Raw genomic sequence first — 121,896 nt, 5'->3', positions numbered from 1 at the left:
CCACAGCGCTGTGCAGAGGTTATCTCCACTTGCCGCCCACAATCTAAATTACCTATCAGTATGTCTTTAGGGTGTGGGAGGAAACTCATGCAGATGTTGTCCTTGGTCAGATTCAAACCTAAAACCCCAACGCTTCCAGGCACTAGTGCTAACCACTGAGCCAGCATGCTGCGTTCCAGTACCGAGCTACGTTATCTTCTGTATTGCACTAGGATAGTTACATTTATCCCCCTAAATTAAGAAAACTGTGTAGCCCCAGCTTTAAAGGGGCTGTCCCATCATTAAATATATTGTGTAGATTATAGAAATATTAACCCTGTTTACATGCGGTTAAAAAAATGATCCAGTGAACATTAATGGCAGCTGGGGTTCAAAGTGTTTAACCGTGTATGTGCTGGTGAACACGTCACTACATGCCCTGCTTGTCAGGGAAGGACCAGAGCCTCCGCAGTAACATGGCGGTATAGCTGAGAAAACTGCTTCTGCAGCGTAAGTTAGGAGAGACAATGTTAGCTGCCAGAGGGTGAAGGAGACCGTTTCTGTCCAGAGCCTGCCCCAAGCAGCACCACTCGGAAACAAAACATGATGAAAATGGTGCTTTTATTACGCTCCAAACACTGTAAATGAGCTGAAAGCCGTCAGTAGTGGGTCCTCTGTTGATATCTCCAGAATGGGACCCTTTACGTGAACACACACAGCCGCCCCCTCTTCACCACTACGGGGGTTCTGGCTCAGCTATTTCCGGCAGTCCCATGGCAGTGAATGGAAAGGTGGCCATACTTGTGTGGTTTGCCCTCTTTCACTTTTGGGGCCCGTTCTCCGGACAGGTGCAGGTCCCACTCCTGACACTGAGGGCACATCGCGAGGGGTAGGTCCTAGTGATATGCCATGAACTTGCCAGATGGGACAACCTCTCTAAAGAAACGGTGCCCAGAGACTTCCAGTAAGTACCCATCTAGAGTAGGTGGGTAGGTCATTATATGGACTCCTTCCCCAGAAGACAGTACAAAGTTATCTCAGCCTGAGCAAAGATAGTCAAGAAAGAAGGCAAAGCAGTCCTCAAATCGCTGCAGGAATAGGGTAAAAGGTGACGTCGGTGGTCCACGAACAGCCTTGTGCCCTGTGCACTGACGCCGTATCAGAGCTCCGCTCCCAGCAGCCTCTCTGCCTTCAAGAGACAGCGCGGGAGAGGACGGGTCTTGGCGCTGACGTCATTACGCACGGCACGTATTATCAGTTTCCATTCTCCGTCCGAAAGGCTTTCCTAAAACTAGGAAGTGACGTTCGCTGATGTCACTTACGTCTAGCCGCCAGTTCTGCGTGAGCGCCATACGGGAACTTTCCAGTGTTGTGGGAGGCTCGGAAGGGCCGCGTGTGGAGTCGCACCGTGAAGATGAGGCGCAGCAAACCCGAGATACAGAAATACATCGACAGCGTCCAGAACAACGCGCCTTCTCCCCGGGAGGTGAGCCCCGTTTACCTGCACCTCGCCTCACGTACAGCCGGCATCCAGTGTGCCGGGCAGACAGCCGCCTCTCTGGCCACATTCGGCGTCTTTCTGCGCGGTTTTCCCTGTCACATGTGGAGGCTGCCCTGCGGCTGGGGACCCTTGGATAGCATATCGACGTGAGCGGTGTCAGGGGGCAGCCGTACTCTGTGCTAGATGCTTACTGCCTGCTTGAATTGGGGGTGCTCCTGCTGTACTGGGTTAGTCCCCTACAGATGACATGGTGGTTTATGTGGGAAGCCCTCTGTAACGGGAGCCTGCTGGTCTCCTTCCCCCACTGGCAGCTCTCTGGGTATAGGGAGTAGGTTGTCAATCAGCAGAGGATGGAGGCAGAATGTAACAGCAGGAGGAGCTGAGATTTATGGGAACTGATTGCGGAATCTTTTACCATAGAACTATCAGCCTGCTCAGCTCCTCCTGCTGCCTGCAGATAGGACTTTACGTACAATAGGAAAGGTTCCCTTTAACTACTTCAAAACAGAATATGGGGATGCCGCGCACCTCTAATTTACCTACTATGTGTTATGATATGGGGGTACTGTTTAGGGGTCAAGCCTAATGGGCTCTTTTACCTTATTTTCTTTGCAGATCCTCCTCGCGATGATTGCTAAATCCGCTGAGGGTTTGGTTCATGTTTTGTTGATTTTCTTATTTCTCTTATTCAAGGGGCTCCACCGGTCTCCACTGAAGGCAGACAAAGTTCTTTTAACAGTCTTATTCAAAAGCTCGCCCCGGCCGGTGGCGCAGCCTTTACTTTTTAAATCTCGCTCGTGCTCACAGTGTGGAGCAGGTGACGTCACCAGAGCTACGGTTCCTCTCAGACACCAAGAAGGGGAGTTCAACCAACGCGTTTCTAGCACTGCGATGGCACCCAGAAGAATCCCTGACGAAGAGCACCACAGTGCTAAAAACGCATTGGATGAACTCCCCTTCTTGGTGTCCGAGAGGAAACCGTAGCTCTGGTGACGTCACCTACTCCACACTGTGAGCACGAGCGAGATTCAAAAAGGTAAGGCGGCGCCACCGGCCGGGGCGAGCTTTTGAATAAGACTGTTAAAAGAACTTTGTCTGCCTTCAGTGGAGACCGGTGGAGCCCCTTGAATAAGAGAAATAAGAAAATCAACAAAACCTGAACCAAACCCTCAGCTGATTTAGCAATCATCGCAAGGAGCATCTGCAAAGAAAATGAGGTAAAACAGCCCATTAGGCTTGACCCCTAAACAGTACCCCCATATCATAACACATAGTAGGTAAATTAGAAGTGCGCGGCATCCCCATATTGTATTTTGAAGTTGTTTTCTGTGTGTGACTGCAGCGGAGGTACAGCGCTGTCTGGGGCACTGCTGCACTATTGTTACTAAGTAGCGCCGATGGTCTGTGGCAATTGCCACTTTGTAAATAGCGTTCCCTTTAACTACCAGGACTACACAGTGCACGCTCTTCTCTGATCGGCGATGTCACTAGTTTATGCTGAGCTCAGATCGGGAAGCATAAACCTGGTGACAGGTTCCCTTTAACGCCGTTTGTGGATGCAGACCCATTGACTTCAATGGGTCCGCGATCCGCAAGAGACGGTCAGCATAGGACATGTTCTATTTTTTGCTGCACAGAGCAAATTCCCACAGAAGCGATTTGTAGTGCTCCCGATCCGTATCCTGCGGATTGCCGATCTGTTTGAGTCAGTGGATCGTCATCCGCAGTATGGCCTCACACGGCCGGTGCCCGTATTTTGTGGGCCGCAATATGGGCACAGGGCACACAGAGCCCTAAGTATGAAGACACTCAGACGAGACAAACGGGGGAGGGGGGGTTCTCTGGCAGTATGGTAGTATTATAACTGGTTATAATATGAGTGGGCGCACTCTCAAAAAGAGAGCAAGGCCCTGTTCTGCCGGGCAGGTAGGGAGTCGTTTATCCAGGAGGTCCAGATCTTTAAGAATTGATTATGCTGGTTTATTTTTTTAATCATTTGCAGGCCAAGTAAGGAGCCGGCTTATTGTGCTGGAATACCCCTGTCCTTTAGCCGTCACTAGTCTGCATATGTTTTTGGAATGGATTCAGTTTCTCTAGAAAATTCATTATCAGCTGCAAGGCATCTTTACCAAAAGTATGACTGCAGGTTCAGACTACGTAGGATTTGTTGTCTGTTGCCGTGGAGACACAGGAGGTCACTTATTGCCCCTAGGCCAGAAAACTGAAGTTAAAAAGACATAAACAGTTTTGTTTTTTGCTACGCTAATGGTGTTTTTGCCTGTCCTCACCACTTGCTATAAAAGGGAGCATTGGCCCCCGCAGAGTTACCATCATTTATGGCAGTTTTCAGGCGTTAATAATTGGAATCTGGCATACATTTCATTCTAGGCGCCTTGTCGTAAATATTGCGCAGGGTGTATGACGGTCGGCGTTGATGAGTGATCCCCAGTGTGTGTAGGTGCCGGGGGCGCCGTTCATGACATCTCAGTGAAGCAGACTCTCTGTTCTTTTGTTTTAGGTGCAGTGGAGCAATAAAAAAATTGGCTGCAGTTTAAACACAAATCAGTAGTTTCTGGAGAAGATTGGTTATAGGGTTGTTACCTCCAGGTTGATCCTGAGATCTCTCAGGAGCCGTGTGGAAACAAAAAATAACATGTAGCAAAAAATATTGATGGTGCCGAGGAGACATTTTAGAGTTTAGTATTGTCAAGAGGGAGAAGTTGTAGCGCAGCGGCTTAGAGGACCTCTCCCCACTCTTGTCCTGTGTAATAGTCACTCTTTGCCTCTATGCTGTGCCTTTCCTGGATTAGTTCAACTAGAAGTTATGGTATGTTTTTAATGTGTGACAGTCTTATCAGTTTATTTTTAAAGTGGTTATCCAACCCCTAAAATGCCTCCTGACAGAGGTTATACTTACCTGGCCTCCCTAGTGTCACCCGTGAGGGAGGCTTGTTCCTGTCATGGCCTGCTATTGGCTAAACTCCCTCTCAGCCCCCCCTTCCCGCTGGATGTTGGGGAGATGCAGAGGCAGCCATGCGGGCATCAGAAGCGTTGCGGGTGTCAGGGAGCCAGGTAAGTATAACTTCTGTTGGGGCTCGGGTGTATGGGGAGGCATTTTAGGGGTTGGATAACCTCTTTTAATATAGTCTAGGGACAGGGGTGTTGAGCATTTTTGGAATATACTTATAGGGAAAGAGATTTCCCTTTTCTCAAAAACAGGATGTAAAGAATGTTGTTAGCAAAGCTGTAACGGCATTACTACGGCCTCTTTCACACGAGCGTGACGGATTACATCAGGGTGCGTTCAGTGAAACTCGCACCATTTTGCAAGCAAGTTCAGTCAGTTTTGTCTGTGTTCAGTTTTTTAAGCAGGGGTGCAATGCGTTTTAATGTGTTTTTTTTTATGCACGTGATAAACTGAAGATTTACAAACATCTCTTAGCAACAATCAGTGAAAAACGCATTGCATCCACACTTCTGGATGCAATGCGTTTTTCACTGCAGTCCCATTCACTTCTATAGGGCCAGTGCTGCGTGAAAAACGCAGAATATAGAACATGCTGCGTTTTTTAACGCAATGCAGATGTGAAAAAACATGTACATTGAAATGAATGGGTCCGGATTCAGTGCAGGTCCTATGCGTTCACGTCACGCATTGCACCCGCGCGGAAAACTTGCTTGTGTGAAAGGGGCCTAAGGTGAGTCTGATTTTACTGAGCGCAGAAGACTCCTGTGGGTAACATACACAGTTCCACTACCCCAGCCACAGCTCTTGCGTATCATAGCTCCCCCTACTACCTCTACATTTCCGGATTGGCTTTCACACGGACTCCTTGCAGTTAGCTGGGTGACTTTATGCTATAACTTAGCCACTCCCCCCCCCCCCCCCCCCCTTTCCTTTATGGCTGATGCAGAGATGAAGTGGGGTGACCTGGCTATTGAGCAGAGGTGGGAAGCTTCCGTTCTGTCAGAAACTAAACTGGCGCTCAGTTTACATTTTTAAGGCATTAAAACTGCTTTTTTATTTTCCTGGACAGCCCCTTTAAATGGTTGGCCTGTTCAGCTGATAGTTACCCAAGTTGTGTGGCCAAGTTTAGCCTCAGTTCACATGGTTTCTGTGTAAAATGTACAGCAGGTTGCCGTGTCGGATCAATCGTATGATGGATCCCGCCACTGACGGACCCCACTGAGGATGGCTTCCATGCACCAGGGATAGGGCAGCACACAGGACCCGCTATGCAGCGTTTCGAGGATTATGGTCGAGTACAAGTGGTGAATTTTGAAACCGCTGACGGGCAAGGTTGATATATTGACTAAAGAGGACATAATTCCAGTTGACGTTGGTCCTGGACCTACTTAGGAGGACTCTGTGTAGGGACTTTTGGCCATGTCGTTGTTTCTTTGCTCGGACCCCTATAAAATAAGGTCAGACCTCTTTATTGGAGGCGGAATAAAGAGAAGAAATAATTACTGATGAAATTGATCCTGAATATACACTTTGCTATATGATGGATGTCATGGCATAGACGGCAAGTTAACCACCAGCTAAGGCTACTTTTATACTAGCGTTGTTTAAATCCGGCGTTCAATTCCGACACCGGAACTGCCCGCCGGATCCGGAAAAACGTGTGAAAGCGGATTACATTTGAATCCTGATCAGGATTTTGATCACAATGGAAAAATGCATTGGAAAATACGGATCCCCCATTTATGGACTTTAACTTTTTTTTTCACATTTTTCGGGTTTAACATGCAAAAGCCAGATCCGGTTTGACTGAACACACGGCGCTGGATCCGGCGTTAATGAAAGTCAATGAGAAAAAGACCGGATCCGGCGCTTAGTCAAAGTGTTTTGGATTTTTGGCTGGAGGTAAAAATGCAACATGCTACGGTTTTCTGAAAAGCCTGATCAGTCAAAAAGACTGAACTGAAGACATCCTGATGCATCCTGAACGGATTACTCTCCATTCAGAATGCATTAGGATAAAACTGATCAGTTCTTTTCCGGATTTGAGCCCCTAGGATGGAACTCAGCGCCGGAAAAGAAAACCGCTAGTGTGAAAGTAGCCTTATCTGCACTTACAGTAGAAATAAGGCCAGCACAGATTCATCCTTCAAAAGTTTTTTTTAAAGGAATGACACAAATATTTGACATAATTGCTTGTTTTATTTATTTGACATCTTTTTTTTTTCTTCTTCTGGAGCCTGTCTGCAGTTTTCAAGTTCTCAGCTATTTATGGTGTGCGGTGTCCATTAAAACCTGATATAATAATCCCAGTGCATGGATTTTACTAAACTGAAGCAAATCCTTTCTAGAAGAGCTTCAGTACTTGTGGAGAAGGAAGTAGTCTGGTGTCATGGGGACATGTAGCACTTTCTTTGGCAATACTCCAGTCAGAACACGTACACGTGTGTTGTGCTTGGTGCAGGGCCTGAGGGGGAAGCACACGGCACAAGAATTCATCCACAATCGCCTCGGCATAGATGCAATAGCCCTCCTTTACTGTAGCCGCTGCACCTGTATTCTGAGGTCGCTTAATCCAAAATTTGCCGCAGCTAGGCGCATTTCATTTTAGAGGTATTTATGACGCAAGCATGCCAAAAAGAACTATTCAGTGACAGAAAAGCAGCCAATAGATGGTATAAAGTTGGGCAGTGTCCAGCTATGCACCAAGCTTACACGTCTACATTTTAGACAAGGTTAGTAAATCAGCCCCAGGGGATCCGTTTTGCCCAGATTGCTCCTTTTACTTTTCCACCCCAAATCACAGGAGGTGTAAAGCAATGGGAATTATCTTCTACATGTGTTTATCTACATCCCGTGTCCTGTAAAATGGAGTTGTATATCCAGCTGCAGCTGAATTAGCTGGCCGGGTGGCATCGCTAACAGATCGTTCTTCCCTTATGTCGCCTGCAGAAGCAGTGTGTGGGAGCCCGGGCCTTATGGCTCCAGTAAATGTGCTATCACTGATCATGAAGCAGACGGGATGTTCTATTATATTCATCTCCTGGGCGATCTGCCAATAGAACAGGAGAAATATTCCTGATAAAAGCCAATATATAATATTCACCTTTAAAGGGGTTCTCTGCTTTTCCCATATTGATTTTGTACCCTCAGATAGGCGGCGGCCCGGCTTCCAGCTCCCCTACAACCGGCTATTTGAAGAGACTGCAGGGCTCGTGTAGTGCTGCATTATCTTCCCTGGTCAGGGTGGGCACTGCAGCAGCGGGCAGTGTAATTACAGCTCCCCCGACCCATTCACTTATATGGTACCAAACAATTTAGTTACACTACGTAATTCACGGGAGTGGGACGGAGGAGCTGTCATTACACCACTGCTCACGACTGCCATGCCGACAGCGAGCAGGTAACCAGTGAGGAAAACCCAGCACGCATGTGCATTCTCTTCATAGAGCTGATCGGTGGAGGTGTCGGGAGTCTGACCCCCTCCTTTCTGATATGGCTGATCTATCCCGAGGGTAGGCCATCAATATGGGGAAACCTCTTGGCACATGGAACAATCTGTGTCTGTACCCCAGCTACAGCATGTCTAGCCTCTGTATTACCAGGTATAAGATGTTATACTTTCATATAAAAGACACCTACTTAACAAAATCCTAATTTCGCAAATCAGTCATATATCTACACATACGTGTCACAGGCTTATCGTCTGACAATATAGACAAGCCTAGCTTTAGGTTGAAATCTGGTCTTCTCTCCTGCTGGGAGTTGTAGTTTCACAACATCTGGAGCGCCGGAGGTTACTGATCCCTGATCTAGGACCAAGAGAGATGGAGCTCAGGCGTATTGATGCCATAGTCACACCTGCCGACCCAGAATTGCTTGGGTGACTGAAAAACCATATGGCAGATTTCAGTTGCTTACTTCTAATACAGTACTTGAGTGTACCCAGTTCACTTCAGGATTTCATGCTCCTTTTTGTGACTGATGCAAGCAGCTATATGCATTGTGTGGAAACGAACTTGTCAACATTTAGAAACCTGTTTTTCTTTTTACACTTGCCCTCTTTCAGAAATCGATGAAAGGTTTTCTAGTTGCCAAGTTATACTATGAAGCTAAAGAATATGACCTTGCTAAGAGGTGAGCCTTTGAATACCATTATCTCCTCCTATTCTTGTCTGTGAAATGTAAGCCGTACAGTGTCATTGCTGTGGCCTACTCATACTTGAGTATAAGGGCGGGTAGATTATTGGGATCGAACATTCTTACAAAGGCTCGTTCCCAATAATCCACCCATCTAAAGGTGCCACAGATCGTCCAGTCAACGAGGTATTCATTCAGACTCCTAAAACCTTGTTTCTGGGCAGCAGATCATGCCATCTAAACAGCGATCTGCTGCTGAGAAACAATGCCGATTGTGAGGATGAGCAATGGCAGTTCCGATCACTCGTCATATTGTGAAGCTGATCGCCCCATGTAAATGCATCTCTTCTCCACTGACGAGCAGGTGACTGTCAGGAAGGAACACTTCCTTTTCAACAATTGTGTGCTCAGTTGCTGCATGTAAATGCAGCCTAAGGCCTCATGCACATGGTCATTGGGAGGCCGTGGCCGTATTGCAGCCCGCAAACAGTGGGTCGGCAATCCACGGCCACCGGCCGTGTGCACCACTCATCACTGATGCGGACCCATTCACTTAATTGGGTCCGCAATTCCAGAGAGTCACGGAACACCGGAAGCGATACGTAGTGTTTCCGTGGTGTTTCTTTACGTTGTTCCACACCGTAAATAAATGACATATTTTTTTTGCGGTGCGAACAGACCACGGACCCATTCAAGTTGAATGGGTCCGGCCCGCTGCACGGATGTTGCCCGTGCATTGGGGAACGCAATTGCGATCCCCAATGCACGGAAAGGCCGCACAACGGCCTTGTGCATGAGGCCTAAGCCTGTGTTCACATCATGTGGAGGCATACATGGAGTACTTCCTGTCATCAGCCTCTAATGGAAGGATCCGCTGCATTCTACTGTAAAGGTATTCAGTGGTACATGTTCACCTATGGGCAAAATGTATTTTGTAGTCGAACATTGCCTCCGATATTATTGTAAGCATTAGATGCAGTGATTTGATGTACGGTAATGGTTCTGTGCTCGTTTATTCATACACCTTTTGCAGTTATCCATGTTCAAGGGCTTTCAGTTATGATCTTACAAACTGATGACTGTTTTCCAGGTGTGTTTCATCGTACATTAATGTCCAGGAGAGGGATCCAAAAGCTCACCGCTTTCTTGGACACCTGTATGAAATTGAAGGAAATGTGGAAAAATCTGTTGGCTGCTACAAGGTAATGTTGTGGCCTACGGTCTGTGCGTTCATTCTGATAATATTACCTTATATGTTCATATGGTTTGTTGCACACTAAAGATCTCTGACCTGGAAGAACAATCTTTAATGGCAGCCTTTTTTTCCCCCCTTTAGCGTTCATTGGAATTAAATCCCACTCAGAAGGATCTTGTCCTTAAGATTGCAGAATTAATATGCACTATCAATGTCACGGATGGCAGAGCGGAGTACTGGGTAGAAAAAGCTGCCAAGCTGTTTCCTGGAAGTTCTGTCATTTACAGACTAAAAGTAAGAATTATTTTCTTGTCCATTCTGTTCATGAAGCGTGATTTTAAAGGGGTCCTTTTGGAATTTTACATTACATAGTTACACTGGTCCATCAACTTCAATCTTTCTCAGATCTATTACACAACCTTAATTGCTAGATTAATTATAAGCCTAAATACATTTTTGCTATTACATAAGTATCTAGTACTTGAAATGCTGACATAGTATTTCTCGTTAATGTCATTGGGGGACACAGTACCATGGGTATATGCCCAGCTACCACTAGGAGGCGACACTAGATAATAAAAAGGTTGGCTCTGCCCAGGTGTGCTATACCCTCTCCACAGACACTAGGCTAATCAGTTTGTCTATTGTGTGCGTAGGAGGCTGATATGACCTGCAATTTTTTTGCAGGTCTTGCTTCTTTATTTTTTATTTTATTACTTATTTTAGTCTGCCAGTCTCGGCCTGATGCAGGATGGGGCTCAGTCGTGGATAACCATTTTAGTTGCACCCCTGCGGGCGCGTACTTTGAGTACTTCGCCAGTCCCCCATTACTGCATCCGCAGTGGCATTCTCGCAATCCCACGTAAGTACGAGTTTGCCGAAGGGGTGACCCTGTGGCGCCTGGAGACGCCAGATGGTAAGTACTAACCCCTGCGTCCCTGTCCCATGGAGTCCTCGGGTAAGTTCCCCTCCCTTTGGCTCTCCCTTCAGTACCCTTCTCCTTCTGGCCACCCATGCCCCTTCCCGGCCTTCCCTTCTACTTTAGCCCCCGCTTCTGCCGGGACTAGGGCCACTTCTGCTCTGGCCTGTCCTCGAGTCCCAGGTGCACCTTTTTCCCCTCCATCAGCGTCTCTCCTCTTCAGGAGCCCCCCACACCTGTTGGGTGGTGGTTGTTGTTGTTGTTTGTTGTGTGTTTTTTTTATTTTTTTGTTTCCGGGGGGCCCCTGACTTTCCGTGGTTCCGTCCCGGCGACGTCATTAATAGAGGGCCCAACTCTTACCTCGACTAGGCCGCATCCTCTCCTGCCCCCTCCTGTCTTCCCGGGCTTTTATTTCTTCTGGCTTCTCCCCGCTCCTCTCGGCTTTTGGGAGGGAGGGCCCACCCTCTTTAGCCCCGTGGACGGAGTTTTCACTTAACTCCTGCTTCAGCACCTCCATCTTGCCAGCCTCGAGGATCATCTCCTGCAGGGTACGCTCTTCTGCGGCATCTGGGGTCCAGTAGGACAGCCTCCGGCTGACGGTTTCTTTTTTTCAGGCTGTCAATGCTGAGAAGTCTCTCATTCCCAGCCCACCTTCAGGGTTGCCACATACTTTTCGTGCGCTTGTTGCTGTAGAAAGTCGCCATGCGGTCAGCCTGAGGCTACTTTCACACTAGCGTTCGATCGGATCCGTTCTGAACGGATCCGATCATAATAATGCAGACGGAGGCTCCGTTCAGAACGGATCAGTCTGCATTATTTTAGCATATAACAGCTAAGTGTGAAAATAGCCTCGTACGGATCCGTCCAGACTTTCAATGTAAAGTCAATGGGGGACGGATCCGCCTGAAGATTGAGCCATATTGTGGCATCTTCAAACGGATCCGTCCCCATTGACTTACATTGTAAGTCTGGACGGATCCGCACGGCCAGGCGGACAGCTGAACGCTGCAAGCAGCGTTCAGCTGTCCGCCTGTCCGTGCGGAGGCGAGCGGAGCGGAGGCTGAACGCCGCCAGACTGATGCAGTCTGAGCGGATCCGCATCCATTCAGACTGCATCAGGGCTGGACGGAGGCGTTTGGGTCCGCTCGTGAGCTCCTTCAAACGGAGCTCACGAACGGACCCATGAACGCTAGTGTGAAAGTAGCCTGACCCTGTTTGTGTGCAGTTCCTGGTCTCCAGGGCTCTGACAAAGGCTGTATCCAGCAGACTTTGCTGGTTCCAATGTATCTCCTTTTCAGCTGGAGTAATATCACTATTACCAGGGGCTATTTTCAACACTCCCTCCTAGTCGGAGTGTGTTCCAGGCCACCGTATTACTTCTCCAGACGCTGTAGCCAATACACAATCCTGGTGCTATTGTGCGCCACGCAACCATATTACTCCCTTATTAAGCGGAGTACCTGTACCATCTTCAGCCATTTCACCTGTCTGATTCTAATGCGCCCCATGCACCATATTACTCTTACTGGTTGGGTTCCCTTGCTTCCAGGCCTTTATGGAATTGTCTTCCTTTTGCTGAGGGGTGGTCCACAGGGTCTTCCTTTTAGCTTGTCTCCAGGAAGTTTTTTCCTTGGTTCAGGACTGCTCCTGTTCTTTTCCCAGGCATTTTCTCTCCTGCCAGGTTCCCTCATGGTCTAATTTTTCTAGTTGGGTCTGTCCTCTTATAGATCCTCCTCCTGAAGCATCCTTCTATATGCAAAGCGTTAGGTCATTACCAACAGGAGCCTTCTGGTTGTGCTGTGCTCCTGTTTCTTCAGGGGGATCCTTCCTTAGTTTCTGTCTGTCTGTCTTCCCCGGTCAAGGACATGTTGGTTCTTTTGTTTCGCTCTCCTTCTGCTATTGGTACAAACTGATTAGCCTAGTGTCTGTGGAGAGGGCATAGCCCACCTGGGCCGAGCGAACCTTATCTAGTGTCACCTCCTAGTAGTAGCTGGGCGTATATACCCATGGTACTGTGTCCCCTAATGAATTGAACGAGAAAGGGATTTTACGGTAAGTACAAAAATCCAATTTTGCCATTACCTCCTCTTGTAGGGAATTCCAGAAACACAATAACCCCTCAGTATAAAAGTCCCATAGAGACTCTACAGTCACCTGACTGGAATTCGGTTTTATGCTATGTTCCTAATTCTAAATAAGCTGCATCTCGTCACCATGAATGCCAGTGTGATTCTGGCTTTTCTTGGGCTGTTTAAGGCCTCATACGCATGGCTGTTAGCGTTTTGCAAGCTGCGGATCTGCAAAATGTGGATACTGGCTGTGTGCAACCTGTACTTTCAGGGGGGCCCTACTGTAGAAATGCTTATTCTTGTCCCCAAAACGAACAAGAACAGGACTTGTTCTATAACTTCCAGAATGGCCACACGAAAGTGGACCGCACACAGATGACATTGTGTGCTGTCCACATTTTTTCTGGCCCTAATGAAATGAATAGGTCCCTTTGCGTGGATCGAATGCGGACCCAAAATACCGTTGTGCGCATCCCACACTTTTCAGGGGCCCTATTGTAACAATGCCTATTGTCTGCAAGACGGGAACAAATAGGACATGCTCTATCTCTTTTGTGGAGCTGCAGAACATACACATGGATGTGGACAGCACACAGTGTGCTCTCAGCACTTTTTGCGGCCCCATTGAAATGAATGGGTCCACATCCGATGCGCAAAAAATGCAAATCGGTTACGGACCAAAAATATGGAGCCGTAGTCGCGTTGAATCCAGCTCACTGTTGTAGCGTCGATTATGAATAAATGATACACACAATGCTGATGTGAACAGCGCCCGACTCATTTTGTCATCATTGCATCATATCCGAGACAGCGTTGTAGCCTGAATGTGAACAGAGCCTGACTAATTGTAGCCTTGCCGTCATGAAATTGCCCACTAATGACTCTCCCTGTGTTGTTTCAGGAGCAGCTGCTAAACTCCCAAGGTGAAGCTGGTTGGAATCGTTTGTTCGATTTAATCCAGTCTGAGCTGTTTGCCCGACCTGATGACGTCTATGTGAATATCAGACTGGTGGAGTTATTTCGCTCCAATAAGAGACTAGATGAAGCCGTGATCCATTGTCTCAAGCCAGAGAGGAGAGTTCTACGCAACCATTTAGAGTGGTGCTCATGTGTTGTACAGGTTTTAAAGGTCAGCTGGTTTCTTAAGATGCCTTTTATAAATCTGTAGGCTTAAAGGTGAAGATCCACCTTTTTTAATAACTGTTCAGTTAAAACTCGAATGCAGAGTTAACTGCTTTCATTTTTAATTAATTTTAAGTGTGAATTCATTTCACGTTATGATCTTTAATCATATGCTGTCACTACTTTTTCAAAGTTTGCTTGACCAGACCAGGGTGAATCTCCATTTTGTTGTCAGATGTGACTCATGATGCACTTGTCTGCTCTTGGTGACAGCACATGGTCATGCACAGCTTGCCTTGTGATAACAGGAGTGGGTGGGGATGCCTGACCTAGCTGCTATTTTAAAAGCCGTTGCCTTCTTGAGATTCTTCACTTTTTATATAAACTTAAAGGGGTTGTATCATCTCGGACAATGGGGGCATATTGCTAGGATATGCCCCCATTGTCTGATTGGTGCTGGTCTCACCTCCTGGGACCCGCACCAATCTCTTAATCAGAGCCTTCAAAGTCGCGGAGGGTGCACCGCGCATGCCCGGCCACCGCCCCTCTTCATTTCTATGGGCCCGACGGAAATAGCACTTAAAGCGCTATTTTTTTCGGTTGCCCTATAGAAACTAATGGAGGGCTGCCACGCATGCATGGTGCGCCCACCATGACTGTCAAGGCTCCGTTTACAAGATAGGTGCAGGTCCCACCTCTGGGACCTGCACCTATCGGACAATGGGGGCATATCCTAGCTATATGCCCCCATTGTCTGAGATGGGAGTACCCCTTTAAAGGGAACCTGTCACTGGGATTTTGTGTATAGAGCTGTGGACATGTGTTGCTAGATGGCCGCTAGCACATCCGCAATACCCAGTCCCCATAGCTCTGTTTGCTTTTATTGTGTAAAAAAAAATGATTTGATACATATTCAAATTAACCTGAGATGAGTCAAGCGTGGAGTCCAGCACCGCCCGCATCCTCAGAATCTCATCCTTGCTCCCCGACGTCAAAGCTAGAGCGCCATAATCTCATGATGCGTGAGCTAGCACATGCGCAGTTTCTTCCCTGAGTCTGATGCAAGCACAGGGAAGGAACACTATGACATTGCGCATGCGCTAGCTCGCACATCGCGAGATTTCGGCACTCTAGTTTTCTGACGTCTGGGAGCAAGGAGGAGATTCTGAGGATGCGGGGCAGTGCTGGGCTCCTTCACGCTGGACTCATCTCAGGTTAATTTGCATATGTATCAAATCCAGTTTTTTTACACCATAAAAGCCCACAGAGCTATGGGGACTGGGTATTGCGGATGTGCTAGCGGCCATCTAGCAACCCATGTCCTCAGCTCCTATACACAAAATCCAGATTACAGGTTCCCTTTTAAGCCACGCAGCATTGCGTAATGTCATTATAAAGTGGAGGTTTCCTTTAAGGTTGAAAGTGTTTTTTGCTTAAGCGGCCCTGGTCTTACAGCAGCTTCCCCCCAAACACCAGCTGACTAGGATATTCTGCCGCTGCAGAAGAACCCAGCAGCGGCTCTTCACGTTCAGGGTAATGAAGTGGTGCATGACTCATATTAGTGTGTTTGTTAGGGCCCTTCCAGATGAGAAGCACCGTGCCTGTGTGTGGTTACTTGCAGATTTGGTGTAGTCATTTGTGCCTGTTCCCGCTTATCTGATTGGGGTTTGCAGAAATCCATGCACATGCTGCAGAAACAACCCCATTGACATCTGTGGAGCAGGTTTTCAGTCTGCAAGAAGTCTGCCACATGTGACCATATTATGACTGCTATTAGCAGTCTGTATGTGCTAATTAGAGGAATACAACAATGGAGAAAAAAATACTTTCTTGCCTCTTAAGAACTGTTTAGATGGGTTTTCGAAACATTGGCAGAGTGCAGGGCTCGGTAAAAAATAATAAAAACTCCCTGTAGACATCCAGCTGCACTTTTTCCCAACCACTCTGATCCCTGTTGGGTCTTCGGCAGCCATGTGCTGTTCATCTGACTGCTGCAGCCAATTACTGGCCTCAGCAGTCATCAGCCATATATGCACACAGAGTGTTTTTTTCTTTTCCCTTTATTTCATCTTGCCTCTTGCTTTCTGCCAATCCTGGAAAACTCCTTTAAGGTTAAGCTGCATAAATTGTAGATTAGTTTCTGTGCGATACCTGTCTTCGTTATGCATTAACCCTTCATTTTCCTCTGTATTCTAGGAATACTTATCTACATACCCATCCTCAGATAAAAACAACTGGAGGACATTTAACAAAGAGCTGTTACTTGCACATTCAGATGTTGTCTATCTGACACTCTCTACTAGGGATGTGCCAGAAAGTAGACTGGCACTTGAAAAGTACGTCCTCTCCACACGTCTGTTATTTGTATGTATGTGGCAACCGAAAAGGCGTGTTCGGCATGGTTCCTTGACTGTTTAAATAGACACAAGGGGGTCATAACTTGATTAGTAAAGGGGTATTTTGTATCCAGTATTGCTAACTTGGCCCCCATTCACCTGAATGAACCTGAGCTGTAAAACAGACAAGGTATGCCCCTTTCATGTACCCTATTAAATTAGCTTGTTTCATTCTCAATATCTTGCTGCTTTCAGTGTCTATTTGAGATTTCACAGTGAAGACTGTTAATACGCAGAGGTTGACTTGATGGTGGGCACCCTGGAGAGAAGACAGGAGGAGTTTCCACTGCTTCTGTCTTCTTCTGAGCTCCTACACAGAGCTCTTAGGCATTTGTATGGTCTGCATTGGTAGCAGGCTGCTAATGTGTCCCAGAACATCCCTAAGGCCTCAGGCACGCGACCGTTGTTGTGGTCCGCATCCGAGCCACATTTTTTGTGGCTCGGGTGCCTACCTGTTCACTTCAATGGGGGCCGCAAAAGATGCGGACAATACTCCGTGTGCTATTTAAATGTAAAAAAAAAAAGTTACTGTGCGGTAAGCAATCTATAAATGTTTGCTTTCGCCGTAAACTTATTGAGCCGCAGAGTAAGGATGTTATGCCATTTTTACCGTACAGTGAACGCTGTGATATCAAAACACCAGAAACCTTGGCAGAATTGTTTTTGTTTTTATTTTCAATTTTCCCCACAAAAAAAATAATTGCTCCCAATTTTCAATACAAGACGTGGTAAATTAAATGGTGGCATTAAAAATATACATCCTGTCCCGCAAAAAAAATAAAGCCCTTGTATGGCTTTACACCCTTCGTTCCCACCTGTGCGATCAGCTCAAGTGCATCCAATCCCCCCCCCCCTCCTCTCCCAATGCCCATCAGTTCCCCCACTCCCCCTCCTAGCCATCAGTGCCCAGCCGCAGTGCCAGTTTACTATAATGTCCTGACTGTGTGTACATCAGGATCCAGTGCAGCGTTGTGCGAGCAGGCGGGTGACAACGGAGCGTGAGTAATAGCAAGCTCTTCACTCACACTCTGTGGTCATATGGCACAAATCATCGATTCGCTGATTTTTTTGGTGTCGCGTTAATCTATTAATTTGAGTAATAGTTTCAGCCCTAATGTGGGGAGGAAAAATGCAAAAATCAAAATTGGCCTGGCTTTTAAGGAGTTAAAGACTATCTGTCACCAGCTCTCTCAATGAAACTGTTTGCATAGGCACATAGCTGTGGTTCACCTGATTAAAACACTCTTTTTTGTTGACTCTGTGCAGTCAGTTCCTGTAATGCTTGGGAGTCCTGACAGAATCCCTCTAAAAAAAAAAAAAAATATGTAATTGTGCCTCCAAAGAAAAAATAACTTATTCTTATGATACTTAAAGTTAATTTTATTTATGTAAACGGTGAGACAGTAAGGCCTCGTTCACACTTCAGTGTTTGGTCAGTGATTTCCATCAGTGATTTGTGAGCCAAAACTAGGTGCAACTCTAAACACAGAACAGGAGCAGATCTTTCCCTTCTACCTCATGTCTGTGGAGGCTCCACTTCTGGTTTTGGCTCACAAATCACTGATGGAAATCACTGACCAAACACTGAAGTGTGAACGAGGCCTAAAAGGTGCTGCTAAGATGTTTACAGGAAATTAAGTGGATTTTTTTTTTTAAGTTCACTGTTCATAAAAATGTACAGGATGAGTAGAAAATATGTGAAAGAAGAAACTCTGCTCTTTCCAGTAATCCATTTACATCACTGCCTGTCCCCACCATTTTCCAGTAATGCCATCGATTTGCAAACAGGTGGGCCTGTCGTAGTTTTCAGTCCAGCAGACTCGGGGGTTGCGGTGCTGGAAACGGAACACTGTGAAGGGGTGAATTGTTTTGTGTGGTGGTTTTTATAATTATTTTTTATTTTTTTTGTTCGACAAACCCTTTAACCTCTTCTACCCCGGGCCAGTTTTTGCTCTTCTGCACAGGTCATTTTTTGCAAATCTGACATGTCACTTTATGTGGTAATAACTTTCGAACACTTGCCATTCTGAGGTTGTTTGGTCACACGTGATGGTCATAAATTTGAGTCAATATATTTTACCTTTATGAAAAAATCCAAAATTTATCAAAAATGTAGAAAGTTCTCTACTTTTAAAACAAAGTGGTTCCTCAGAAAATATTTATTACTTAACATTCCCCATATGTCTACTTTTTGTTGGCATCACAGGGGTGTGGAAATTTTAAAAAAAACTACTTGTCGAAGGACTAAAGCGGGGTCTCAATCTACTTGTCCCTCATGACAATCTACTTGTCCTGATACAAAAAGTAATTTTAAATCAAAACCATATTTAAGTGAATCCCTTTAATGTACATGCCATACTGGGCCAGTGAATCCCTTTAATGTACATGCCATACTGGGCCAGTAAATCCCTTTAATGTACATGCCATACTGGGGCAGTAAATCCCTTTAATGTACATGCCATACTGGGGCAGTAAATCCCTTTAATGTACATGCCATACTGGGGCAGTAAATCCCTTTAATGTACATGCCATACTGGGCCAGTGAATCCCTTTAATGTACATGCCATACTGGGCCAGTGAATCCCTTTAATGTACATGCCATACTGGGCCAGTGAATCCCTTTAATGTACATGCCATACTGGGCCAGTGAATCCCTTTAATGTACATGCCATACTGGGCCAGTGAATCCCTTTAATGTACATGCCATAGTGGGCCAGCGAATCCCTTTAATGTACATGCCATACTGGGCCAGCGAATCCCTTTAATGTACATGCCATACTGGGCCAGCGAATCCCTTTAATGTACATGCCATACTGGGCCAGCGAATCCCTTTAATGTACATGCCATACTGGGCCAGCGAATCCCTTTAATGTACATGCCATACTGGGCCAGCGAATCCCTTTAATGTACATGCCATACTGGGGCAGCGAATCCCTTTAATGTACATGCCATACTGGGGCAGCGAATCCCTTTAATGTACATGCCATACTGGGGCAGCGAATCCCTTTAATGTACATGCCATACTGGGGCAGCGAATCCCTTTAATGTACATGCCAGTATGGGGCAGCGAATCCCTTTAATGTACATGCCAGTATGGGGAAGCCCCCGCCCCCCCCCCTATTCATGGAGGGTGAGTGGCTGGAAGTTGGAACCTGGCAGCACTCCTATTGACACTTCAATGCCAGGGAGAAGAAGCAGAGCGGCAGCCTGACAGCAGAGCATAGCTGACCCAGAGCAGTCACCACACACACTACCTGCTGGGCTATCACGGCACGGGCTGCCACCATGACAGGAGCTCCTACTACAGTCACTGACTAACGTGTGCCTCCGCTGGGAGCTGACTTCCGGCCCGTGGCGCCCGACTTCCGGCCTGCACAGGAGCGCTGATAACTAGTGATGGGAAGTTCGGATCTTTTAGGTGAATCGGTTCATTTGAATCAGCTCATTCAAATGAACCGATTCATGAATCGGATCTTCGGTTCACTTGCTGAGTCGCTGACTGCAGAGCTGACTCGCAAGTGAACCGAAGACTCTAGGTGCCGGTGCGCATGCGCAGATGCTATGCAGTCGATTCACAATCGCTTGCTGCTGCTGACTCAGTGCAGTCGGCTCCTCAGCTCTCTAATAAGTAATGAGTGAGTCAGGAAGAGTGATTTATTATAGTGATAGTGAAGGGAAGCTGAGGCTGACGCTGGACAGGAGGACTCAGGACAGGAGTCAGAAGCCGTCACTGTGGTGTGCAATGTGCATTGTTACCCACAGTGACAACAGTCTGACACAGACATTAGTACAATGAACCAAGTGAAGTGATGTGAACCCACCCTTAGCTATATAGCTACTTAACTGAATGAGATGCCTTTAACATATATATCTCCTGACAAGCCAATTTGATCCTAAAGGGTTAATTTAATTCAACCTGTAATCTAAACTCGTGTCATCTGTCACTTCTCCTATCCCTTAATCTTATCACTGCTGCAACAAAAGCAGCCTCAGCCTCAGTGTAAACTGTTCTACAGTCTGACTCCCGGCTCTTTTAACTCAAAGAATCAAATGAGTCACAAACTAAGTCGGATCTTTAGATTCTTTTAACTTGTGACTCATTCGATTCATTTCTATTCTTAGACTCCCTGCACTTGTGTGACTCAGACAGAGCTGCTAGTGTGCTTGCCTTGCCCCCTCAGCTCTGATTGGTTGGTGGGCGGGGAGGGGAGGGGCTGGCAGAAGCCAGCTTCCACTCTAAGATCATATTACGCTCCTCCCCGTCCCTCCCTCAGGCTCCCTGCTGCCAGCGTCTATGCATTGTCTGTGTGACTGAGCTGAGCCGTTTCGAACGGATCGGATCAGTCAGCCCTGCTACTTGCCCGCAGGGCTAAGCTGCCTGCACAAACTACCTGCCCGGCGCCCGGAACTGCATGTGTCGGGCGATAGGAATTCCACACCCCTGCATCATTTTGTAATTGTCATTTTATTATTTTAGGATGTTAGAAGATTTAGAAGCAAATCTTGAAATTTTTAGAATTTCCAGAACCCACTTTTTATGGACCATTTCAGGCCTGAAGTCACTTTGTGGGGCTTACATAGTAGAAAGCCCCCATAAATGACCCCATTGTAGAAACTACACCCCTCAAGTTACTCAAAACTGATCTTACAAAGTTTAACCCTTTAGGGTCCAATTTGAAGCCCCCCTGATGCACCCTTACAGTAGAAATTCCTAAAAAGTGACCCCATTTTGGAAACTAGGGGATAAAGGTGCCAGTTTTATTGGTACCATTTTTGGGTACATATGATTTTTTTTGATCATTTATTACACTTTATGGGGCAAGGTGACCACATTTTTTTCATTTTGGCACAGTTTTGAGCAGGTTGTTACAGACTCGACAATACCTAATGTCTACTTTTATATTTTTACCTTTAGCACAATAATGGCAGTTTTGAAGCAAAAAAAGTTTTTAGTGTCCATGTTCTGAGAGCCATAATTTTAATTTTTTATTTTATATATATATATTTTTTTTTTTTTGGCGGGATGAGGTGACTGTTTTATTGGTACAATTTTGTTCGACATACGCCTTTTTGATCGCTTGGTGTTGCACTTTTTGTGATGTAAGGTGACAAATGGCTTTTGACAGTTTTTTATTTTATTTTTTTGATTATCAGACGGGGTGGCTCATGGGATATATTTATAGAGCCGTTACGGACGCGGCAATACAGAGTGTGTGCGTGTGTTCTCTATATTTTTTTTTATATATAAAATCAGGGGAACGGGACCGAAAACCTCTTTTTTAAACATTTTTCCACTTCACCACCATGACGGCCCAGAGAGATGATATGCCGTCATGGTGGATTCGTGGAAAATGAATTACCGGTAAGTCTAATTCCGGCTTTTTTTTACTTTATTTCTCTCCCACTCTGGGACTTTAACTTTTGGGGGTCTGATCCCCTCTGCAATGCATTATAATACATCTGTATCGTAATGCATTGCCTGTTAGTGTATTACACAGTCATACACTAACAGGTTGCCTAGGATACCAGGCCTGGGATTGGATCTCCTGGGCACCCGTAGAATGCACTCCCGATGCCGTGCAAGGCATTGGGCAACCTCTGCACGGCATCAGGCTGCCTTGTCACGCATCGAGTCCCTGCCACAGCAGCGCGGGGACTCGATGCACTCCTTCACCCGTCGCAAACCATTTCTATGTCGCGGTCAGCGCTGACTGCAAAATAGAAGGGGTTAATCTGCCGGCAGATACAGCAAGAGCCCGGCTACCGGGGACTGCCGGACCCCTGCAGTGATCGGGTGCGCACTGCTCAGGTGCCCGGCCGATCACCCTGGCGTACTATTGCGTCAAAATGCGGAAGTCACTGACTTCAGTGACTTAATAGTACGTCACATGTCTAGAAGGGGTTAAGACCAGTACATGGCCAGCACTGATAGAAATGCCTATTCTTGTCTACAAGAATGCTCTTTTGTGGTGCTGTGGAATGGAACTACAGATGTGGAGAGCACACGGTGTGCTGTCCGTATCTTTTGCAGCCCCGTTGAAATGAATAGGTCGGCACCCATTCCGTAAAATTGCAGAACGAATGCAAGATAGGGCCAAGGGCTATTCATAGTATTCAGTATTTTGGGCAGACTAGATGGGCTAAATGGTTCTTATCTGCCGACACATTCTATGTTTCATTCATTTAGACAACCGTATGGACCCTTAAAGGGGTTATCCAATATCATAAACAGCCCCCCATGTGCCAGGCCCCTCACGGAATATACTTGCCCCGCTCCCTGTGCCGCTCCTGGTCCCCATAGCACTGCTTCTCCCTGTACATCTGGCTCGTCCCTGTCTGCCATTGGCTGTTCCATCCCGACACCGGATGATTTCATCCGTGTATAGGGAGTAGCAAGAGAGGGGTAAGTATGTTCCCTGTGGGCCTGGCACATGGGGGGGGGGGGGTGTTATTATATTGGATAACCCCTTTAAGATTATACAGGAGGTGTTTCTTAAAGTGCATTGATAAACATTTTAAAATATTAACCTGAGTCTTAAATTTTCTTTCTCTTATTATTTTTTTATTTTTTTTCCCCCTTTCAAGTTTCGATCAGGCCCTCCTTTCAGTAAAGCCTCATGCCACTGGCACAGACGATCTGTCAGTGACTTATACTGAAATGCGTGGTCATTATTACATGCACGCTGGAACTCAATTACTGAAAGTGGCTCAAAGCAGTGACGTTCAGTGGAAGGCTCTGTTAGAACCTGCTGCTCTCTGCTATCTTCTAGCCTTCCAGGTACGCCATAGATGCTGTAGTGTTATGTGAACATAACGCTGTGTCTTTATTTTCCTTACCATTCAATCCAACTGAACTTTCCTGCATTTCTTTCTGTGTTCAGGTGCCGTGGAATAAGCCGATAAAGGGAGATGAAAGCTCTTACAATGTTCTGGAAGGTTTAGCCTGTGACCGTCAGAGTCAGTCAGGTATCTTAACTGTAGTATGATTGTCAAGTACAAATATCTATTTATTTTATGCACTTATATAGCGCTACTATATTCTGCAGCACTTTACAGACATTGGCATCGGGCTGTCCCCAATGGGGCTCACAATCTAAGTTCCCTATCAGTACGTCTTTGGCGTGTAGGAGGAAACTGGAGTATCCGGAGGAAACCCAGGGAGGAACGTACAAACTCCACGCAGATGTGGTCCTTGGTCAGATTTGAACCTAGGACCCCAGCGCTGCAAAGCGCCAGTGCTAACTACTGAGCCACTGTGATGCCCTGGTATGATAGTGAGCAAAGCTTTCATTTGATAAGCTCTAAGATGTGTATATATAATCACTGCATTATTTGCACTCCCAGAATTGGGAATACCTTTTTAGCATTCAGGACTAGGTAGTTGTTTGTTTCTTGCAGTTTTTGAACAGTGATTTAGGGTCCATTCACACGTCCGCAAAATGTATCCGCATCCGTTCCGCAATTTTGCGGAACGGGTGCAGACCCATTCATTTTCAATGGGGCCGGAATGTGCTGTCCGCATCCACATTTGCGGATCCGCACTTCCACATCCGTGCTTCCGTTTCCGCAAAAAAATAGAACATGTCCTATTCTTGTCCGCAATTGCGGACAAGAACAGGCATATTCTATTAGTGCTGGCAATGTGCGGTCCGCAAAATGCGGAACGCACATTGTCGTTTTGTGGATCCGTGTATCCGCAAAACACATTGCGGACGTGTGAATGGAGCCTTAGGTGCAAGTGAATATTGGGGGAGATTTATCAGAATTGATGCAAAGGAAAAGTGCAGTACTTCCTAATAGCAGCCAATCCGATTCACCCTTTCATTATTTTAGAAGCCCTAGTAGCACTTTATTTTTCCACGTGGTGACTCAGTGGTTAGCACTGGTACCCTGCAGCATTGGGATCCGGAGTTTGAATCAGACTAAGGTCAACATCTGCATGGAGTTTGTATATTATCCCCGTGTTTTGTATGGATTTCCTCCCACACTCCAAAGACATAGTAATAGACCTTAGAGCAGTGATGGCGAACCTATGGCACGGGTGCCAGAGGCGGCACTTGGAGCCCTCTCTGTGGGCACCCGCACCCTGGAAAAATCTATGGTGTACCAATACGCCTTAGACTTTTCCTGCCATTCATCAGCGCAGGGCGAACTATGAACGGCATAGGCAGCGCACTGAATGCAGGCTATTATAGCCAAGTGATAAAGTACATGAAGGATATACTATATTGGCCTGTAGTATTCAGGTTACATTGCCGTGTTGGCACTTTGCCAAAAATAAGTGGGTTTTGAAATGCAGTTTGGGTATGCGGTCTCTAAAAGGTTCGCCATCACTGCCTTAGGGCTCTTTCACACCTGTGTTCTTTTCTTCCGGCATAGAGTTCCGTCGTCGGGGCTCTATGCCGGAAGAATCCTGATCAGTTTTATCCTAATGCATTCTGAATGGAGAGAAATCCGTTCAGGATGTCTTCAGTTCCGGACCGGAACGTTCTTTGGCCGGAGAAAATACTGCAGCATGCTGCGCTTTTTGCTCCAGCCAAAAATCCTGAAGACTTGCCGCAAGGCCGGATCCGGAATTAATGCCCATTGAAAGGCATTGATCCGGATCCGGCCTTAAGCTAAACGTCGTTTCGGCGCATTGCTGGATCCGACGTTTAGCTTTTTCTGAATGGCTGCCGGGACACTAAAGTCCTGGCACCCATGGTAAAGGGGAGCGGGGGAGCCAGTATACTTACCATCCGTGTGGCTCCCGGGGCGCTCCAGAGTGACGTCAGGGTGCCCCAAGCGCATGGATCACGTGATCGCATGGCACGTCATCCATGCGCATGGGGCGCTCTGACGTCATTCTGAAGCGCCCCGGGAGCCGCACGGACTGTAAGTATACCGCTCCCCACTGCTACTATGGCAACCAGGACTTTAATAGCGTCCTGGCTGCCATAGTAACACTGAACGCATTTTGAAGACGGATCCGTCTTCAAATGCTTTCAGTTCACTTGCGTTTTTCCGGATCCGGCGTGTAATTCCGGCAAGTGGAGTACACGCTGGATCCGGACAACGCAAGTGTGAAAGAGGCCTTATAGTGTGAGCTTCATTGGAGACAACAAATGATAGTCTGTAAGGTGCTGCAGAATATGTCAACGCTATATGTACACTGTTTTATACAAAGTATCTATTGATGCACTTGTGATTCTAAGAGTAATAGGCATGCCTTGAGTGCAGTCAAACGTTATAACTTGGACTAAAATCTAGAATTTCTGTTCTCTTTAGTGAACAATAAGCCTTATATGTCCTCACAACTCTGTGAAAATATTAATGTGTATTGCTTGTTCCATATTCGCAACAGGCCATTTGCTGCTGACTTTGAGCCATGGCCATGACGGCTTCCTCACAAATATTACTGAAACATTTGCTAATAAGAGTGGTCAAAGTATTCTGCTGAAAATACTGTTTGAAGACCGTCTGTCAATGGAGAACTCGTTCCTTGGCACTGATGACATTGGAAATGTAAACTGTCAGGCACCAGACTTAAATGACCTGCAACGGTGTGACCAAGGTAAGGCTTGACATGGCAGTCTTAACTATTATACTTTTTATTTATGCAGATGGTTACATGATATGTCCATTCTATTTTAGGTGCCGTTCGAGTGCACAGTGGTAGTTTACAGCACTTAACCTGGCTTGGACTTCAGTGGCACCATATGTCCAACATACCCACCTTTCACAAGTGGCTTAAGCAGATTTTTCCTCGGCTACCTCAAGAAACGTCAAGGCTTGAATCAAATAACCCAGAATCAGTTTGCATTCTAGATCTTGAGGTATTTAAAACATGAACATTTCATTTTTATTTTTTTTAGTTTGTTTTTTTCTTCCTCAATTGGTCTCAATTAAAAACAGTGTTATTAATTCAGTTAAAAATCAGTCTGTTTGCAGTTCCGGAGTTCCTTCAGCTGACTGCTTGTGTGAAGCCTGATCTGACTTCATAAACACTCTTGGAAGCCATATTCTTATCTTTTTGATAAGAGTTTAGCTATAATAAGTCATCAGCTGATGGAACTCAGGAGGGAGTCTGCAGACTGATTTCTAACCGCATGCAAACTGCTGCAAATTTTTGGAAAATCCTCTACATGTCTGACCGAAATACACATCAAATCATGTGAATTTCGGTGCATAAATGCTTTGGATTTGCCTCAGATTTCACGCTTTGGAATAGAAATCTGTATAAATTGACATGCTGTGGTTTTAAAATTGGATCGGGTGTCAAGTTATGTAGATTTATTTTCACTGCTAAACATTTTTGAATGGAGGGCATTTGCTGGCTTGATTCTCTTTTCCATCACATTATGCGCTGCTCTTTTCCATGGTTACGACCGCCCTGCAATCCAGCCTTGGTGGCCGTGCTTGCACACTATAGGACAAAACACTAGCCTCCACTATGTTCCCAAGGAGCTGACGCTTTTTTTTTCTTCCTATAGCAGTAGTGGCGAACCTATGGCACAGGTGCCAGTGGTGGCACTCGGGCCCTTCCTGTGGTACCTACACCCTGGAAAAAGTCTATGCTGTACCAATATGCCTTAGACTTTTCTAGGGTGCACTATGAACAGCACAGGCAGCGCACTGAATGTAGGCAGGCTATTATAGCTAAGTGATAAAGCACATGGAGGATATACTATATTGGACTGTAGCATTCAGGGTAAATTGCCGTGTTGGCACTTTGCCATAAATAAGTGGGTTTTGGGTTGCAGTTTGGGCACTCTGTCTGTAAAAGGTTCACCATCATTGCCTTTTAGTGTTCAAGCACAGCCACCACTGATGGATTGCAGGGTGGTTGTAACCATGGAAACGAGCAGTGTTGAATGTGTGGAAGCAATTTGGAGAATACCAATACATTACTGAGTGCCTTGTATTAACTTTCTCTTCATGATAAATGTCACTTGCTGAAGTGACACAACCCCTTTAATGTATTTTACTGTTTAATAGCTGGTGTACCCCGAATTTACCCAAATGGAATTCAGTTTACATTTTTTTTTTTTTGGGGGGGAAAAAACTTTTTATAGTGGTTGAGGGTTCCCGTCTGTGCCATCCTAATTTCTGCTTTCTTTACAGAAGAGGTTTTTGGATCCCTGTTTGTCCTTGTTCTCAGCAGCTAGCATAATTTGATTTCATTTAGTGAGCAACCATGGATTTAGTTTGGTTAATTTTTTTTTTTCCTTGCATGTTTCTTATAATTGAATGTGTGTGTTTTCCTTTTCCATTAAAGGTATTTTTATTGGCAGTTGTATACACTAGTCATCTTCAGCTTCAAGGTAATTATAATACATTGAACAGCCGACACTGGCCTCCTTGCCTCCCATTGCCAATCTGCAAGCAGCTATATACGGACAAGCAGCGATCTTGGTGGGATGCAGTCTATAGCCTCACTCATAAGATGGCTCAGTAAGTTGTAGTCATACATTTATTATATCTTTTGTTGGTCTAGAATTTTGAAAACTCGTATAACAAACTTTGCTGTAATTTAAATTTAGGCCTGGTACTGCCTCAAAACTTCGTCTTGTGATACAGCATGAATTTAACACTCTGCGAGCCTTGGAAAAACACGGCCTGCAACCTGCACTTCTCATACATTGGGCAAGAAGTCTTAGCACTACAGTAAGTGTACATATGTATCAACACAATCTACGATGTTGGGTACCTATTCTGGAGTGTAATGCGCACTTTTAGGGGCCACATGAGGTTTGTTCCTTTCTGGTGTTTTGACCTAAAGTGCGACTTAGAGGAGATGTCGCCTCTCCTGACTTGTCTGTATTAGAAACTGCATCCCCATATAATGACTGCTCTGGAGCGTCTTTTCTCATTACTTTGGATCTGCAAAGAAGATGCAGCGCTCTGAACTCAAAGAAAAATCCAGTGATTTATTCACCCAGTGAACGTTTCCGTCCCTTTGTGGAGCCATTCTCAAGGTGGACCAAAACGTTGCTGTTCGTTATTTGTTTGCGTTTCAAGTGCTGCGGTTTCTTCGTGGATCTTGTGACGAGAAGGTTTGAGCCCTGCGCCCCTTAAGCCATAGCTTTGACCATGCTGCGTGAAACTTAAGGGAGATTTATCAAAACTGGTGTAATGGAAAACTGGCTTAGTTACCCATAGCAACCATCAGATTTCCCCTTTCCTTTTTCACAGCTCCTTTGCGAAATGAAAGGTGTAATCTGGTTGCTAAGGGCAACTAAGCCAGTTCTATCTTACGCTGGTTTGATAGCTCTACCCCTTAATGCTGTTCCCCCATTCTTAATCAAAGTTGTCTAAAGTGTCTAAATATCCCTGCGCAGTCTCATATTGTCAGCACTGATTAGATCAGACTGTGCAGGCACACCCAGGTATACCTTTTATTCATAAATTTCTAGTGGGAATATTAGACAACGTGTCATGTGAACCCAGCCTTAAAGGGATTCTGTCACCAGTTTTTTGACCCCCACATTTAAAAATATGGTTATGTGCATGGAGCTCTTGTGATTCCTAATGTGGTCTTATAAGCTAAATCTGTAGGCTCATTTAGTGTAAAAAAACGTTTTATCTAACCTGTCATTCATCTCACTAAGGTGCCCAGGGGGATGCTAATGTGTTCCAGATGCCGCCCGCACCCGCCGCCGTTCGTGCCCAGCTCCTCCTTTGCTGTCATCAGCGCCACCTCAGAATCCTTTGCTACTCCTCCGGCTCTCCCTCACTACATTAGGAATCACAAGAGCTCCATGCACATAACCATATTTTTGAATGTGGGGGTCAAAAACTGGTGACAGAATCCCTTTAACCGATAAAGGTCTGCTCATCTGGCCATGTAAATGGGCTTTTAGTCCCTCCCCCCCTAGCCAAGCAATGACTTTGTCTTGTGTCTAAAGGTGGATTTAGACGTGTGGATTATTGCTAACTTAACATTCCTGCGACTACTCGTTCCCGACAATCTGCCTGTCTAAAGGTGCTGCTGATGAACGAGCTTGTTCATTGGATGATCATGCCAGTTCAGGCACCTAAATTGTTTCTTCACAGCAGATTGAGTGGTCTAAACAGCGATCTGCTGGCCAGAAACAATACAGCTGTATTAGGACAATCGGCATTAGTGATCGCTGCTCCTCCCCATACTGTGGAGATGATCGCTGTATGTAAATGTGGCTGTCTCCTTCAGTAGATGTAGGTTTGGCATGAGTATGCTGACAGCGCCATTGATATGGGGTAGCCCCTTCTATCTGTTACTTAATCTCTAGTTATCTAGTTATATTGTGTCCTATGCTGAGCTGAGGGAATAATTAACCCTATTGCTACTTTATGATGCATTTTTCCCTACCACATTTCTATCTCTGCAGGGTAGTAATTTGAATTCGTTTTATGACCAAAGGGATTACATGTTCCGCTGCATTCACTATTGGAAGAAAGTATTGCCTCTGCTGGACCTGGTCAAGCAGAAGAAGAGCATTCCTGAGCCTGTTGACCCACTGTTTAAACATTTCCACAGCAAAGATATTAAGGTATGACTGGATTATGATATTCTAGAAGTCTTTGCTATATATTTGGGTTAATTTGTTTCAGTATTGGGGATTGTTTTTCTTATCTTTGACTTTCTACAAAATGTTAAATATTTTTCAATAAATGTCATTCATATTGCTTAGTTTTATATCACACTGTCCTTTTCCAGTCTTATGTATAGACTAGGGTTGTTTCGGGTATCAAATTTTCAATACGCAATCAATACTTTTGTCTGGTATCGACCTCTATACCGGGATTTGCTCTCGGCGTGCTCAGTGTTCTCCTCAGCAGCACAGGGGAGAAGAAAGCAGTCTCTCCCTCCCCCCTGTGCCGCTGCCACCAATGAAAGTAAAAGTTTAACACAAATCCAGGAGGCGGGTGCTGGCGGGGAGCTGTGATCAGCAGCAGTTAACTCCTCAGGTGCCGCACCCACCACCTGTATTAAATGTTATCATTGGTGGCGCAGTGCACCCCCCTCCCCTCAAGCCCCCAGTATTAAAATCATTGACGCAGTGCACCCCCTCCCCCCAGTTTTAAAATCATTGGTGGCAGTGGCTACAGGGTCACCTCCTACTCATTGGTGGCAGCTTCTGATCGGATTCCCAGCAGTGTAATCCTGGGGCTCTGAACGGTTACCATGGCAGCCAGGATGCTACTGAAGCTCTGGCTGCCATGGTAACATCCCTGCTGCTGTGTGTACTATGCACAGGGCAGCAGGGAGAGTGTAAGATCCTATTCACCCTAATAGAGCTTGTTTTTTATTGTATCAAAACCAAATCAAAATTTTGGTATCGCAAAAACAACCCTAGTATAGACCCCCATTTACCTGACAAAAGGTGGGTCCAGCCGCTCTAAAGCCAATAGTCGGGAAGGAAGCATTCTTTCCTGACAGTCAGCTGCTCGCTGAGTGAAGGTGAAGCTCTAAATTTACATGCAGCGATCTTATTCACAGTATGAGGACCAGGGATGGCTATTGCAATCCCTCCTCCTTGGACAGCTACATTATTTCTAGGCAGCACAATCTGCTGCCCAGAAACTACCATTTATATGCCTGCAAGAACGACAGGCGGCACATTCGCACGTCCGCAAAATCGGCAATGGGTGAGGACCCATATATTCTCAATGGGGCATGAATGGATGCTGAGGGCACACTATGTGCTCTCCGCATTTCCGGAGCGCGGCTCTGAACTTCCGGGCCGCGGATCCACAAAAAAAATAGAACATGTCCTATTCTTGTCTGCAATTGCGGACAAGAATAGGCAGTTCTATGGAGGGTGCTGGCCGTGTGTATTGCGGATCTGCAATTTGTGGATCCGCAATACACTACAGATGTGGGAATGGACCCATAGACAGATGCAGATTGTCGGAAACTAGCATTCGCAGGAACGTTTGCTCCTGGTAATCTGTTCGTTCCATGTAATTCGACCTAAAGGCCAAGATGTGTTAATTTTTTTTTTTTTTTTTTTGCGGAGTACTATTCTATTCAGGCATTAAGAAATCAATAAAAAAAAATACAATGCAGTGTTAGTTTTCTTTGAAGGGGTTTTCTGAGACTTGTATACTTATCATTGAGGTTCCTACACCCAGGACCACCAACAATCAGTTTTTTGAGAAGGCAGCATCACTCACAGTAGCGCCACGGCCTTTTCACAGCTTTCCCTTGGCCAAGTGATGACACTTGCATCCATAACATGGCCTAGGTGTGGGTCAGCCCCATAGAAGTGAACGGGGGCATAGCTACGATACCAAGTGCAGCCGCTATACAATGTACAGCACTGCTTGGTGAGCTATGAGAATCCTGCTGAGCTGTGCCTTCTCAAACAGCTGATTGGTGGGCCATTATGAAGGCACCCTTTAAAGGGTCGGTAACTTTTCAAAAAACATTTGATAAGTGATAGACATATCAAACTGTTATACCAGTGGAGGTCTGAAGTCTGAGACACCCCCGCCCCATAATCAACAGAACAAGGAGAGAGAAGCACCCTCTCTTCGCTGCTGAAGATGGAATTGAGACAGACCCATAGACTTCTATGGAGCCTATCTTGCGCAGCGAGGAGAGAGAACTGTGTGTGTTTCTCTCCTGTTCTAGGGATCTTTAGGGGGTCTCAGAGCTCAGACACTCGTGATCTAAAATTCTGTTGTGATAAAATGAGTCACCTGCAGATGCTAATGCACATGTAATAGTGCCCCAAGAAGTTATGCTGTTAATCCAGCAGAGTGTGGGCAGGTTTCAGACAACTGGCACTTTTCAGTAAGGTGGATAAGGTATAATTCTTCATTCCATTTTGTTTTACAGCTGTCTGAGGTTCGAGATTTAGAAGATGAAGCTGGCATTGCATTTGCAAAAATCGATCTTATTGAAGGAAAATTGGATGATGCTGTGCTAGCCCTGGAAGCCATCAAGAGTGTAGATTCCTATTGGAACCTTGCTTTGGTATATAGTCCCTCAGATTTTTGTTTTTCATTGTTTGACAAATTGCTATTTTTCTGTAGGATGTGTTCTGAACCAGGCTAGAAAAGTTGTAGAAATTCATTTTGTACAGTGACTTAGTATGTCATTACTTTTCTTGTTACATTTACAGGTTTACAAGCAAAAAGGAGAGGATATAGAGAATGAGATTCCACCCTCAGAAGAGCAAGAGTATATGAACTGCATGCAGAAGTGTAAATCATATCTGATTAAGATTCTTGATGATGTTTCCACGGAGCCTTCATTGACTCAAAAGGTAATCCCATATCTTTAGCGTCTGTCTAAGGTTGTCTTGCAAAATCTGCAGCATATCAACTATGTGTTAAAAGGGGTTGAGCAGGTATAACATGCATGCTGCCATTCCAATCATTCTCTATGGGACTGCTGGGAATAGTCAACTGCTCTACCGGTCTACATTCGGCAGTCCCTTAGAAAATGAATGAAGAAACAGCAGCATGCATGCTCAACATACCTTTCCATTTATATGTGCGCACAGGAAACCCCATTCTTTTGATCATTGGGGTTCACCTCAGTCTAACCCATAATGATCAGATTCATAGGGTATACAAGACGCCACGACTCCTGTTTAAGATGGGTCTACGTGCAGACTCTAACTGTCCTAGGTGTGCTGCCCCGGATGCAGACTTGGCTGATATGTTTTGGTCCTGCACAGAACTGGAGTGTTTCTGGTGTGGAGTGTATAGACAAATAGAAAACAGCTATGGAGTTATTTTTACCAAAGACTTCACTGGTGGGGTATCTTGGGTATGTAGAGGACCTAACAACCACCAATAATTATAAATTAGCAATTGCTAAATAATTGCACAGTGCACGTAAATCCATTGCAAAACACTGGATTTTTTTTTTTTCTATAGTGTGTAAGTACAGCCACCACTGCTGGATTGCAGGGTGGTCATAACAATTGAAACTAGCAGCGTAAATTGTGTTGGAAAAATAAATCCAGCCCGGAAAGGAAGCAGTATGGTCAATCAATTAGTACATTAGTGAGTGGCTTGTATTAATTTTCTCTACAGAATAAATGCTGTTTGCTGTAGTGCGACAACCCCTTTATCTCCTTAGTGACATAACTAAATGAAGCTTTAAGGACCATTAACATCTACCCTGTGGGTTCCAGAAGTCATAACTCTTAAAAACCAGCAATTTTGATATAATTTTATGACATTTATTTACAGCGTTCACGGTGTGTTATAAGTAACATAACTTTATTCTGTAGATCAGTACAAGTATGATAATTGACAAATATATAGTTTTCTTTCCTCCTGCAGGCTATTGGCTCCCCAACTGCCCCCACTTCTCCAGACTGAAGGAGGGCGATCTCTTTAGCTTCTCATATCTCAGAATTGGTAGCAGCTAGAGACATGGGCCTGGTCTTGTTTGAGAGCTGGCAGAATCACAGTATCGTCTCCACTACATCTTAAGATATTTGTTAGAAATCAGGTTGGCAGTGAATGTAGCTGAAAGTAAGTTAGGCTCAAAAAAGACATCTGTCCATCCAGTTCAGCTTGTTATCCTGTAAGTTGATCCAGAGGAATTCTCTCCCCCCCCCCCCCCCCCCCCCCCCCTTACTACCAATTCCTGAGATATGAGCAGCTAAAGCAGCCCTCCTCTCGCTTTGCTCGGGCTGAACTCTTAAAGGGGCTGTCCGGGATTTGGAACATTTGTCTAATGGTAATCTAATAACATAAACATTACAAACATGCATGTGGTACCTTTAGAACATATTGCTGAAGACCCGTTTTCCTCCTTTCAACTCTTGGCCGGAAGTGAGTGTTTGTGTTTTTTTTTAAGTTTTTTTTTTTTTTCCCTTCAGTGATGTACCGGGTCCCTGGCAGGCAAGCAAAGCTTCCTCTTCCTCTGCTCACGGAGCCCGGTGACGTGACTGGCAGTCTAGATAATAATGCAGAGAGGTTGGAGGGGCGGTAACTTGTCTGGCCGGCATCGCGCTAAGCTTTTTTTTTTTTTAGCCCCGTACTTGTGTTTTGCACATTCTACTTTTGGAGTTGTAGTGTGTATTTCACTTTCCTGTGGTTAGGCTACTTTCACACTGCCGTTTCTGGGTCCGCTTGTGAGATCCATTTCAAGGCTCTCACAAGCAGCACAAAACGGATCAGTTTAGCCCCAATGCATTCTGAATGGATAAGGATCCGTTCAGAATGCATCAGTTTGGCTCCGTTCCGCCTCCATTCCGCTCTGGAGGTGGACACCAAAACACTGCTTGCAGTCTTTTGGTGTCCGCCTGGCGATGCGGAGCCAAACGGATCCGTCCTGACTTACAATGTAAGTCAATGGGGACGGATACGTTTACTGTGACACAATATGGTGCAGTTGTAAATGGATTTGTCCCCCATTGACTTTCAATGTAAGTCAGGACGGATCCGTCTGACTTGCACTTAGACACTGACTTTTTTTTGACATGGTAATGCAGACTGATCCGTTCTGAACGGATACCAGCGTTTGCATTATAGGTGCTGATCCGTCTGTGCGGATACCAGATTGATCAGCACCCAAACGCAGGTGTGAAAGTAGCCTTATACATCAGTTTCAACTGATTGCCAAGTCAGTATATAAGGTTTAACTTGAAATTAGATAGCTAGATAGATATGGAGGGTGCCCATTACAGTGTGACTGTGTCCGATTGTCGCTCTGCAAACACTAAGCACATGACAGAGGCCAGTGATGGAGCAGGGAGGAGTTTATGGGGGAGGAATATGAGGCAGGAGGATGAATATGTATGTGGGGCGGATCAAAGGAGGAGTGGAGGCTGTGCAGGATGCATGACTATGTATGAAGGGGCGGGTGCAGGGACACTGTTAGACAGGGGAAATCAGCAGATGCAGCCTTGCACTGGGACCCACAGTGCAGTGCAGCAGGAAGTGAAGGAACAGATATGTAAACAATCTGTTCAGGACTGTAGGAGCAATGCTCCAGTGTAAAAGATACCTCAAACCCCATTGGGAACACATACTTGGCTACTAAAGGTGAGTATGAGGTTTTAAAAAAAAAAAAAAGTTTGATCCCGGACAGCCCCTTTAAGTGCTTTTCTCGCTAGTATCATTGGGGGACACAGACCGTGGGTATAGCTGCTTGCTGCCACTAGGAGGCGACACTAGGCTAAGAAGTGATAACTCCTCCCCTGCAGGCTATACCCCCTCCAGCCTGGAGAGAGCATATCAGTTTTTAGCTTGGTGTCGTAGGAGGCAGACCTCCCTGCTTTTGCAGGGCGGCTTACCTTTATTATTTTATCTTTCCTCTTTTAGGTTTGGGGAAACAGTCGCCTAGCCACTCTGTCTACCCCGGGAGCAAGGCCGGTGTCGGAATCCCCTCACCGCTCGCCCTCCCCAAGAAACGGAAGTGGACCAGGGCAGCCCAGCTCCCCTGCTTCCTGCCAGCCAAGGGGTCACCTGAATCCGGCGAGACCCTCCGCCATTCTAGTCTCCTGCCACTTCGTGTGCCAGCGGCTGAAGAGGTGACCCTGCTGGTACTCTGAGAAAGGGTGAAGAGAAGAGGATGAAGATGGGGTGAGTAGTCCGTATTGGGTAAGTACCTCGGCCCTTCCCCTCCCCCTTCTCCCTTCCCCCCCGGTCACCTCATCATAAGATGGAGGACCTTTTTTCTCAGGTGGGCCATTCCTGGTGAGGGCCCCACATTACCTCAGGCCCAATGTAGGTTTGGGCTTCTGTCCATACGGGGGGCCTGGGTTCTCCTCAGATTCTGGTCCCGTTGTACGGCCTGCGGGGTGAGCTCCCGCGGCCGATGTTCAGCCAGGGCGCTTGCAGAGCGCCGCTCCGGTCACTCCACTCCCGGCCGGCTATTCGTTCGGCCGGCTCCAAAAATTTAGCCCCCGGCTCCTCTTCGGGCCTACCGGGACTCAGCCTGTGCAGTTTTTTTTTTTTTTTTTAGCGGCACGGGATGGGTTCCCGCAGCGAGAGTGGACACACCCCCTCCAGATCAGTGGGCAGACATCGGCGGTTGCTCTTCAGGCCCCGCTGTGGTAACCGGCCGGCAGTACTGCCCGGTCGGCGGTGCGCCGAACTTTATGTCCCGGCATTGCGGCCTACTAGGCCGCAACTTTCATTCCAGTTACGGAGGGGGCGGGTTCGTCCTTTAAGTGCGGATTCTCCCCGACTAGCTGTCGCTCCTCCCCCAGGCTCCGCATCCGGCCCTCTGAGCTGGGTTAACCCTTTGTGGCAAGTCGTTTGTTTGCAGCCGGCACTGCATTATCCGGTGTCCCATTTCTGCAGGCCAATTACCTTAGATTAGGAAGTTAACCCTAACCCCTTCCTGCCGGCATGTCCACCCTGGTGGTGGGGTATGGGGCTGGGCCCATGTCCTATCTGGACAGGGGAGGATTGCTCACAGTTTCCCAATCCGCCCTCCGGGGCTGTTTAGTGGTGAATGCACACATGAAGAATTCCCAGACCACCCTTCTGGGTCGTCTGGTGTATAGGCCACCACATGTGAAATCCAGGAGCACATCTGCCATACAGGCCATTTGGTTGATAATGCTCCACCTGCACAAATGCAGGGGAGCACATCTGAAGGATTCCCAATCCGCCCGCTGTGCCGTTTGGTTGATAATACTCCACCTGCACACATACAGGGGAGCACATCTGGAGGATTCCCAATCCGCCCGCTGGGGCCGTTTGGTTGTTAATACTCCACCTACAAAAATACAGGGGAGCGCATCTGAAGGATTCCCAATCCGCCTTACGGGGCCGTTTGGTTGATTAATGCTCCACCTACACAAATCCAGGGGAGCACATCTGAGGATTCCCAATCCGCCCGCAGTGGCCGTTTGGTTGATAGTACTCCACCTGCACGGATCCGGGGGAGCACATCTGAAGGATTCCAAATCCGCCCTACGGGGCCGTTTGGTTGATAATGCTCCACCTGCATGGATCCGGGGAACACATATGCAGGATTCCCAATCCGCCCTACGGGGCCGTTTGGTTGATAATGCTCCACCTGCACAAGCCAGGGGAGCACAGCTGCTGGATTCCCAATCCACCCTCTGGGTCATTTGGTTGTTAATCCACATGCGCAATCCAATGGAGGACCTCTGGTGGTTCCCAATCCACCCTCCTGGATTGTGGATTGATTGAGTGCCGCCCACACAATCCTGTGAGCGGTCAGGTAGGGATGGCGATTCCACCTCCTGGGTGTTTTGATGGTTATATCACCGCTGTCACAACCTGCAACTGCCATGGCTGGATGCTAAGAGGTAGAGCTGCGCATGAGCAGGACACTTCCTCCTCGGTCTCCTCCGCACCTCCACCCTTCCTCATTAGGGTGATGTTCAGAACCCTCCCTTCTGACAGGGGTTGGTCTGAGGGAACAGGGAACAGTTCTGCGGACTCTGATATGAATCTTCTAGACTGCATCCATGCTACCGGCGGTACTGATTGTCTGCATTGCCCCTTCCTTAGGCGGCATTTGCTTTGCTACTGGATACAGTACTTACCCTTTGTATTCCCTCCTTCCACAGGTGGACTGACGGCACTTGCACTGGTCAGTGCCAGCCATTCGCGTCTCCCCTTTCGGTTGTTGACGGATTGCTGTTCCACTGGGTACAGTACTGGCGTTATGCATTAGCCTCTCTCATAGGAGGTGTTATGGCTTTATCGCGGGTGGCAATGTTTGCTGTAAGTATTACCACCTTGCTTAGGTGGAGGAATTCTCTACCCACCGGGAACGGGACTATTCGTATGCATTATCCTCTTCCATAGGGGTGTAATTCTCTGCCATTGGGGTCAATTCCTACTGGGTGCATTACCCCCGGCCATAGGTTAGGTACTTGCGCTAACTCAGGATACAGTACCCCCTATATATTTTTCTCCCCTTCATAGGTGGAGTGGTTGCACTTCCATTGAGTGTAGTGCTTACAGTACGCGTTACTCCCTCCAAGGAGGGGGTTATTACACTACCGTTGGATGCGGTTCTGTTTATCTCCCTACCTCCCTTCCTTGACGGAGGGTTGCGCTGCCACTGAATACTATTCAACAGTCGTGGCATTACCCCCTTCTACATCTAACGGGAAATCACTGAGCATCTATGCATGCTTTAATTCAACTAAGCCTCCGCACTAGATGCCTTGGCTTCCTTCACGGGTGGGCCGCGGCAACAGTCGTTGCCATTGGTGCCTGGTACTCTTCATCTAGAGGTATATGGATACTGGGACTTCTCCCATACTGTATCCTCCCGTCTCTTCTGGTACTGGTTGTTGACGCAGATAGGTCGTCCTTTGTTCTCTTAGGGGAGTCGCTCAGCAGCTCTTCAGGTGCCCTAGATTCCCATCCCTATGGGCCTCCACCGTTCAGGTCGGTTAGAAATTAATCCTCTACAGCGTGTGGGTGCACGCCATTATACAAATGTTGGGATTATGACCCAGCGAGCCCAAGGTTGCACTGACTCTGTATTCTGGGCCACCACTCTTCCTCATTAGGTGAGGGTGTTTTGCTGGCATTCTGCATTGGCTACTACAGCGTGTTCTCTAAGTCAGGATGGCCGAGTGGTCTAATGTGCCGGACTCAAGAGTTAATCTCTTCCGTGTATGGGGTGTTCGGGTCTCTAACTGGAGGCGTGGGTTCAGATCCAACTTCTGACAATAAAGCAGGGGTAGTTCTCACAAGGGCCGGAGATTGATCTCATGGCAGTGGGTCAGCCCCCTCAGATAGGGGTTCTACCCGGACACTGCTTCGGCGGTTGCTCTGGTTTTGCCCCCTTTTTAGATGGAATGCCTCAGAATGGCTCTGGTTGACTGAGTTAGCTTGGTTCCATGTTACTTCTGGGTGTCCTTAGGCCTCTCCCTCAGTTTTACGCTGGGAGGAGCAGGCTGTAGCTATTACTGTACAAGGGGTATTTGCATCTCCACTACATGCTAGGCATCCTACTGAACATTCCTATTGCACAGTTCCTTCGTCAGACGGCAGTTTCTTCCGACTCTGGGATTGGTATCCTGTACGGTGTGGCCTCCTCCTCAGCTGGAGTGTGGCCTTTGCATTACTCTGGCGGCTTCCTTTGTATGGGCTCCTCCTCAAGGGTGTATTTCATTACCAAGAGATCTGTAAAGTGCCAGTCCCTGATGGCAATGGGCTTTGCCCTGACCTCTTAATGGTCTTCATTACTGTTAACTGTCTGTTGCTCTGACAACTATTGTTCTTGTGTCGTCAACTCGGGTTTTGCATTGGCGTCAATGCCATAGCTATCAGCACCTTACTTGGGCGCGCACGATTAGTCCCTGTGGCACTCGTCTACCACTACAGTGATTCCTTCCTTCAGTTATGATTACTTCTGTGTCACATCAAGCGATGGTGGTCATTCCTTTCACTGCTCCTTCCGGGGGTGGACTACGGTCCCCCCAAGCCAGGCTGAGCGGGTGACTGTCACACCTTGTCACCACTGGTAGGGATTTAGTTCCTTGAACGGAACACCCCTATTTTTCTTTCCTGTCCTTCCTCTAGCTGGACTGCTGACCACCTTTCCCTTCGGTTTCCTCGACCGGTGGCAATGGGTTGTATAGCTGTGGAATCTGGGATCTATTTTTTTCCACGGAGAGTATTCTCTTATCTTGGTCTCTGCCGGAAGTCAATATATGTCAATTATGGGTTTTTTTCCATTACCGGTTTCTTTTAACCAGAGGAGGATCCTGCGAACCTGGATTTTGGTTCCGCTTCCACAGTTGTGGTCAACAACCGGTTTCGCCCCGACGATCGGTAGATCGCTGGAGGCGTTTCAGGAACCACCAAGCCCCCCCCCTCTGGGACTTCTTCTTATTGTACGTCCATTTGTCCTTTGTCATCTGCATCAGGCAGTGCTCCGCCAGAATTTTCTGTCTGGCGGAAGGTCGCTGCTTTCCGGGTCTTCTCGGACATGGTTTTTCTCTTTTCTCCCTCGTATTTTAAGGGCGGGCTCTCCATCAGCCATCTATTTTGGCCTTGGAGATTGCTGGTCCATATCTGGCGTGTTCCGCTGTATGGGTTTTCTGCCAGATTTTCTTGGAGGTCCTTGTCATAGCTGGCGTCTTCCAACGGGATGCTTTTTTTTCCTGGGATGTCTGCCTGTCGGTTGCTTCCTAGCGGAGTGATGGCCTGGCCGTCCAGCAGTCGTCATTCTCGGGTTCATCTACTCCAGACATCGCTTCTAGAGGGCAGCGCCTTGGTCTTCCGGCAAGTTCACCGAATTTTTCGGGGGTCTTTTCTAGACATCAACTGTTGCTGCTCCAGGCAGCATGATCTTGCAGGCGGCAGCGGATGCCGCATCCTCGAGGGCGTTTTTTCTCCAGGGGCGTGTGATTTTTTTTTTTTTCCCTCCCCGTGGACTGCTTTAGGACGTCCCACGGTCTGTGTCCCCCAATGATACTAGCGAGAAAACGAGATTTTTGTGAACTCGCCTGTAAAATCTTTCTCGCGTAGTTCATTGGGGGACACAGCTCCCACCCAGTGTTCTGTTTGCCGCACATATTGGCGGTTGGTGGGCCAGTATGGTCCTCAGTTCTGGTGCATTCCGACTGATGTTTGTCAGTTATTGGTTGTTTACTGTATTTTCCTTATTGATTTTTTTTCTCCTACTCCTATTGCTTGGGCACAAACTGATATGCTCTCTCCAGGCTGGAGGGGGTATAGCCTGCAGGGGAGGAGTTATCACTTCTTAGCCTAGTGTCGCCTTCTAGTGGCAGCAAGCAGCTATACCCACGGTCTGTGTCCCCCAATGAACTACGCGAGAGAGAGATTTTACAGGTGAGTTCACAAAAATCTCGTTTTCTCAAATCCTGAGCAGAGCTCGGGCAAAGCGGTGTGCCTCTTCTACATACATGAGGGAAGATTTATTTAGATACTGCAGGAGTCACTGCAAATGTTTCCTTTTTTTGTTTTTCAGCTCCCAGTACCTGTTGAATCTGTTGAAGAAATGCTGGAGGAAGTGAAGAAAAATCTTGATGAAGTTCAAGACGTTCGTAGCCCAAACTTCAGAGACACACAAGCATTCATGTCTGCATCTGCCATAAAGCACTCTACTCCATCTCCTTCAAAGTTCTCAGTGTCTCCTAGCAAAGCACAAAAGGTAATTTTGATACAATGGTGATCATCGATCATAAAGTCTAGTACTTTTACCAAGTTGTGGTGCTTTCATGTTTTCATAAAATGTATAGGTGGACAAATTCCTGTACTTTATCCATTGTTGTTGCTTGCCTTACAGTCTTTGTCAAAAACGCCACCACCCTGGGCAGAAGATCAAAGATCACTTATTGAAAAACTTGTTCAACAAGTTGAAGCTTTGAAGGTAGGTGTTTGCAAAAAAATATACTCCTCCTGTTACAGTGCCACTGCCTTGGAACAAGGCAGCACCATATCCGTAAGTGTGCATGTACACACTCCGACTGAGCAGACAGCTTTCTGGCAGTAAACTGTTCCTTCCCGATAGTTGTCTGCATGTCAGGATGTGCGAGCTGCATTTACGTGCAGCAATCACCTCCACTGTATGAGGACAAGTATTTGATACTGCACTTGCTTGTCCCCATACAGATTCGTTATTTCTGCGCAAGAGATTTACACAACACGATCTGCTGCCCAGAAATGATTTGTATATCCATATAAATGATGATTTCTCGCCCAGTTTCCTTGGGGGACACAGAAGACCTTGGGTATAGCTCATCTCCCTAGGAGGCGTGACACTAAGTTTAAACTGTTAAGCCCCTCCTCCACAGCTATACCCTCAGCCTGGAGAGAGAGACTGCCAGTTTTTTGCTTAGTGTCCAAGGAGGCAAGACACTCCCTGCTCTGCAGGGCTGTTTTCTCCTTGTTTAAATTTAGATTTTTACTTTTTTCTTTTCTTTTTGTTCCAGATCATCAGGGACTCGCCAAGCACGAATTCTTCCCGCCTGGAGGTTCCCCCACCCCCAGGGGTTCGCAGCGCCGCCCCCCCAGGCCAGATGCCTGTTAACCCTTTGGGTACTGGCCGGCTCTTGACGGGCCTGTACGGCCTGTGCCCCTGTATGGTGGTCACCCTTTATGCCTCAGGGAGGCTGTGATATTAATAAATAAAAAAAATTATAATTTTGTTTAAATAACTGGACTTGTGGGCTGCGCAGGACGCGGCAGCCTCATCATTCAGTACTGCTGTCTGTTTGCATGCTGTCTCTCTTAGGCGGTATGTCGTGCTCCCCGGCTGCGGCGCTGGCCAGGGCATGTTCCCCCTCCCAGGCGTTTTCTTGCCCTCTCCTGGGATACGGCGCTGGCCAAGTGCATGCAGATTTTTTTTCTGGCCAGAATTCGTTGCCCACCTTAGTTCTGGTGGCTGCAGGTGCATGACCCTCCTTCCTAGGCGGAATACTGCACTCTCCCTGGCTGCGGCCTGGCCTCGTGCATGACCCCCCCCCCCTTTTCTAGACGGACTGCTGCACTCTCACCGGATGCGGTGTTGGCCATACGCACGACCCCCTTCCACAGGCGGGACGTTGCACTCACTGGGTTCGCTGCCGGCTATGTGCATGAACCCTTCCATAGGCAGAATACTGCACTCACCAGATACGGTGCTGGCCATGTGCATGAACCCCCTTAATAGGAGGTATACTGCGCTTTCCCCGGTTACGGTGCCGGCCATGTGCACGTTCACCTTCCATAGGCGGAACACTGGATTCGCTGCCGGCCATGTGCATGAAACCTTCCATAAGCGGAATACTGCACTCTCACCGCATACAGTGCCGGCCGTGTGCGTGAACTCCTTTCATAGGAGGTACACTGCACTCACTGGATCCGTTGCAGGACATATGCATGACACCCCCCCCCCCCCCCTTACCGGGGCGGTGTGCTGCACTCTCGCTGGATTCGCTGCCGGCCATGGACATGTCTCCTTTCCTCAGGCGACATACGTACACTCTCACTGACGGTGTTTGTTCTCTTGCCAGTACGTTGCTGGCCATGTACTTGGTCCCATCCATGGCGGCACTCTCACTGGATGCGATGCTGGCCATGTGCATGACCCCCAATACTGCACTCACCCGGAATACTGCACTCACTGGATGCGTTGCCGGTCCTGAGCATGCCCTCTAACTTGGGTGGAATGCTTGCACTCCCATTGGATACGGTGCTGGTCTTGTGCATGGCCACCCCTTATTCCATGGGCGGCCTTTTGCACGCTCACACGATCCACGGCTGTCCTTGTTTATGTTGTGCTGGACTGGTACACGTCCCCCTTCATTGGCGGAGTGGTGCACTCTCACTAAATTCGGTGTTGGGTGGATTTTTGCACAATCACTTAATGATGGTAACCCTGTGCATGCCCCCTTTGACTAAGTGGACCTTCCTGCGTTCTGCTGGATATGTGCGGCCATGGGCATGGCCCCCTTCTGGGCGGAATATGGTATGTCCTACTTTTCCGAAGTAGGTACTGGCCTTAGTATCCTCCCCTTTTTTGGGCAGGTCTCTGCACTCTTGCTGACTGCAGTGTTTGCCAGGTACATTTCCCCCCTTTTCTGGGCGGACTGTTTGCGTTCCATCGCATGCTGTACTAGTCTTGTGCATGACTACCTTTCAGGTTGCACTTGCACTTCCGTTGTTATGGTTGGACTCTGGCTGATCCTTCGCTGTGTGACTATTTTTTGCAGTGAGCGGACTTTCTTGTGCGCTCTGTCCATTGTTTGGGACGTGTATGCCTTCTCCTCCCATAGGTGAGTTGACCTTCTCACTGCTTACGGGGCTACTCGTACGTATGCCTCCCTTTCTCCTGAGTTATACTTTTTCTCTTGAGATACGATGCTTGCAGCAAGCCTTGCACTATTCTCTAAAGAGCTCATTCGGTCCACCTGTGTGAGCCTAAGGTGGTGTTCAACAAACAGCAGATGAATGCCCAATGTATTCAAAGGTGTATATATATACCTTATATATAAGTGGACGGGCTCTACTTGTTTGCTACTGCACCGAGCTGGGTGGTACTCATTCCTTTCGTTGGCCTTTCCGCCCGGGGTGTGTTCGTGGTCCCTAGATACGTACCCATTCGTCCTCCCGCGGCATTGTTTCCCTGCACTAGTGGTCACATGGTCGAGAGTGCTGTCTGCAGCGCCCCTCGAATTCTACGTTAGCTCTGGCGGGACTACGGTTCCCTCGCCTACTACCATTTCCTCCCCTTTGGATGCAGTGTGGTATGAGTCCTTCCAGTTGGCACCCTCTGCGCTTCAGTCTGATCTGTTATCAGGTTCGGGACGCTCTTCTCGGGAAGGTCACCCAACTTCTCTTGGGTGCTCACTTACCCAGGTCCGGTGGACCTCCACCTTGGTGCGAGACGGTGTACCGGGCGTCTCGGTGTAGCGGGGTTTTGCTCTTGTGCTGTCCTGTGGCTTCCCTGTTGGCCACCCCTCCTTTCGGTTGGAGGGTGTTCTGCCGGCCTCTGGCTCGATTGCCTTTTCTCGCCGGCTCTGTTTGGCTCCCGCTCAGTACAGATCACTCTGATGTGGCTTTTGTGTATAGGCCACGCTTCAGAGGCTGTTCTTCACTGCCCTCCCCTCTGGGGAGAGCATGGTTGTTCATGTGGATGGTTCCGGTGTTCCTTTTGGCCTCGTACTGTCTCCCTTGTTCACACTGGCTGTACTAGCTGTGTGCCTATTGACCGGGTCTACCGCATTCTGTCCTCCCGGTGGGTGCAGATTGCGTTTTTTCCATTCTGGGCAATGGTTCTACTAGGGACTTACCTTCTCGGTAACTTGGGAGGACTACCATTCGGGCAAGATTGTCCTTAGATCTCCCACACCGGGACTGTAGAACGTCTTCCTGTGGTGACTACATCGGCATGGACTTTAGCCTGTTTTGTCCTGGCATCTGGCGGTTGCTGAGCGGAGCCTTCGGTTCCTTCCGTCTGTCCTTCTGCTCCCCCACTTCGGGTGGATGCGGGGCAACGTTGCTCGGGGGCCGACGGGACCAGTTTTGCCGACCATTCTGCCCGTGTTACTGGTCTGCGCCTGATCTCATTGGGTTTTCACCCGCTTGCCTAGGCGACCCTAGCGGGCTCGCTGGTGTTCGCTCCTGGCCGTGTTTTCGTCCAGGATCTGTTGTAGGACTTAGGGTTTTTACCTGGGGTTCTGTGGGAAGCTGGGCGTTTCCCCCACTCTGCCTTTCTCTCTCCATGGTTCTGTCTTTCTCCAGTCCGACCTGGACCTGGGACTGGGACCCTGTTGCTTGGAGTGTCAAGTGTCGGCGCTGTCCTTCCTCTTTCGGTGTTCACCGGGCCTCTGGGCCTGTCAAGACCTTCTTCCATGGAGCGACTCTTGGGTTCCTTTTGTACTGCCCTCCGGTACCGCCCTGGGATCTACATGCTGGGTTCTTGGCGCTCCTGTCTTTCCTTTTGAAGCCGTTACAGTAGTTCTCTCTACTCCTTCTGTCCTGTGCGGTTGTGTTTCCGTAGCCATCGTGTCTGACAGGTGCCTGAGTGGTGGCCCTTCTTGTTCCGAGCCTTATTTCTTTCCCCAGGACAGGGCTGTTCTCCGTCCCGTCTCTTCCTTCCTTCTGAAGGTGGTGTTTGTCGTTCAGCGAGGCATTCGTCCGCCCCTTCCCACCCCCGGGAACGGACGCTTCAGCGTTTGGACGTTGTTTGGGCCTTGCATTTTTCCTTGGAGATCTCCGAATCTTGTCGATGTTCGGTCTCTTGTGTTTCCGGAAGGTCCGCGCAAAGGGTTGCGGCCTCCAGGGTGGCGTTCCTCCGCTTTCTCAGAGTGGCTGTTGCTGTGGTTACCGCACCAAGGGCAGGGTTCTGCTTCTGGTGTCACTGTTCGTTTCATGTAGAAAACATGTAGAATTGCAGTTGTGTAAAGGGCACCATTTATGGTCAAACATGGGTGGTTTTTCCTAGGGATACACCATCTGTAGTAATGTCTTGGGGAACCAAATTATATAGTGTCTTTAAATGCAAGTCATCCAGAGAAGTTCTTGCTGTTTGGCATGGAAGATTAGTGCACTTTAGTTTTACCTAGTCAACACACACACATTATATGAAAGGGAGTCTGTCACATTCAGCACATTATAGAGCTGGAGGAGCTGAGCAGATAATATATTGCCCCTCATACATGCAGAGCAAAGAGAACTGTCTTACCTGTGAGAGGCTTACTTCAGGGTGGGGAGCACTATTCCTAATAGGTGTAAGGAGTCTTATAGGTCAGGTAATGTGCTTCTCTGGGGGGGAAAAAAGATATGCAGATTAGAGCTCTTTCCAATAAAATTATATGTAAAAAAAATAACTGAACCTCGAATGCCACCAGATGTAAGGTAGCTATCCTACAAGTCAATGTGTGTAATTAGGATTATAGCTAAGCCAGTACCTCATAAGCATATACATATAATTCTTTTTTTTTTGGGTACATTTTACTTCCAGCTCTGTGTAGTCCATGGGGCAAATCTTCTTGGGCTACTTTCACACTTGCGGCAGAGTGATCCGGCAAGCAGTTCCGTCGCTGGAACTGCCTGCCAGATTAGTCAAAACGCATGCAAATTGATCGCATGCGCAGACCGGAAGGACGGAGCCGGTATTTTAAATGCCATCCCCGGAACTAATACATTCCTATGGAAAAAAATCCAGCATTCAGGCAAGTTTTTTTTAGCAGGAGATAAAACCGTAGACTGAACTGAAGACATCCTGATGCATCCTGAACGGATTGCTCTCCATTCAGAATGCATTAGGATAAAACTGATCTGTTTTTTTCCGGTATTGAGCCCCTAGGACGGAACTCAGCGCCGGAAAAGAAAAAACGCTAGTGTGAAAGTAGCCTTACTCACTCGTATAGAAAGAGCAGGAATTGTTGCATTGCTACAATATATATCAATCTGATCAGCTCCTCCAGGTTTACAAGATGCTGCCCAGAGATTAGACCGTTTGTTCAATGTTATAGTATTTGTTCAGCTATACTGTTTACACCTGATTAGTGAAACTTAGAAACGTCTGCTTTTACATTTGCAGAAAGAAGTCCATGAGCTAAGAATGAATAGTTCAAATACCAATGCATCATCCCAGTATTGGGCAGCTGAAGGGTTCGGTGCTGATACAGCTACTGATGGGTTCCATTTACCTCAGAGCTGTTATGATCAGTTAACGGGTAGGTTTGTGGTGGTGTTTTTTTTTTTTTTTTTTTTTTAAATCTCATGTAACTTTCTAAGATGTACACCTCAATTGTCCTGTGTGAATTTCATTAGGCTGATTTTAGCAGACAATGCCAGGAATCATCTGGACACAAACCGCAGATGTTGTGTTTTGTGTCCAGCAGATACTCTGCATTGTTTGCCAGAATGCGTATGGATTTCTGCAGGACCCCATTATACTTAATGGGGCTGACGGGCATTCCATCGGCATCCAGCAGCGCTAAATCCGGAGAATTCCGGCAGGCTATTCTCTGTCTGAACAGCCTGCCGGAATTTACACCCTGGGTGTGAAACTAACCTTAGATTTGTGTCTGGTATTCTTTCAATTGGCTGTACTTTGCATAAAATAATATAATTACAATATGATATTAGTAATGGAATCTCTTCTGCCTACATTTAAACCAGCTGCCGGCCAAAAATGTTCATTTAATTCGAAGTGAAAAGTCGTCTTATGGGTTATTGAACTGGCATTATTGATGAGTGTTTTAAGGTGTACCAGTACTACAGAAAAATCATAGCAACATATCAAAGGTTTTGATTGGTGGCCCCGAGTGCTCAGACCCCACAACAATCTCTAGACCGAAGAGAAAGCGCTCACACAGAATGCTGTCTCCTTGCTGCAGAAGTCAGTCTGCCTCCAGTCCCATCACTTGACCCACACCAAATCAAACCTTTTAATATATGGTTATGACATATAATTATTTTTTTTATTACAGGGGCACTTTGTGTCCATATGGGAAATACTCTTTCTAAGAATCTCTCCAATCTATTGTTACTATATTAGGACAATTGACCTGTCTAAAATAGGACAGCATATTTTCATGACTGCATGTTCACACGTTGCAGAAATTTCTGCATTGTCCTATTAATCCAAAAAGCTTGCCGCAATCCATGCATGTGCCACAGAAACCACACCAGTCAGATGGATTTTCAGTCCCAGAAATTTCTGCAGCAAATGTGTCTGATATGAACATGCTTTCTTGTGGAGTTGGGTTTAATGAACTCCTGTATGTCCAGCTACTGTTTTAGTTGGCTGACTGCACCAAAAAGTTTTCTCTTGTACATTACAAATTTAGTATAAAGTAATATTCATTTTATTTTTTATTTTTACATTTTAGTCTCTACAACAGCACATCCTGGTTACTATGCTCAGTCATCGGCCTATAACCCTCAACAGCTTCTCAGACCAGTGGCAAATGTTACTCCAACCAAGGTATGGTTATTCACCACAGAAAGTCCTGCTTAATGTACTGGGTTTTTTAGTACCAAATCACATCTTTTTACAGACATTACATGTTTGTTATATTGGCTCCTTTTTATATGTTGTGTAAATGTGCTGTATGTTTGGTAGTGATCCCACTAGACGTTACTGGTTGTAACCCCGACTCTCCTAAAAGGATCTGTTGGCTATCCTGACACCTGTGTTTTAGAAAATACTTGCAAAGTTTGAGTTTTCAGTCGTCATCTTATTCCTACATTCCCAGGAGGAATAACAGAATACAAATTTCTAATAAAAGATGCTCCAGAATTTGGATTTTATACCAAATGCAAGTATCTACTAAAATAGACATAATTGGTCATCTTTAATGCAACATTGATTAATTAGTTTCAGTTGTGGTAGATGAAATCAGGTGAAGCACTATGGTTTTTATCTGTTTCTGTCCATAAGAGGATTGATCAGTTTTTTTTTTTGTTTTGTTTTGTTTTTTTTCTCTTTGCCTTCCCTTACAACAACCTGTTTTGCTTCTCTTACAGACATCTGTGTATCCAGGCAGTAGAATGCCGAATCCGCAGCACATGTACGCAATGCATACACCACCAGTACAGAGTAATGCCATGGTTGGACCTGCACTACGTTTTGAATCTCCTGCAACTACCATCTTGTCTCCTCAAACTGAAGATTATTATAATTACAGCTTGCCTGCAAACACTGCAAATCCAGCCCTGCCAGAGCCAGGCTATTTCACCAAACCTACTCTTGGATCTCAGCCAACCAAATCTGAGGGGTCAAAGATAGAGTTTGGAAAGAATAGCTTTGTTCAGCCAATTCAGAACGAAGGATCAAAGCCCTCTCCGTTTACTGCACCATTGCAGTCTACTCCATCTACTTTCAAGTTTAACTCAAACTTTAAGTCCAATGATGGAGACTTCACATTTTCCTCCAATCAAGCAGGTGCACAATCAGGTGCTGGAAGTGAATGTCTTTTAAGACTCCTAACATCAGATAAGACAATTCCTGACCAGGGAAAACTATCAGCTAGCTGTGATGCCATGGATGGTAGAAATATGTTCCGATTTGGAGAGAAAAGCTTTAATGGCATCAGTGATGGCACAGTCCAGAATCAAGAGAAAAGTAGTGCAGTGTTCGGGCAAGGGGATAATGTATTGAACTTCCAGAACTCTGGAAAAAAAGGCTTCATGCCTCCATCTTTTGATATGCCATCAAAGGAAGAGCACAACCAGAGTCATGAGTCAGAAGCCGCCAGTGGTCATGTTGCAGAGGAGGATGGGCCTCATTTTGAACCTGTAGTGCCATTACCAGAGAAGATTGTAGTAAAAACAGGAGAAGAGGAAGAGGAAGAAATGTTCTGCAACCGGGCAAAACTTTTCCGCTTTGATGCAGAGACGAAAGAATGGAAAGAAAGAGGATTAGGTAATGTGAAAATTTTAAGACACAGGGAATCTGGCAAGATACGTCTGCTGATGAGAAGAGAACAAATTTTGAAGATTTGTGCAAACCATTACATCAATGCTGAAATGAAACTAAAACCACTTGCCGCATCTGATAAATCCTATGTATGGTATGCTCTTGACTATGCTGATGAAATGCCAAAGTCTGAGCAGCTTGCCATTCGTTTTAAGACTGCAGAAGAGGCCACACGTTTCAAGACTAAATTTGAAGATGCACAGAAACTGCTCCAGATGACAGAAGACAGTGCTGATCACCAAACCCAGCCTGGTAAACCCATATTAAAAGCAGAAGTAAAGGCCAAGCCAGTTTCCCTTGATGTGCAGTTTGGTTTTAAACCTGGTGAATGGCAGTGTGATACCTGCCTTGTAAAGAATAAAGATACCTCAGTTGCATGTGTTTCTTGTCAGACCCCCAATCCAAACATAAATTCAAGAGAGATCTCCACTGCTAAAGACACTAAACCTATTAACACTGGAGCAAGCTCTGTAGGCATATCTGCATCTGCTTTCTCATTTACTAAGGACACTTTAAATAGCAAGACCCCTTCAAGTGAGTCACTTACAAAGAGCAGAGAGCAGTGGGTGTGTAGTAAGTGCTCAACAAAGAATGACCTGGCTTACAAACGATGCATGAACTGTTACCCTTTAAATCAGAATGATGGAAAAACAGCCTCATCTACACCAAAATCTGCTGCTGATCCAAAGAATGTCCCAAGCACACAGGCCTTTGGCTCGGCCTTCTTGAAAAAAGCTGGGCAGTGGAATTGTGATCAGTGTTTGGTACTGAATGAGCCATCTGCAGGGAAGTGTATTGCTTGCGAAGCTCCAAATTCATCCAGCAGTGTGCAGCCGGCAGCACAGTCTGCTGTGACTTTCAAATTTGTCACCCCTGAAGCAAGCTCCTCAAAAGAATTTGGGTCCCTTTTTGCAAAGAAGGAAGGACAGTGGGATTGTAGCACATGTATGGTCCGCAATGAGCCAAGTGCTTCAAAGTGTGTTGCTTGTGAAAACCCAAAAGCAACAGGTAATGTGACAGGACCACCAATTCAGCCATCTAACTTCATTTTTGCCAAGGCTCAAAATGGTAGCCTTGAGGCAATGTTTCAGAAAAAGGAGGGACAGTGGGACTGTCCTGTATGTCTTGTTAGAAATGATGGTTCAGCAATGGAGTGCGTCGCCTGCCAGCAACACAATCCGAATGCAAAAAATGTTACATCAACATCAGAGACAAAACCAGCCTTTACCTTTGCTCTAAAAGCAACTTCAGAATCATGTGGCCCAGCTTCAACAGGGTTCAAGTGTGATTTCCCAGGAAAAGATTTCAAGTTTGGCGTGAGTGATGATAAAGCTGCATTTGGCTTCAAAGCACCAAGTACCAGTGAAGAAACCAAACCTGCAGGGTTTAGTTTTACAATGCCCTTCAAGTCTGGTTCTTATAAGTTTGGGCTTACGGATTCAAATACGAAAGATGAAGAAGCGAACGAAGCACCTACTGATGCAACAGGTACTCCGGGAGACGGCAAATTGCTTTTTACCTCATCTGATGCTGGATTAAAATCTGAAGAAAGCAAGCAAAAAAGTGGCGAAATACCATTTGGTCAGACTGCAAGTACCTTTTCTTTTGCTGACCTCTCTAAAAATCCTGAAGGCTTTGCGTTTGGCAAAGCAGATCCCAATTTTAAGGGGTTTTCTCATGCAGGACAAAAATTGTTTCCTTCTATAAATGCTATAGGAGAGCAACTAAATGCTGAGCAAGAGTGTTTAGAGGATCTGTACAAAACAGATGATCGCGATGACATCCATTTTGAGCCCATTGTGCAACTCCCTGAGAAAGTGGAGCTAGTCACTGGGGAAGAAGAGGAGACCGTGCTTTATTCACAGCGAGCAAAATTATTCCGTTTTGATGCAGAAATCGGCCAATGGAAAGAGCGGGGCATCGGCACCCTGAAAATCCTTAAGAATGAGGTGAACGGAAAGCTGAGAATGCTTATGCGGCGTGAACAAGTGCTGAAAGTTTGTGCCAACCACCTAATTACAACAACCATGAACCTAAAACCCTTGTCTGGTTCTGACCGGTCCTGGATGTGGATGGCTAGTGACTACTCCGATGGGGACCCAAAATTAGAACAACTGGCGGCAAAGTTTAAAACGCCAGAGCAAGCTGAAGAGTTCAAAAACAAATTTGAAGAGTGCCAACGCCTGCTTTTAGATATCCCTCTCCAGACTCCTCATAAACTTGTAGATACTGGGAGGACTGCTCAATTGATTAAGAGAGCAGAAGAAATGAAAAGTGGACTTAAAGATTTGAAAACCTTTTTAACTGACCAGGCTAAACCTGGAGAGGACGACACCGGAAATCTGAACGATTCTGTAGACCAGACTAAAACACAAGAGTACACCGAGGCTACTTATGAGTGGGACACTTATGACATGAGGGTAGGTGCCCTTGAAGGCAACTTGGATGACTCTGTATATGCATCACCCTTAGCGAGTAGCCCAGAGAAAAGCAATCTTTTCCGATTTGGTGAATCAACTACTGGTTTTAATTTTAGTTTTCAACCATCCCCAAGTCCAGGAAAGTCTCCAACCAAAGTAAATCAGAGCAGAGTGTCTGTAGGTACGGATGATGAGTCTGATGTGACACAGGAGGAGGAACGTGATTGTCAATACTTTGAGCCCGTGGTCCCATTACCTGATCTAGTTGAAATCACCAGTGGTGAAGAAAATGAAGAGACTCTCTTTTGCCACAGAGCAAAGCTTTATAGGTTTGATAAAGATTCTAATCAATGGAAAGAGAGGGGAATAGGAGATTTAAAGATCTTGCAAAGCCATGACAATAAATCTGCCCGAGTAGTGATGAGAAGAGATCAAGTGTTAAAACTCTGTGCCAATCACCGTATAACTCCGGATATACATCTTGAACCCATGAAAGCGGGATCTCAGAGAGAGTGGGCATGGACAGCTAATGACTTTGCTGAAGGTGAAAGTCAGGTGGAGTGTTTTGCTGTACGCTTTAAGCTTCAGGAAGTTGCTGATCTTTTCAAAGAAGTTTTTGAAGAAGCAAAAGTTGCACAAAGTAAAGGCTGCATGGTTGCTCCATTTGCATCTCGTGTCACAACCCCCAAAGCTTCACCATGTGGAAAGGCAGCAGTGGCCATATTGGAAGAAACAACCAGAGAGAGGACAGATATACCATCTGTAACAACCACACCTTCAAAAGCAGAATCTAACACCTTGGGCACAGCAGAGAAAACCCCTACAGCTGTGGTGTCCCCTCCTAAGTTTGTATTTGGATCTGATGCCGTGAAGAATATTTTTGGTACAGAGAAACAGGGTTTCACATTTGGGAGCCCTTCAGGAGCTGGAACAATGTTTGGTTTCAGCTTTAATTCATCAAAGAACTCTAATAATGAACAGCAAAAACGGCCAACAAAACCTTCTTCAGCGCCTCCTACTTATCCAAAAGCGCATACAGTAGCTCCTGAAAAGCCATCTGAACACGTGCAAAATCCCACAGTCTCCTCATCTGCTACAGGGTCCACCCGACCACAACAGCAAGTTCCAGCTACAGGTGAGGCTTCTTTATCTTGTAAAAAGTCTAATGTACTTTAATTTGTGATCTGATCGGCATTGAGATCTGTGCACTGGGACCCAAAGTAATGTCATCTAGCTGTGTCGGGCAAATGCTGTAGGCAGTGCTCTACTGACGTAACCTCCTGTTGACAGCAGTCACAGCTTGACATTCAACATCTTATTGTCTATTTCCCCCCTTCCCTCAGCAGTGCCTTGAACTAGTACTAGATATTAAAGTTTTTTTTTTCCTATCATCTAAAGTTAACGGTCTACAGAATAGGTAAGTGTCTGATCGTGTGGGTCTGACTGCTGAGGCCCACAGGTCCCTTCTCCTTACATTTGATGGATCAGCAGTCGAAAGACCACTTAACTCAACAAGGACACTTAGAATCTGTTTCTTCTGACTGCATACATTGGGACCAACAGAAATGTTGTTTTGTCTTTTTAACGGGCATTGCATAGACCTATCCCTTGGATGAACATTTGAATAGACGGTCATTCCTGCAGGGAGAACAAGTCTCAATCTGTCCCTCATGATGACTGAAATTGTCACTAATCGGACCAGAGCTTGCTGTGTTTTGAGTTCTGAGTTCATTGTAAAACAGTGTGCTTTGTAAAGGCAGCTGCCCTATAGTGGCAGCTGCAGGTAGCAGAGCCTGGAGTACGGTTTTCTGCAAACGCTTTAGGCTACTTTCACACTAGCGTTAAAGTTTTCCGGTATGGAGTTCCGTTATAGGGGCTTAATACCGGAAAGAAACACATCAGTTTTATCCTAATGCATTCTGAATGGAAAGCAATCCATTCAGGATGTCTTCCGTTCCGTCCCTCCTACGGTATTTGGCCGGAGAAAGGATTATAGGATCCGGCATTAATTTCCATTGAAATGTATTAATGCCGGATCCAAGTGTTCAGGAAATTGCTGCATTGAAGGATCTGCTTTTCCAGTCTGCGCATGCGCAGGCCTTTAAAAATGTGAACAAAAAAATAATCAGTTTTTCCAGATGACACTGGAGAGACATTCCACAAAGACCGTCTAAGGTAACCGTTTCGGCAGAGGATTCCGGCAGGCAGTTTCGTCACCTGAACTGCCTGCCGGATCCATCAAAACATATGCCAACTGATGGTATTTGTCAGACAGATAAATGCCGGATCCGGAAAAACGGATCCGGCATTTATTAATATTTTCAAATTTTTTTTGTGGTCTGAGCATGTGCAGACCGCAAAAACAGATTCGTTTTGCTGGAACACTCAGGGCTGGATTCGGCGTTAATGCATGTCAATGAGAAAAAATGTCAGCATGCTGCGGTATTATCTCCTTCCTGCACAGTCAAAAAGACTGAGATGAAGACATCCTGAACGGATTGCTCTCCATTCAGAATGCATTAGAATAAAACTGATCAGTTCTTTTCCGGTATTTAGCCCCTAGGATGGAACTCTATGCCGGAAAAGAATAACGCTAGTGTGGAAGTAGCCTATGACCTCGCGCAGATCGGATTTGAACCCATTCATTTCAATAGGGCCGCAAAAGTTGCAGACAGCACACCGTGTGGTGTCCGCATTCGTCAGTTCTGTGCCGTCCACAAAAAAATAGAACATATCCGTTTTGCGGACAAGAGTAGGCATTTCATCATGGGGCCGGAAGTTCAGATTCGCGGAATGCACGGTGTCTATCCGTGTTTTGCGGATCAGGACAACCTCTTTAACTTGCTATCTAGGCAGTCCAGGTACATAAAAAGGCCACCAGGACTGTCTCGTGGTAGTTTATTTTTTTTTTATTTTTTTTCCGTTTTTTTAGGCTACTTTTACACCTGCGCTAGGTGGCACTGGCCACCAATGCTTTTAATACTGGGGAGGGAGGGCGGTCTGGCCCCTGCTGCCTGACGGGGCTGAGATCTACAATTAACCCCTCAGGTGTGGCACCTGAGAGGTTAATTGTGCGGATCACAGCCCCCTGTAAGAGATCGGGTGCTGCCAGGCAGCAGGGGGCAGTTATGTACACAGTACTTAGTATATTCTAACTTGAAGCGTCCCCATCACTATGGGAACGTCTCTGTTAGAATATACTGTCGGATCTGAGTTTTCACGATCTAACTCAAATCCGATGGTATATTCTAACAGAGGCATTCCCATGGTGATGGGGGCGCTTCAAGTTAAAATATACCATCGGATTGGAGAAAACTCTGATCCGATGGTATATTAATATGGACTCCTGACTTTACATTGAAAGTCAATGGGGGACGGATCCGTTTACAATTCCACCAATATTGTGTCCATGTAAACTGATCCGTCCCCATTGACTTACATTGTAAGTTAGGACGGATCCGTTCGGCTCCGCTCGGCCAGGCGGACACCAAAACGCTGCAAGCAGCGTTTTGGTGTCCGCCTCCAGTGCGGAATGGAGGCGGAACGGAGCCAAACTGATGCATTCTGAATGGATCCGCATCCATTCAGAATGCATTGGGGCTAAACTGATCCGTTTGGGGCTGCTTGTGAGAGCCTTGAAACGGATCTCACAGGCGGACCCTGAAACGCCAAAAGTAGCCTTAAGCTTAAATCCTGCTTCTACTTGTGATAATTCTGCACATAGAACAGCTCTAATAACATTATTAAAATGCCACTTTTTACAGATGTAAGAGTGCATTATGTGAAAGGAAATTCATACTTTTCCAGTAACAGAACTGTAACCGCTGGCCACGGCTTTTGTAGTGATTCTCCCCTCCCAAAAAAACATACAAAGAATGTAGACTGGTATTGAGGTTGTCTGCTTTTACTATTGATGACCTATCCTCAGGATAGGTAATCAATATCAGATCGGCGGGGGTCCGACACCCGGCACCCCTGCCTTTCAGATGTACGTCTCTCTTCCTGTCTGTTGCTGCTGTCTGTGGTCTTTGTCATTGTCATAGACAGCTGCGGTGAACAGGAAGCGTAAAGGGAGACAGCATGTGTGCCGTCTTCTCATACATTTGATCGTGCTGGGTGTCGAGCCCCGCTGATCTGATATTAATTACCTATCCTGGGTGGTAAAGGTGAGAATGAGGTGTGGTCAGCAGCAGTGACAGATCTATCATTTACTCCATTCTTCTGGAGCAGATGAAGACAGAAATCTACGTTCGCTCAGAGCTGCTGTAGAATCCTGTCTAGAGGCACGGACTGCTGGAGAGTGACATAGGCTCGTTCTCCGGTAGAGCAGAGGAAAATCAATCAAGACCGGCACTTTCTGCCCTCTTTATGCTTATTCTCAGTAATCCAAGATTAGCAACGAGCAAATCTGTGAAAATGTGCATTGTATCCGTTTTGCTGATGTTAGTCTGGATATGAGGAAATATGGTGATTGAAAATTGTCATTTTCCTCAGATCGTCATGTCTTCACTCATCAGATGTCCCTGCTCCTCTCCTCCTCAGTATTTCTGATGCAGCTTCCCTCCATGCCCCCACCGCCATCTGTGCTGTCATTTACTGTTCTTACGTCTCATGTATTTTTTATTTTCATTTTTATTTTTTTTATTTTGCAGAAATCATGTCTGCCCACTCTTTGCATCCAGGCTCTCTGCTTAGATCTGTCTAAAACCTGTGACTGTGAGGAGGAGGATGCAGTTAAAGCGGGTATAGGTACTCTGAAGTACAACCGCTCCCTTCCCGAAAGTCAGCTGCTCGTTCAGTGAAGGAGACTTCTGCATTTTCATGCAGTGATCTCCTTCAAAGTATGAGGACAGGGGATCGCTATGGTGTAGCATCATTATTTCTGGGCAGCAGATCGCTGTTCAGACAGCACGATCTGCTGTCCAGAAACGATTATGTGCCTGCACATAAAAGAGGGGTTTTGCTCGTTCATCGGGTGATTGGTGGCACATTTATACGGGCAGATTGTCGGGAATGAGCAGGAATGTTCATTCCCAATAATCTGCCTGGTCATCGGGCAGTTTAAATCCAAGTGTAACTGCCGTTCTATTTTTATTTGTGTAATGTATAGGGGCAGTGATACTGACCATTTTTGTAATATACTTTCTATTAGAAAAATAGCTGTAAAGTGGCCCATTTTGAGCCTCGGCAACGCTCCTTTGCCTTCTGTTTACATAAGTGGAGACTTGCTGAGGCTCAAAATGGGCCACTATACAGCATTTTTCTAATAGAAATGTACGATTTCAGTAATTAAAGTATATTACAAAAATGGTCAGTATCACTGCCTCTATTCATTACACAAATCAAAATAGAATGGCAGCGCAACCGCAAATATTTTTTAAGCCCACACCTGAATCTGAATACTTTTGTAATTGCTTGTAATTAAAAATGTAAATGTATCTGTACAGCACCATCTGCTGTTTGTTTTCCTTATTTCTCTGTCCACCTCACTGAGATGGTCGCACGCACTCAGTTTAAATTTTCGACTGCCACCAGGCATATCCTCTGTTAGAAGCTTGTTGGCAGTTACAGGGGAAGAGCTACAGCAGAAAGGACATGCCCCTGAGCTGAAAGCCTGAAATAAATCTAGCAGAAAAATGTGGAGATCTCTGGTTCCATGTGAGGTACAGGGCTGGTTCTAGCTTTGTTAGAGGTTATCATGTTCTATATGATGTAGGATTTTCAATTTCTAGATCAATGGTGGCATAACCCTTTAAGCCACTTGGGTTTTGTAGTCTAAAGCTCTATGGTTACATAAGGCAGCCTGCTACTCACAGTAATACCACAGCCTTACAAGGCTCAAAACCTTGAGACAATTATAAAGAAATGGAAATGGTTGAATATGTTGCCTGTGGAAAAGTTAGTTGACCTTGCAGACACAAGTCCCCCTAAAAGGGATTATCCTATGATTGATGTAAAAATAAATGAAAATCCTATCATACAGTACATGACAATCTTTCTAACAAAGCTAGAACCAGCTCCGTACCTAACATGGATCCAGAGATCTCCACATTCATTGTTCTGATTGTCCTCCTATAGAGATAAAACCATTTAGTTAATCTAACACAGGCATGCTCTACCTGCGCCCCTCCAGCTGTAAAACTACAACTCCCACAATGCCCTGCTGTAGGCTGATACCTGTAGGCTGTTCGGGCATGCTGGGAGTTGTAGTTTTACAACAGCTGGAGGGCCGCAGGTTGAGCATGCCTGATCTAACAGATTTTTTGAGCAGCGAGGGTCTGTCCTTACTGCTCCCCCTGCCCGGCCCTAACTTTCTTGCGCCTGCACCTCTGCTCTGTGTAGTGGTGCATGTTCAGACGCTCTTCTGACGCTACCTGCTCAGCGACTATGCATGCGCTGCTACACTTCTGGGTGCAGCTGCACAGGCGCAAGATTGTCAGGGTCGAATGAGATGTCCAACCCTGACAATCGGTCAGCAAGGGCAAGCTTCTTGACCAGCGAGAACAATTGATTGTTCGACAAATTGATTTGCTCATCTCTACTTTGCTAGATGTATTTCAAGCTTGCAGCTGTGGGTGTGCCCTTTATGCTGCAGCTCTTGGTGGAACTGTCAGAGCTTCTAAGAGAAGATACTGCTGATGGCAGTGGAAGGATAAAACTGAGCCTGTGCGTCCTTCTCGGCAATATCAGAGGTGGATGGAGAAATAAGAAAAAAACCAAACAGCAGGTGGAGCTATAATAAAAATAGATTTTATTGAATAACTCGGTGGCTATACAAAATTGTATTACTTACCATGACAAAAGTATTTCAGATCCAGATGCTGGTTTGAAAAATGTACTTTTTATTAAAAAATTTTTGTGGATACCATTTATTTGTGAGCATCTGTGTCACCCTTGAGTCTTAGTCTGAAAAGGGTTGTTCTAAGACAGGGATGCACAACCTCCTGCGGCCCTCCAGCTGTTGTAAAACTACAACTCCCACCATGCCCTTCTGTAGGCGGATAGCTGTAGGCTGTCTGGGAATGATGGGAGTTGTAGTTTTGCAACAGCTGGAGGGCCGTAGGTTGAGCATGCCTGTTCTAAGATATAAACTTATTCCCTCTGCACAGGATGGGGGATATCGAATTAGTGTGGGGTCCCATTGGTCAGATCCCACAACTAGATATCAGGAATCCCAAGTCCCCTGAATCAAATGAGCAGAAGTCAAGCGTGCATTCTGCTGGTCCATTCATTCTCTGGGAATGTTGTACTCAGACATCCCAGCAGCACACATACCCGACCATGCGTCTTTCATTTGGTGGACTCGGGACTAGGGCTGCAGTAAACTATTTTAGTAATCGAATAGTCTACTGATTTATTTTTACAATTAATCGATTACTCTAATAAAAAAAAAAAATGAATTAATAGACTGTTTTCCTTTATAAAAACTAATCAGACCCCCTGCCATCAGTCCCCCAACAGCCTTTGTTCCCCCCCACCCCCCCAAGCGCCAAGAGCTCCACTATCCTCTCCCCCCCCCCCCCAGCGCCAAGAGCTTCACTATCCTCTCCCCCCAAACCCCCCCCCCATCGCCAAGAGCTCCACTATCCTCCTCCCCCCCCCCCCCAGCGCCGTGAGCTCCACTACCCCCCAGCGCCGTGAGCTCCACTACCCCCCAGCGCCGTGAGCTCCACTACCCCCCAGCGCCGTGAGCTCCACTACCCCCCAGCGCCGTGAGCTCCACTACCCCCCAGCGCCGTGAGCTCCACTACCCCCCCCCCCCCCCCCCGGTATGCACTGGGTGGCACCTGACATCACTGACAGCGTCAACCAGCCCCCTGACGATGTGTGCATGTAAGGCCCTGGTGGTACGGACGGGAGGCCACGGAGCGGTGATTGAAAGGCTTCTCTTCACTCACTCTCCATGATCACATGATTTTTTTTTTTTTTTTTTGCATCAGTGAATCGTTGCAGCCTTACTTGGGACCTCCTCTTATGATTGGTGGGGAGGCTCAACAGGCCTCCACTGATCAGAACCCCTATATTCAAAAATTATTCAGGTGTGGTGATGAGATGATTTTCTTAGGTAATACACTTTACTGCTGTTGCTTGGGGCCATTTGTATCAAATTTGGGTTTTTATTCCTCCAGCTTCCCTCCTCTCCTCCAGGCCCATTCAGCTGTCCGTTTTCCGTTTCTTTTTTGTAGGATTTAATTTTAGTCTTTTTAAGTCTAATCCTGCTGCCTTTTGGACGTGCACCGCTCCCTCCAAACCCAACGTGGAAGGTATTTTGAACACTACATGGCTGAGCGGACACCACCTACCAGTGTGTTGTAGCTGTTTTGGGAAACATGATTTGATATTCCTAACATGCATGCTTGCTGGGTTTGCCGACTGCATGTTGTGTCAAGATCTTGTTTCCTCAAATATTCTACTGCACTAAAGATGGAATCTAGCTTATATCTGTTGCTTACAGTATATAGTCTCACCACCACCTGCACGGCTGTTCAGAGATTCTCATCACTTATCTTGGTCCCTGTCCCAATCTCAGATCCCCATCCATTTACACCCAAATTAGGGCCAGATAATCAATCAGTATAGTTCCTAACATACAAGCTCCATGCAAATGTGCCTTGTTTGGTTTGAATCGGGATAAGTGTTAAGTTCTGAGCCGCTGTGCCTAGTTCATATTTTTTGTCCATAATAACAAGATGGGGCTTGTTAGAGTAGGACAAACATACATTTTGTGGTGCTTTCATTATAAGGAGTAGTGTGAATATGACGTTTTAGGGTCCATTCACACGTCCTCAATTTCGTTCCGCATTTTGCGGAACGGAATTGCGGACCCATCCATTTCTATGGGGCAGCACGATGTGCTGCCCGGACACGGAATTGCGGGTCCGCACTTCCGGGTCCGCAATTCCATTCCCGAAAAAAATAGAACATGTCCAGGACATATTCTATTAGTACCGGCAATGTGCGGTCCGCAAAATGCGGAACGCACATTGCCGCTTTCCGTGTTTTGCGGCACCGTGGATCCGCAAAACACGTTGCGGACGTGTGAATTGAGCCTTATTCTAACTCTGGGATCAGCAACCGTCAGCACTCCAGCTGGTCTGAAAGTAAAACTCCCAGATTGCTCTTTTTGCTTCTGTGTAAGTTGAGAACAGCTGAGTAAGTTTACATGCTGGGAGTTGGAGTACTGAAGATTGCTGATCTCTGCATTATATGCGGAGCTTCACAGTGAAATGCGTTGACTTGTTTCACAGCCCTCTGCTCTGAGGGTCGGTTATGGCATCCAACCAGTAGACCACTACAGTTGTCACTCAGAGGGGTAGTGAAGCAGACCAATGTAAAGAGCATTTCACAATGAAGCTCTCCCTTTAGTGCAATTGCAAGAGCAGAACCTGGTAGGATAAAACTTCATAGTCATGCTAGTCCTGACAGTAAAAGCTCCAAAATATGGTATGATTGCCCTGCTCTTACCTCAACTTGCAGTGTAGCATGATCAAAACTGCTGGCAGATTCCCTTTTAAGATTTGACTATTTGGTCTACTGCTGGTGATATTGTTGGACAAAATATTATTTGTGGCAAATGGCTACTCTGTTAGATATTTGCAGCAATTAAATGTACTTGTGTCATTTTAGAGACATTGAAAATAAGCAGCATTGAATTACTTTGCTTGTAGTTGGCTATTTAATGGGTACCTCAAAGTGGCTTACAAAGACTCCCACAGAAAGTTAAAAAGCTAGAGACGTGGCCAGTAGACGGGAAGCCAATTGTTGTTCCTACAAAGGAAGGAGCAGGAGTAACTGCATGTGGATTAAAAGTACATTTTCATCTAGTCCTACAAGGCACTGTTTAACAGAATTTCCTGGTGACGGACCCAATTTAAATCCCTGCTCTTTCCGTGTTAGTTCAGGGAGAACATTCCTAATCATTGACAGCCTTACCTGTGTTAATGTGCATACAGAGATAATTGTCAATCATTCAGTAGCAACGCCCAGTTGACTCCTAAATATTGAGAGGACAGGAACTTTTCCCCTAAAAACTATGTGTGTCTCAATAAATGAAAATATAATTGAAAAGTTTTTAAATTTATTTCCATAATTCAGTTCAAAAAGTGTATTATATAGGTTCATTACACAGTGATTTATTTCAAGCCTTTATTTCTTTTACTGTTGAAGATTATTGCTTACAGCTAATGAAAGCCCAAAAGTCAGTATCTGAGAAAATAAGAATATTGTGAAAAAGTTCAGTAATGTAGGTGCGTAGTGTTGCACTCTAATCAGCTAATCAATACACAACACCTGCAAAGGTTTCCTAAGCCTCTAAATCATGGATGTCAAACTCATGGCCCTCCAGATGTTGCCAAACTACAATTCCCATCATTCCCTGATAGCTGTAGTATGCCCAGGCATGATGGGAGTTGTAGTTTTGCAACAGCTGGAGGGCCGCGAGTTTGACATCCCTGCTCTAAATGGTCCACCAGTCTGGTTAAGTAGGCTATACAATCATGGGGAAGACTTCTGACTTAACAGTTGTCCACAAGACAGTCATTGAAATATTGTGGTAGATAAAGGCGAACAAGCGGCATAAATAACCACAGCCTTGAAAGGATTGTGAAAAATTTTGGGGAGATTTACCCAAAGATTGGATGGCGGCTGGAATCTGTGCTTCAAGAGCTATGACAAACGGACGTATCCAGGACATGGGCTACTATTGTCGCATTCTTTGTGTCAGGCCATTTTATCCCTTGGCGCTCGGGTCCCTGTTTACTTCTGGGCAGCTGATGACGTGGCATCTAACCATGTAACCATTGCGGAGAATCACAGGCCTCGGCGTTATCACCCACAGGTGGTCATACCTGTTGATTTTGGCAGAACTGCCCAACTATCTATGTACGGTGGTGTTCAGACTTGTGCCCAGTGGCAGATTGGAGGGACAGAATTGGGCATATTGGATTTTGCCATGCCCAATCCCTTGTTTTCATGGGAGATAATCTGCTGCCTGTGATTCCACGTACAAAATTATTTATATATTTTTGAGTTTTGTTTGCAACATGAAGAAATCAGATCAAAGCAATGGGGGAGAGTAAAAGGGTTTTCAAACACTACTGGTGATAGGCTTGTGACTGCTAAGGACAGGGATTGGCTGCAGCAGTGGGGTGCTGAATGCTGTCACAGTAGTTGGTGTGACTGCTAGACTGCTGAGGACCGGTATTGGCTGCAGCAGTGATGTGCTGAATGCGGTCAGTGTGACTGCTGAGGACACAGATTGGCTGCAGCACTGATGTGCTGAATGTCACAGTAGTTGGTGTGACTGCTGCGCTGCTGAGGACACGGATTGGCTGCAGCAGTGAGGTGCTGAATGCTGTCATGTCACTATGCATTGCACAGTAGTTGATGTGCCTTTTGGAAGCAGGGAATAATGGACAAGCATAAGGATCTGAAGAACATTGACAAGGAGCAAATTCTGATTACTAAACTGCTGGATCAGAACCTCTTCAGAATGGCAGGTCTTGTGGGTTCACCCCAGTACGCAGTGCTTAGGACCTACCAAAAGTAGCCCAAGGATGGGCTGGTGACTGGGTCATATTCCAGTAAAGAAGCCTGATTTAAGAACTTTTTGAAGATTAATCTTGTCATGGACTTGTTTAGTTTGCCTCCCGTTACACCTCAGATCATTCCATGAATTTTTGGTTTAGTTTCTTGTCTTCAGCGTGCAAGAACTGGTCTGTGTTGTAACTAATCTTCATGTTGTCTACTATCATTCTTTTAACATCCTACTAGTATTTAACACCACCTTCTTTGCCTTTTACTAACGGGAATGTTGTGGTTTGCATTAGTTTCTTTCTCACCCATCATCTGTCTTTTTCCTCTAGCCAAGAGTAGCAGTGATCTTGGATGCGACAGCTCTTCCGATGTGTTAATTGTGTATGAGCTAACTCCGACAGCAGAGCAGAGGGCTCTGGCAGACCAGCTGCTCCTCCCTCCTACTTTCTTCTGCTACAAGAATAAGCCTGGATACATCAGTGACAATGATGTAGACGGTAAGTTCCTTGACGTGTTTTTAAAAAATTTTATCAATATTTTTTTATTTTCTTTTTTTTATTTATAGGGTTATATTTCATATGTTTGTTTAACATTTGATAAACAGAACATTTATATCAGTTTCTTCGTATTTTAATTTGTTAAATAGTGATTGTATAATTCAATGTTATATTTTGATGGGAAAAAATAATTTATTGCCAGTACAGTGTGTCTGTAAATGTGGGGGTTCCCAGCGGTTGGATCAATCTGACATCACCTATTCAAATTTTCCCCCAAAGCTCCTCATATGACCTTTTATGGGGGCGTAAAGTAAAACGAGTAAATAACAAATGTAAGAAATCGTTAAGGACAGGATATTTGTGAGTCCCCTTTGTCATTACTATGACATGCTTCACATACGGGAAAGTTATGGTACATACATTCCACAGTTATTTAATAGACCTGTTGTGTTGTCTGTGAACAGATGAGGACTTTGAGTCTGCTGTCAAGAACCTAAATGGTCAACTTTACCAGGAAAACAAGAGGGACAAAAATCAACACGCTACATCAGGTAATCCCAACCAACTTAGTTTTAAAATGTTGGCTTTGTTTCTGTGCAATGAAGCTAGAGACATGTGGTCCCTGGCTTCACCTGCACATGTGCCCAAGATAAGTTCCTCCAGAGCCACCAAACTTATCTTGGGTAGAAGTTCTTTTGCTGCATAATTCTGAAACTGGTTGTGACAGGGGCATCTACGTCCCGGCTGCATGCAGACATGCTGGTGGTTTAGTGGCTCCAAGCCAAGTAACATGTCACCTGGGAAAGGTGAGAAGTCTCCTTAGTTGAAAAACCTCTCTGTAAATGGAAAATAAGCCTTTTACACCCTTGAGCTATCTCTATGTACGTGACCATTATGAGGAGTAGTTATTGTAGTCTTCAGTGTCACTTACCGTCTTCTCTCCCTTCATTTTTCAGACTACGCTCAAGAGTCCACCACAGGGTCTGAGAGAGAGTGCGTGATTGTTTGGGAAAAGACGCCCACTACTGAGGAAAAGGCAAAGGCTGAACATCTGAAACTGCCTCCAACGTTTTTCTGTGGGGTGAGCAGTGATACAGATGATGATAAAGAGAATTCTGAAGACTATGACTCCGCAGTAAGGAAAGTGAAGGAGTCTGAAGTAAGCACAGTGCTTCTTGTCACTTGTCGCAGACTGCTGGGCAGCGAGCGCCTCCGCTCAGGTGTCAAGCATTGGTGTATGCTGGCTTTATGTAGCTTGCTTAAGGAGTTCTCAGGAGACATGCTAAACTTACTTTTATTTCCTGTAGAAGTAAGCATAGCTTCATTTGTTGCACAGTAATATTCAAGTTTATTGCAGAAGGTTGGCTAGGAAATGACATTATGCAGTGATTTACTCATTGCCTGAATATAGGAGTACAGGGTTGACCTCAAAATATGTCTGGACAAATTAAAGTCTTGGGCTACTTTCACATATGCGTCGAAGAAATCCGGCATAGCTGCATGCCCTATTGACCAAAATGGGATGCTGCGGTTATCTGGATGCCCTCCAGCATATCAGCTGGGATTCAGCCGGATTATAGTCATTGAGGTCCGATGGGCACATGGCATTGTCCGGCTATGCTGGATGCAGTCAACTCTGGCACGGTCTTTTATGCATGTGTGAAACTAGCTTTAGTCCGTGCCATAGTGCTGATTTCAGCATATAAAACCAAGATACGTGCTAAGGGGTGCAGGTTGGAGGACTGTATCTGTTCCTTGGCACTACGACTACCTCATTTTCACATATAGGCTGCAGTCCCCTTACTGTTTTTGGGTGAATTGCAAACCTCTTGATTTTTGATGTTTACATTAGTCACTAAAGTGATGGTTTTGCTGCTGTATTGTATTCCACGTGTGTATATGCTGTCTGTGTTGCTTTATAGAATGTGGGTCTGGTTGGATGATATATTCTAGTTTATTAGGATGCAGTACGTTTAATCTGGCCTGTGTGGTTTAATCCATTTTATTCTGCAATCCTCCAATAGAAAATAAGGAAGCTCTTCTGACAGGAGAGGTCAGTCGCAAAAAAAATTAGGAAATTTAATCTTATTATAATTATTGGGTGGATTTATACTGGGCCAAAAGCTCAGCACGTAGCCATTCTCAGATAACTGGGAATGTCAGGGGCTTCACTTTAGATGTAAGATGCTGCCATCATTGTGATGGGCAAGGCTGATTTCACACGAGCAACCTTTCCATCTGGATGCGATGCTTATTGTGAACAAACAGTATCTGCTCTGTATCCTGATTCATTTCCATGGGTCTGTGTACACCAGTGTTGTTTTTCACGCATCTTTGCGTTAAGGAAAAATCTCTGCATGTTCCTTAGTGTCTGGTTTTTCTTGCAGCCCATGCCACATAGAAATGAATAGAGCTGCGTGAAAAACGTACGGCATCCGGACACAATGCGTTTTTCCCTGACTGTTGCAAGGAGAGGAGCGTTATTCTTTCGTTTTTCTTCATGCGTGAAAAACTGATGTAGAACGCATGCAATCCGAACTGAAATACTAAACTCTCTTGCAGACAAAACCGACTCCACTTGCATGCAAAACCATCAGTTTTTCCCCGCACAGACCCTGGCTCCTTCCCTATCGCTCATGTGGAAGAGGCCTAAAACTGAATCCCTGCAATGTTTGTGAATAGAATTGCATCTTTTTGTAGAAACCCGAGAATACATTCCGAATATTAGTGATTATCGTGCTGTCTAATGAAAGTGTGCACCATAATTGTATAGACCATTTTATTCAGAGGCTAAAGCAAAAAAAGTGTCTTAAGGGGTTACTGAGGGACTGTGAAACCTCTCATAGGTGGGAAGACTGCCTCAGTAGAAGTCTGTGAGGCCCTCTTAACTTCCATCTTCAGTGGCCGGAGGGAACGCCTCTAACTCCTTTTAGTGATTTGGTTGGGAGGGGTCTCAGCGCTAGGGCCCCCACCTATCAAAACTTTTGACATATCAGAAGTATTTATTCAGTGTAGTTACACAAAACATATTTTTCAGTATACTCTGTTCTTGAATGCTGCTACAGTGTAAAACGATGCTGGAAAAATCAGTTCAGGGAGAAAATGTTAGCAGTATAGACTGCAGATATAAGGAGTCAGTCATGGCCCTTTTTATTATTTTTGGCTGAAGGTTTCCCTGTAACCTCAGAACTGTTGTACTGATCTTGCGGTTGCTCCCTACCTGCTCATACACCTCTATTCAGCACATGCTGTAGCATTCTCCTACCCCTCTACCCTGGTGCTTTTAACGCTTTTACAATAAATGCCACTCCAAACGGTGTGTACACAGACTGCCACAGATTTACTAAGCACATAGAGGGCAGAAATGTACACAGACCGTCTAGACCTGCAGCAGATTTATCACAGGGGCTCATACGGACAATAAATCTGGTGCAGGGATAGACATTTGCCTCCGACTCTAAACTATTGGTTGGCTTATTTTGTCAGATTTTTTGCCAGAATTAAGTTTTTTAGGCTGGAAAAAGACGCTATTTTGCGCCACTTTTTACACTGATTTTTGGTGCAGATGTATTGGTAAATTTGGGTCAGTATATGGTGTAAGGTTGTCCAGTTTGGGATACAGTTCCCAGAGTCCTGCTTAGGCTACTTTCACACTGGCGTTTTGGCTTTCTGTTTGTGGGATCCGTTCAGGGCTCTCACAAGCGGTCCAAAATGGATCAGTTTGGCCCTAATGCATTCTGAATGAAAAAGAATCCGCTCAGTTTGCCTCCGTTCCGCTTTGGAGGCTGACACCAAAACGCTGCTTGCAGCGTTTTTTGTGTCCGTCTGACGAAACTGAGCCAAACGGATCCCTTCTGACACACAATGTAGGTCAATGGGGACGGATCCATTTTCTATGATGCAAAAGAAAAACTGATCCGTCCTCCATTGACTCAGTGGTTTTCAAGACTTGGCTATGTTAAAGATAATACAAACAGATCCGTTCTGAACGGATGCAGACGGTTGTATTATCTGAACGTATCTGTGCAGATCCATGACTGATCCCCACCAAACGCGAGTGTGAAAGTAGCCTTAGATCACAGCTTGGAAAAAGCACTGGATCAGTAAATTAGTAGTGGTGGTGTGCCTTGAGAATTTACCGCTCCTGCAGTTTCAGCCATTAAGGGGGTTTCCACAGGATAAAGGAAAGCGTTTGGACCCTGGGAACCACCAGAACGGAGATCCCTTGCTCCATAGAACTGTGTAGAGTGGTGGTCATGCATGCACACTACCGCTCCATTCACAGGTGCACTTTGGGACCCCCTTTCTTGTGGTGGGACCCCCAGCAATCAGACACTTATCCCTATCCCGTGGATACATTTTCTTTGTGGGAAAACAGTTTTGAGTAATCAAGTACCTGTGGAACATGTCTGTATTTCTATCTGGTCAGCTTCAGCAGTGATGGGTAACTATTGCGTTTGCTTTCCTTTTTGCTTTTTTCCATCTATTTCTAATGTTTTGGCTATAGTAAGGCAATTAATTGTTCCGCTGATCAGTCTGTAAGATGGTCTTGGATATACTTTTGCTTTTGAATACATATCTATCTTGTAACTGTAAGAAGCATACCAGCGTCCCTGCATATCTATAAATAAAGATTTATTTCCCTTACCTCTTGTCCTCTTTCTCTATTCTGACACCATTTCCTGCTCCTTCTGTCTTCCACCTGTTGTATATGTTTTCCTGAGGGGTTTTGTCCTGCAGTCTTCCTTTTCTTAAATCCGGGTTCCTACCTTAATGTATCTATTATATCTTTAACCCTTTAAAGGTGTTTTCCAGGATCCCACTGTGTGACCTATTCCCAGGATAGGTAATCAATGTCAGTTTGCTCTAAGTGTTCTTGAATGGGGGGTGCACTGCAGTAAACTGGCATGGTCACTACACTTTGAATGGAGATTTTGGCTTCTAGTTCCATTCAAAGTGCTAGTTTCAGCGCTGGACATTGCCTGCTGACAAACCCTCACTGATCTGATACTGATGACCAATAGGTCATCAATGTGTGGAGCCTGGAAACCCCTTTTAGTCTGGGGTTAAATGACCCAAACTAACATGCAGTTGGGTTGGAACAAACATCTAGAATCTGGACATGTGATTCCAGCATTGGCCTCTTTGATGTTCACGGATGTTATGAATACACTTGCAGTAAGCCTTCAAGAAGTACAGGTATGTCATGGTGATCAGGTGAGCACAGGAGCTACGTCCATGCAATCACAATGGGAGTCTGGGAATTACTTGCAGAAAGGCTCCCACAGTAACTCCCTGTATCGGAGATGATCCCAGCCATTTGAGCTCCTGGATAGCATGCTCAATAGTGGCTGTGGCATCTAGGTATTGGGGGAGTGGGATGGGGGGCTTCCTCAGTTACTGTTATTCCTCTGCGAACCAAATTTGTGGGGTGCTAATGAGTTGCCATGGCAATTTGGGATTTATCAAAGGCCCCGATTCCTGCTATGGTTGCCTGCCTAAGACTGGATGACTGCAATGCACCTGCCATGTCTGTCTGAAACCTCATCCACCCATGGTGGCAATTGGCACACAAATTTGAAATTTAATTTCTCTGTGAACCAGCGAATTTGTGCCGCCATTCATCACGACAGGTGGGCAGGGTTTCAACTGCCGTGTGGACTCCCAGCCTATATACAGCCTTGGTATACTCTAACTGTATTGTGACGTCCTCTAGTGGGACTAAGAAAATCCTTAGTAAAGGTTATTTAAAAAATAAATAAATTGAAACAATTTTTACATAAAATCAGTTTATTTTGTAAAAGTGGTAAAAAAACTCTCACTATCTCTACAATTATCACAACCTGTATCATTCATTAACCTGTTACTGTAATTAAACTACACAGTAGAAAACTTTATTAAAAAATAACAGCAAAATTGCTAATCAGTAAGCCCCCTGAACCGTAAAATGGTACCAATGAAAATTACATGGCTATATACAGCTACATTGATCTAAAAATAAAACAAAGTTACGGATCTTGAAATGCTGTGCTATAAAACGTTACAGGCCTCTTTCACACTTGCGTTGTTAGGATCCGGCATGCACTTCCGTTGCTGGAAGTGCCCGCCGGATCCATAACACCGCAAGTGAACTGAAAGCATTTGAAGACTGATCAGTCTTCAAAATGCGTTCAGTGTTACTATGGCAGCCAGGACGCTATTAAAGTCCTGGTTGCCATAGTAGTAGTGGGGAGTGGTGGAAGCGGGGGAGCAGTATACTTACCGCCTGTGCGGCTCCCGGGGCGCTCCAGAATGCCGTGATCCATGCGATCACGTCATCCATGCGCGTGGGGCGCCCTGACGTCACTCTGAAGCGGCCCTGGAGCCGCACGGACGGTAAGTATACTGCTCCCCACTACACTTTACCATGGCAAACAGGACTTTAGCGTCCTGGCAGCCATGGTAACCATTCAGAAAAAGCTAAACGTCGGATCCGGTAATGCGCCAAAACGACGTTTAGCGTAAGGCCGGATCCGGATCAATGCCTTTCAATGGGCATTAATTCCGGATCCGGCCTTACGGCAAGTGTTCAGGATTTTTGGCCGGAGCAAAAAGCGCAGCATGCTGCTGTATTTTCTCTGGCCAAAAAACTTTCCGGTCCTGAACTGAAGACATTCTGATGCATCCTGAACGGATTTCTCTCCATTCAGAATGCATTGGGATAATCCTGATCAGGATTTTTCCGGCATAGAGCCCCGACAGAACTCTATGCTGGAAAAGAAATGCGCAAGTGTGAAAGAACCCTTATTTTAGAAGCGATTATGAAAAAGTAGTAAATAAAAACCGCACACAATTTGGTATCACTGCTACATTGCATCATAGTGAATGTCAGTTATGAAGATCAACAGTTTGCAGAATTCCAAGGCCAATGGACTTCAGCGCGACCACACTTTCATTAGCAGCGTGTAGTTGTGATCTTATGTTTCGCGGCCACAAGTTGCCATGCAGCCCTAGCCCTCATACACACAACCATATTTTGTGTCCGATCAGCACAGACCCATTCATTTCTATGGGTCCATAAAAAAAAGACAGCACACTGATATCATCTGTGTGCTATCTACATCTGTATGTCCATTCCGCAAATTACAGAACCTGTCCTATTTTTGCCCATATTGAGGATGAGAATAATCATTTTGTAGACCGGTCATGTGCATGAGGCCTTATTGTGGCGTTGCGCTTGTGAGATTTCGCTTCACTTGCATCATGTTGAATTTCTATTAGCAGATTTTTATGCTAATTTGCTGTCTGGTAGTGAAAAAAATATCTCTCAAATAAGCAGCTGTGAACGTTTTTGTGATGGGTACTCTTCAGGCAGCACTCACCTGCCTTATTTATATGTTGAAAGTCCTGGGTGCAATCACATATAGAGTTCTCTGAGGTCCAGTACGGAATATGTACCATCTCTGGTCTTATCACTGACACAAGCAGTAGTCTGGATTATAAGGTAGGCCATATCTCCCCGTAACCTTAACAATAAAAGCTTTACCTACCCATATAAACCTGTACTATCAGCAGCCTAACCGTGAAACCTAAGATCAGCAAACCCATTTTAGGTTTGTAGGATTTTACTTTATGGAAACAGAATTTTGATAGTTTCTAATTATGGCCCTTATTGAGAATGCATCTGGAGGGTTAAAGAGGCCCTGTCTCCTCTCCTGGAGTGTCTGTTTTAGTAACTACATGCATTCTCCATGTTATAAAAATTCTGGAACATCTATCCTTATGACTCTATGTTGTGCCATTCCTGTATTATTGCTGCTCGAAGTTATGAATGAATTGCTAGCAGTCTGCAGTAAGGGTGTACAGAGGGGTGTAACACGTTGGGAGTGTGTACCTGCACAAATAGATTTTTTTCTCATCTCTAACATTTTAGTATTTTCTTCAAATTAAAATCCTATTGGTGGCAGGTTTAGTGGGGTTTGAGACTTTTTTAGGGTAATGTATATGACTAGTACTGCAAATAAGGAATCCAGGTCGTTATTTATTTTTTAATCTTTATACTGCCCCATTGCCCTGCTGTTGATGCTGTGCGTGCTCATAAGTTTAACTGAGCACAGCAGCCTGGACTGTGCATTTCAGCACAACTTTGAGTGCTGACAGTAAAAAATTTAAAAATATAATGATATAAACTCCTTTTCTGTAGTATACTCATAAGTGGATAATAGTTCAAGATCATGCTGATGGATTCCTTTTAAAGATTATTTCATGATTCAAAACTTACTCGGTGGCCTCAACAATCGCATTAATCCAGAAGACCAGACCTTCAGTTCTGCTCTAGTGCAATGCTAGTCTTTTTGATTGTCCTACCTCCTGAAAGTACAGCTACGGGCCTAGGGGGTGGCTTATCACAGTTGGCTACAGCATGAGGACTATGTACAGTGGTCCCTCAAGTTACAATATTATATGGTTCCAGGACAACCATTGTATGCTGAAACATGTAGGTTGAGTAATTGGTTCCAAAGCCCCAAAATGTCATCCATCCAATGTCATCCATCCAATGTCATCCAAAGCCCCAAAATGTCATCCATCCAATGTCATCCAAAGCCCCAAAATGTCATCCATCCAATGTCATCCAAAGCCCCAAAATGTCATCCATCCAATGTCATCCAAAGCCCCAAAATGTCATCCATCCAATGTCATCCAAAGCCCCAAAATGTCATCCATCCAATGTCATCCAAAGCCCCAAAATGTCATCCATCCAATGTCATCCAAAGCCCCAAAATGTCATCCATCCAATGTCATCCAAAGCCCCAAAATGTCATCCATCCAATGTCATCCAAAGCCCCAAAATGTCATCCATCCAATGTCATCCAAAGCCCCAAAATGTCATCCATCCAATGTCATCCAAAGCCCCAAAATGTCATCTATGATGAGAGAAAATGAAGATTTAAGAAAAATAAGCAAATGGCTAAGGCAGATCCTTACATATAACAGTTAGATATAGCAGCTGATAAGGGTACTTTCACACTAGCGTTTTTCTTTTCCGCCATTGAGTTCCATCCTAGGGGCTCTATACCGGGAAAGAACTGATCAGTTTTATCCCCGTGCATTCTGAATGGAGAACAATCCATTCAGGATGTCTTCAGTTCAGTCTTTTTGACTTTTTAGGACGGAGATAATACCGCAGCATGCTGCGGTTTTATCTGTCCAAAATTCCGGAACACGTGCCAGATCGGTATTAATTTACATTGAAATGTATTGGTGCCGGATCTGGCATTAAATATACCGCAATGCAGGATCAGTCCTTGCACAGACCGGTAAAAAAGTGAAGGAAAATAGAAACGGATCCCTTTGTCCATATGACAAACAGACAGACGGATCCATTCTTGCAATGCATTTGTGAGACTGATCGGCATCCGGATCAGTCTACAAATGTCCATTTGCATGCAGATTTCCTGATCCTGCAGGCAGTTCCCGGCGACGGAACTGCTTGCCGGATCACTCTGCCACAAGTGGGAAAGTAGCCTAACTAGCCACTAATGCACCTTTTTTACCAGAGATGTGACCTTGATTGGCTGGGTCTGAGACATTGTATGTTGAGTCTAGTTTCAACTTACGATGGGTCAGAAAAGACCTTTGTATGTTGAAAATATTGTTTCCCGAGGCCATTGTATCTTGAGGGATCACTGTACCTGGGAAGACTGCTGCACTTAATATTTTTTTGTGTTCCTATGGATCTGAGCAGTTGTTCAATGAATAGGGGGATATGAGATGCTGATTAAGTATTTGTCTATAGATAGCAGAAAACTGTACTCTACATTTTAAAGAGAATCGTATAAATTTTAAAGGGGTTGGCCAATGTCTGGCTACTATTGACAAATGTCTTTATAAGATGATTATATGGTGCTAACTAATATAGCCTTTGTTAAAATGCTGTGCCTTTTTCTATATTTTATAAGATCTACACGCTTGTTTGCCAAGTTTTCTGGGCTGTCCACAGGGAGGCCCTATCCATAAAAAGGCTGTTGGAAGGTCATGTGACCAAGCAAATCGGTCTCCTCCATTCAAACACAGCACCTGCACCGAACTCCCAACAGTGCAGGCGCTGTGTAAAATGGAGGAAACCTCATGTTTAGGTGATTTGCCTGGTCACATGATCCTTCATCAGCGGCCATCTTATGGACAGGATCCCTGTGTAGATAGCCCAAAAGACTTGGCAAACAAGGGGACATACCTTAAAAATGTAGAAAATGGTGCATAATATAAGGCTATATTAGAAAGTGCCATATAATCATCTCACAAACACATTGGTCAACCGTTAATGGAAAGTGGCCAACCCCTTTAACATCCTCTTTATTACGCTACAAATTCAAAATGGTTGACTGGATCAGGGAGTAAAATGTGCAGAGGGCATGGCAGTTTTAGAGAGAGCAGAGCCTCTAGGTGTAACAGCAACGCCCCTGTTGCTCGTAGAGGCTCATTTTCATATATTAAAACATTTTTCTCAGGAATGTGATCACATACGAACATGGGACCAACACAGGTGTCTTCAGCTGCCAAGTGCACATACAACAGGTCAGCCAGTGTCATAGGTACAAATCTGCTGACCGATGCCTTTTAACATATGACAATAATCCCAATGCCAGCACAGCTAATTTAATGGGTGTTGCCTCCTTCCTAGGAAAACATTTACATGGCAGATTTGAGCATGCTGGAATCTATGCGGTGTACGAAATGTCATTAATTCATGGCTGAAAGTAAAGGCTGTTGAGTAACTGCCATTTTCTGTATCCATATTGGAATGGTGCAGTGTATTAAAATATGATTACTTCTGTAGGAATCCGTGGACACAAAGTCCAGTACTGGGACTGCTGCGGCCCCTGACACTCCATCCACAGCACCAGAAAAGCCTGACCCCTCTGCCCCAGAACCCGTGGACTTGTCAACAAAAACTGAAGCCGCCGAACCAGATTCTACCACCCCAGGTACGTAGGGTCCGTATACCAAGGCAATAACCTGGACTATTACAGTAGTTAGAAGAACAGTTATGATTCCCCCAAGTGCCATAGGAGTAACATATTCATTTGTATAAAGTACACAAGCAGTATGCAAGGCGCACAGTGCTGACCTGTGTGAAACCATCATGTCAAGTACACCTTTAGAAAGTGCTAGAAAAAACGGTGCTAGCATGTACATTGCTTTTATTTCTAGATATACAGTATATACTAACTTTATATTTCCTTTTAACAGCTATCAACTTCTCCTTTGGCTTAGATGCTGGATCAGGAATATCTTTTGCTGACCTGGCAACAGATAATGGGGATTTTGCCTTTGGTGCTAAGGGTAGGTTATGAATACATGGAGTGTCATTTGCATTGTTCTCTTTTCTTTTCCATTTATTACTCTGAGCTGTTCAGATGTCATTTTAAGGACTAAGCAAATACTGATAATACATTTTGTAAAGGGGCTGCATTTTGATGCCCACCGATTTTTGTGGCAGGTGTCTTGAGGCTGGCCAAAGTGATCATACCAGTTAAGTTGGTTGTCCATTGTTTTCATATTGATGGCCTATCCTAATATCAGTTTGGCGGGTTCCAACTCGCACTCTCTAGGCCATGTGACATCATGTGGATCAGTCACATGGTTTATGTGCAGCTGTCACATTCAAGTGAATGGCTCTGAGCTATCCAGTGGACTGTGCTGGCCTTGGTGTGAGCTTCCTCAGACAGCTGATCAGCAGGAGAGTCTGACCCCCTCCGATCTCATATTGGTGACTTATCTTGAGGATAGGATGAATATGAGAACACTCACAGCCAGGTTTCTGCATCGTACGTGTCCACTGCTTCATTCAAACAGGAAACACTGGTCCCGTTATGGCGGTCGCCGTGGGCCTTAACGGTCAGACCCCCGCCCATCAGTCATTTGTCCCCTATGTTGTGGATTGGGCATAGTTTATTTTTTAAGACACCGACTTTAATAATTGCAAAAGGTGGCTTTCCAACATGTTGGAAAATCTTGCAATTCTTACCTTTTTTTTATAGCACAGGTTAGCACAGAATGGAAATATTAACAGGAGAGTATAACATTTGCTACACTTGGATGGAGATATATATATATATATATATATATATATATATATATATATATATATATATATATATTTTTTTTTTTTACATTTTAACACCTACAGATACAAACTTCCAGTGGGCAAACACGGGAGCAGCTGTGTTTAGCTCTGGTAGCCATAAGACCGAGAATGAAGGTGAAAGTGATGAAGAAGAAGCTCACAGCGATGAGGTGCATTTTGAGCCCATTGTCTCATTGCCAGAGGTAATAATGAATATACTTTTCTAAAACTGATAAGTCATTCCTTTTTGTTCCTTATTTAATGGAGCTGCTGTTAATGATTAGACCAAGATATCATTTACAGTAACATCTGAATAATACTGTTTAGGGATCGACCGATTATCGGTTTTGCCGATATTGAGGATTTTGACTGTTATCGGTATCAGCATTTATTTTGCCGATATACCAATAACGTACTGGGAACACAGATCGCGCTGCTGACAGTGCTCTCCGTGTTTCCTCAGCAGCAGCACAGGGGAGAAGGAGCAGTGTCTCCCTCCCCCCAGTGCTGCTGCTGCAGCCAATGGGAGGACAGGGGACAAGAGAAGGGGAGGGGCTGTGGCCACTGCGCCACCAATGAAGAGAAAGCTCTCATTCATTCAAATTGAACAGGAGGCGGGAGCTGCAGAATTACATAGCCGCTCCCGACCTCTATGAGCTATAGCTGGGATCCTCGGTTAACCCCTCAGGTGCCGCGGATCGCAGCTACCGCTTATAGATGTCGGGAGCCGGCTATGTCATTCTGCAGCTCCCGCCTCCTGTATATGAATAAATGAGAGATTTAACTTCATTGATGGCGCAGTGCGCCCCCAAGCCCCCCAGTATATTACTCATTGGTGGCGCAGTGCGCCCCCCAATCCCCCAAGCCCCCCAGTATATTAAAGGGGTTGTCCAAGTTATATTTATTGATGACCTATCCTCTGGATAGGTCATCAATATCAGATCGGAGGGGGTCTGACACCCAGCACCCCCTCCGATCAGCTGTTTGAAGAGGAGACTCGCACGGTGTCAGCGCTGCCTTCTCTTCACTGTTTACCTTCTAGCCGTTGCATCTGCAGTGGTGAGCAGGTGTAATTACACCCAAGCCGCCTTATTGAAATGAATGGGACGGCTTGGGTGTAATTACACCTGCTCACCACTGCAGATGCAACTGTCTTTAAAGGGTTGTCCCACAAATAACTTACACCGTTAGCTCAAAGTGACATAGAACAATTTTTCAATTGAAATCATTAAAGAAATACTCCTGTTGTAGCGCCCCCTGGTGTGAGGTCTACCTGACCTTTGAGTGGCTCACCATCTGAATTGTCTTGTACACATCTGGCACAATGACTCCTGATGCTGTACAGGGCACACCAGTAAGATTCAGTGCATTAGGAGTGTCTCCCTCCACCGCTGGGTACATTAGCAGGGGAATCAAATGATCAGCAGAGGGTGTCGTGACAAATATGTAAGAGCAGCATCTACACAAAAAAAAAGTTTTTTTTCTTTTTTTTTTATGACTCCAATTGGAAACTTAGATTATGCCTCATCAGAGTAAATTAATATTTAAAGGACTCGTCCCATCTGGACTTGTAGCATGATTATAGTATATGCCATAAATTACCAATAGATGCAGGTCCTTCCTTTTGAGATCTGCTGCTATCTGAAGAACAGGGCCCCGCATGCACATCTCTCTATTCACTGCTAAGGGACTTCCAAAAATGAGAATAAGCTCGGAACCTGCACCTATCTGACATTCATGGCCTATTGATAGGATATGCCATAAATGTCCAGATGGGGCAATCTCTCAAAATGAATCCTATTCCCTCCCTTACACACTCACTCGCTCACACACCTGATTGTGAGCAGGATTCTAACTTCCAATGTAGTCACTTATAAGTTGTGCTAATGATCTGTCACATTTGTGGAAAACTACTTTACGCTAATCCATTATTAGAAGTTGGTATTTGTATAAATACATAGATAAGAGAAATCTTAAGATTACGGGATCTTTCTCATCGCTGACACCTAGTTCTTAAAGGCCTTATTCCGGTAATTACAAGTTATCCCCTATCCACATAACTATCAGATCGGTTAGGGTCCTACCACTGGGACCCTCGCACGAACGGGGGTCCCAGACGGTTTCTGCGGGAGTTCCGGAGATAGCTGAGCGCTGTACTTGGCTATCTCTGAAACTCTCATAGAAATGAATGGAATGGCCACACATGTGCAACCGGACGCTCTGGTAACTTCAGGGGAGCAGCAGAGAGCACAGGCCCTCGTGATCGGTGGGGGTCCCAGCGGTAGGGCCCCCGCCAATCTGATGGTTATCCCCTATGGTTTGGATAGGGGATAATTTGTACCTACAGGAATAGCCCTTAAAGTTACAAGCTTTACAATAGTTGTGCTTTTTATATGATTTGCTAAGGTGGAAGTTAAATCTGGAGAAGAAGATGAAGAGATCCTCTTTAAAGAGCGGGTGAAGCTGTACCGGTGGGACAGAGATGTCAATCAGTGGAAGGAGAGAGGAGTAGGGGAGTTAAAAATCCTTTTCCATCAGGAGAAAAAATATTACCGTGTTCTGATGCGTCGAGACCAAGTGCTGAAAGTGTGTGCCAACCATGTGATCGCTAAAGAAATTAAGCTGGCACCCTTAAACACATCTAATAATGCTCTGGTGTGGACGGCACATGATTATTCTGGTAAGTACGGATTATGCTGGAAATGCAGACTTGATATGAATGTAATTTCCTCCTGCTGCAAGTAGTAAACCAAGCCTTCTAGATCCTTCCTGCAAGAGTATGGCAGTCCTCAGCCTCACTTATCACTCGTTATCTGCCATGCCAAAATTAACTATCATTTGTCCCTATGACATTAAATTAGGCACAAAAAGAGAAATCCGCTCTATAACTCTAGCAAGATACTGTACAGAAGGAGAAAGCAATGCAGCTTGGGCTACTTTCACACTAGCGTTTCTATTTTCCGGTATTGAGATCCATCATAGGGTCTCAATGCTGGATTAAAAAAAGCTTCAGTTTTGTCCCCATTCATTGTGAACGTCCCCCATTGACTTTCAATGGCGTTCATGACGGATCCGTCTTGGCTATGTTAAAGATAATACAACCGGATGCAGACGGTTGTATTATCAGTAACAGAAGTGTTTTTGCTGAACCTTGCCGGATCCAGTAAAAATGCTAGTGTGAAAGTAGCCTTATATTCACTTTTATCAAAATTGCCTCCCTAGCTGCACCCCACCCACTATTGTAAGTATTGAGATCTGCCTCAGTTTGAGAAGCACTTCTATAAGCATAAAGCCGGGCAGATCCATTGAATTCAATTTTCTCATTATGTCCCTCAATAGAGCTTACATGTAAAATTAAAGAGGACCCTTTTATGTAACCTTTAACTCTTTCACTTCCATGGACTTGTATAACACGTCGTGAATTGACATGCTGGACATGACTGCACTAGAAGAACTACAGCTTAGATCCTGGTGTCATATTAAAGACCAGAGTCTTACATCCTGGTGCTGTTTGTGTAAAATGGCAGTCATTCCTCCTCCTGATACCAGAAGGCAGTACAGATCTTTTCTCCATGTTATTCCCCAATTCTCTCCTGTTATCCTCCCCTCCCCCATTTTTACAAGTGATGGTGAATATGTGCAAATCTTTTTCTATTTAGTAGTGAAAATATGAGCAATTGCACACCTGATCACATGAAGGTTTAGAGGATCTGGATTACTTTCCTTTTAGACTGTAGTTTCCTTAGTTCTGCTGGTTTTGTAAAGATACATGCAAGACTTCTAGATGATGTGTACTAACTGCACAGCTGCAGAACTGTCTCAACTCTGCTTGGGTCAGACTCTTTTAGGCATTTGTTCTTTTATAAAACTTTGTGCAAGATGCAAAATTGCATGAAGGTGCCCAAAGTGTCTGCTATCAAAGTATATGAGTAGGGAGGTATATGATGATTTTTCTTCTTCTATTTTATAATTCTGATATCTGTGTAGGTTGTTGTCTGGGCAATATTTTAGTGGATGGGCATGAGGAGTCGTATAGGCCAGGCAATTATTATTTTAGCAAGCTCTGCTTGAAACTAATTGTTTTGAGAACAACGTGCATCAGTGTAAAATGTTTTATTCAAGTAAATGTCTCAATGTAGCTGATATATTTTCTAATTTTACCTCTGCAGATGGAGAAGGAAGGTTTGAGCAATTTGCAGCTAGATTCAAAACCCAGGAGTTGGCTGATTCTTTCCAGAAAATATTTGAAGAATGCCAGGGCAATCTACCTAATTGAAGTGCAGTCGGTTAAGAATTCTATAGCTCAATCATTTTTGGAATCAGTGACTGGTCTCATGTTAGGTTCACTTCTCTAGATTTCTGTTAAAGTGCAATCAAAGCTGTGCTTCTTCAGAATTCTCCTGGAATAAAGATCCTCCATACATACATTTACAGTTGTGGAAACCACTTCTCTGTGCACTTGTAAGAACACAATCCTATTTTTTAAATGTTAGTATTGTAAATAAAGTTTAGAGTGAAATCCCAGCCTCCTTTTACTGAGCTGAATGTTTCTACTCCGCACTTTTCATTTGATGCTCTTACCCTCTGAATTTACTTGTATTCCATGAGATTGTCAGGCCTTATGTACTGATTTAAATGCTTATACTGGCCACCTTCATATGACATCAAACATCCCCACGCTGACCCAGTAAGTGGCGGCTGCTGTGCGGAAACTGCCCACAAGCCCCGCACTTGCGGTTCGGTATGAGATTCAGAAGAAGGAGAAAGAACCCCTCTTCACCACACTCTGCAAATAGGATGCATCACCCCCTTAGGCCAGACACAGACGAGCGGGCTCAATGTGAGAAACTTGCTGCGTGTTTATAATGCTGTGTGTCTCTGCCATACCTGTATCTGCTGAATTACACAGAAATAATGCTGTCAGTGTAATGCAATAGATTTCAGGTCTTACAGGGACACAGAGCATTATAAATCATTATAATGCCGTGCAATCCTGTCAGAGGAGCAGAGGTCAGAACGGGAACTCGCAGTGAGTTTCTCGATTTGAACTCGCTCATGTATGTCTGGCCTTAGTCCTCCTGCCCATACCTCCTAATGATTACGAACTATCTTTTCCCTAGTCGTCTCCATGACGGCACCCATGAGCTTAGCCCCGCTGTATCAGGGACAGGAAAAATGTGTAAAGAGATTAAATTGCCTCTCCTTACCTAACTCCTCAGTTTTTCCTGTCCCTCTTTGGGAGAAGACATGTGGAGAGAGCAGGCGGTAATGGCCTGTGAAACTTATCCATCACGGGGGTGGCAGTTCAGGAAGGCAAAGGCCACAGCTCCCTACCTTCCTGGCCAGATAGTGACTGCTTTTGGGGCCAATACACAAGGCGTAAAGCCTGACGCCTGCTCCCTACAGATTGTGACCAGTTGTGCTGGAAGAAGGGTGCATGGCGTCCAGCTCCATTTTGTGTGGGCACTTCCGGTGAGAGTGATGCGGCCTTCTGGTGGGCTGCAGGTAAGTAATTTCCTGGCACAGGAGGACTAGATTTGCATGAGGTGGGCTAATTGCCCTCAGTTTGCCCTTACCCGTCCTGCGTTCCGCCGGAAGTGACTGTGATGGCGTCACTTCTGGTTTCAGCGTGCAGGCGTCCCACATGGCCTGCCCTTATATAATGGCAGTGGCTGCTGTGGATAGTATCCAGGGAGGTTGCAGATCCTCTTTCTGGGGTAAACATAGATTGCAGCCCAGCTAATACAGGTCCAGCATCTCTTCAGACCGTGAGTAACCAGGATCTGGGACCCATTTATTCCATTGCTTATATGCTGGTTCTTATGACAGCTTATATCTTTTCATTCCTAGGGAAAAAAGGAAGCTGTTTTAAAACAAAACTAAAATGTGTGACTGCTAAATGTGCCATTTGCAACAAAAAGCAGGATCCAGCATATACAGGTCCTTCTAAAAAAAATTAGCATATTGTGATAAAGTTCATTATTTTCTGTAATGTACTGATAAACATTAGACTTTCATATATTTTAGATTCATTACACACAACTGAAGTAGTTCAAGCCTTTTATTGTTTTAATATTGATTATTTTGGCATACAGCTCATGAAAACCCCAAATTCTAAAAATCTAAAAAAATTAGCATATTTCATCCGACCAATGAAAGAAAAGTGTTTTTAATACAAAAAAAGTCAACCTTCAAATAATTATGTTCAGTTATGCACTCAATACTTGGTCGGGAATCCTTTTGCAGAAATGACTGCGTCAATGCGGCGTGGCATGGAGGCAATCAGCCTGTGGCACTGCTGAGGTGTTATGGAGGCCCAGGATGCTTCGATAGCGGCCTTAAGCTCATCCAGAGTGTTGGGTCTTGCGTCTCTCAACTTTCTCTTCCCAATATCCCACAGATTCTCTATGGGGTTCAGATCAGGAGAGTTGGCAGGCCAATTGAGCACAGTAATACCATGGTCAGTAAGCCATTTACCAGTGGTTTTGGCACTGTGAGCAGGTGCCAGGTCGTGCTAAAAAATGAAATCTTCATCTCCATAAAGCATTTCAGCAGATGGAAGCATGAAGTGCTCTAAAATCTCCTGATAGCTAGCTGCATTGACCCTGCCCTTGATAAAACACAGTGGACCAACACCAGCAGCTGACATGGCACCCCAGACCATCACTGACTGTGGGTACTTGACACTGGACTTCAGGCATTTTGGCATTTCCCTCTCCCCAGTCTTCCTCCAGACTCTGGCACCTTGATTTCCGAATGACATGCAAAATTTGCTTTCATCCGAAAAAAGTACTTTGGACCACTGAGCAACAGTCCAGTGCTGCTTCTCTGTAGCCCAGGTCAGGCGCTTCTGCCGCTGTTTCTGGTTCAAAAGTGGCTTGACCTGGGGAATGCAGCACTTGTAGCCCATTTCCTGCACACGCCTGTACACGGTGGCTCTGGATTTTCTACTCCAGACTCAGTCCACTGCTTCCGCAGGTCCCCCAAGGTCTGGAATCGGTCCTTCTCCACAATCTTCCTCAGGGTCCGGTCACCTCCTCTCATTGTGCAGCGTTTTCTGCCACACTTTTTCCTTCCCACTGAGGTGCCTTGATACAGCACTCTGGGAACAGCCTATTTGTTCAGAAATTTCTTTCTGTCTTACCCTCTTGCTTGAGGGTGTCAATGATGGCCTTCTGGACAGCAGTCAGGTCGGCAGTCTTACCCATGATTGCGGTTTTGAGTAATGAACCAGGCTGGGAGTTTTTAAAAGCCTCAGGAATCTTTTGCAGATGTTTATAGTTGATTCAGATGATTAGGTTAATAGCTCGTTTAGAGAACCTTTTCATGATATGCTAATTTTTTTAGATAGGAATGTTGGGTTTTCATGAGCTGTATGCCAAAATCATCAATATTAAAACAATAAAAGGCTTCAACTACTTCAGTTGGTGTGTAATGAATCTAAAATATATGAAAGTCTAATGTTTATCAGTACATTACAGAAAATAATGAACTTTATCACAATATGCTAATTTTTTTTAGAAGGACCTGTATATAAAAAAAAATATGTCCTTGTACATCAAACATTGTACAGGATGGATTTCCTGTTTCGATGAACGATATAAGATCTATGGTTAAGGAGGAAATACAATCCACTATGTATTATCCGAATCATTAGCGAAGAAGAAATTTAAAGAGGATTAGAGAACCACTGTCTTCTGATTCAGAAGATTTGTCTGATGCATTATTTTTTTTTTTCAGATAGAGAGGAAGGCGAACAATTAGATTCTTCTTAGGCGGAAGACAAGTTTTTCTTTTTTTTTTTTTTTTTCTTTCGAAGATATCGAAGTAAAAAAGCGAAATCAATTCAGGATAATATTTTCGTAGGTCTTGACGAAAAGCGAAACAGTTTTTCCAATACATGAAAATATTAATATCCTGATAAATAAGGAATGGAATACTCCAGATAAAAGGTTCATGTTTCCTAGGGGTCTCAGAAGAAGATACCCTTTTAATGAAACAGAGAAAATTGGGACTCTGTACCTATGATAGATGCCTCGGTAGCAAAACTTATAAAAAAATAATACTTATAAAAAAATAATACTTCAATACCCTTTGAAGATGCAGTACAACTAAGGCTACTTTCACACTTGCGCTTGATCGGATCCGTTCTGAACGGATCCGATCATATTAATGCAGACGGAGGCTCCGTTCAGTACGGATCCGTCTGCATTAATAACTTAGAAAAATTTCTAAGTTCGCAAGTAGCCTGAGCGGATCCGTTCAGACTTTCAATGTAAAGTCAATGGGGGACGGATCCGCTTGAAGATTGAGCCATATGGGCTCATCTTCAAGCGGATCCGTTCCCATTGACTTACATTGTAAGTCTGAACGGATCCGCACGGACAGCTGAACGCTGCAAGCAGCGTTCAGCTGTCCGCCTGTCCGTGCGGAGGCGAGCGGAGCGGAGGCTGAACGCCGCCAGACTGATGCAGTCTGAGCGGATCCGCTCCATTCAGACTGCATCAGGGCTGGACGGAGGCGTCTGGGTCCGCTCGTGAGCTCCTTCAAACGGAGCTCACGAACGGACCCATGAACGCTAGTGTGAAAGTAGCCTTAAAGGCCTTATGGATAAAAAAAGAAGCAGGGTTGATCAAGAAAACATCGAAAATGGCTACTTCCTTGTTCCGTTCAAATGTGTCCGAAACCTGTGTCACCAGAGCGCTCTGTATCTGGTTAGATCTGTTAGAATTTCACATAAATGGGAAAAAAATTTAAATAAAGATCAGATCCTATCTTCTATTCCAATTCTCAAAATGGCTTTTTAGCAGATTCTTCAGCTGAAGCTGTTTCTATGGCAGCAAGAACTTCAGTTTTGGCCAACTCAGTTAGGAGAGTTTTATGGTTGAGATTGTGAAAGGGGGATGTAACCTCTAAAAATAAATTATGTTCCATACCCTTCCATGGAAAATGTGTTCAGGCCTGATCTAGATAAAATATTAGAGAAGGCGGCTGATAAGAAGTTTCCCTGAAGATTATAAATTTTGCAATGACAGACCCTATAAAAGGTGTAATTTTCAGAACCAGAACAGGTCAGACAAAGGGAAATCTGGGAAAGGAGGAAAAAAATCGATATTTCCTTTTTGCTCCAAGCTACTCCCCTCAGCCTCCAAATGATTCTAGAAGAGTGGGAGGAAAGCTAACCAATTCTTTACATCAATGGTGGCTAGTCACCAACAACAGTTGGGTTATTCAGGTTCTACTAAACCAGGCATACGCAACCTGGGGCCCTCCTGCTGTTGCAAAACTACAACTCCCAGCATGCCTGAACAGCCTACAGCAGGGCATTGTGGGAGTTGTAGTTTTACAACAGCTGGAGGGCCACAGGTTGAGCATGTCTGTCCTAAACAAGATACAAAATAGAATTTTCAGATTCGCCTCCTCAAATTTTTTTGTCCCACGTCTGTTTCTTCAGGTCCAATTTTAATAAACCTGCAAAAAGGATAAAAGAACTATGGGAGCTAGGAGCCATAGAGTCAGTTCCAGAGTTTAAAAGACACTTAGGACATTACTCATCTATTTCTAGTCAAAATGGTTCCCACATCCAAGAATGCAAGAAGGGTCACTATAGACCTGAAGGACGCTTATTTCCTTATCCCGATGCATACAGATAATCGGAAATTTCTCAGATTTGCTATACCAGAAAAGGGAGGTATTAGGACACCAGTTTACTTGTCTTTCCTTCTGGATATCTTCCGCCCCCCAGACTTTACAAAGATCATGGCTTTTCTCAGATTAAAGGGGGTTGTAGTCTTGGTCTATTTGGACGATCTATTAATCATAGAATCCCAGAACAATGACTTTCAAAGTCAACTAGATTTTGTTCTAACAACCTTACAAAATCTAGGTTGGATCATAAATTGGAGAAAGTCCGACCTTACTATCTCCAAGAAGAAAAAAATTCCGGGGAATGATTCTAGATTTAGGGAAACCAAAACCTTTCTTCCTCAGGAGAAGATGGAACATTTAATCCAGATGCTCAAATACTTCCGAAGTCTGAAAAGAGTATCTATAAGACATGCCATAAAAATACTGGGACATAAATCTGGTCCTGAAATAGGACAAAATAACAGTAAAAGTCAATGTGCATAACTATTCACCCCCTTAAAGTCAATACTTTGTAGAGCCACCTTTTGCGGCAATCACAGCTTCAAGTCACTTTGGATAAGTCTCTATGAGCTTGCCACATCTTACCACTGGGATTTTTGCCCATTCCTCCTTGCAAAACTGCTCCAGCTCCTCTTAGTTGGATGGTTTGTGCTTGTGAACAGCAATCTTTAAGTCTGACCACAGATTTTCTATAGGATTGAGATCTGGGCTTTGACTAGGCATTCCAACACCTTTACATGTTTCCCCTTAAACCACTCAAGTGTTGCCTTAGCAGTGTGTTTGGTGTCATTGTCCTGCTGGAAGGTGAACCTCTGTCCTAGCCTCAAATCACACACAGAGTGGTACAGGTTTTGTTCAAGAATATCCCTGTATTTAGCACCATCCATCTCCCTCAAATCTGACCAGTTTCCCAGTCATCCCCACGGCATGATGCTGCCACCACCATGTTTCACTGTGGGGATGGTGTTCTTTGGGTGATGTGATGTGTTGAGTTTGCGCCAGACATAGTGTTTTCTTTGATGGCCGAAAAGTTCAATTTTAGTCTCATCAGACCAGAGCACCTTCCTCCATACAGTTTGGGAGTCTCCCACATGCCTTTTCGCAAACTCAAAGTGCCTTTTTGTTTTTAGCTGAAAGTAATGGCTTTCTTCTGGCCACTGCCATAAAGCCCAACTCTATGGAGCATACGGCTTATTGGTGTCCTATGTACAGATACTCTAGTCTCTGCTGTGGAACTCTACAGCTCCTCCAGGGTTACCTTTAGGTCTCTGCTGCCTCTCTGATTAATGCCCTCCTTGCCCAGTCCGTGAGTTTTGGTGGGTGGCAGTCTCTTGGCAGGTTTGCTGTTGTGCCATTATTTGGTTATGATAGATTTGATGCTCCTGGGGATCATCAAAGATTTTTTTTTATAACCTAACCCTGACTTGTACTTCTCAACAACATTGTCCCTCCTTACTTGGAGAGTTCCTTGGTAGAGTTGAGCGGACACCTGGATGTTCGACGGGTTCGGCCGAACTTCGGAAAAAAGTTTGCGTTCGGAACCCGAACTTGACCCTGAACCCCATTGAAGTCAATGGGGACCCGAACTTTTGAGCACTAAAATGGCTGTAAAAATGTCATGGAAAGGGCTAGAGGGCTGCAAATGTCGTCAAAATGTGGTTAAGAACATGGCAAGTGCTCTGCAAACAAATGTGGATAGGGAAATGACTTTAACATAAAATACGTAAAAATAAAAAATAATCTTGGTCTAGGAGGACCAGGTGTATATGGAGTAAGAGGTTGAGGAGGCGGTGGAGGAGGTAGCCTACACTGCTTTTTGTTTTAAAATGTATGTTTTTTTTTTTTAATTGGGGTACACCCCAAAACATTGGGAAATATAACCCTCCAGTCGTGCTAAACACACGTTCAGACAATACACCGGCTGCAGGCCAGCACCTCCAAGGCGTAAAGGGCAAGCTCAGGCCATGTGCCCAATTTGGAGACCCAGAAGTTGCAGGGGCTGACCCGTCAGTTCGTGTAGGCGTGTGCATACTTACTGCCCCACCATGTCGCATGTCCCCGTGATTTTTATTTTTTTTAAATAAGCTTTTATTTCGGGAAAAAAGTAGATACATGCATACATACCTACATTTGACATTCTATTTGTGACAAGCAGATATTTTCTTTCTTCCCATTCCCCCCCCCCCCCCCCCTCTCCCCCATAGTAGCCAATATATTCTGCATATATAAAAGCCAATATTCAACCTTTAGCACTTTAATTTTATAAATAGCCATTCCGGCTGGAAATAAATCTTTGTCTCAACAAATCAAAAGCACATGAACTTGCTTTAATACTGTCTTATTCCTTTCCCCCCGGCTCCCTACCCCCTCCCCTGTATCTCCCTTCCCCTCCCCCCTCCCTATCCCCTTTTTTTTTGTCTAATCTGAACATCTCGGTTACCATGAACGTCTCACTATCTTTACTTAAAACCTTTTTATTTAAGTTTTTCACACTTTCAGATCCCCTAACTGGCCCTTCAGGTCCTCCTGCAAATACCACGCTGTAAGTTTGAAGGGTCCCATCAATAAGGGATATTCTGAATTGGGAATGAACTGTAACATGAACCCCCTCCATACCTTGTACAATTTCTTCCCCAGCAGTTCTTTCCTGGTCACAGCCTCACACCATTCAAGATGAAATAAGCGTCTAACTCTATTCAACCACATTTCCACACTAGGGATGTCTGCCGATAGCCGCTGTGTTAATATGCATCTCTTTGCCTCTAACATCATCTTATGTTCAAGAGTATTCAGGCCCTTCCTCTCACTGCCCCTTCCCTCTTCAGATGATTGCTGTCCCTCTGTCTGGAATATAACCAAAAGGGGCGATAATTCCATGCGTTTATTGCCTAGCTTTCTCATAATTGTAAGCACTTGAGACCAGAAGCTCTTCAGACTAGGGCAAGACCAAATCCCGTGAAACAAATCTGTCCCTGGCGTGTTGCACTTTGGGCATGCAGTCATTCTATCAGGTTTAGCTGGGGAGTGCGGTAAATTAAATCCATAAATAGCCCTATGTAAGATCTTGAAGTGGGTTTCTCTCATCTGTTCATTTGGTACTGCTTTATAGAGCGCCTGGATACCTGTTCGGGCAATCGATTCCAGTTCCTCAACCCCCAGCTGATTTTCCCATTTTTTGAACAAATTGACTGCTAACTGTTCTTCCCAGGTTGTCCTTAGTATCATGTAAATTTCTGAAATGGACATTCTACACTTATGCCCTAAAAAGGAATCAAATTAGTTTCTCTGCCCCTCCTTGGCTAAATCACTGATAACGCTCTTTACATAGCTAAGAACCTGTATATATTGGAACTGTGCCGGTTTCTGAAGATTCCACCTCTCTGTTAGCTCACCCAGCGATGCCCATCTGTTTTCCTTCTCATGGAACAAATCTCCTGCCTTAGTCACTCCTTTATGCGCCCATTCTTGAAAGGATTTCTCACTGTAACCCGGAGGGAAGTTGGGATTACCCTGTAAAGGTAGATGCTTGGAAAACAAATACGGTAAGTTCCACAATTTCCTCACATTTTTCCACGTAATAATTGTGTCCCTGAGAATAAGAGACCTCTTTGCTATAACTGGCAGTTTCGATATTTTAGTATGCAGTAGTGCTGCCAAATTCCACGGTGATGCTAACTGACTCTCCACTCGTATATTTGAATAAAATGCAGTCTTGTTGACCCAATCCAGTATGTGTTGACTGAGGCATGCTAGATTATAGCCTCGCAGATCTGGAAGATTAAGACCCCCCTGTTCCTTCTTAAGTTTTAACTTTTTTAGCGCTATTCTCGCCCTCCACAGGAATTGAGTAAATTTCTTCTCCAGATCCCTTATATCAGCGTGACGCAGGAGGACAGGAATCGTTTGCAGAGGATACATTAGCTTCGATGCCCCCATCATCTTTATCAATTGGCACCTGCCCATTAAAGACAAGGGCAAATTCTTCCACCTATCCAAATCTTTTTTTTTTTTTTTTTTTTTTTTTTTAATTTCCCCGTCATTTTTTTTTTTTTTTTTTTTTTTTTTTATTTTTTTTTAGTTATCATACAAAAAGATACATGACAATATACCATTTACAATGCAATAAGATCCAAGTGTCCGTCAGTTCTAATCCATAAAGCATAGTTAAATATGATTTCATGCAAATACCCATAATTAAATAGATATTGACCAAACTCAGATAGAGGTCTCTCTGCCTGAGGGGGAAGCAGGACCCACCCGGCATTGAAGGGTTTAGAATTACAGATAGAAGGAGACATCTTATTTATTATAATTATCTCTATACTGGGAGGGAGCATAGGCCCGAGGCCCGGGGGACCCGCCAAGCAGCGAACACGCACCTGCCACGGCCTCTCTCAGACGTAAGCAAGCGCCACGGACAGGACCAAGACCCGTGGGGCGAGTCCTCTGATGCACACCTATCCCATCTGGGGCAGGCTCATAGCGATCTTTAAACGCACCCTTCCATAGAACCGGAGGAGAACAAAAGGGGGTCCAGCAGTCTTCTATCCCAGTGGTATAAAACCCACTCCCAGGATTTCCTGCCTCATCCCCATAAAGTTGGATTAAATGATAATAGCCTGTTTAAGCATAACTCGCATGGGTTCACCGCGGTATCTCGTGAAGAGAGGACACAAATCAAAGTGTCACTCAACAATCTCCAGCACTTGAGAAGACAAGAAAAAAACGTAACCAGCCAGCACTGTCTCATTAAGAGAACCGTGCCCAGCATAAGCTCCAGTTCATTAAGAAGGGACAAATGACGGGACCCAAACCACACCCGAGTCAGCTCACTGCCCGTGGTAGAAACTCACGTCCAAGAGAAAAAGCCGCATCCCGGGTCACACCCGATGCCCGGACCCCCCAAGGTCCTGAGCCCCGAACCCTCACCAGAATATTAGTCCATAATTTAGATTAATCAAGAATTAACCAATATCCAATGCCGGTAAGTCCTGCCAACCCCCGGCATTTCAAAAGATGCTCCATTATAGCTTCACATTCTGCATTAATACATTGCATACAAACAAAAAGCCGGACAAATTGGATCTTCCCCCAACAAATCCCCTACCATACCCCCCCCCTCCCCCCACCTTGCAGAAAAAAAAAAAAAAAAAAAAAAAAAAAAAAAAAGATATATATATATTTAAATTAGTTGATCATATCCCAGTCTTTCCACAATTTATCCCACTTTAAGTAGGAGCCTCGTTGTTTATGCAAGATCTTCTCGTAACTTTTCACCTTCTCAACCAAACCCAACCAGTTATTACAATCTGGAGCGGAGGGGCAAAACCATGCTCTAGAAATGAGAAGCCTGGCCAGAAACATCACCTTAATCAACAATCGACCATTTGCGGGTTGATAATTAACCTCCGATAAATCTCCCAGAACCCATATCCTGGGAGTGAAGGGAACCACAATGTTGAGTTTACGAGCCAGGTTGGTTTGAACCGATCTCCAGTACCTGCTCACCATTGGGCAATCCCAGAACAGATGTAGATGATCTGCCTCGGGTTCACCACAGCGTGGGCAGCCAGAGGAGGTACTAAGTCCTCTCCTATATAACCATATAGGTGTCACATATATTTTGTGCAAAATATTGAATTGTACCACAATGTGATTAAAATTGTGCGAGACCAATGTTAAGCTTTCCCCTATATTCTCCCAGTTCGGAGAGCCCGTCGCTGAGAGCGAGGATGACCAGGCTCTCTGTCCTGGTGAAAGAACGTCAGAAAAAAACTTTTTCATTAAGTGTCTATAACAGTGGGATACTTTAATTCTCGTGACAATTTTCTTAGAAATTAAATCGTGTAAAAATTCTGGAGTTTCTATAATAAGAAGATAGCGATTCACAGTGCTAGAAAGTGCTGACCTTAATTGAAAATATGCATACCAAGCCACCTCACCTAAATTTGCCCCTTGCTTTAAATCCGCGAGGGACAAGATGTGTCCACCACTGACCACTTGATGCAGGTACTGAATATTCTTGGTCCTCCAATACTGGCTGCAACTCAGGTCATTTAAATTCAAAAGCTTTGGATTGTGCCACAATGGAGTACAAATAAGTGATGCCCCAACTCCACACCAGTTCCTTATAATTCGCCAAGACTTTATAGCCATTCTGCAGAAGAGTGTATGCCCACTCACTGCATTTAGTAAATAGTCAGACTCAAGTACTGCAAAGAAATCTGCAAAGCCTGAGTCTTTCACCACCCTGCTGCAGAACTGGCTATTTTCCCATTCATTAAATGTATCCAAATCTTTTTTAATTTTGACAAACAAGGGTGGGTAGTTCAACCTATATAAGGAATGTGGCAACTTCCCTATTTTGATTCCTAGATAGGTAATTTGGGTCGATGGTTTGGCTATACCAAATTTCCCAGTGTCAATATTTCTCCCATCATCTCCTCGTGCCAAGGGAAGCACTTCGCATTTTGTCCTATTTATTGAATACCCCGAGTATTTCCCAAATTCCCTAAGTAAATCCATCACCCTCCCTATTTGTTGTTCTGGGTGGGCCAGAAATAGAATTATGTCATCAGCGAACAAGGCCGCTTTTGCCTGACATCCCCCCACTTTGATACCTTCAAAGACACTAGAATCGCACAATCCTCTGGCTAGTGGCTCTAGCGCTAAATTAAATAGGAGTGGGGACAGTGGGCATCCCTGTCGAGTGCCCTTTTGCAGCTGAAAGGGCTTAGATAAAAAACCTCGGGTATACACCCTCGCTCTCGGGTTCTGGTACATTTGGGATATATATGTCCTGAAAGCCCCTTGGAACCCCATCCTATCCAATACTGCTCCCAGCCATGCCCACCTTACATTGTCAAATGCCTTTTCCGCATCCAAAGTGAGCATGGCTGGAGATTCCCCCTCAACAGGAAGATTCTGGACCCGATCCAGGACCGTCAAGACAGTCCTTATGTTTGTTACTGCAGACCTGCCTTTCACAAATCCCACCTGTTCCCTCCCCACTAACTGGGGAAGGAATGTTGCCAAACGGTCCGCTACAATTTTTGCCAATAATTTCGCGTCCACATTTATTAGTGAGATGGGTCTGTAGGAACCCGGGGACACGGGATCTTTCCCTGATTTGGGTAGCAACTTGATATATGACATGTTTTCATTGTCCAGTCTCATACGGCCCTGGAATACTCCATTAAATAATTCTGGTAAAACCGGAGATACCTGAGGTAACATAGCTTTGTAGAACTCCCCGGTAAATCCATCCGGGCCCGGGGCTTTGGAGTTACCCAAGTGTTTCATGGTTTCCTGCAGTTCTTGTAATGTTATGTCCGAATTTAGAGTAAGGAGTTGTTCCTCAGACAATTTCGGTAGTTTTACCCTGTCCAATATAGTGTCCGTCAAGTCGCCCGTCCCCTCTTCCTTATATAATGCTTCGTAGTATGAGCCCACTATGTTACTAATTGTAGCTGGGTCATGACTCAACTTTCCTTCTTTGTCCGCCAAGCACGTTATATACTGGGGGCTTCTCATGTCCCTGTGATTTTTACGATCCAATTTGATATCTGCTCTATCAACTTTCGATGTTCTTTTATGTGCCTACCATGGTGTTTACAGGTGACGGGGAATCGGGGTTCCAGGCCGGAGAGGGAATGTGAGAAAAAGAGATCAAATTTAAGAGAGATAAATTTATTTTTAAAAAATGGGATCGAGAAGAAATGTGGGAAAAGCTATTGAAGTGCAAATGTGGGACAAATTACAGAAGCCCAAATGTGGGCCAAAAGAGTCAAGCGGAATTGTGGGAAAAGCTATTGAGGCGCAAATGTTGGCCAAAAGAGTATAGCGGAAATGTGGTACAACTTGTTAAAATTTAAGCATTGGATCAAAGGAGGTGGCGTGCATCAATGAAAGAAGTATTTCAGAAATGTTATTCCCTGTCACCTATGCAGAGCAGGGGTTTATTCACGTCTAAAACTGTATAATGTCAACCCAAGAATGTAACAGAAAAATTACAGAAATTAATTAACCTGTCTACTTGGTAGAGCAGGGGTCTATGACAGAAAACAATTGTTTATTGTCACCCGAAAATGTAAAATAAAAACTATTGAAATTTATTAAGCTGTCAACTAGGTAAAGGAGGGGTATATTACACCCAAAAATGTGTGAATTTGACCATAAAATGTAACTGACAAATGTTTTTTTTTTGTTTGTTTTTTACCGTTCTACTAGGTATAGCAGTGGTACTTCACACCAAAAAATTGCTGAATTTCACCCGAAAATGTAACAGACAAATTGTTTTATTGTTTAACCTGTCTACTAGGTATAGCAGTGGTACTTCACACTCAAAAATTGCTGAATTTCAACTGAAAATGTAACTGACAAATTAATTTTTTTTGTTTACCGGCATACTAGGTATAGCAGTGGTACTATACACCCAAAAATTGGTGAATTTCACCCGAAAATGTAAATGACAAAGTAGTGAAATTATATTAAATAAAACACATACAAAAAAAAAAATTAGATTTATGAGGTGGAGTTCCATATGGATTAGGAGTAGGTGGAAGCGGTGGTGGAGGAGGACGACGACGACGACGAGATAGCCAACACAGGTTTTTGGTTTTAATTTAATTTTGTAAAATTAAGGTACACACCAAAAGAGCGTGAAATATCCAAAATACAAACATGAGCAATTGCGCTGCAGTATAACGATGGCTGGTTAGTGCCGGTATACATGTCTATTCTGCACAAGGTACGGACAACTCCTGAGGGATCCATGCCTGGTTCATTTTAATGAACGTGAGCTTGTCCACATTGGCTGTGGACAGGCGGCTGCGCTTGTCTGTGATGATGCCCCCTGCCGTGCTAAACACACGTTCAGATAATACACTGGCTGCAGGGCAGGCCAGCACCTCCAAGGCATAAAGGGCAAGCTCAGGCCATGTGCCCAATTTGGAGACCCAGATGTTGAAGGGGGCAGACCCATCATTCAGTACGTGTAGGCGTGTGCACACATACTGCTCCACCATGAAGTGAAATGCTGCCTTCTGCTAAGACGTTCCATATCAGCTGGTGGTGCTGGTTGTTGTGGCGTGCTGACAAAGCTTTTCCACATTTTGGTCAAGCTAACCCTGTCTTCTGAGGTGCTGGCGGTGCCCCAGCTGCATTGGCAACCTCTTCCTTGTCCTCTGCCTTCGCCTTGTGCTTCCAATGTGGGCAACTCGGCGGTCGTTGTGGAGACACTGCAGCATGTGTGCCAGGCTGCCCAGAGGCAACAAAAAACTGTCCTCTGTATTCTCCCATCCGCGCACCAGTGATGGCCATGAGCTGGTCTGGGTGCCACCCTGCTGTGAACATGGTTCCTCCTCCTCCATCTCATCCTCCACCTCGTCATCCTCCTGAACTGTGCCCTGGCTGGACAATTGTGTACCTTGGGTTTGTGGGTGCAGGAACCCACCCTCGGAGCCACTTGGGTATGACTGGCCGGAAACCCTATGAAATGATCCCTCGTCCTCCTCCTCCTGTGCCACATCCTCTTCCATCATCGCCAGGAGCGTTTTTTCAAGGAGGCATAGAAGTGGGATAGTAACGCTGAGAACAGCGTTATCGGTACTGGCCATGTTGGTGGAGTACTCGAAACAGCGCAACAAGGAACACAGGTCTCGCATGAAGGCCCAGTCATTGGTGGTGAAGTGGTGCTGTTCCGCCGAGCAACTCACCCATGCGTGCTGCAGCTGAAACTCCACTATCGCCTGCTGCTACTCGCACAGTCTGGTCAGCATGTGCAAGGTGGAGTTCCACCTTGTGGGCACGTCGCATATGAGGCGGTGAGTGGGAAGGCAGAAGTTACGCTGCAGCGCTGACAGGCGAGCAGCAGCAGGGTGAGAACGCCGAAAGCACGCACAGACGGCCCGCACTGTATGCAGCAGCTCTGACATATCGCGGTAATTTTTAAGGAATCTCTGCACCACCAAATTCAGCACATGCGCCAGGCAAGGGATGTGCGTCAAACCGGCTAGTCCCAGAGCTGCTACGAGATTTTGCCCATTATCGCACACAATCAGGCCGGGCTTGAGGCTGACTGGTACAAACCACTCATCGGTCGGTTGTTCAAGGCCCGTCCACAGCTCCTGCGCGGTGTGGGGTTTGTCCCCCAAACAGATACGTTTTAAAACTGCCTGCTGTCGTTTACCCCTGGCTGTGCTGACCTTGGTGGTGAAGGTGTTACGCTGACCATATGAGGAGCTGGTAGAGGATGAGGAAGCAGAGTATCAGGAGGAAGCAACAGGAGGCAAACTGAAGCGCCCTGCAATCCTCGGTGGTGGAAGGACATGCGCCAAACTGCTATCCGCCTCAGGCCCAGCCGCCACTGCATTTACCCAGTGTGCTGTTATGGAGATATAACGGCCCTGACCATGCTTACTGGTCCACGTATCCGTAGTCAAGTGCACCTTGCCACAGATGGTGTTGCACAGTGCACACCTGATTTTGTCCCCTACTTGGTTGTGCAGGGAAGGGATGGCTCGTCTTGAAAAGTAGTGGAGGCTGGGCACGACGTACTGTGGGACAGCCACCGCCATAAGGCCTTTAAAACTATCCTTCTCCACCAGACGGAATGACAACATTTCAAAGGCCAGTAATTTAGAAATGCTGGCATTCAAGGCTAGGGATCGCGAGTGGGTAGGGGGGTACTTCCTCTTCCTCTCCAGCGTTTTGGAGATGGAGAGCTGAACACTTCCTTGGGACATTGTGGAGATGCTTGGTGACCCAGGTGTTGGTGTTGCTGGCAGATCCTCTGTTTGTGGGGTGGCAGGTGGCACTGTCACTCCAGAGGTGGATGAAGAGGCCGAGACTGCAGCAGAAGAGGAAGCAGGAGGAGCCAGAGACCTTTCTTGGTTTTTGAGGTGTCTACTCCACTGCAGCTCGTGCTTTGTACTTAAATGCCTGGTAATGCAGGTCGTGCTCAGGTTGAGAACATTTATGCCTGGCTTCAGGCTCTGATTGTACAGTGTGCAAGCCACTTGTATCTTGTTGTCAGCACATTGTCTGAAGAACTGCCACGCCAGGGAACTCCTTGGAGCTGGCTTTGGTGTGCTCGGTCCCTTACTGCGGTGGACAGTAGCAGGCGTACCGTCTAGAGGACAGCCGCTCTGCTTTTGCACCCTGCTCCCTCTTCTGCTGTGCTGGTGGCTCTGTGCGACCACCGCCTCTTCCTCCGAACTATATAGGTCACTCGCATGACCTTGATTCCATGTGGGGTCAAGGAACTCATTGTCCTCCACATCATCTTCCACCCAGTCTTCACCCCTGCCTTCCTTATCGGTCTGCACACTTTTGAAAGCCCCAGCAGTTGGCACCAGTGTTTTGTCATCATCCGAGACGTGCTGCAATGGTCCTCCCATGTACTCATCTTGAAAGATAAGTGGTTAGGCATTGGTGCACTCAATCTCTTCCACTTCTATGGCAGGGCTAGGTGAATGGCCCTGGGAAACCCTGCTAACAGAGTCATCAAGAAGCAGAAGAGACTGCTGCATGACTTGGGGCTCAGACTGCTTGGCTGATTTGCAAGGGGGTGAGGTGAAAGACTGATGGACATCGGCTGCAGGTGCCAACTATGGTCTTTCAGCAGGAGACTGGGTGGGAGACAATGTGAAGGACCTGGATCCACTGTCAGCAACCCAATCTACTATCGCCTGTACTTGTTCAGGCCTCACCATTCGTAGAGCAGCATTAGGCACGACCAAATACCGCTGCAGGTTTTGTCGCCTACTCGTACCTGAGGAAGGGGTTTCACTTGTGTGTGTAGCTGGCACAGATAAACCACGTCCTCTCCCTGCGACAGGAGCTCCACCAGCAGCACCACGACCTGGGCCACATCCCTTATTTGACGCTAAATGGGTGTTTAATTAATAGTAGAATAGAACGACAGTATGTAAAGGGTGTATCTCACATGGCCTGAACCAGACTAGGCCTCAATTACATTTTTTTTGCCTAAAATGGCTGTATTTCAAATGCCTGAATCAAACCCCTGTATGTAGAGGGTGTATCTCACACTGTCTGAACCAGTGTAGGCCTGAATGAAATATTTCTTTGCCCAAAATGGCTGTATTTCAAATGGCTGTATTTCAAATGCCTGAATCAAACCCCTGTATGTAGAGGGTGTATCTCACACGGTCTGAACCAGTGTAGGCCTGAATTAAATATTTCTTTGCACAAAATGGCTGTATTTCAAATGGCTGAATCAAACCCCTGTATGTAGAGGGGGTATCTCACAGGGCCTGAACCAGTGTAGGCCTGAATTCAATTTTGGTGCACCAAATGGCGGTTTTTCAAATGCCTGAATCAAACCCCTGTATGTAGAGGGTGTATCTCACACGGTCTGAACCAGTGTAGGCCTGAATGAAATATTTATTTGTCCAAAATGGCTGTATTTCAAATGCCTGAATCAAACCCCTGTATGTAGAGGGGGTATCTCACAGGGCCTGAACCAGTGTAGGCCTAAATTAAATATTTATTTGAACAAAATTGATGTATTTCAAATGGCTGTATTTCAAATGCCTGAATCAAACCCCTGTATGTAGAGGGAGTATCTCACAGATCATGAACCAGTGTAGGCCTAAATTAAATATTTCTTTGCCCAAAATTGATGTATTTCAAATGGCTGTATTTCAAATGCCTGAATCAAACCCCTGTATGTAGAGGGGGTATCTCACAGGGCCTGAACCAGTGTAGGCCTAAATTAAATATTTATTTGCACAAAATGGATGTATTTCAAATGCCTAAATCAAACCCCTGTATGTAGAGGGGGTATCTCACACGGCCTGAACCAGTGTAGGCCTGAATTCAATATTGGTGCACCAAATGGCGGTATTTCAAATGCCTGAATCAAACCCCTGTATGTAGAGGGTGTATCTCACACGGTATGAACCAGTGTAGGCCTGAATTAAATATTTCTTTGCACAAAATGGCTGTATTTCAAATGGCTGTATTTCAAATGCCTGAATCAAACCCCTGTATGTAGAGGGTGTATCTCACACGGTCTGAACCAGTGTAGGCCTGAATGAAATATTTCTTTGCACAAAATGTCTGTATTGCAAATGCCTGAATCAAACCCCTGTATGTAGAGGGTGTATCTCACATGGTCTGACCCAGTGTAGGCCTGAATGAAATATTTCTTTGCCCAAAATGGCTGTATTTCAAATGCCTGAATCAAAACCCTGTATGTAGAGGGGGTATCTCACAGGACCTGAACCAGTGTAGGCCTAAATTAAATATTTCTTTGCACAAAATGGATGTATTTCAAATGGCTGTATTTCAAATGCCTGAATCAAACCCCTGTATGTAGAGGGTGTATCTCACACGGTCTGAACCAGTGTAGGCCTGAATGAAATATTTATTTGCCCAAAATGGCTGTATTTCGAATGGCTGTATTTCAAATGCCTGAATCAAACCTCTGTATGTAGAGGGGGTATCTCACAGGGCCTGAACCAGTGTAGGCCTAAATTAAATATTTATTTGCACAAAATGGATTTATTTCAAATGGCTGTATTTTAAATGGCTGTATTTTAAATGCCTGATTCAAACCCCTGTATGTAGAGGGTGTATCTCACACGGCCTGAACCAGTGTAGGCCTGAATTCAATATTGGCGCACCAAATGGCGGTATTTCAAATGCCTGAATCAAACCCCTGTATGTAGAGGGTGCATCTCACACGGTCTGAACCAGTGTAGGCCTGAATTAAATATTTCTTTGCACAAAATGGCTGTATTGTAAATGCCTGAATCAAACCCCTGTATGTAGAGGGTGTATCTCACACGGTCTGAACCAGTGTAGGCCTAAATTAAATATTTCTTTGCACAAAATGGATGTATTTCAAATGGCTGTATTTCAAATGCCTGAATCAAACCCCTGTATGTAGAGGGAGTATCTCACAGGGCCTGAACCAGTGTAGGCCTAAATTAAATATTTCTTTGCATAAAATGGATGTATTTCAAATGGCTGTATTTCAAATGCCTGAATCAAACCCCCGTATGTAGAGGGGGTATCTCACAGGGCCTGAACCAGTGTAGTCCTGAATTCAATATTGGTGCACCTAATGGCGGAATTTAAAACCTCTGAATGTAACCCAAATGTATTAAGGGTGTATCTCACAATGACATCTGCATCAATGGCTGACAACTACATTTTTTGTGCCCAAACGAGTGTTTGTTTAACAACTGAATTTGACAGCAGTATATAAACCTGTAATTTCACACGTGCTGATGCTGCAAGGCCTGAAAATACTGTTTTTTGGAGAAAAAAAAGTGTTTTTTTCAAACCCCAGAAAATGATGGGTTCTAGCTTAAATTGCACACTGACTAATCCAGATGTTGTAGATTGCCCAAAAAGTTTTTTTTTTGGTAACAGAATATGAATGCTGTATATATTAAACTTGAAATTAACACTTGCAGATCAGGAAAAAAACATTTTTTGCCAAAAAAGTGTGTTTTTAAAACCCCAGAAAATGATGGGTGTATTTCTACCTTAAATTGCACACTGACTAATCCAGATGTTATAGCTTGCCCAAAAAAAATGGTGATTTCCAATGTCCCAAAAGCTCAGATGCAGTGCTGGTGCACTGAGCTTACATAAAATGACCTAACAGAATTATAAAAGTTAGTTTTTTTTTGGTCAATGAGCTCAGGGTAGGGTAAAACGATAGTGCCCTGCACCCACACAACTATTTCTATGTAGATTGCTGAGTTAGAATCTCTCCTATTCTCTTCCTGAAATCACAAGTCCAGCAGCGTTACTTGTAACAGCAGAGTGACGTGCAGTGCTACGTGACTCAAGCTTATATAGAGCCTGGGTCACATGCTGCTCTGGCCAATCACAGCCATGCCATTAGTAGGCTTGGCTGTGATGGCTTCTAAGGTCAGACAGTTAACCGCTTGTTGATTGGCTGCTCTGCAGCCTTTCAAAAAGCGCCAAGAAAGCGCAGAACACCAAACCCAAATTTTTACTGAAATGTTTGGGTTCGGGTCCAGGGTCCAAAAATCCTAAAGTTCGGTACGAACGCGAACTTTACAGTTCGTGTTTTCGCTCAACCCTATTCCTTGGTCTTCATGGCAGTGTTTGGTTAGTGATGCCTCTTGCTTAGGTGTTGCAGTCTTTGGGGCCTTTCAAAAAAGGTTTGTATATGTAATGACAGATCATGTGACACTTAGATTGCACACAGGTGGACATAATTTCACTAATTTCTATTTCTAAACAATACTTTTATTTATATATTTTTCCCATTTCACCTCACCAACTTAGACTATTGTGTTCTGATCCATCACAAAATTCTGACAAAACATTGAACAAAATATGAAAAAAGTCAAGGGGGGTGAATACCTTTGCAAGGCACTGTATGCTTGGGGTTACATTTCAACTCCCCACAGGAGTTATGTTTAGTTTAAGTTTTGTTCTTTTTCATTATATTAAGTGTTTTTACGATCATAAAAAGATAGTAGGGCACACCACCACTTGATTCCACAAGGAGGATAAATAGAACAATATATTTATTTAAATGTCGTGATATACAATATTTATTCAAACATGCTAAATTCTATAGCTAAAACTAATACTTTAAAAATTAATAAAAATATAGGATATAAAATACTTAAATACAGTAATAAGGTTTAGTAATTCTCTGTATTTGACCAGAGCTTCAGGGTCTGTATGTAATAAGGATATCGTCTCTTCAAAGGGTTAATTAACCCAGTCAATGTCCCGATAAATAGTGCTTAAATAATGAAGATCGATCTGGTATTTGGATACAGTCTTTTAGGCCTCGTTCACACTTCAGTGATTTCCATCAGTGATTTGTGAGCCAAAACCAGGTGCAACTCTAAACACAGAACAGGAGCAGATCTTTCCCTTCTACCTCATGTCTGTGGAGGCTCCACTTCTGGTTTTGGCTCACAAATCACTGATGGAAATCACTGACCAAACACTGAAGTGTGAACGAGGCCTTAGATAGTCACTTGTATCTTTTCAAATTAATCACCACTTCATATATTCAATATAATACTGCTAAATGTCACTGCCTATTTGCAAAAATAGACCGGAGCTGTCTTACTCACTGTTTTGGATGGAGTAGTGCCGGTTTTTGTTGCATCACTCGTGGCGTCCCACGTTTAATGGAGTTCTTTGCAGGCTGCGGTATAATTGCGGTCTAGTTTCCACAGGACTTGTGAAGGTCTTCTATACAGGATTCGGGATCTTCGGTGGTCGTGTATAGCTGTACTGTCTTGGTGATTAACTGGTAGTATATTCTTTCTGCGCTATTAATTTGTTTCACGCAGGGTTAAATCTCACCAGGGAAGATCTCACCGCAAGGAAGCAGATATCCAGCTTTTTTTTATTTAAACGAACGTATATTTACTGATCCCTATCCTCTTTCTTGTCTTTAAGCGCTTTTGATCCTCCGGTTCTGTACTTTATTTCATGGGATTAATTACCATACGCGATTCGGAGTGGGCTACGACTCCTTCTTCAGTGGCCACCGTACACAGGGAAGCTCAATTACCTTTCGCTCCCCTTTTGAGGCGGAAAAGGCTATCAGTGGGATTATCAGCTCGGAGCAACGGGAGGTTGCCTCATCTGCTCAAAGGTCTTCTCCAAGGATGTCCGCGGAACCCATGGATCATCGGCGGAGAAGCCGCTCGCGAACCGGCCCAAGGAGACGTTCCAGAAGTAAAAGATGAAGCTACCAAGACTTAAGCACGAGTGAACCTGGGGACTACTGCGTTAACCTCATAAATGTGGTAGTAGCACTTTGGCTCAAATGTGCCTTGTTTGTCTCATGATGTCTACAGGAGTGAGATTCTTGTATGTAGTCAGGATGTTGTTTTTCTAGTCTACATGTGATAGTAAAGTTAACCTCACTAGTTGTTATCCCTACTAGGCGGTGTATTAGGGAGTTCCGCCACGGCAGAAAAAAGAGAAGCCAACACCTTGATTTAGGATAGGCAAAAGTCATCTAGCTAAGTGCCTGGCGGGTATCACCTGCAGTATCTACAGGCAGTGTTTCTGTCAGTTATTTAGTTTATTGTGTTCTCCCCCTCTTTCCTCCCTTCTTTCCTCCCTCCCTATGGCATAGGCTACAGGTTGAATTCGAAGGAACCTCATATAGCATTCACAATGTTTATGCTCCAAATGATAATGCACATTTTTACGCTCTTCTAGAGAACAGATTGCATGCGGACGGTACTCCCAATAGGGTTATGGGTGGCGATTTTAACTCAGTTGCCTCTATTTTAGATGACCGGAAAAGAGCTGAAGGGGCTAAAGGTTCGCTAAGGCTTTCTGATAAGGTACTACAACCTTTTTTGGCCTCCACGGGCCTACATGACACATGGCGTTCCCTACATCCTGACGATAGAGAATATACACATTTTTCCCATGCTTATAACGCTTGGTCTCGAATAGACTATCTTTTTGTTTCCTCACACATGTCCTCTAGGGTGATATCCTCCGAGATCCATGAGTTACTCATTTCTGATCACTCACCTATATCCATATTCTTGCAGAATACATAACCTAGAGCAGTGATGGCGAACCTTTTAGAGACCGAGTGTCCAAACACCAACCCAAAACCCACTTATTAATCGTAAAGTGCCATCACGACAAGTTAACCTGAATCCTACAGTCCAATATGGTATATCTTCCATGTACTTTATTAATTAACTATAATAGTCTGCCTGCATTCAATGCGCTGCCTGCGCTGTTCATAGTGAGCCCTGCACTGATGAATGGCAGGAAATGTCTAAGGCATATTGGTACACCATAGACTTTTTTCAGGGTGAGGGTGCCCACAGAGAGGGCTCTGAGTGCTGCCTTTGGCACCGTGCCATAGGTTCGCCACCACTGCCCTAGAGGGACTGATTTTCGATGGCGTTTTCCCTCGTTCCTAGCCAAGGATGACAACTTCAAAGATATTCTGCGAGGTTGGTGGCTGGAGTTCCAGGGTGATAATCCTCGGGGTGCATCAGATGTTTCAATCCACTGGGAAACTGCCAAAGCAGTCTTGAGAGGACGGATAATCAGCTATGTGAGTAATTTGTGCAAAGTGGTTGCCCAGCAGTATCAGGAAGCTAGCACAGCCTTGCGAACGGCATACACAAATTTTCTTCAGACGGCCACGACTCAGCTCAAGGATATATGGCTGGCAGCTAGAAGTAATTTTGAACTGCTGCTTGATAGGCGGGAGGCCATGTATTGCTCAGAGTACCAGACTGATCTTTTTCGTTTTGGGAACAAGTCTGGCAAAATGCTAGCAAATCTAGCCAGGGGCAGAAGGGTTCCCACAGTCATCACGTCATTAAAGATGAGGGGGGAGTATTGCAGACGAACCCTAAATTAATTAACAAGCTGCTAGGAAAGTATTTTGAACGGCTCTATCGGGACACTCCGGGGGAGGGGGGGGAGGGTAAATGCTTCTTATCCAAGATTAAGCTTCCATCCCTGACAGTGGAACAGCAAGAGATCCTGAACGCTGAAATATCTGCTGAGGAGATTCTATACACCATAAGCTCGTTACATAACGGGAAAGTGCCAGGACCTGATGGGTTTTCGGGAGAGTTCTATATGGTGTTACAGGAACATCTCGCCCCCACCCTAGTTGAGTACTTTAATCAAATCCTGCGTACGGGTAATTTTCCCGCCCATGTCAATGTGGCCTACATTAAATTGATATTGAAGCCTAATAAGGATCCGTAGGACCCGGGCTCCTATCGCCCGATCTCACTCATCAATTAGGATCTCAAACTTTTAACCAAGATCTTGGCTGATAGACTGAGCATTCTGATGCCCACCTTGATAGGTCCCTCGCAAGTGGGTTTTATAAAAGGTCGTTCAGGGGTGGCCAATATCAGAAAGGTACTAGCAGCCTTGGATTGGGTCCGGCGCCGCCCTCAGCCAGACACAGCTCCCATATTACTAGCCTTGGACGCGGAAAAAGCGTTTGACTCACTTCGATGGGACTAGCTGGGGTCGGTGCTTGACAAATTCAAGATCTTTGGGGACATCCGCACCTTCTTACAGGGGCTTTACAAGAGTCCAGCTGCATGAGTTCATACGGGAGGGTTTCTATCTCACACTTTCCCCCTCCAGAGAGGGACCAGACAGGGGTGCCCGCTCTCCCCTCTCCTTTTTGACCTAGCCATTGAACCTCTGGCCAGATTTCTAGAGGATTCTAAGCTTTATTCGGGAATCACAGTAGGGAAAAAGGAGGTCAAGATGGTGTTATACGCTGATGACATATTTCATGTCTAATCCCCAGCAGCATTTGGGACCTTTGATGGATCTCCTCCATCTTTTTGGATCTTTCTCAGGCTATAAAATAAACTCCTCTAAAAGTGAGGTTCTGGAGCTACACACTGCAAATTCCCCTCATCTTTGGCCTTTCCATGGTCTTTCTTCCACAACGGTAAAACTACATATCACTTATCTGGGGATGAAGATAGGTAGGCTTCCTGGTTCATTGTATCAGCTTAATTACCCACCCCTTATTGCGAAAATAATATCTGAACTGAAAAGATGGCACTCGTTTCCCTTGTCCTTGTTAGGAAGATGCCAGCTCATCAAAATGATGAGTTTCTCTAAATTACTCTATCCCCTCCAAACACTCCCGATCCTACTGAAACATGCCGACGTAACTGCTTTAAATAGGGCATTTACAACTTTTTTGTGGTCCGGACGACGACCTTGCATCTCCCTTTCAAAGTTCATGCTCTGGAAACCAGAGGGAGGGGTAAAATTCCCAAACATTAGAGGGTACAATCTTTCATGCCTTCTGAGACACATTTCAGATTGGGTACACCACACTGACCATTTGTCTAATAGAGAGCTAGAGCAGAATCTAGTGGCCCCGTGGAATTTGGTGGCATGCCTCTACTCGAATCTAGCCTCGCTCCCGAAGGACATCAAAACCTCAGTATTAATAAGGGACACTATCGCAGCTTGGAAGGCGATAAGGCTTTTGGTCTATCTCATTCGATCTCCAAGCTAATGCCACTGTGGGAACATCCGGAGTTCCCTCAGGGGTACCAGACAGGACTTTCTGAGCTATGGGTATCCAGAGGGGTGGTCGGGGCGAAGCATCTGATGCACCTAGAAGAGAAACGATGGTTTACTCCTTCAGAATTGAAAGAAAAATATGCCTTACCATATTCCTACTTCTTGTTGATTATGCAGACTCTGGGTTTCTGTAAGCAGAGATTAAGGAACTTTTCGAGGGAGGCAGTTACTAATCCCTTCGATGATATTCCCTTATTACTCACCTCAAACAGTGTCGCTCTCAAGGTTATACAGGGCACTTTCTGGGAATCTGACGAAAGCTAAGCCTTCCACTCTGTTTCGGAGATGGGAACATATTACAATGGATGATGAGATCGGGGTAAAAATCTTAGAGGGCTGGAGCAAAGTCCGCTAGTGCATGATAAGCGAAACATGGCGAGAAACGTATTTCAAAATGATGCACCACGCAATATATGGCTTCAATTTTCCAGCCTCTCCCCGATTTCCAGATCGCATCACTCATCGTCATAATTGTAACATGCAGGCAACTGACTTTTGGCATGGCATATGGGCGTGTGCTAAGGTATCTCACTTCTGGGACAATGTGTTATCCTATATCAAGAAACACTGGTCCTTGGAATTACCATTGGAGTCAAAGGCCTTAGTGTTTCATTACATATGCCTCGAAAAGGACCAGTCCGGTCACACTATCAAGATCCCGATTATCATACGTATTGCTTATAGCTAAGAGAGTTTTACTGCAACGATGGTTAGTCAACACTATGCCAGAAATTGATGTGGTGATCTCTGAATTGAAGATTCTGATGGGATTTGAGAGAGTGGAGCAGTAAGACACAAGGAATGCTCAGCCTCTAAATATATTTCAACAAATGGCAGACCTTTATCGGGGCCCATCTTAATCCCGCAGACATCACTGAGTTAGTCAAACCTTTCCAGTATACATCATGGTATCTCAAATCCTCTCTACGAGGCACTTTAGGTCCTCTAGCAGTGTAGCTCCGCCCACCCTACCTCACTTTCTTCCCTTTTTCCGCTTTCTTTCCTTCCCCTCCCCTTTATGTTTTTGAGACATGTTTTCTAATGGTGGCTCATATGTGTGAAAAAGCATGGCCTGACAAGATTTATGAGACTTATGGTCAACTACACACTGGACCGATTTTATTTCTAGTACTTGATTTATTTTCATATATGTCTTGCTTTTATATGGACTTTGTATGGCCACACACTGTACCGACTTTATTTCTAGTACTTTACTTATTGTTTTATATGTCTTGCTTTCATGTGGACTATATATGGCCACTTGATTGATTTCCTCTTAATAAAAATAATTATAAAAAAAAAAAAGCAGAGTGATAATAGTCTTACAGATATATACCTTTGGTAATATATACACGCCGAACACCTCACAAGCGCCCTGGATAAGAGTAGCATTAACTGAGTTTCAAAAATTCGCCGAAGGTATAACCATTTTAGGAGGTGACCTAAATGTAGCAATGTTTCCAGAGGTTGACACGTCTGTGGGTACATTATTCTTATCACAAACAGCTCTTAGACACATACAGGGAGTGCAGAATTATTAGGCAAATGAGTATTTTGACCACATCATCCTCTTTATGCATGTTGTCTTACTCCAAGCTGTATAGGCTCGAAAGCCTACTACCAATTAAGCATATTAGGTGATGTGCATCTCTGTAATGAGAAGGGGTGTGGTCTAATGACATCAACACCCTATATCAGGTGTGCATAATTATTAGGCAACTTCCTTTCCTTTGGCAAAATGGGTCAAAAGAAGGACTTGACAGGCTCAGAAAAGTCAAAAATATCTTGCAGAGGGATGCAGCACTCTTAAAATTGCAAAGCTTCTGAAGCGTGATCATCGAACAATCAAGCGTTTCATTCAAAATAGTCAACAGGGTCGCAAGAAGCGTGTGGAAAAACCAAGGCGCAAAATAACTGCCCATGAACTGAGAAAAGTCAAGCGTGCAGCTGCCAAGATGCCACTTGCCACCAGTTTGGCCATATTTCAGAGCTGCAACATCACTGAAGTGCCCAAAAGCACAAGGTGTGCAATACTCAGAGACATGGCCAAGGTAAGAAAGGCTGAAAGACGACCACCACTGAACAAGACACACAAGCTGAAACGTCAAGACTGGGCCAAGAAATATCTCAAGACTGATTTTTCTAAGGTTTTATGGACTGATGAAATAAGAGTGAGTCTTGATGGGCCAGATGGATGGGCCCGTGGCTGGATTGGTAAAGGGCAGAGAGCTCCAGTCCGACTCAGACGCCAGCAAGGTGGAGGTGAAGTACTGGTTTGGGCTGGTATCATCAAAGATGAGCTTGTGGGGCCTTTTCGGGTTGAGGATGGAGTCAAGCTCAACTCCCAGTCCTACTGCCAGTTTCTGGAAGACACCTTTTTCAAGCAGTGGTACAGGAAGAAGTCTGCATCCTTCAAGAAAAACATGATTTTCATGCAGGACAATGCTCCATCACACGCGTCCAAGTACTCCACAGCGTGGCTGGCAAGAAAGGGTATAAAAGAAGAAAATCTAATGACATGGCCTCCTTGTTCACCTGATCTGAACCCCATTGAGAACCTGTGGTCCATCATCAAATGTGAGATTTACAAGGAGGGAAAACAGTACACCTCTCTGAACAGTGTCTGGGAGGCTGTGGTTGCTGCTGCACGCAATGTTGATGGTGAACAGATCAAAACACTGACAGAATCCATGGATGGCAGGCTTTTGAGTGTCCTTGCAAAGAAAGGTGGCTATATTGGTCACTGATTTGTTTTTGTTGTTTTTGAATGTCAGAAATGTATATTTGTGAATGTTGAGATATTATATTGGTTTCACTGGTAAAAATAAATAATTGAAATGGGTATATATTTGTTTTTTGTTAAGTTGCCTAATAATTATGCACAATAATAGTCACCTGCACACACAGATATCCCCCTAAAATAGCTAAAACTAAAAACTACTTCCAAAAATATTCAGCTTTGATATTAATGAGTTTTTGGGTTCATTGAGAACATGGTTGTTGTTCAATAATAAAATTAATCCTCAAAAATACAACTTGCCTAATAATTCTGCACTCCCTGTACGTAATAACATTGCTAAGGCGGGTCTGGTGGATGGTTGGAGAGCAATGTACCCTAAAAAGAAAGACTTCACATATTATTCCCCCGACTCACACCTCATACCAAAGACTAGATTACATTTTTGTATCCACCTCATTGTTGCCGTATTGCAGGGGTACATCCATTGGGTTATTGACCTTATCAGACCATGCCCCTATATTTTTACAATTCTCCTTGAAAAACACTCCCAGAAGGGAGATGATATGGAGACTTAACGAAACTCTCTTGCACAACCCTGATAATGTACAGCAATTAGAAAAAAAGATAAAGGAGTACTTTACACTTAATGTATCTGTAAAGAATAAATCAAGGCAACTGGACGTACTGTAGATTTCTTGAAAACGTTTCACTCGTTCTTCCAACGAGCTTTCTCAATTCTGAGTGACTGTACAAAAATTCTGGGAATAAATATGTAACTGAATCCACATCTGGTAATTATACCCAGCATTGGGTCAATGGTGTTGATTCCATTATCCTAATTGGAGTCAGTAGGTGATAAAGACTTCCCAGAAAAAGGTGTCAAGACAGCATTGTATGTGGCAGACAATAGATGTCTAACCCCCCCACCTCTATTCAAGCTTGGCTTCTCCATTTTTACGTAGATGGCCTCCTTCACTCCTCGTTTGTACCAATCGGCCTCCTTATCCAAAACACATACTTGACTGTCTTCAAAGGTGTGACCTGTTCCTTTTAGATGTAAGTACACGGCTGAATCTTGACCAGAGGTTTTGGCTCTTCTATGCTGAGCCATACGCTGATGTAGTTGTTGTTTTGTTTCGCCAATATACAGTTCTGAGCATTCCTCATTGCACTGGACTGCGTACACAATGTTGTCCATCTTGTGTTTAGGTGTTGGGTCTTTGGGGTGAACCAGTTGTTGCCTCAGTGTGTTGCTGGGTTTAAAGCAAACAGGAATGTGATGTTTATTAAAAATCCTTTTGAGTTTCTCAGACACCCCAGCTACATATGGGATAACCATATTCTCGCGTCTGTCATGCTTCTCGCCCTCACTGGTAGTCTTGGTGGTCTTTTTTCTCCTTCCTTCTGTTTTGACAAAGGCCCAAACTGGATACCCACAAGTTTTAAGTGCCCCTCTGAGGTGTTTGAGTTCCTTCACCTTGGCCTCTGTGCTGGTGGGGATTTTCTCTGCCCGGTGGTGTAGAGTCTGGATGACTCCCAGTTTGTGGTCTAGAGGATGGTGGGAATCAAATAGCAGGTACTGGTCTGTGTGTGTTGGTTTTCGATAGACCTCTATTCCCAGCTTCCTTCCCTCTTCCACTGTTATAAGACAGTCCAGAAACGCCAGTTTGTTGTTCTGCATATCTTCCCGGGTGAACCAGTTGTTGCCTCAGTGTGTTCCTGGGTTTAAAGCAAACAGGAATGTGATGTTTATTAAAAATCCTTTTGAGTTTCTCAGACACCCCAGCTACATATGGGATAACCATATTCTTGCGTCTGTCATGCTTCTCGCCCTCACTGGTAGTCTTGGTGGTCTTTCTTCTCCTTCCTTCTGTTTTGACAAAGGCCCAAACTGGAAACCCACAAGTTTTAAGTGCCCCTCTGAGGTGTTTGAGTTCCTTCACCTTGGCCTCTGTGCTGGTGGGGATTTTCTCTGCCCGGTGGTGTAGAGTCTGGATGACTCCCAGTTTGTGGTCTAGAGGATGGTGGGAATCAAATAGCAGGTACTGGTCTGTGTGTGTTGGTTTTCGATAGACCTCTATTCCCAGCTTCCTTCCCTCTTCCACTGTTATAAGACAGTCCAGAAACGCCAGTTTGTTGTTCTGCATATCTTCCCGTGTGAAATTGATGTTATGATCCACTGAGCTGATGTGGTCGGTGAAAGCCTGTAACTCTTGTTTATGAATTTTAACCCAAGTGTCATCCACATATCTGAACCAATGACTCAGTGTAATTCCCTTGAAAGTGGTCAGGGCTTTCCTTTCTACTTCCTCCATATACAGGTTCGCTACAATAGGCGAGACTGGTGATCCCATAGCACAGCCATGTTTTTGCTTGTCGAACGTGTCCTTATACTTGAAGTAAGTGGTACTCAGACAAAGGTCCAGTAAGGCACACACTTGTTCTGGGCTAAGTTCTGTTCTGCAGCCTAAGGTGTTGTCTAGTAGCAACTGTTTCCTGACTGTTTCAATTGCCTCTGTAGTGGGTATGCAGGTGAAGATAGATGTAACATCATAGGCGACCATTGTTTCTTCTGTGCCTAATACCAAGTTCTGGATTTTGGTGGTGAAATCTTGAGAGTTCTGTATGTGATGTTGTGTGTTTCCAACCAAGGGCGCTAGGATTCTGGCTAAGTATTTGGCCACATTGTAGGTCACAGAGTTGATGCTGCTGACAATAGGCCTGAGAGGGGTCCCGTCCTTATGTATCTTAGGAAGTCCATAAATACATGGAGGGGCTTCCCCAGGGTAGAGGCGATGAAACATGGCCCGATGGATAATTTTGTCCTTTTCTAGTTGTTGTAGTAGTTCTATAACCTTCTTCTTGTAGCCACTGGTTGGGTCTCGTCTTAGGGCCTCATATGTGTTGTTATCATCCAGGAGTGTGGTCACCTAGGCATCGTAGTCAGACGTATTAAGTACAACTGCGCATTTTCCTTTATCCGCAGGCAGGATGGTGATGTTGTGTCTTTCTACACTTAATGGCTCAGTGGATGTATCACCAAGTGTAATATGGGAAGCGAACAAAGCAGTGATGAGGGGTCACTTTATATCACTTGGTACACATATAAAGAAAAAAAAAGAGAAGGTTAACTCTTATATACAGTAAGGTCCATAAATATTGGGACATCGACACAATGCTAGCATTTTTGGCTCTATACACCACCACAATGGATTTGAAATGAAACGAACAAGATGTGCTTTAACTGCAGACTGTCAGCTTTAATTTGAGGGTATTTACATCTAAATCAGGTGAACGGTGTAGGAATTAAAACAGTTTGCATATGTGCCTCCCACTTGTTAAGGGACCAAAAGTAATGGGACAACTGACTTCTCAGCTGTTCCATGGCCAGGTGTGTGTTATTCCCTCATTATCCCAGTTACAATGAGCAGATAAAAGGTCCAGAGTTCATTTCAAATGTGCTATTTGCTTTTTGAATCTGTTGCTGTCAACTCTCGAGATCCAAAGAGCTGTCACTATCAGTGAAGCAAGCCATCGTTAGGCTGAAAAAACAAAACAAACCCATCAGAGAGATAGCAAAAACATTAGGCGTGGCCAAAACAACTGTTTGAAACATTCTTAAAAAGAAGGAATGCATCGGTGAGCTCAACAACACCAAAAGACCTGGAAGACCATGGAAAACAACTGTGAAGGATGACCGAAGAATTATTTCCCTGGTAAAGAAAGCACCATTCACAACAGTTGGCCAGATCAAGAACACTCTCCAGGAGGTAGGTGTATGTGTGTCAAAGTCAACAATCAAGAAAGGAAGACTTCACCAGAGTGAATAAAGAGGGTTTACCACAAGATGCAAAACGACATCTAAAAAAGCCTTCACAGTTCTGGAACAACATCCTATGGACAGATGAGATCAAGATCAACTTGTACCAGAGTGATGGGAAGTGAAGAGTATGGAGAAGAAAAGGAACTGCTCATGATCCTAAGCATACCACCTCATCAGTGAAGCATGGTGGTGGTAGTGTCATGGCGTGGGCATGTATGGCTGCCAATGGAACTGGTTCTCTTGTATTTATTGATGATGTGACTGCTGACAAAAGCGGCAGGATGAATTCTGAAGTTTTTCGGGCAATAATATCTGCTCATATTCAGCCAAATGCTTCAGAACTCATTGGACGGCGCTTCACAGTGCAGATGGACAATGACCCAAAGCATACTGCAAAAGCAACCAAAGAGTTTTTTAAGGGAAAGAAGTGGAATGTTATGCAATGGCCAAGTCAATTACCTGACCTGAATCCGATTGAGCATGCATTTCACTTGCTGAAGACAAAACTGAAGAGAAAATGCCCCAAGAACAAGCAGGAACTGAAGACAGTTGCAGTAGAGGCCTGGCAGAGCATCACCAGGGATGAAACCCAGCGTCTAATGATGTCTATGCGTTCCAGACTTCAGGCTGTAATTGACTGCAAAGGATTTGAAACCAAGTATTAAAAAGTGAAAGTTTGATTTATGATTATTATTCTGTCCCATTACCTTTGGTGCCTTAACAAGTGGGAAGCACATATGCAAACTGTTGTAATTCCTACACCGTTCACCTGATTTGGATGTAAAAACCCTCAAATTAAAGCTGACAGTCTGCAGTTAAAGCATATCTTGTTCGTTTAATTTCAAATCCATTGTGGTGGTGCATAGAGCCAAAAATGTTAGAATTGTGTTGATGTCCCAATATTTATGGACCTGACTGTACATTATCCTCCTCAACAGCAACACATACCATGGTAAAATTCAAAATACCTCCCAGCAGCATCTGATACCATGCGGACTGGCACTAGAAGAAAAATCTAAAAGTGGCCCCAAGTTGTAGGTGAGTCCAAATTCACAGAAGGTGGGCCAAGCAATACAGTAGTGCAGCACTAAATACCGCTCCAGCAAAACCAAATACCACAGTGCAGCACAAAACGCTGCCCCATTACCATACTGAGGGCGGTGATACAGAAGGGCACCTGCAGCTGCTGGCCAGGTGCATAAGTACCTGATGCTCCTAGCATTAATTAATGCTGAGAGCATTTGATTGTTTTGTACCTGGCCAATGGATGTTACTGAGGAGGGATTTGGCATTCCCCTGGGCATCGAAATTTGCTTCTAGGATATATGGCCAGTCCACCCCTAACTGCGCAACACAAAATATCTCACCAGCAGTACCAAATAAATACCACTGCAAATACTCTACCGCTATATGGCCAGTCCACCCCTAACTGTGCAACACAAAATAAATACCACTGTGCAGCACAAAATATTTCCCAGCAGCATCCGATACTATCGTGCAGCACAACATCATTGTCTACTGACCACCCCTTCACCACTGACAGTTCACCCTCCATACTGTTAGGCCTCTTTCACACGGGCGTTGCAGGTGACGTGCGGGAAAAGATGCTGGTGCGTTGCAGGAAAATGTGCAATTTTTCCCCACGAGTCCAAAGCGTTTTAATGCGGGTTTGGGTTAGGTGTTGTGTAAATTTTATTATTTTCCCTTATAACATGGTTATAAGGGAAAATAATAGCATTCTTCATACAAAATGCTTAGTAAAATAGGGTTAAAAAATAAATAAAATAATTAAACTCACCTCATCCACTTGTTCGCTCAGCCCGGCTTCTGTTCTTTCTTCTTCTTTGATGACCTGGGAGAAAAGGACCTTTGGTGACGTCACTGCGCTCATCATATGGTCCATCACCATGGTAATGGATCATGTGATGGACCATGTGATGGACCATGTGATGAGCGCAGTGACATCACCAAAGGTCCTATTCCTCCCAGGTCATCAAAGAAGAATGAAGAAGACGAGCCGGGCTTTGCGAACAAGTGCATGAGGTGAGTTTAATTATAATTTATTTTTTTAACCCCTCCATCCCTAATTTACTAAGCATTCTGTATTAAGAATGCTATTATTTTCCCTTATGACCATGTTATAACGGAAAATAATAAAGATCGGGTCCCCATCCCGATCGTCACCTAGCAACCATGCGTGAAAATAACCATGCGTGAAAATTACATGATTTTCCTATTCTATGACGTAAAGTCATGATTTTATTAAAGACACAGAGGCGAGTATTGCTTTCTCTTTCTTTACTAAATCTTATAGCAGCAAAGAAAAAAGCATCAATCAAACTGATAACCATTGCAACCAACTCCTCCCCACTGTGCCAGTATAATAGTCTCTGACTCTGCTAACTCCTCCTCTTTCTTTGGTGACGACCGATGTCCAGAACTCTGAAGATTAGAACCAAACTCTTCAAACACGGAAACTGTAATCCAACGGTAAGCAGCACGACTCTTCAACGGAAGAAGGAAGCTGGAAAATCAAACACAATCCGCACCCAGAAGACAGCATATTCATCCTATGAAAGAAACAAGACAAAGGTAGCAAAAACGTCCCAATATCGTATCAAAGATCGTCATCAGTGCACAGTAACGAACATACAGCATAATCAGATGATAAAAATCAAAGTACAATGACAGATAAACAATGCATAACAGAGAAAAAAACCCAGGGAGGGCAGACAAAATGGGAGGGGCAATACTCGCCTCTGTGTCTTTAATAAAATCATGACTTTACGTCATAGAATAGGAAAATCATGTAATTTTATTACACGACACGGAGGCTCCTATTGCGAGTTTAAAGCTGACTTACAACCGAAGAAAAAACGTGAACAGTAGGCCTGAAATAAAACTCACGGAATGTAGATACACGAGACCAATCCGCCATCTTCATAATGTCCTCCAAATGCGCTCCAGCCACCGCCATAGAGGTCGCGGAGGCTCCTCTAGTGGATTGAGCAGTGAAAATCGCAGTATCCACACCTGTCAGAGCCATAACCCATTTCACCCAACGGGCCAAGGTGATAGTGGAGACCGGACGGAAAGGACGCCTATAAGATAGAAAAAGTTCCGGAGAAGAAGAGGAACGATGAGAGGCCATACGAGCCTCATATTCCTGAAGACACGACACTGGACAAAGAGCCGGAGAATCAGGGAAACTGAGGTACGAAACCGACCGAATACTGGTTTTGGTGCGACGCGAGATGTTGAACGTGACTCCCTCAGGAGTAAACGAACGAGCGTCGTGATCCAAAGCACGAACGTCCGACACCCTTTTGCACGATATCAAGCAGAATAAGGAAACCAGCTTGGCTGCAAGTTGACGGAGAGAAAGGTCCGCATTAGACGGCCATGAGGAAAACAAGGTAAGCACCAAAGAGACGTCCCAAGTTGAAGAGAAACAAGGCCTGGGAGGGCGGGATAGGCGGGAACCCTTGAGAAGTCTGCAAACAAGAGGGTGTTGACCGGCAGGACACCCGCTAAACCCTTGATGAAACGCGGAAATGGCACAACGGTACAAATTGATGGTACGGTAAGCCTTACCGTCCTCAAAAAGTGAAGCGAGAAACTGAAGAACTTCAGTCACAGGGCATGATACGGGATCCAGGTGTCTAGCCAGGCACCAATCAGCCCAAGACCTCCAGGCCGATCGATAAGCTTGTCTGGTTCCCGGCGCCCAAGCTTCGTCCAAAAGACGTCGAGCTGTTTCCGAAATTCCAGCGATGTCCCTGAAATTCTGCATGCCAGGAGCTGAAGGGAGCCGTTGAGGATGAGAGGGTGACCCAGACCTGCTGGATCCAACAAGAGGTCCGGAAAAAACCGGAAAAAGTAGCGGGCACTGAATCAGGCATTCCATAAGCTGAGGGAACCACGACTGCGTGGGCCAAAACGGAACTATGAGCACAAGATCCGCTCCCTGGCGGCGGATCTGAGATAATACTCGAGACACCATCGCAAATGGGGGAAAAGCGTACGCGAGGTGGCCGGTCCAATCCTGGAGGAACGCATGGACTGCTTCCGCGTCCGGACGCCAGCTGTAAAAGCGTGGAAGTTGGGCGTTCAGACGGGACGCAAAGAGGTCTAAAGAGAATGGACCCCAATGGGAAGATATGGATGAGAACACCGTGCAATCTAACTTCCAATCTCCTGAGTCCGAAAGGAAACGTGAGCTCCAGTCTGCGTGAGTATTGTGGAGTCCCGGCAAATACTCCGCCGCAACTGTGATTTCTCTGGCCAGGCAGAATGTCCAGAAATCCCGAGCCAATCTGGATAGAATCGCTGAATGTGTGCCTCCCATGGCATTGACATACCGAACTGCGGAAATGTTGTCCATCCGCAGTCGGATGCAAATCTTGGACAAGCCGCTCGCAAAACTGCGAACTGCAAAAGAACCAAAGCGTTGATGTGGAGCTTGGATTCCTCTGGAGACCAGGGCCCTCCTGTCATCACACCCTCGCAGTAAGCACCCCAGCCGAGAAGGCTGGCATCAGAGTCTATCGTGAAGTCCGGACGGGGACCAACTATGGCCTTCCCATTCCAGGTCTCCAAGTTGTGGATCCACCACATCAGTTCTTCTCTAGTGTCCTCGTCCAGGGTGACTAGATCCGCGTAAGACGCTCCCGCATGGAGGTGAGCAATCTTGAGACGCTGCATGCCGCGCTGCATGCCACAGCCTGAATGGACGAGGAGAGGAGACCTATGACTCGGGCAAGATGTCGTAAGGGAACCTGTTGGAGAGTATGAAGAAGTTCCTTGCGGATGGCACGAACCTTGGCAGACGGAAGGCTGAGAGACACTGTGGAAGAATCGATAGTGAATCCCAAAAATTCTATGGACTGGGCCGGAGTAAGTGATGACTTCTCCAAATTGAGGAGGAATCCCAGCCGGGATAACAGGTCCATGGACCACTGTAGATGGGTCAGAAGAACAGAAGGATTCTGGGCCAATATAAGGATATCGTCCAGATAAATAATCAGACGAATTCCTTGACTGCGGAGACAGGAAATTACCGGACGAAGGAGCTTGGTAAAACACCAAGGGGCGGAAGAGAGACCGAAGGGTAGACAGGTGAACCTCCATATCTCCGAGTCCCAGAAAAAACGAAGAAGATCCCTGGATGGTTCGGCCACCGGAACCGTCAGGTAGGCGTCCTTCAAGTCTAATTTGACCATCCAATCCCCCTGGAGGAGCAAATCCCTGAGGAGGTGGGTACCCTCCATCTTGAAGTGCCGATATTTTACAAAAGCGTTTAGTGCCCTGAGATTGATCACGGGTCTCATCTGGCCTCCTTTTTTGGCCACCAAGAACACACTGCTGATAACACCTTCCGAGGAAGGAGGGGCCCGCTCTATGCTGCCCTTCTGACACAGGGCTGACAGTTCCTGATGTAAAAGCAGATGTGATGAGGCTGGGAGAACCGTAGGATACGGGGACAGAATCTGGATGTGGGGGCAAACTAACTCTATGCGAAACCCCTGGACAGTCGAAAGGACCCATGGGTCTGCCGTGATGGTTTTCCAAACATGGGAAAAAAGACGGCGCCTGCCCCCTACACAAGGAATCAAAGAAAACTGTGACATTAGACTTACCGAAAGGACGTCTGGAAGATGAACCTCTGGCTCCACGAGAACTCCAAGACGAACCTCGGGAGGGGAAGAAAGCGGGCGGTTGACGGAACTCCTGGTTGGAGGGTCGATAAGAAAAGGAGCCTCTGCCGGACCCGCGAGTCTGGTATGATGAACGGCCGGACAGGCGGCCCCTAGAGCTGCCGGCCCAGTTAGAGACCCGTCCTTGGAACACTCTCTTCATGGATGTTTGAGCCTTATCGAGGGCAGTGAAGGCTCCCACAAATCGGGAGAGATCCTTAATGAAGGAGTCCCCGAAGAGCAATCCTTGAGCCTCTTTGCCTGTCTCCGTCAGGGCTAAATTGGATAACTTAGGCTCTATTTTAAAGAGGATTGCTTTACGATGCTCAATCGAGAGCGAAGTGTTTACATTGCCCGTGATACACACGGCACGTTGTACCCATCCCCGGAGTTCTTCCGGGTCTACCAGAGTGTTCTGGGTTCTGGCTGACTCAGCCAATTCAAATATTTTAGTCAATGGGCCCAAAAGGTCCAATAATTTGTCCTGACAGGACTTTAGGGCCGATTCAAGACCCTTCCTGGGGTTCCAGCCCGACTTTGCTAAAAATTGACACATTTTTGGGTCAACTACGGGCGTCTCGCAGACCTTGTTAGGTATAATAGGTCTGGGACACTCAGCCTTGAGTTTATTACGCGCCTCTTTAGACAGAGGTTGGCTTATATGGGCCTCCAAATACTTGGCAATATGTGAGGACTTAAGCCATTCCGCCGACCTCGGATGGTGGAGAGCATCCGGGTCAAAAAGGGGTTCCCCTGCGGGATCCAAAATTGCCAAGGCGTCAAAAGGAACCTCAATGGGCGCTGCTGAATCCAAGGGATCCTCCTCCTCTATATCCACCAAGTCCAAAGACTGGTACTGAGCCTCCTCATCAGAATTGGGTTTGGAACCTGATCCGGCATCATGTTGCGCTCTGGCGCATTTCCATTGCCTCGCCTTTTCTGCCTGGCTGGCGTGGCTCTTTTGCGCGAACGATGCGCGCCATCATGGGTGGCTATATTTCCACCAGTCGTAGTGGTTCTGGAGGCAGGTAGCGGTATTTCAGGTGGCGAGGGCCCCAAAGGTGTAGAGGAGGAAGGATCTGAGGAGGAAATGGCTGAGGACATAGACCCCATGGCGGCCTGTATTGCAGCAGTCACAGAGCGCTGTATTGCTAAGGACTGTGCATCAGGAGTAACAGCGTTCAAATCCTGTATATGAGGCATTGAATCCATGCCCTCAGGGACAGGGCTAGATACATGTAAAGGGTCCCTGGACATGATATACAAGCACAATGCAGTGACAGCGCTATAAATAGATGTATATATTAAGAATATATGCCTAAATATGGCTGACCTAACAGGCAATATTAGTATGGGCAGCCAAACAGAAAAAAACAGTAAATGGGGAGAAAAAGGGGGGCTCATATAACGCCCAAGAAGCGAGGTGCCCTGAGAGTGGACGGAGCTGCAACACAGCCACTCCGGATGCGGCCGGCAGAGACACAAACGGAAATCTCGCGCGCTCCCACGAGAACACCGCGGGGAGCGCGAAACCCAGCTGCCGAAGGGGAAGAAGATGGCGGCCGAGATCTCGGCCGCAAGACGAAGCGCACGGAGGAACGGGCAGCTAGGGGAAGACGCCGCAGGCTGAACCGAAGGGAAGTAAAATCGAACGGAGGGGAGGTAAAAGAATGGATAATCGAACAGGGGTACACGCAATAATGAGGAGAAAAAACCTGAAAGGCAATATGGGGATGAGGGAAAAAGCAATGATAAAATAAAATAAACCCCAGGAAAGGATATCACAGCCCAGAGGGAAAACCCTAGAAAACTAAGAGGATACCCCAATAAACAGTGACAAGTCCCATAAATATCCCCTATAGTATAAAAACCATATACATCCACCCACAGATATAAGGAGAAGTACTTATCTGTGAGGGAGCAGCAAAGAAAGAGGAGGAGTTAGCAGAGTCAGAGACTATTATACTGGCACAGTGGGGAGGAGTTGGTTGCCATGGTTATCAGTTTGATTGATGCTTTTTTCTTTGCTGCTATAAGATTTAGTAAAGAAAGAGAAAGCAATAGGAGCCTCCGTGTCGTGTAATAAAATTGCACCGCATCCGCACTTGCTTGCGAAGGCTTTAGAGAAAGCAGGGCTCATGATGATGCTCATCACAGTTCCTGCACAGTCTTAACCTCAAAACTTCATTGATTATCATTGCAGATCCTGTACTTTCTTAGGAAGTTAAGGACCTGTGATGCTCAGTCCTCTGATCCTCCCCTGGCAGCTCAGGCACCACATGCTGTGCATTAAAGCCACTTGAATTATCGCATGGTGGCAGGTGTTGCTACCAAGACAGGTAAGATATTAGCACTTGTCTGGGGCTAAAAGAGGAGATAAAGAGTTGGAGAAACAAATAAGTAGCTAAAAGCAAATTTGATATTAACATGTTAAATAAAAAAATCATGAGATAAAATTATCAGCAGGGTTGCATCCGTCCCTCGGCCAGATCAGGGTCTGATTTGGCTGACTGGACTGCAGCTCCAACATACTGCAGTGTTGATCACCTATCAACTAACCAGGATGTGCGCTGTCATTGTGCCCACCCAGCTTCTAACCTCAGCGGCGTCCTGGTTACTTTGCTACATCAGGCGGCCCATTACATACAAGAAGAATATAAAGATCCATCAGTATTGTAGTCTATATTAACTTTTGTGCATGTAATTTGATTTCCATTTTTAGGTTTTATTTGAACCTGTTTTACTGTCATTGTATGTCTCCCCCCCCCAATCAGGAGGTGTAATCTACTGCCATTTTTTCACATTGTGTAAATAGGGGATCTCATTTGTATTGATTGTGCTTTATGTCCAATTGTATCAGAAGAAATTGATTTATTCCCCGTTGTCGTATCTTCCCATATTTATGACCAATCCTTTCGATCAACTGTTTGAAGAGAGGGTAGCGCAGCACTCGCTTCACCGTTTACCTGCTCGGCGGCAGCAGAGCAGTGTAATTACAGCTCCTCCACCCCATTCAAATAGACAGTGAAGAGAACGCAGCGCTCTTCAAACAGCTAATCGCGGGGATGCCGGGAGTCGGACCCCCACCGATCAGATATTGATGACCTATCCTTTCGATCAACTGTTTGAAGAGAGGGTAGCGCAGCACTCGCTTCACCGTTTACCTGCTCGGCGGCAGCAGAGAAGTGTTATTACAGCTCCTCCACCCCATTCAAATAGACAGTG

At 45.2% G+C, this 121,896-nt stretch overlaps 1 protein-coding gene across 2 annotated transcripts; it reads left to right on the top strand.

Annotated features, from left to right (window-relative positions):
- The first annotated feature begins 1,271 nt into the window (after positions 1 to 1,271).
- LOC122930304 (E3 SUMO-protein ligase RanBP2-like) lies at positions 1,272 to 81,183 on the top strand. Of its 2 annotated transcripts, none has more exons than XM_044283567.1 (28): positions 1,272 to 1,465; positions 8,515 to 8,582; positions 9,676 to 9,787; positions 9,922 to 10,074; positions 13,670 to 13,897; positions 16,087 to 16,226; positions 22,872 to 23,064; positions 23,168 to 23,252; positions 25,630 to 25,839; positions 25,920 to 26,101; positions 27,544 to 27,719; positions 27,809 to 27,932; positions 29,636 to 29,797; positions 32,092 to 32,229; positions 32,378 to 32,521; positions 41,161 to 41,343; positions 41,479 to 41,562; positions 47,221 to 47,356; positions 48,518 to 48,612; positions 49,155 to 53,661; positions 64,391 to 64,558; positions 65,023 to 65,109; positions 65,515 to 65,639; positions 75,375 to 75,522; positions 75,788 to 75,880; positions 76,728 to 76,867; positions 79,071 to 79,344; positions 80,834 to 81,183. In XM_044283567.1, exons 1-28 carry the CDS (start codon positions 1,394 to 1,396, stop codon positions 80,938 to 80,940), a joined length of 8,334 nt encoding a protein of 2,777 aa, XP_044139502.1. In that variant the 5' UTR covers positions 1,272 to 1,393; the 3' UTR covers positions 80,941 to 81,183. The 2 variants fall into 2 exon arrangements, with proteins under 2 accessions (XP_044139502.1, XP_044139501.1); XM_044283566.1 differs by having other exon boundaries at positions 65,515 to 65,717.
- Positions 81,184 to 121,896: the final 40,713 nt, after the last annotated feature.

Source organism: Bufo gargarizans, chromosome 3 (genome assembly GCF_014858855.1).
Source record: "Bufo gargarizans isolate SCDJY-AF-19 chromosome 3, ASM1485885v1, whole genome shotgun sequence".
NCBI classification, from domain to species: Eukaryota; Metazoa; Chordata; class Amphibia; order Anura; family Bufonidae; genus Bufo; species Bufo gargarizans.
This window is presented reverse-complemented; position numbering and strand designations above follow the sequence as displayed.

Excerpts from the sequence above, each read along its gene's own strand:
- LOC122930304 (XM_044283566.1), top strand. The coding sequence starts at position 1,394 with ATGAGGCGCAGCAAACCCGAGATACAGAAATACATCGACAGCGTCCAG. Across the intron at positions 9,788-9,921 it reads AATCTGTTGGCTGCTACAAG|CGTTCATTGGAATTAAATCC; the intron begins GTAATGTTGTGG and ends TCCCCCCTTTAG. Across the intron at positions 16,227-22,871 it reads AGTAGACTGGCACTTGAAAA|TTTCGATCAGGCCCTCCTTT; the intron begins GTACGTCCTCTC and ends CCCCCTTTCAAG.